The sequence below is a fragment of the Lasioglossum baleicum genome, unplaced genomic scaffold (assembly GCF_051020765.1).
Source record: "Lasioglossum baleicum unplaced genomic scaffold, iyLasBale1 scaffold0308, whole genome shotgun sequence".
Taxonomy (NCBI): Eukaryota; Metazoa; Arthropoda; class Insecta; order Hymenoptera; family Halictidae; genus Lasioglossum; species Lasioglossum baleicum.
In genome coordinates, this window is record NW_027469368.1 from 14,566 (window position 1) to 158,744 (window position 144,179).

The following is a 144,179-nucleotide window of genomic DNA, read 5'->3' on the forward strand; positions in this document are numbered from 1 at the left end:
CCAGAAGATTCGCGCGGCGGCACAGTTCTCGGCCGACAGAGTTCGGCCTGGCGTCGAGGGAGCGAGAGAACGCGAGCGGCGTGGGCGACAAGCGCGCAAGAATTTAAATAGATATCCCGTAACGCGAAGAAGTTTCGGCCACGACGAATATCTGGACGACAAGTCCCAAGGTTCGGAAGTGACTGTAGCCACGGACACCGCAGCCTTTTCCTCCCTACAGACCAAGTCGATCGGCGTAACTGACGTGGGTTCGGAAGGCCATTGTTCCTCGGATGAGCCTAGCCAGTAAGGTCCTGACCACCACAGAGAATGCGCTGCGAGCTCGCCTCCTAGTATGCCGCGTGACGCACAATCGGCCGGATTGTCTTCCGAGGGCACGTAGCGCCAAACGACGTCGGGAGCGCGAATTTGAATTTCGTGCACACGGTGGGCCACGAACGTTTTCCAACGTGACGGACTGTCGCGCAGCCATGCAAGCACGATAGTGGAGTCACCCCAGCAAAAACATGAGTGAGGGCGACCGTTTAGGGAATTCCGAACGAATTCGAGAAGGCGCGCGAGGAGCAGAGCAGCGGACAATTCTAAGCGCGGTATCGTTAGGGGGGATATGGGAGCTACCTTAGACTTGCTCGCCAAGAGAGACACGTTGGCCACACCGGATTTGGAGGTGGTCTTCAAATAAACGACTGCAGCGTATGCGTGGGACGAAGCATCGCAGAAACCGTGCAGTTCGACCGGACCTGAACTGGAGTCGAGGCCGGTCCAGCGAGGCAGCGATAATGCTTTCAGCGATTCTAATCCGGTGTAAACGGAATTCCACCGTACTCGAATTTCATTTTGTAGAGCCTCATCCCAGGAGACGCGCAGACGCCAGAGATCCTGGAGGAGGATTTTGGCTGTGATTGTAACGGGGGTCACCCAGCCCAACGGATCATAAATTTTCGAAATCGCCGATAAAATCGCTCGCTTTGTTTCGGGAACGGTCGTCGGGATATTTAATTGAATTTGGAACGCGTCGTCCAACGGGTTCCACCCGATCCCGAGCAAGCCATGCTGCAACGGACGATCCTGCGGACGGTTGAGAATTTTCGAAAGATCGGGAAAGCCAACCTCACAATCAGCAAAGTTCAAGCGCGACTCTCTTCTCTCGAAAACGCTTGGACTGCGTTCAGTGATGGCCACGTGCAGCTGCTCACCAATGTACCTGAGGAAGACCACCCGACTGTATCTTATTTCGCGGACGACCACTTCCAGACAACTGAGGATACTTACATCAGCTCCAGGGATGTTCTACTGGACGCCCTCGATAACCTGGGGTCACACGTGAGTCCAACATTGCATTCTCCGGACAACTCCTCCACGAGTCTACTCAAGCCTTCCGTCGCGCTTGCGCATCTTCCTCGCGTACCGTTAGCTCCGTTTAGCGGCGACCCAAACGAATGGGAGTCATTTCGAGATCGGTTCAAGTCGCTTATCATGTCAAATCGCGAATTAACGGATTTCATGCGCATGCATTATTTAGTGTCGTCGCTTACAGGGCCCGCGCTCGAAGCCCTCGGAAACATTCCGATAACCGCCGACAACTTTTCGACAGCGTGGCGCACTCTGACTACGCGATTCGAGAGCAAACGTCGACTGATTAAAATGCATTTGTCGAATCTGATCGATTTACCAGCGGTTGAGCGCGAATCTGCAGTCGATCTGCACTCTTTGATTGATCGAGCGAACGTAGCGAACACATCACTGTCGAAACTGGATCGCTCTCCAGAAGAATTGTGGACGGATATGTTAGTTCTTTTAGTATCGCGAAAACTTGATCCCGTTACGGCGAAAGCATGGTGCATCGCTTCATCTCAGTCCGACACGCCAAAATCATTTACCGAATTAACGACTTTCCTATTCGCTCGTGCGCGTGCGCTCGATGAAATGTCCGTCGAACCCTGCGATTCTGTGACGTCGAAGACGACGTCATGCCCTCGCGTACACGCCGTCACGACCTCGCAATCGTCCGAGCGTCCGAGCGCTTCCTCAGAATTGCGGCGGAGATCAGATAATACGGGAAAGACGAATACTCCGTTTTCGCAATCGTCTTGCCCACTCTGTCATTCACGACACTTTCTGAGTTCATGTCCGCAATACCTAGCCGAATCTCCGGAAAAGCGACGCGAAATTGTAAACCGGCTCTCGCGATGTTATAATTGCCTAAGCGAACGACACGCGGTGTCCGATTGTTCGAGCAAATTCAAATGTCGCGTTTGTCAACAAACTCACCATTCCTCTCTTCACGACGCGTCGACAAGTCGCGCGAACCTAGTCGATCCGTCCGCGCCCCGCTCTTCACCTCCATTACCGGGCTGCTCTACCGTTGTATCGTTGTCTGCGATGACTCCCCGTCGTCCCCCCTCACTCGTACTCTTGGCGACAGCGAGGCTCAAGATACGTGCTTCGTCAGGCCGTACCACGATAGTAAGAGCTCTCCTTGATCAGGGCTCCGAAGTCACACTTGTCACGGAAAATTTAGCTCAATTGCTTCGTGCAAAAAAGACCCGTAGAAATGTTACGATTTCCGCGGTCGGCGGAGCCCACGTGGAAACTGTGCGATCGTCTGTCGAAATTCACGTGAGTCCAGTCCACTCGACTACTCCGTCGCTGGTCACAACTGCGTTGGTTATGCCAACGTTAACAGCTTATAACGCACAATGCACTGCAGATCCGTCTTCATTCCAACATTTGAGAGATCTTCAGTGGGCAGACCCGGTGCCCACAAATTCCGAGTCCATTCAAATGATCCTCGGAGCAGATCTATATGGCGATGTAATCCTAGACGGGATTCGTAAAGGACGTCAGGGACAACCGATAGCCCAGAATTCAATTTTCGGGTGGGTTATCTCGGGGCCCATTCCATCTTCTTCCGTCGATCGCGACGGTTCCTCCACCACGAACTCTTCCTTTTCGTGTGTAGAAGTTTCATCGTGCAAGAAGAATCGGTCCTCTTCGATCGCATTCTCGCACCACTGCTCTTCCTCTTTGGAGTCGGAGCTGCGTCGGTTCTGGGAGGTGGAAGAACTCCCTCGGTGCTCTCCGCTGTCTTCAACAGAACGACAATGCGAAGAACATTTTATGACCACTCACTCGCGCAATCCAGACGGACGGTTCGTAGTTCGTCTCCCGTTCACTCGCGATCCTCCGCTTGAAATAGGTCACTCTCGGCACTCGGCAGGACGCATACTATTCGCATTGACCAACAAATTCCGCAAAGATACCGAACTCGAACGAGAATACTGCGATTTTATGCGCGAATACGAAGCCCTCGGCCACATGCGACGCGTGACCGCGGAACTCCCCCCGGCCACACAGGCTGTCTACATTCCCCACCATCCTGTATTTCGGCCCGGGAGCGCAACGTCACATTTGCGCGTAGTCTTTAATGCATCAAGCTTGACCTCTAACGGTCACTCGCTCAATGACCTGCTCCTAGCAGGCCCAAAATTACAGACAGACCTGCCGTCTGTAATTCTGAAATGGCGTCATCATCGGTACGTTTACAGTGCTGACGTCGCAAAAATGTATCGACAGATTTTGGTCGATCCTCGCGACGTCAATTTTCAACGCATTCTTTGGCTAGATACCATTACAAAATCCCCTATCGACCACGTCCTGCTCACGGTCACATACGGCATGACGTGCGCTCCGTTCATTGCGCTTCGAGTCATTCAGCGCCTCCGTGAACTTGAGGGGGCAAATTTCCCTCTTGCGGTGCCCATTCTACGCGATCAGATTTACGTCGACGATGTCCTCTTTGGTGGCGATTCTGTCGAACTTGTCCGCGCGCGCCGCGATCAAGTCGTAGGGCTACTTCGCCGCGGTAAGTTCGAGCTTCGAAAGTGGTCGAGTAACTGCACGGAACTTCTTAGCGACATAGATCCGTCCGACCATGGATTGGCCTGCACCAGGTCATTGGCTGTCGATGACCACGTCAAGGTGCTCGGGATCGGGTGGAACCCGTTGGACGACGCGTTCCAAATTCAATTAAATATCCCGACGACCGTTCCCGAAACAAAGCGAGCGATTTTATCGGCGATTTCGAAAATTTATGATCCGTTGGGCTGGGTGACCCCCGTTACAATCACAGCCAAAATCCTCCTCCAGGATCTCTGGCGTCTGCGCGTCTCCTGGGATGAGGCTCTACAAAATGAAATTCGAGTACGGTGGAATTCCGTTTACACCGGATTAGAATCGCTGAAAGCATTATCGCTGCCTCGCTGGACCGGCCTCGACTCCAGTTCAGGTCCGGTCGAACTGCACGGTTTCTGCGATGCTTCGTCCCACGCATACGCTGCAGTCGTTTATTTGAAGACCACCTCCAAATCCGGTGTGGTCAACGTGTCTCTCTTGGCGAGCAAGTCTAAGGTAGCTCCCATATCCCCCCTAACGATACCGCGCTTAGAATTGTCCGCTGCTCTGCTCCTCGCGCGCCTTCTCGAATTCGTTCGGAATTCCCTAAACGGTCGCCCTCACTCATGTTTTTGCTGGGGTGACTCCACTATCGTGCTTGCATGGCTGCGCGACAGTCCGTCACGTTGGAAAACGTTCGTGGCCCACCGTGTGCACGAAATTCAAATTCGCGCTCCCGACGTCGTTTGGCGCTACGTGCCCTCGGAAGACAATCCGGCCGATTGTGCGTCACGCGGCATACTAGGAGGCGAGCTCGCAGCGCATTCTCTGTGGTGGTCAGGACCTTACTGGCTAGGCTCATCCGAGGAACAATGGCCTTCCGAACCCACGTCAGTTACGCCGATCGACTTGGTCTGTAGGGAGGAAAAGGCTGCGGTGTCCGTGGCTACAGTCACTTCCGAACCTTGGGACTTGTCGTCCAGATATTCGTCGTGGCCGAAACTTCTTCGCGTTACGGGATATCTATTTAAATTCTTGCGCGCTTGTCGCCCACGCCGCTCGCGTTCTCTCGCTCCCTCGACGCCAGGCCGAACTCTGTCGGCCGAGAACTGTGCCGCCGCGCGAATCTTCTGGATCAATTGCATTCAACGCGATTGTTTCCCTTCCGAAGTCGATGCGCTCCGTCAGCGCCGCAGTCTCTCCCCAAAAAGTTCGCTGTTAGCTCTCGATCCGTTCGTCGATGACGACGGAATTCTTCGAGTCGGTGGACGTCTACGACACGCTCCGGTGGCATTCAGTGTCAAACACCCAATCATACTCGCGTCACACCCATTGGTCAAGCAAATCATCGAGCATGCTCATCTACGCGCCCTGCACGCAGGCCTTCAATTGACCCTACATACGCTGCGGCAAACCTTCTGGATACTCCGTGCTCGCAGTTTGGTCAAGAGCACAATTCATGCTTGCGTAGTGTGTGTTCGCGAACGGGCCGCTGTCCCAGCTCAGTTGATGGGCCAACTTCCGACTCCACGCGTCTCCCCTTCGTCCAGATGTTTTTCTCACTGTGGAGTGGATTATGCTGGTCCGTTTCAAATCCGCGCGTCGTCCGGGCGCGGTATTACGTCGCGCAAAGCGTATGTGTCTCTGTTCGTTTGCCTAGCCACGAAGGCAATTCACCTCGAACTAGTATCCGACTATTCCACCCCAGCTTTCATTCGCGCATTTGATCGATTTTGTTCTCGACGTGGAATACCTTGCGCCATGTATTCCGATAACGGGACCACCTTCGTCGGCGCGGACCGTGAATTATGTCGAATGTACCGAGCGACCCTACGGAATCCGGACTTTCTAAATAAAACCGCCAGCGACTGTATCGTTTGGCATTTTATTCCCCCCTCCGCACCGCATTTCGGAGGTTTGTGGGAGGCCGGAGTGAAGAGCCTCAAACACCATCTGAGGCGGGTTGTCGGTGCTCGAACCTTTACGTTCGAGGAGTTTAGCACTTTGCTATGCTCCATTGAATGCTGCCTAAATTCGCGACCTCTAGCTCCATTGCGAGACTCCGTGGACGATTTTGATGTCCTCACGCCTGGACACTTCATAATAGGCTCCCCGCTCACGGCACCCCCACAACCGTCCGTCCTCGAACTGTCCGAGAATCGCCTCACGCGTTGGCAGCTCGTCAGATCTGTGACGGAACATTTCTGGAAGCGCTGGGTGAACGACTATTTAAACACCCTCCAGCAGCGAAGCAAGTGGCGACGGGAGCAGCCATCAATCGAACCCGGTCAGCTCGTCTTAATCCGGAACTCCGCGCTTCCCCCGTGCAAATGGGAACTCGGTCGCGTGAAAACCGTGCATCCAGGGGCAGACGGTCGGGTTCACGTGGTCACCGTCAAGACCTCTTCAACCGAACTGACCCGTCCGATTGTGAAGCTGTGCCCGCTGCCAATTGTTTCCGCTTCTACCTAACTTTGTACAGTCACTCCTGTAGATAAAATTGTATTATCTCGACTCGTTAGTTGAGTTCTGCGTTAGCTTTGAGTTCGCGTGCGCCGAAAATGAAACTTGCGTGGCTGCGCGACGCCACCACTAAAAACCAAACGATAATGATTCCTCTGTAACGACTGTATACGTTCTCGAGACACTATAGACGATTACGCATTAATTAGGAGCACGAACTACTATAAGCTAGTTTGTATACCGCTCTAGCTGAATGCGAACACTCTTTGTTAACCGAACGCGGTCTTGGAAAAGGCGTTAGACGGGGAATAGATGTTCGACAGCGAACCTTCGGTTCCAGAGAAGAGTGCTATTCATGTTTGCGTCGTGAGTGTTCGTTTTGCGTCAAACAACAAAATTCTGTATGCGATGCGGCGGCGTTAACTCGTCGCTCTCTTTGAAAGCAACGTTTCAAGGCGGGCGGTATGTTCGCGATCGCGTGAACGTTCGAGGTTGTATCCTCGTCACGCGCCGCTCTCTCTCTTCGTCGTGACGTCAGCCGCCGACCGCTCTCATAGCGAACCGTGGTAAGAATCCGCGTTACCCCGTTTCCCCCTTTAGGGTCTATCGATCGTGTCCCAATCACCGATCGCCAATTATCGGATGATCCTTAAGGACCAATCCGCGATCCCGATGACGTGAATCCAGCTCGGTTTACGAAGTCTCCGCGAGTCTTGTCGGCTCTTTACGCTTATTACGCTTGTACAAGGAACACAATCAGAATACAGTCCACTTCTACTCATTGTTATCGTTCTTTATTTCTAAAGTTTAACTTCGCGCACAGCGCTGTGCGATTCCGGCGCCTCCTCCATCACGTATCGTTCGGTCGTCGATCGTTTCCGATACATTTTATCACGCGATCGCGAACAGTAGTAAAATCTAGTTAGGCAATATTATCTAAAAAAGCAAATACAAGTAGGCTACCAAAAATTAGATGTAAAGTAAAGCAGAAATGCGACTGATCTAGATCAATAGCTATTTTCGAAGAAAAAAATTAAAACCAATTTTAGTAAAATCCAATTAGGCAAAGTTGGTTACATTGTGATCACAAATAAGTAACCAAAAATTAGAAAGGCAAAAGTTTAAAAACAAATTAGGACCTCGAGTTTGATCTATTTTGAACATAAAATTTAAAATCAATTTTAGTAAAATCTAGATAGACAATAGTGTTTAAAATGCAAATACAAGTAGCCGACCAAAAATTAGCTAAGTGAAAAGTTGAAAAATAAAACAGAAATTCGACTGATCTATTTTGAAGAGAAAGTTCGAAATCAATTCTAGTAAAATCCGATTAGACAAAGTTATTTGCACTGTGTTACGAGCCAGGCCCGCGAGCAGCACGAGTGGCCGGCGAAGGGTTATTACCCTAGGAATATGATATAAATTTGTTAGTTAAGGAACGCGGACGAACCCAATGCGAAATTGAGGAGCCGCTAGGATTATTGACAGCGAGGACGAACCTGACGCGAAGTCAGGGAGCCTCTAGGAATGGAGTCAAACGCAGACGAACCCGATGCAAAACCGGGGAGCTGCTAGGAGGTTGTATAATAGCACAGACGAACCTGATGCGAAATCAGGGAGCTGTTAGGATGAGGACGAACCCAATGCAAAACTGGGGAGCCGCTAGGTTGGATAAATCTCTGTTCGGACAATTGGAATGTCGCGAAAGAGCCTGATGGTTAATCAGGGAATTGCTAGGATAATTAGTAAGCCTCGTAACTAGTATAATTTAATTGATACAATCCGAGCGGTAAGATTGTATCATGTGGGGACGTTCAATCACTTGGTTAGGATATTGGACGATAATTATGGGTTTAATGAATTTGAGTTAATTATCAAAGAAGACAAATATATTCTTACTATAGAGTTTCGTCCTACAAGTGTACTTGTGTCGCGAATGAACTGAATTTAGAATAGGAAAGAAATTGAAAGGTGATATTACCTAAGCTAAGACGCACGGTGTTGACGCACCGGCAATGCGGGGGACTCGGAGCAACCTTGTCACTGCCTAACAGATTTTAGACCGAACTCGCGGAATCTGTACGGTTAAACTTTGATTCAAAAGGAACGAACGTCCGATCTCACAGGTTGTTGACTTCCGAGATGCAGCACGACGCGACACTATTCGTGATTACGACAGTACTAGCCCACGAGAGCAGAAATGTAAGGGCTTATATAGCCCTGCAATGACGGATGGTACTTGTCAGTACCCTTCAAGTGAACATTCGTATTTTGTCAACGACCAGTTGGTCGTGCGTACGTTTGGGCCCTAAACTAACCTAAACAATTATGTAGATTTATCTAGGGTAGCTCTGTTCGTTTATCTAGGACGGTTTCTGCCAGAGATGATATTGAACACCTGTTCGTCATCCGTAACAACTGTGATAGCAAATAAGTAATCAAAAATGAGACAGGTAAAAAGCTTGAATATAGGGTAGGAATTCGACTTTGCTCTATCTTGAAAATAAAATTTAAAATGAATTTTAGTAAAATCTAGTTAGACAATAGGATTTAAAATGCAACTACAAGTAAGCTACCGAAAATTAGCTAGGTGAGAAGTTGTAAAAGAAAACAGTAAGTCAACGGATCTATTTTGAAGAGAAATTTTATAATCGATTTTAGAAAAATCTGATTAGACAAAGTAATTTACACTGTGATCACAAGTAAGTAATCAAAAATTAGAAACGCAAAAGTTAAAAACAAATTGGGATTTCGACTGTAATTTATTTTGAAAATAAAATTGAGAATCAATTTTTAGTAAAATCTAGATACACAATAGTGCCTAAAATGCAAATACAAGTAGGCTACCAAAAATTAGCTAGGTGAGAAGTTGTAAAATACAACAGTAAGTCGACTGATCTATTTTGAAGAGAAAGTTTAAAATCAATTTTAGTAAAATCTGATTAGACAAAGTAATTTACACTGTGATCACAAGTAAGTAACCAAAAATTAGAAACGCAAAAGTTAAAAACAAATTGGGATTTCGACTGTAATTTATTTTGAAAATAAAATTGAGAATCAATTTTTAGTAAAATCTAGATACACAATAGTGTCTAAAATGCAAATACAAGTAGGCTACCAAAAATTAGCTAGGTGAGAAGTTGTAAAATACAAAAGTAAGTCGACTGATCTATTTTGAAGAGAAAGTTTAAAATCAATTTTAGTAAAATCTGATTAGACAAAGTTATTTACACTGTGATCACAAGTAAGTAACCAAAAATTAGAAATGCAAAAGTTAAAAACAAATTGGGATTTCGACCGTAATTTATTTTGGAAATAAAATTCAAAATTAATTATAATAAAATGTAGTTAGGCAATACTATTTAAAAGCAAATACAAGTAGGTTACCAAATAAAAAAAAAAATTATTAGAAAATTGTAAAATAAAGCAGAATTGCGACTGAATAAAATTCAAAATCAATTTTAGTAAAACCTAATTAGGCAAAGATATCTACGCTGTGATCACAAGAAAGTAACCAAATGTAGACAGGTAAAAGTCTAAAATAAAGTAGGAATTCGACTGGGATCTCTCTACTTTGAAAATAAAATCTAAAATAAATTCACTAAAATCCAGTTAGACAATATTATTTACAATGCTGTCACAAGCAAGTAACCAAAAAGTAGACAGGTAAAAGCTTAAATATAGAGTAGGAATCCGACTTTGATCTATTTTGAAAATAAAATTTAAAATCAATGGTAGTAAAATCTAGTTAGGCAATATTATCTAAAAAAGCAAATACAAGTAGGCTACCAAAAATTAGATGTAAAGTAAAGCAGAAATGCGACTGATCTAGATCAATAGCTATTTTCGAAGAAAAAAATTAAAACCAATTTTAGTAAAATCCAATTAGGCAAAGTTGGTTACATTGTGATCACAAATAAGTAACCAAAAATTAGAAAGGCAAAAGTTTAAAAACAAATGAGGACCTCGAGTTTGATCTATTTTGAACATAAAATTTAAAATCAATTTTAGTAAAATCTAGATAGACAATAGTGTTTAAAATGCAAATACAAGTAGCCGACCAAAAATTAGCTAAGTGCAAAGTTGAAAAATAAAACAGAAATTCGACTGATCTATTTTGAAGAGAAAGCTCAGAATCACTTCTAGTAAAATCCGATTAGACAAAGTTATTTGCACTGTGTTACGAGCCAGGCCCGCGAGCAGCACGAGTGGGCGGCGAAGGGTTATTACCCTAGGAATATGATATAAATTTGTTAGTTAAGGAACGCGGACGAACCCAATGCGAAATTGAGGAGCCGCTAGGATTATTGACAGCGAGGACGAACCTGACGCGAAGTCAGGGAGCCTCTAGGAATGGAGTCAAACGCAGACGAACCCGATGCAAAACCGGGGAGCTGCTAGGAGGTTGTATAATAGCACAGACGAACCTGATGCGAAATCAGGGAGCTGTTAGGATGAGGACGAACCCAATGCAAAACTGGGGAGCCGCTAGGTTGGATAAATCTCTGTTCGGACAATTGGAATGTCGCTAAAGAGCCTGATGGTTAATCAGGGAATTGCTAGGATAATTAGTAAGCCTCGTAACTAGTATAATTTAATTGATACAATCCGAGCGGTAAGATTGTATCATGTGGGGACGTTCAATCACTTGGTTAGGATATTGGACGATAATTATGGGTTTAATGAATTTGAGTTAATTATCAAAGAAGACAAATATATTCTTACTATAGAGTTTCGTTCTACAAGTGTACTTGTGTCGCGAATGAACTGAATTTAGAATAGGAAAGAAATTGAAAGGTGATATTACCTAAGCTAAGACGCACGGTGTTGACGCACCGGCAATGCGGGGGACTCGGAGCAACCTTGTCACTGCCTAACAGATTTTAGACCGAACTCGCGGAATCTGTACGGTTAAACTTTGATTCAAAAGGAACGAACGTCCGTTCTCACAGGTAGTTGACTTCCGAGATGCAGCACGACGCGACACTATTCGTGATTACGACAGTACTAGCCCACGAGAGTAGAAATGTAAGGGCTTATATAGCCCTGCAATGACGGATGGTACTTGTCAGTACCCTTCAAGCGAACATTCGTATTTTGTCAACGACCAGTTGGTCGAGCGTACGTTTGGGCCCTAAACTAACCTAAACAATTATGTTGATTTATCTAGGGTAGCTCTGTTCGTTTATCTAGGACGGTTTCTGCCAGAGATGATATTGAACACCTGTTCGTCATCCGTAACAACTGTGATAGCAAATAAGTAATCAAAAATTAGACAGGTAAAAAGCTTGAATATAGGGTAGGAATTCGACTTTGCTCTATCTTGAAAATAAAATTTAAAATGAATTTTAGTAAAATCTAGTTAGACAATAGGATTTAAAATGCAACTACAAGTAGGCTACCGAAAATTAGCTAGGTGAGAAGTTGTAAAATACAACAGTAAGTCGACTGATCTATTTTGAAGAGAAAGTTTAAAATCAATTTTAGTAAAATCTTATTAGACAAAGTTATTTACATTGCGACTGCAAGTAGGTAACCAAAAATTGGACAGGTAAAAGCTTAAATATAGAGTAGGAATTCGGCTTTGATCTATTTTGGAAATAAAATTCAAAATTAATTATAATAAAATGTAGTTAGGCAATACTATTTAAAAGCAAATACAAGTAGGCCACCAAATAAAAAAAAAATTATTAGAAAATTGTAAAATAATGCAGAATTGCGACTGAATAAAATTCAAAATCAATTTTAGTAAAACCTAATTAGGCAAAGATATCTACGCTGTGATCACAAGAAAGTAACCAAAAAGTAGACAGGTAAAAGTCTAAAATAAAGTAGGAATTCGACTGGGATCTCTCTACTTTGAAAATAAAATCTAAAATAAATTCACTAAAATCCAGTTAGACAATATTATTTACAATGCTGTCACAAGCAAGTAACCAAAAAGTAGACAGGTAAAAGCTTAAATATAGAGTAGGAATCCGACTTTGATCTATTTTGAAAATAAAATTTAAAATCAATGGTAGTAAAATCTAGTTAGGCAATATTATCTAAAAAAGCAAATACAAGTAGGCTACCAAAAATTAGATGTAAAGTAAAGCAGAAATGCGACTGATCTAGATCAATAGCTATTTTCAAAGAAAAAAATTAAAACCAATTTTAGTAAAATCCAATTAGGCAAAGTTGGTTACATTGTGATCACAAATAAGTAACCAAAAATTAGAAAGGCAAAAGTTTAAAAACAAATTAGGACCTCGTGTTTGATCTATTTTGAACATAAAATTTAAAATCAATTTTAGTAAAATCTAGATAGACAATATTGTTTAAAATGCAAATACAAGTAGCCGACCAAAAATTAGCTAAGTGAAAAGTTGAAAAATAAAACAGAAATTCGACTGATCTATTTTGAAGAGAAAGTTCAAAATCAATTCTAGTAAAATCCGATTAGACAAAGTTATTTGCACTGTGTTACGAGCCAGGGCCGCGAGCAGCACGAGTGGCCGGCGAAGGGTTATTACCCTAGGAATATGATATAAATTTGTTAGTTAAGGAACGCGGACGAACCCAATGCGAAATTGAGGAGCCGCTAGGATTATTGACAGCGAGGACGAACCTGACGCGAAGTCAGGGAGCCTCTAGGAATGGAGTCAAACGCAGACGAACCCGATGCAAAACCGGGGAGCTGCTAGGAGGTTGTATAATAGCACAGACGAACCTGATGCGAAATCAGGGAGCTGTTAGGATGAGGACGAACCCAATGCAAAACTGGGGAGCCGCTAGGTTGGATAAATCTCTGTTCGGACAATTGGAATGTCGCGAAAGAGCCTGATGGTTAATCAGGGAATTGCTAGGATAATTAGTAAGCCTCGTAACTAGTATAATTTAATTGATACAATCCGAGCGGTAAGATTGTATCATGTGGGGACGTTCAATCACTTGGTTAGGATATTGGACGATAATTATGGGTTTAATGAATTTGAGTTAATTATCAAAGAAGACAAATATATTCTTACTATAGAGTTTCGTTCTACAAGTGTACTTGTGTCGCGAATGAACTGAATTTAGAATAGGAAAGAAATTGAAAGGTGATATTACCTAAGCTAAGACGCACGGTGTTGACGCACCGGCAATGCGGGGGACTCGGAGCAACCTTGTCACTGCCTAACAGATTTTAGACCGAACTCGCGGAATCTGTACGGTTAAACTTTGATTCAAAAGGAACGAACGTCCGATCTCACAGGTAGTTGACTTCCGAGATGCAGCACGACGCGACACTATTCGTGATTACGACAGTACTAGCCCACGAGAGTAGAAATGTAAGGGCTTATATAGCCCTGCAATGACGGATGGTACTTGTCAGTACCCTTCAAGCGAACATTCGTATTTTGTCAACGACCAGTTGGTCGAGCGTACGTTTGGGCCCTAAACTAACCTAAACAATTATGTTGATTTATCTAGGGTAGCTCTGTTCGTTTATCTAGGACGGTTTCTGCCAGAGATGATATTGAACACCTGTTCGTCATCCGTAACAACTGTGATAGCAAATAAGTAATCAAAAATTAGACAGGTAAAAAGCTTGAATATAGGGTAGGAATTCGACTTTGCTCTATCTTGAAAATAAAATTTAAAATGAATTTTAGTAAAATCTAGTTAGACAATAGGATTTAAAATGCAACTACAAGTAGGCTACCGAAAATTAGCTAGGTGAGAAGTTGTAAAATACAACAGTAAGTAGACTGATCTATTTTGAAGAGAAAGTTTAAAATCAATTTTAGTAAAATCTTATTAGACAAAGTTATTTACATTGCGACTGCAAGTAGGTAACCAAAAATTGGACAGGTAAAAGCTTAAATATAGAGTAGGAATTCGGCTTTGATCTATTTTGGAAATAAAATTCAAAATTAATTATAATAAAATGTAGTTAGGCAATACTATTTAAAAGCAAATACAAGTAGGCCACCAAATAAAAAAAAAATTATTAGAAAATTGTAAAATAAAGCAGAATTGCGACTGAATAAAATTCAAAATCAATTTTAGTAAAACCTAATTAGGCAAAGATATCTACGCTGTGATCACAAGAAAGTAACCAAAAAGTAGACAGGTAAAAGTCTAAAATAAAGTAGGAATTCGACTGGGATCTCTCTACTTTGAAAATAAAATCTAAAATAAATTCACTAAAATCCAGTTAGACAATATTATTTACAATGCTGTCACAAGCAAGTAACCAAAAAGTAGACAGGTAAAAGCTTAAATATAGAGTAGGAATCCGACTTTGATCTATTTTGAAAATAAAATTTAAAATCAATGGTAGTAAAATCTAGTTAGGCAATATTATCTAAAAAAGCAAATACAAGTAGGCTACCAAAAATTAGATGTAAAGTAAAGCAGAAATGCGACTGATCTAGATCAATAGCTATTTTCAAAGAAAAAAATTAAAACCAATTTTAGTAAAATCCAATTAGGCAAAGTTGGTTACATTGTGATCACAAATAAGTAACCAAAAATTAGAAAGGCAAAAGTTTAAAAACAAATTAGGACCTCGTGTTTGATCTATTTTGAACATAAAATTTAAAATCAATTTTAGTAAAATCTAGATAGACAATATTGTTTAAAATGCAAATACAAGTAGCCGACCAAAAATTAGCTAAGTGAAAAGTTGAAAAATAAAACAGAAATTCGACTGATCTATTTTGAAGAGAAAGTTCAAAATCAATTCTAGTAAAATCCGATTAGACAAAGTTATTTGCACTGTGTTACGAGCCAGGGCCGCGAGCAGCACGAGTGGCCGGCGAAGGGTTATTACCCTAGGAATATGATATAAATTTGTTAGTTAAGGAACGCGGACGAACCCAATGCGAAATTGAGGAGCCGCTAGGATTATTGACAGCGAGGACGAACCTGACGCGAAGTCAGGGAGCCTCTAGGAATGGAGTCAAACGCAGACGAACCCGATGCAAAACCGGGGAGCTGCTAGGAGGTTGTATAATAGCACAGACGAACCTGATGCGAAATCACGGAGCTGTTAGGATGAGGACGAACCCAATGCAAAACTGGGGAGCCGCTAGGTTGGATAAATCTCTGTTCGGAGAATTGGAATGTCGGGAAAGAGCCTGATGGTTAATCAGGGAGTTGCTAGGATAATTAGTAAGCCTCGTAACTAGTATAATTTAATTGATACAATCCGAGCGGTAAGATTGTATCATGTGGGGACGTTCAATCACTTGGTTAGGATATTGGACGATAATTATGGGTTTAATGAATTTGAGTTAATTATCAAAGAAGACAAATATATTCTTACTATAGAGTTTCGTTCTACAAGTGTACTTGTGTCGCGAATGAACTGAATTTAGAATAGGAAAGAAATTGAAAGGTGATATTACCTAAGCTAAGACGCACGGTGTTGACGCACCGGCAATGCGGGGGACTCGGAGCAACCTTGTCACTGCCTAACAGATTTTAGACCGAACTCGCGGAATCTGTACGGTTAAACTTTGATTCAAAAGGAACGAACGTCCGATCTCACAGGTAGTTGACTTCCGAGATGCAGCACGACGCGACACTATTCGTGATTACGACAGTACTAGCCCACGAGAGTAGAAATGTAAGGGCTTATATAGCCCTGCAATGACGGATGGTACTTGTCAGTACCCTTCAAGTGAACATTCGTATTTTGTCAACGACCAGTTGGTCGTGCGTACGTTTGGGCCCTAAACTAACCTAAACAATTATGTAGATTTATCTAGGGTAGCTCTGTTCGTTTATCTAGGACGGTTTCTGCCAGAGATGATATTGAACACCTGTTCGTCATCCGTAACAACTGTGATAGCAAATAAGTAATCAAAAATTAGACAGGTAAAAAGCTTGAATATAGGGTAGGAATTCGACTTTGCTCTATCTTGAAAATAAAATTTAAAATGAATTTTAGTAAAATCTAGTTAGACAATAGGATTTAAAATGCAACTACAAGTAGGCTACCGAAAATTAGCTAGGTGAGAAGTTGTAAAAGAAAAAGGTAAGTCAACGGATCTATTTTCAAGAGAAATTTTAAAATCGATTTTAGAAAAATCTGATTAGACAAAGTAATTTACACTGTGATCACAAGTAAGTAACCAAAAATTAGAAACGCAAAAGTTAAAAACAAATTGGGATTTCGACTGTAATTTATTTTGAAAATAAAATTGAGAATCAATTTTTAGTAAAATCTAGATACACAATAGTGCCTAAAATGCAAATACAAGTAGGCTACCATAAATTAGCTAGGTGAGATGTTGTAAAATACAACAGTAAGTCGACTGATCTATTTTGAAGAGAAAGTTTAAAATCAATTTTAGTAAAATCTTATTAGACAAAGTTATTTACATTGCGACTGCAAGTAGGTAACCAAAAATTGGACAGGTAAAAGCTTAAATACAGAGTAGGAATTCGGCTTTGATCTATTTTGGAAATAAAATTCAAAATTAATTATAATAAAATGTAGTTAGGCAATACTATTTAAAAGCAAATACAAGTAGGCTACCAAATAAAAAAAAAATTATTAGAAAATTGTAAAATAAAGCAGAATTGCGACTGAATAAAATTCAAAATCAATTTTAGTAAAACCTAATTAGGCAAAGATATCTACGCTGTGATCACAAGAAAGTAACCAAAAAGTAGACAGGTAAAAGTCTAAAATAAAGTAGGAATTCGACTGGGATCTCTCTACTTTGAAAATAAAATCTAAAATAAATTCACTAAAATCCAGTTAGACAATATTATTTACAATGCTGTCACAAGCAAGTAACCAAAAAGTAGACAGGTAAAAGCTTAAATATAGAGTAGGAATCCGACTTTGATCTATTTTGAAAATAAAATTTAAAATCAATGGTAGTAAAATCTAGTTAGGCAATATTATCTAAAAAAGCAAATACAAGTAGGCTACCAAAAATTAGATGTAAAGTAAAGCAGAAATGCGACTGATCTAGATCAATAGCTATTTTCGAAGAAAAAAATTAAAACCAATTTTAGTAAAATCCAATTAGGCAAAGTTGGTTACATTGTGATCACAAATAAGTAACCAAAAATTAGAAAGGCAAAAGTTTAAAAACAAATTAGGACCTCGAGTTTGATCTATTTTGAACATAAAATTTAAAATCAATTTTAGTAAAATTTAGATAGACAATAGTGTTTAAAATGCAAATACAAGTAGCCGACCAAAAATTAGCTAAGTGAAAAGTTGAAAAATAAAACAGAAATTCGACTGATCTATTTTGAAGAGAAAGTTCAAAATCAATTCTAGTAAAATCCGATTAGACAAAGTTATTTGCACTGTGTTACGAGCCAGGCCCGCGAGCAGCACGAGTGGCCGGCGAAGGGTTATTACCCTAGGAATATGATATAAATTTGTTAGTTAAGGAACGCGGACGAACCCAATGCGAAATTGAGGAGCCGCTAGGATTATTGACAGCGAGGACGAACCTGACGCGAAGTCAGGGAGCCTCTAGGAATGGAGTCAAACGCAGACGAACCCGATGCAAAACCGGGGAGCTGCTAGGAGGTTGTATAATAGCACAGACGAACCTGATGCGAAATCAGGGAGCTGTTAGGATGAGGACGAACCCAATGCAAAACTGGGGAGCCGCTAGGTTGGATAAATCTCTGTTCGGACAATTGGAATGTCGCGAAAGAGCCTGATGGTTAATCAGGGAATTGCTAGGATAATTAGTAAGCCTCGTAACTAGTATAATTTAATTGATACAATCCGAGCGGTAAGATTGTATCATGTGGGGACGTTCAATCACTTGGTTAGGATATTGGACGATAATTATGGGTTTAATGAATTTGAGTTAATTATCAAAGAAGACAAATATATTCTTACTATAGAGTTTCGTTCTACAAGTGTACTTGTGTCGCGAATGAACTGAATTTAGAATAGGAAAGAAATTGAAAGGTGATATTACCTAAGCTAAGACGCACGGTGTTGACGCACCGGCAATGCGGGGGACTCGGAGCAACCTTGTCACTGCCTAACAGATTTTAGACCGAACTCGCGGAATCTGTACGGTTAAACTTTGATTCAAAAGGAACGAACGTCCGATCTCACAGGTAGTTGACTTCCGAGATGCAGCACGACGCGACACTATTCGTGATTACGACAGTACTAGCCCACGAGAGTAGAAATGTAAGGGCTTATATAGCCCTGCAATGACGGATGGTACTTGTCAGTACCCTTCAAGTGAACATTCGTATTTTGTCAACGACCAGTTGGTCGTGCGTACGTTTGGGCCCTAAACTAACCTAAACAATTATGTAGATTTATCTAGGGTAGCTCTGTTCGTTTATCTAGGACGGTTTCTGCCAGAGATGATATTGAACACCTGTTCGTCATCCGTAACAACTGTGATAGCAAATAAGTAATCAAAAATTAGACAGGTAAAAAGCTTGAATATAGGGTAGGAATTCGACTTTGCTCTATCTTGAAAATAAAATTTAAAATGAATTTTAGTAAAATCTAGTTAGACAATAGGATTTAAAATGCAACTACAAGTAGGCTACCGAAAATTAGCTAGGTGAGAAGTTGTAAAAGAAAAAGGTAAGTCAACGGATCTATTTTGAAGAGAAATTTTAAAATCGATTTTAGAAAAATCTGATTAGACAAAGTAATTTACACTGTGATCACAAGTAAGTAACCAAAAATTAGAAACGCAAAAGTTAAAAACAAATTGGGATTTCGACTGTAATTTATTTTGAAAATAAAATTGAGAATCAATTTTTAGTAAAATCTAGATACACAATAGTGCCTAAAATGCAAATACAAGTAGGCTACCATAAATTAGCTAGGTGAGATGTTGTAAAATACAACAGTAAGTCGACTGATCTATTTTGAAGAGAAAGTTTAAAATCAATTTTAGTAAAATCTTATTAGACAAAGTTATTTACATTGCGACTGCAAGTAGGTAACCAAAAATTGGACAGGTAAAAGCTTAAATACAGAGTAGGAATTCGGCTTTGATCTATTTTGGAAATAAAATTCAAAATTAATTATAATAAAATGTAGTTAGGCAATACTATTTAAAAGCAAATACAAGTAGGCTACCAAATAAAAAAAAAATTATTAGAAAATTGTAAAATAAAGCAGAATTGCGACTGAATAAAATTCAAAATCAATTTTAGTAAAACCTAATTAGGCAAAGATATCTACGCTGTGATCACAAGAAAGTAACCAAAAAGTAGACAGGTAAAAGTCTAAAATAAAGTAGGAATTCGACTGGGATCTCTCTACTTTGAAAATAAAATCTAAAATAAATTCACTAAAATCCAGTTAGACAATATTATTTACAATGCTGTCACAAGCAAGTAACCAAAAAGTAGACAGGTAAAAGCTTAAATATAGAGTAGGAATCCGACTTTGATCTATTTTGAAAATAAAATTTAAAATCAATGGTAGTAAAATCTAGTTAGGCAATATTATCTAAAAAAGCAAATACAAGTAGGCTACCAAAAATTAGATGTAAAGTAAAGCAGAAATGCGACTGATCTAGATCAATAGCTATTTTCGAAGAAAAAAATTAAAACCAATTTTAGTAAAATCCAATTAGGCAAAGTTGGTTACATTGTGATCACAAATAAGTAACCAAAAATTAGAAAGGCAAAAGTTTAAAAACAAATTAGGACCTCGAGTTTGATCTATTTTGAACATAAAATTTAAAATCAATTTTAGTAAAATTTAGATAGACAATAGTGTTTAAAATGCAAATACAAGTAGCCGACCAAAAATTAGCTAAGTGAAAAGTTGAAAAATAAAACAGAAATTCGACTGATCTATTTTGAAGAGAAAGTTCAAAATCAATTCTAGTAAAATCCGATTAGACAAAGTTATTTGCACTGTGTTACGAGCCAGGGCCGCGAGCAGCACGAGTGGCCGGCGAAGGGTTATTACCCTAGGAATATGATATAAATTTGTTAGTTAAGGAACGCGGACGAACCCAATGCGAAATTGAGGAGCCGCTAGGATTATTGACAGCGAGGACGAACCTGACGCGAAGTCAGGGAGCCTCTAGGAATGGAGTCAAACGCAGACGAACCCGATGCAAAACCGGGGAGCTGCTAGGAGGTTGTATAATAGCACAGACGAACCTGATGCGAAATCACGGAGCTGTTAGGATGAGGACGAACCCAATGCAAAACTGGGGAGCCGCTAGGTTGGATAAATCTCTGTTCGGACAATTGGAATGTCGGGAAAGAGCCTGATGGTTAATCAGGGAGTTGCTAGGATAATTAGTAAGCCTCGTAACTAGTATAATTTAATTGATACAATCCGAGCGGTAAGATTGTATCATGTGGGGACGTTCAATCACTTGGTTAGGATATTGGACGATAATTATGGGTTTAATGAATTTGAGTTAATTATCAAAGAAGACAAATATATTCTTACTATAGAGTTTCGTTCTACAAGTGTACTTGTGTCGCGAATGAACTGAATTTAGAATAGGAAAGAAATTGAAAGGTGATATTACCTAAGCTAAGACGCACGGTGTTGACGCACCGGCAATGCGGGGGACTCGGAGCAACCTTGTCACTGCCTAACAGATTTTAGACCGAACTCGCGGAATCTGTACGGTTAAACTTTGATTCAAAAGGAACGAACGTCCGATCTCACAGGTAGTTGACTTCCGAGATGCAGCACGACGCGACACTATTCGTGATTACGACAGTACTAGCCCACGAGAGTAGAAATGTAAGTGCTTATATAGCCCTGCAATGACGGATGGTACTTGTCAGTACCCTTCAAGTGAACATTCGTATTTTGTCAACGACCAGTTGGTCGTGCGTACGTTTGGGCCCTAAACTAACCTAAACAATTATGTAGATTTATCTAGGGTAGCTCTGTTCGTTTATCTAGGACGGTTTCTGCCAGAGATGATATTGAACACCTGTTCGTCATCCGTAACAACTGTGATAGCAAATAAGTAATCAAAAATTAGACAGGTAAAAAGCTTGAATATAGGGTAGGAATTCGACTTTGCTCTATCTTGAAAATAAAATTTAAAATGAATTTTAGTAAAATCTAGTTAGACAATAGGATTTAAAATGCAACTACAAGTAGGCTACCGAAAATTAGCTAGGTGAGAAGTTGTAAAAGAAAAAGGTAAGTCAACGGATCTATTTTGAAGAGAAATTTTAAAATCGATTTTAGAAAAATCTGATTAGACAAAGTAATTTACACTGTGATCACAAGTAAGTAACCAAAAATTAGAAACGCAAAAGTTAAAAACAAATTGGGATTTCGACTGTAATTTATTTTGAAAATAAAATTGAGAATCAATTTTTAGTAAAATCTAGATACACAATAGTGCCTAAAATGCAAATACAAGTAGGCTACCATAAATTAGCTAGGTGAGATGTTGTAAAATACAACAGTAAGTCGACTGATCTATTTTGAAGAGAAAGTTTAAAATCAATTTTAGTAAAATCTTATTAGACAAAGTTATTTACATTGCGACTGCAAGTAGGTAACCAAAAATTGGACAGGTAAAAGCTTAAATATAGAGTAGGAATTCGGCTTTGATCTATTTTGGAAATAAAATTCAAAATTAATTATAATAAAATGTAGTTAGGCAATACTATTTAAAAGCAAATACAAGTAGGCCACCAAATAAAAAAAAAATTATTAGAAAATTGTAAAATAAAGCAGAATTGCGACTGAATAAAATTCAAAATCAATTTTAGTAAAACCTAATTAGGCAAAGATATCTACGCTGTGATCACAAGAAAGTAACCAAAAAGTAGACAGGTAAAAGTCTAAAATAAAGTAGGAATTCGACTGGGATCTCTCTACTTTGAAAATAAAATCTAAAATAAATTCACTAAAATCCAGTTAGACAATATTATTTACAATGCTGTCACAAGCAAGTAACCAAAAAGTAGACAGGTAAAAGCTTAAATATAGAGTAGGAATCCGACTTTGATCTATTTTGAAAATAAAATTTAAAATCAATGGTAGTAAAATCTAGTTAGGCAATATTATCTAAAAAAGCAAATACAAGTAGGCTACCAAAAATTAGATGTAAAGTAAAGCAGAAATGCGACTGATCTAGATCAATAGCTATTTTCAAAGAAAAAAATTAAAACCAATTTTAGTAAAATCCAATTAGGCAAAGTTGGTTACATTGTGATCACAAATAAGTAACCAAAAATTAGAAAGGCAAAAGTTTAAAAACAAATTAGGACCTCGTGTTTGATCTATTTTGAACATAAAATTTAAAATCAATTTTAGTAAAATCTAGATAGACAATATTGTTTAAAATGCAAATACAAGTAGCCGACCAAAAATTAGCTAAGTGAAAAGTTGAAAAATAAAACAGAAATTCGACTGATCTATTTTGAAGAGAAAGTTCAAAATCAATTCTAGTAAAATCCGATTAGACAAAGTTATTTGCACTGTGTTACGAGCCAGGGCCGCGAGCAGCACGAGTGGCCGGCGAAGGGTTATTACCCTAGGAATATGATATAAATTTGTTAGTTAAGGAACGCGGACGAACCCAATGCGAAATTGAGGAGCCGCTAGGATTATTGACAGCGAGGACGAACCTGACGCGAAGTCAGGGAGCCTCTAGGAATGGAGTCAAACGCAGACGAACCCGATGCAAAACCGGGGAGCTGCTAGGAGGTTGTATAATAGCACAGACGAACCTGATGCGAAATCACGGAGCTGTTAGGATGAGGACGAACCCAATGCAAAACTGGGGAGCCGCTAGGTTGGATAAATCTCTGTTCGGACAATTGGAATGTCGGGAAAGAGCCTGATGGTTAATCAGGGAGTTGCTAGGATAATTAGTAAGCCTCGTAACTAGTATAATTTAATTGATACAATCCGAGCGGTAAGATTGTATCATGTGGGGACGTTCAATCACTTGGTTAGGATATTGGACGATAATTATGGGTTTAATGAATTTGAGTTAATTATCAAAGAAGACAAATATATTCTTACTATAGAGTTTCGTTCTACAAGTGTACTTGTGTCGCGAATGAACTGAATTTAGAATAGGAAAGAAATTGAAAGGTGATATTACCTAAGCTAAGACGCACGGTGTTGACGCACCGGCAATGCGGGGGACTCGGAGCAACCTTGTCACTGCCTAACAGATTTTAGACCGAACTCGCGGAATCTGTACGGTTAAACTTTGATTCAAAAGGAACGAACGTCCGATCTCACAGGTAGTTGACTTCCGAGATGCAGCACGACGCGACACTATTCGTGATTACGACAGTACTAGCCCACGAGAGTAGAAATGTAAGGGCTTATATAGCCCTGCAATGACGGATGGTACTTGTCAGTACCCTTCAAGTGAACATTCGTATTTTGTCAACGACCAGTTGGTCGTGCGTACGTTTGGGCCCTAAACTAACCTAAACAATTATGTAGATTTATCTAGGGTAGCTCTGTTCGTTTATCTAGGACGGTTTCTGCCAGAGATGATATTGAACACCTGTTCGTCATCCGTAACAACTGTGATAGCAAATAAGTAATCAAAAATTAGACAGGTAAAAAGCTTGAATATAGGGTAGGAATTCGACTTTGCTCTATCTTGAAAATAAAATTTAAAATGAATTTTAGTAAAATCTAGTTAGACAATAGGATTTAAAATGCAACTACAAGTAGGCTACCGAAAATTAGCTAGGTGAGAAGTTGTAAAAGAAAAAGGTAAGTCAACGGATCTATTTTGAAGAGAAATTTTAAAATCGATTTTAGAAAAATCTGATTAGACAAAGTAATTTACACTGTGATCACAAGTAAGTAACCAAAAATTAGAAACGCAAAAGTTAAAAACAAATTGGGATTCCGACTGTAATTTATTTTGAAAATAAAATTGAGAATCAATTTTTAGTAAAATCTAGATACACAATAGTGCCTAAAATGCAAATACAAGTAGGCTACCATAAATTAGCTAGGTGAGATGTTGTAAAATACAACAGTAAGTCGACTGATCTATTTTGAAGAGAAAGTTTAAAATCAATTTTAGTAAAATCTTATTAGACAAAGTTATTTACATTGCGACTGCAAGTAGGTAACCAAAAATTGGACAGGTAAAAGCTTAAATACAGAGTAGGAATTCGGCTTTGATCTATTTTGGAAATAAAATTCAAAATTAATTATAATAAAATGTAGTTAGGCAATACTATTTAAAAGCAAATACAAGTAGGCTACCAAATAAAAAAAAAATTATTAGAAAATTGTAAAATAAAGCAGAATTGCGACTGAATAAAATTCAAAATCAATTTTAGTAAAACCTAATTAGGCAAAGATATCTACGCTGTGATCACAAGAAAGTAACCAAAAAGTAGACAGGTAAAAGTCTAAAATAAAGTAGGAATTCGACTGGGATCTCTCTACTTTGAAAATAAAATCTAAAATAAATTCACTAAAATCCAGTTAGACAATATTATTTACAATGCTGTCACAAGCAAGTAACCAAAAAGTAGACAGGTAAAAGCTTAAATATAGAGTAGGAATCCGACTTTGATCTATTTTGAAAATAAAATTTAAAATCAATGGTAGTAAAATCTAGTTAGGCAATATTATCTAAAAAAGCAAATACAAGTAGGCTACCAAAAATTAGATGTAAAGTAAAGCAGAAATGCGACTGATCTAGATCAATAGCTATTTTCGAAGAAAAAAATTAAAACCAATTTTAGTAAAATCCAATTAGGCAAAGTTGGTTACATTGTGATCACAAATAAGTAACCAAAAATTAGAAAGGCAAAAGTTTAAAAACAAATTAGGACCTCGAGTTTGATCTATTTTGAACATAAAATTTAAAATCAATTTTAGTAAAATTTAGATAGACAATAGTGTTTAAAATGCAAATACAAGTAGCCGACCAAAAATTAGCTAAGTGAAAAGTTGAAAAATAAAACAGAAATTCGACTGATCTATTTTGAAGAGAAAGTTCAAAATCAATTCTAGTAAAATCCGATTAGACAAAGTTATTTGCACTGTGTTACGAGCCAGGGCCGCGAGCAGCACGAGTGGCCGGCGAAGGGTTATTACCCTAGGAATGTGATATAAATTTGTTAGTTAAGGAACGCGGACGAACCCAATGCGAAATTGAGGAGCCGCTAGGATTATTGACAGCGAGGACGAACCTGACGCGAAGTCAGGGAGCCTCTAGGAATGGAGTCAAACGCAGACGAACCCGATGCAAAACCGGGGAGCTGCTAGGAGGTTGTATAATAGCACAGACGAACCTGATGCGAAATCAGGGAGCTGTTAGGATGAGGACGAACCCAATGCAAAACTGGGGAGCCGCTAGGTTGGATAAATCTCTGTTCGGACAATTGGAATGTCGCGAAAGAGCCTTATGGTTAATCAGGGAATTGCTAGGATAATTAGTAAGCCTCGTAACTAGTATAATTTAATTGATACAATCCGAGCGGTAAGATTGTATCATGTGGGGACGTTCAGTCACTTGGTTAGGATATTGGACGATAATTATGGGTTTAATGAATTTGAGTTAATTATCAAAGAAGACAAATATATTCTTACTATAGAGTTTCGTTGTACAAGTGTACTTGTGTCGCGAATGAACTGAATTTAGAATAGGAAAGAAATTGAAAGGTGATATTGCCTAAGCTAAGACGCACGGTGTTGACGCACCGGCAATGCGGGGGACTCGGAGCAACCTTGTCACTGCCTAACAGATTTTAGACCGAACTCGCGGAATCTGTACGGTTAAACTTTGATTCAAAAGGAACGAACGTCCGATCTCACAGGTAGTTGACTTCCGAGATGCAGCACGACGCGACACTATTCGTGATTACGACAGTACTAGCCCACGAGAGTAGAAATGTAAGGGCTTATATAGCCCTGCAATGACGGATGGTACTTGTCAGTACCCTTCAAGTGAACATTCGTATTTTGTCAACGACCAGTTGGTCGTGCGTACGTTTGGGCCCTAAACTAACCTAAACAATTATGTAGATTTATCTAGGGTAGCTCTGTTCGTTTATCTAGGACGGTTTCTGCCAGAGATGATATTGAACACCTGTTCGTCATCCGTAACAACTGTGATAGCAAATAAGTAATCAAAAATTAGACAGGTAAAAAGCTTGAATATAGGGTAGGAATTCGACTTTGCTCTATCTTGAAAATAAAATTTAAAATGAATTTTAGTAAAATCTAGTTAGACAATAGGATTTAAAATGCAACTACAAGTAGGCTACCGAAAATTAGCTAGGTGAGAAGTTGTAAAAGAAAACGGTAAGTCAACGGATCTATTTTGAAGAGAAATTTTAAAATCGATTTTAGAAAAATCTGATTAGACAAAGTAATTTACACTGTGATCACAAGTAAGTAACCAAAAATTAGAAACGCAAAAGTTAAAAACAAATTGGGATTTCGACTGTAATTTATTTTGAAAATAAAATTGAGAATCAATATTTAGTAAAATCTAGATACACAATAGTGCCTAAAATGCAAATACAAGTAGGCTACCATAAATTAGCTAGGTGAGATGTTGTAAAATACAACAGTAAGTCGACTGATCTATTTTGAAGAGGAAGTTTAAAATCAATTTTAGTAAAATCTTATTAGACAAAGTTATTTACATTGCGACTGCAAGTAGGTAACCAAAAATTGGACAGGTAAAAGCTTAAATATAGAGTAGGAATTCGGCTTTGATCTATTTTGGAAATAAAATACAAAATTAATTATAATAAAATGTAGTTAGGCAATACTATTTAAAAGCAAATACAAGTAGGCTACCAAATAAAAAAAAAATTATTAGAAAATTGTAAAATAAAGCAGAATTGCGACTGAATAAAATTCAAAATCAATTTTAGTAAAACCTAATTAGGCAAAGATATCTACGCTGTGATCACAAGAAAGTAACCAAAAAGTAGACAGGTAAAAGTCTAAAATAAAGTAGGAATTCGACTGGGATCTCTCTACTTTGAAAATAAAATCTAAAATAAATTCACTAAAATCCAGTTAGACAATATTATTTACAATGCTGTCATAAGCAAGTAACCAAAAAGTAGACAGGTAAAAGCTTAAATATAGAGTAGGAATCCGACTTTGATCTATTTTGAAAATAAAATTTAAAATCAATGGTAGTAAATTCTAGTTAGGCAATATTATCTAAAAAAGCAAATACAAGTAGGCTACCAAAAATTAGATGTAAAGTAAAGCAGAAATGCGACTGATCTAGATCAATAGCTATTTTCAAAGAAAAAAATTAAAACCAATTTTAGTAAAATCCAATTAGGCAAAGTTGGTTACATTGTGATCACAAATAAGTAACCAAAAATTAGAAAGGCAAAAGTTTAAAAACAAATTAGGACCTCGTGTTTGATCTATTTTGAACATAAAATTTAAAATCAATTTTAGTAAAATCTAGATAGACAATAGTGTTTAAAATGCAAATACAAGTAGCCGACCAAAAATTAGCTAAGTGAAAAGTTGAAAAATAAAACAGAAATTCGACTGATCTATTTTGAAGAGAAAGTTCAAAATCAATTCTAGTAAAATCCGATTAGACAAAGTTATTTGCACTGTGTTACGAGCCAGGCCCGCGAGCAGCACGAGTGGCCGGCGAAGGGTTATTACCCTAGGAATATGATATAAATTTGTTAGTTAAGGAACGCGGACGAACCCAATGCGAAATTGAGGAGCCGCTAGGATTATTGACAGCGAGGACGAACCTGACGCGAAGTCAGGGAGCCTCTAGGAATGGAGTCAAACGCAGACGAACCCGATGCAAAACCGGGGAGCTGCTAGGAGGTTGTATAATAGCACAGACGAACCTGATGCGAAATCAGGGAGCTGTTAGGATGAGGACGAACCCAATGCAAAACTGGGGAGCCGCTAGGTTGGATAAATCTCTGTTCGGACAATTGGAATGTCGCGAAAGAGCCTTATGGTTAATCAGGGAATTGCTAGGATAATTAGTAAGCCTCGTAACTAGTATAATTTAATTGATACAATCCGAGCGGTAAGATTGTATCATGTGGGGACGTTCAGTCACTTGGTTAGGATATTGGACGATAATTATGGGTTTAATGAATTTGAGTTAATTATCAAAGAAGACAAATATATTCTTACTATAGAGTTTCGTTGTACAAGTGTACTTGTGTCGCGAATGAACTGAATTTAGAATAGGAAAGAAATTGAAAGGTGATATTGCCTAAGCTAAGACGCACGGTGTTGACGCACCGGCAATGCGGGGGACTCGGAGCAACCTTGTCACTGCCTAACAGATTTTAGACCGAACTCGCGGAATCTGTACGGTTAAACTTTGATTCAAAAGGAACGAACGTCCGATCTCACAGGTAGTTGACTTCCGAGATGCAGCACGACGCGACACTATTCGTGATTACGACAGTACTAGCCCACGAGAGTAGAAATGTAAGGGCTTATATAGCCCTGCAATGACGGATGGTACTTGTCAGTACCCTTCAAGTGAACATTCGTATTTTGTCAACGACCAGTTGGTCGTGCGTACGTTTGGGCCCTAAACTAACCTAAACAATTATGTAGATTTATCTAGGGTAGCTCTGTTCGTTTATCTAGGACGGTTTCTGCCAGAGATGATATTGAACACCTGTTCGTCATCCGTAACAACTGTGATAGCAAATAAGTAATCAAAAATTAGACAGGTAAAAAGCTTGAATATAGGGTAGGAATTCGACTTTGCTCTATCTTGAAAATAAAATTTAAAATGAATTTTAGTAAAATCTAGTTAGACAATAGGATTTAAAATGCAACTACAAGTAGGCTACCGAAAATTAGCTAGGTGAGAAGTTGTAAAAGAAAACGGTAAGTCAACGGATCTATTTTGAAGAGAAATTTTAAAATCGATTTTAGAAAAATCTGATTAGACAAAGTAATTTACACTGTGATCACAAGTAAGTAACCAAAAATTAGAAACGCAAAAGTTAAAAACAAATTGGGATTTCGACTGTAATTTATTTTGAAAATAAAATTGAGAATCAATATTTAGTAAAATCTAGATACACAATAGTGCCTAAAATGCAAATACAAGTAGGCTACCATAAATTAGCTAGGTGAGATGTTGTAAAATACAACAGTAAGTCGACTGATCTATTTTGAAGAGGAAGTTTAAAATCAATTTTAGTAAAATCTTATTAGACAAAGTTATTTACATTGCGACTGCAAGTAGGTAACCAAAAATTGGACAGGTAAAAGCTTAAATATAGAGTAGGAATTCGGCTTTGATCTATTTTGGAAATAAAATACAAAATTAATTATAATAAAATGTAGTTAGGCAATACTATTTAAAAGCAAATACAAGTAGGCTACCAAATAAAAAAAAAATTATTAGAAAATTGTAAAATAAAGCAGAATTGCGACTGAATAAAATTCAAAATCAATTTTAGTAAAACCTAATTAGGCAAAGATATCTACGCTGTGATCACAAGAAAGTAACCAAAAAGTAGACAGGTAAAAGTCTAAAATAAAGTAGGAATTCGACTGGGATCTCTCTACTTTGAAAATAAAATCTAAAATAAATTCACTAAAATCCAGTTAGACAATATTATTTACAATGCTGTCATAAGCAAGTAACCAAAAAGTAGACAGGTAAAAGCTTAAATATAGAGTAGGAATCCGACTTTGATCTATTTTGAAAATAAAATTTAAAATCAATGGTAGTAAATTCTAGTTAGGCAATATTATCTAAAAAAGCAAATACAAGTAGGCTACCAAAAATTAGATGTAAAGTAAAGCAGAAATGCGACTGATCTAGATCAATAGCTATTTTCAAAGAAAAAAATTAAAACCAATTTTAGTAAAATCCAATTAGGCAAAGTTGGTTACATTGTGATCACAAATAAGTAACCAAAAATTAGAAAGGCAAAAGTTTAAAAACAAATTAGGACCTCGTGTTTGATCTATTTTGAACATAAAATTTAAAATCAATTTTAGTAAAATCTAGATAGACAATAGTGTTTAAAATGCAAATACAAGTAGCCGACCAAAAATTAGCTAAGTGAAAAGTTGAAAAATAAAACAGAAATTCGACTGATCTATTTTGAAGAGAAAGTTCAAAATCAATTCTAGTAAAATCCGATTAGACAAAGTTATTTGCACTGTGTTACGAGCCAGGCCCGCGAGCAGCACGAGTGGCCGGCGAAGGGTTATTACCCTAGGAATATGATATAAATTTGTTAGTTAAGGAACGCGGACGAACCCAATGCGAAATTGAGGAGCCGCTAGGATTATTGACAGCGAGGACGAACCTGACGCGAAGTCAGGGAGCCTCTAGGAATGGAGTCAAACGCAGACGAACCCGATGCAAAACCGGGGAGCTGCTAGGAGGTTGTATAATAGCACAGACGAACCTGATGCGAAATCAGGGAGCTGTTAGGATGAGGACGAACCCAATGCAAAACTGGGGAGCCGCTAGGTTGGATAAATCTCTGTTCGGACAATTGGAATGTCGCGAAAGAGCCTGATGGTTAATCAGGGAATTGCTAGGATAATTAGTAAGCCTCGTAACTAGTATAATTTAATTGATACAATCCGAGCGGTAAGATTGTATCATGTGGGGACGTTCAATCACTTGGTTAGGATATTGGACGATAATTATGGGTTTAATGAATTTGAGTTAATTATCAAAGAAGACAAATATATTCTTACTATAGAGTTTCGTTCTACAAGTGTACTTGTGTCGCGAATGAACTGAATTTAGAATAGGAAAGAAATTGAAAGGTGATATTACCTAAGCTAAGACGCACGGTGTTGACGCACCGGCAATGCGGGGGACTCGGAGCAACCTTGTCACTGCCTAACAGATTTTAGACCGAACTCGCGGAATCTGTACGGTTAAACTTTGATTCAAAAGGAACGAACGTCCGATCTCACAGGTAGTTGACTTCCGAGATGCAGCACGACGCGACACTATTCGTGATTACGACAGTACTAGCCCACGAGAGTAGAAATGTAAGGGCTTATATAGCCCTGCAATGACGGATGGTACTTGTCAGTACCCTTCAAGTGAACATTCGTATTTTGTCAACGACCAGTTGGTCGTGCGTACGTTTGGGCCCTAAACTAACCTAAACAATTATGTTGATTTATCTAGGGTAGCTCTGTTCGTTTATCTAGGACGGTTTCTGCCAGAGATGATATTGAACACCTGTTCGTCATCCGTAACAACTGTGATAGCAAATAAGTAATCAAAAATTAGACAGGTAAAAAGCTTGAATATAGGGTAGGAATTCGACTTTGCTCTATCTTGAAAATAAAATTTAAAATGAATTTTAGTAAAATCTAGTTAGACAATAGGATTTAAAATGCAACTACAAGTAGGCTACCGAAAATTAGCTAGGTGAGAAGTTGTAAAATACAACAGTAAGTCGACTGATCTATTTTGAAGAGAAAGTTTAAAATCAATTTTAGTAAAATCTTATTAGACAAAGTTATTTACATTGCGACTGCAAGTAGGTAACCAAAAATTGGACAGGTAAAAGCTTAAATATAGAGTAGGAATTCGGCTTTGATCTATTTTGGAAATAAAATTCAAAATTAATTATAATAAAATGTAGTTAGGCAATACTATTTAAAAGCAAATACAAGTAGGCTACCAAATAAAAAAAAAATTATTAGAAAATTGTAAAATAAAGCAGAATTGCGGCTGAATAAAATTCAAAATCAATTTTAGTAAAACCTAATTAGGCAAAGATATCTACGCTGTGATCACAAGAAAGTAACCAAAAAGTAGACAGGTAAAAGTCTAAAATAAAGTAGGAATTCGACTGGGATCTCTCTACTTTGAAAATAAAATCTAAAATAAATTCACTAAAATCCAGTTAGACAATATTATTTACAATGCTGTCACAAGCAAGTAACCAAAAAGTAGACAGGTAAAAGCTTAAATATAGAGTAGGAATCCGACTTTGATCTATTTTGAAAATAAAATTTAAAATCAATGGTAGTAAAATCTAGTTAGGCAAAATTATCTAAAAAAGCAAATACAAGTAGGCTACCAAAAATTAGATGTAAAGTAAAGCAGAAATGCGACTGATCTAGATCAATAGCTATTTCCGAAGAAAAAAATTAAAACCAATTTTAGTAAAATCCAATTAGGCAAAGTTGGTTACATTGTGATCACAAATAAGTAACCAAAAATTAGAAAGGCAAAAGTTTAAAAACAAATTAGGACCTCGTGTTTGATCTATTTTGAACATAAAATTTAAAATCAATTTTAGTAAAATCTAGATAGACAATATTGTTTAAAATGCAAATACAAGTAGCCGACCAAAAATTAGCTAAGTGAAAAGTTGAAAAATAAAACAGAAATTCGACTGATCTATTTTGAAGAGAAAGTTCAAAATCAATTCTAGTAAAATCCGATTAGACAAAGTTATTTGCACTGTGTTACGAGCCAGGCCCGCGAGCAGCACGAGTGGCCGGCGAAGGGTTATTACCCTAGGAATATGATATAAATTTGTTAGTTAAGGAACGCGGACGAACCCAATGCGAAATTGAGGAGCCGCTAGGATTATTGACAGCGAGGACGAACCTGACGCGAAGTCAGGGAGCCTGTAGGAATGGAGTCAAACGCAGACGAACCCGATGCAAAACCGGGGAGCTGCTAGGAGGTTGTATAATAGCACAGACGAACCTGATGCGAAATCAGGGAGCTGTTAGGATGAGGACGAACCCAATGCAAAACTGGGGAGCCGCTAGGTTGGATAAATCTCTGTTCGGACAATTGGAATGTCGCGAAAGAGCCTGATGGTTAATCAGGGAATTGCTAGGATAATTAGTAAGCCTCGTAACTAGTATAATTTAATTGATACAATCCGAGCGGTAAGATTGTATCATGTGGGGACGTTCAATCACTTGGTTAGGATATTGGACGATAATTATGGGTTTAATGAATTTGAGTTAATTATCAAAGAAGACAAATATATTCTTACTATAGAGTTTCGTTCTACAAGTGTACTTGTGTCGCGAATGAACTGAATTTAGAATAGGAAAGAAATTTAAAGGTGATATTACCTAAGCTAAGACGCACGGTGTTGACGCACCGGCAATGCGGGGGACTCGGAGCAACCTTGTCACTGCCTAACAGATTTTAGACCGAACTCGCGGAATCTGTACGGTTAAACTTTGATTCAAAAGGAACGAACGTCCGATCTCACAGGTAGTTGACTTCCGAGATGCAGCACGACGCGACACTATTCGTGATTACGACAGTACTAGCCCACGAGAGTAGAAATGTAAGGGCTTATATAGCCCTGCAATGACGGATGGTACTTGTCAGTACCCTTCAAGTGAACATTCGTATTTTGTCAACGACCAGTTGGTCGTGCGTACGTTTGGGCCCTAAACTAACCTAAACAATTATGTTGATTTATCTAGGGTAGCTCTGTTCGTTTATCTAGGACGGTTTCTGCCAGAGATGATATTGAACACCTGTTCGTCATCCGTAACAACTGTGATAGCAAATAAGTAATCAAAAATTAGACAGGTAAAAAGCTTGAATATAGGGTAGGAATTCGACTTTGCTCTATCTTGAAAATAAAATTTAAAATGAATTTTAGTAAAATCTAGTTAGACAATAGGATTTAAAATGCAACTACAAGTAGGCTACCGAAAATTAGCTAGGTGAGAAGTTGTAAAAGAAAACGGTAAGTCAACGGATCTATTTTGAAGAGAAATTTTAAAATCGATTTTAGGAAAATCTGATTAGACAAAGTAATTTCCACTGTGATCACAAGTAAGTAACCAAAAATTAGAAACGCAAAAGTTAAAAACAAATTGGGATTTCGACTGTAATTTATTTTGAAAATAAAATTGAGAATCAATTTTTAGTAAAATCTAGATACACAATAGTGCCTAAAATGCAAATACAAGTAGGCTACCATAAATTAGCTAGGTGAGATGTTGTAAAATACAACAGTAAGTCGACTGATCTATTTTGAAGAGAAAGTTTAAAATCAATTTTAGTAAAATCTTATTAGACAAAGTTATTTACATTGCGACTGCAAGTAGGTAACCAAAAATTGGACAGGTAAAAGCTTAAATATAGAGTAGGAATTCGGCTTTGATCTATTTTGGAAATAAAATTCAAAATTAATTATAATAAAATGTAGTTAGGCAATACTATTTAAAAGCAAATACAAGTAGGCTACCAAATAAAAAAAAAATTATTAGAAAATTGTAAAATAAAGCAGAATTGCGACTGAATAAAATTCAAAATCAATTTTAGTAAAACCTAATTAGGCAAAGATATCTACGCTGTGATCACAAGAAAGTAACCAAAAAGTAGACAGGTAAAAGTCTAAAATAAAGTAGGAATTCGACTGGGATCTCTCTACTTTGAAAATAAAATCTAAAATAAATTCACTAAAATCCAGTTAGACAATATTATTTACAATGCTGTCACAAGCAAGTAACCAAAAAGTAGACAGGTAAAAGCTTAAATATAGAGTAGGAATCCGACTTTGATCTATTTTGAAAATAAAATTTAAAATCAATGGTAGTAAAATCTAGTTAGGCAATATTATCTAAAAAAGCAAATACAAGTAGGCTACCAAAAATTAGATGTAAAGTAAAGCAGAAATGCGACTGATCTAGATCAATAGCTATTTTCGAAGAAAAAAATTAAAACCAATTTTAGTAAAATCCAATTAGGCAAAGTTGGTTACATTGTGATCACAAATAAGTAACCAAAAATTAGAAAGGCAAAAGTTTAAAAACAAATTAGGACCTCGAGTTTGATCTATTTTGAACATAAAATTTAAAATCTATTTTAGTAAAATCTAGATAGACAATAGTGTTTAAAATGCAAATACAAGTAGCCGACCAAAAATTAGCTAAGTGAAAAGTTGAAAAATAAAACAGAAATTCGACTGATCTATTCAGACGAACCTGATGCGAAATCACGGAGCTGTTAGGATGAGGACGAACCCAATGCAAAACTGGGGAGCCGCTAGGTTGGATAAATCTCTTTTCGGACAATTGGAATGTCGCGAAAGAGCCTGATGGTTAATCAGGGAATTGCTAGGATAATTAGTAAGCCTCGTAACTAGTATAATTTAATTGATACAATCCGAGCGGTAAGATTGTATCATGTGGGGACGTTCAATCACTTGGTTAGGATATTGGACGATAATTATGGGTTTAATGAATTTGAGTTAATTATCAAAGAAGACAAATATATTCTTACTATAGAGTTTCGTTCTACAAGTGTACTTGTGTCGCGAATGAACTGAATTTAGAATAGGAAAGAAATTGAAAGGTGATATTACCTAAGCTAAGACGCACGGTGTTGACGCACCGGCAATGCGGGGGACTCGGAGCAACCTTGTCACTGCCTAACAGATTTTAGACCGAACTCGCGGAATCTGTACGGTTAAACTTTGATTCAAAAGGAACGAACGTCTGATCTCACAGGTAGTTGACTTCCGAGATGCAGCACGACGCGACACTATTCGTGATTACGACAGTACTAGCCCACGAGAGTAGAAATGTAAGGGCTTATATAGCCCTGCAATGACGGATGGTACTTGTCAGTACCCTTCAAGTGAACATTCGTATTTTGTCAACGACCAGTTGGTCGTGCGTACGTTTGGGCCCTAAACTAACCTAAACAATTATGTTGATTTATCTAGGGTAGCTCTGTTCGTTTATCTAGGACGGTTTCTGCCAGAGATGATATTGAACACCTGTTCGTCATCCGTAACAACTGTGATAGCAAATAAGTAATCAAAAATTAGACAGGTAAAAAGCTTGAATATAGGGTAGGAATTCGACTTTGCTCTATCTTGAAAATAAAATTTAAAATGAATTTTAGTAAAATCTAGTTAGACAATAGGATTTAAAATGCAACTACAAGTAAGCTACCGAAAATTAGCTAGGTGAGAAGTTGTAAAAGAAAACAGTAAGTCAACGGATCTATTTTGAAGAGAAATTTTAAAATCGATTTTTGAAAAATCTGATTAGACAAAGTAATTTACACTGTGATCACAAGTAAGTAACCAAAAATTAGAAACGCAAAAGTTAAAAACAAATTGGGATTTCGACTGTAATTTATTTTGAAAATAAAATTGAGAATCAATTTTTAGTAAAATCTAGATACACAATAGTGCCTAAAATGCAAATACAAGTAGGCTACCATAAATTAGCTAGGTGAGATGTTGTAAAATACAACAGTAAGTCGACTGATCTATTTTGAAGAGAAAGTTTAAAATCAATTTTAGTAAAATCTTATTAGACAAAGTTATTTACATTGCGACTGCAAGTAGGTAACCAAAAATTGGACAGGTAAAAGCTTAAATATAGAGTAGGAATTCGGCTTTGATCTATTTTGGAAATAAAATTCAAAATTAATTATAATAAAATGTAGTTAGGCAATACTATTTAAAAGCAAATACAAGTAGGCTACCAAATAAAAAAAAAATTATTAGAAAATTGTAAAATAAAGCAGAATTGCGACTGAATAAAATTCAAAATCAATTTTAGTAAAACCTAATTAGGCAAAGATATCTACGCTGTGATCACAAGAAAGTAACCAAAAAGTAGACAGGTAAAAGTCTAAAATAAAGTAGGAATTCGACTGGGATCTCTCTACTTTGAAAATAAAATCTAAAATAAATTCACTAAAATCCAGTTAGACAATATTATTTACAATGCTGTCACAAGCAAGTAACCAAAAAGTAGACAGGTAAAAGCTTAAATATAGAGTAGGAATCCGACTTTGATCTATTTTGAAAATAAAATTTAAAATCAATGGTAGTAAAATCTAGTTAGGCAATATTATCTAAAAAAGCAAATACAAGTAGGCTACCAAAAATTAGATGTAAAGTAAAGCAGAAATGCGACTGATCTAGATCAATAGCTATTTTCGAAGAAAAAAATTAAAACCAATTTTAGTAAAATCCAATTAGGCAAAGTTGGTTACATTGTGATCACAAATAAGTAACCAAAAATTAGAAAGGCAAAAGTTTAAAAACAAATTAGGACCTCGAGTTTGATCTATTTTGAACATAAAATTTAAAATCTATTTTAGTAAAATCTAGATAGACAATAGTGTTTAAAATGCAAATACAAGTAGCCGACCAAAAATTAGCTAAGTGAAAAGTTGAAAAATAAAACAGAAATTCGACTGATCTATTCAGACGAACCTGATGCGAAATCACGGAGCTGTTAGGATGAGGACGAACCCAATGCAAAACTGGGGAGCCGCTAGGTTGGATAAATCTCTTTTCGGACAATTGGAATGTCGCGAAAGAGCCTGATGGTTAATCAGGGAATTGCTAGGATAATTAGTAAGCCTCGTAACTAGTATAATTTAATTGATACAATCCGAGCGGTAAGATTGTATCATGTGGGGACGTTCAATCACTTGGTTAGGATATTGGACGATAATTATGGGTTTAATGAATTTGAGTTAATTATCAAAGAAGACAAATATATTCTTACTATAGAGTTTCGTTCTACAAGTGTACTTGTGTCGCGAATGAACTGAATTTAGAATAGGAAAGAAATTGAAAGGTGATATTACCTAAGCTAAGACGCACGGTGTTGACGAACCGGCAATGCGGGGGACTCGGAGCAACCTCGTCACTGCCTAACAGATTTTAGACCGAACTCGTGGAATCTGTACGGTTAAACTTTGATTCAAAAGGAACGAACGTCTGATCTCACAGGTAGTTGACTTCCGAGATGCAGCACGACGCGACACTATTCGTGATTACGACAGTACTAGCCCACGAGAGTAGAAATGTAAGGGCTTATATAGCCCTGCAATGACGGATGGTACTTGTCAGTACCCTTCAAGTGAACATTCGTATTTTGTCAACGACCAGTTGGTCGTGCGTACGTTTGGGCCCTAAACTAACCTAAACAATTATGTTGATTTATCTAGGGTAGCTCTGTTCGTTTATCTAGGACGGTTTCTGCCAGAGATGATATTGAACACCTGTTCGTCATCCGTAACAACTGTGATAGCAAATAAGTAATCAAAAATTAGACAGGTAAAAAGCTTGAATATAGGGTAGGAATTCGACTTTGCTCTATCTCGAAAATAAAATTTAAAATGAATTTTAGTAAAATCTAGTTAGACAATAGGATTTAAAATGCAACTACAAGTAAGCTACCGAAAATTAGCTAGGTGAGAAGTTGTAAAATACAACAGTAAGTCAACGGATCTATTTTGAAGAGAAATTTTAAAATCGATTTTTGAAAAATCTGATTAGACAAAGTAATTTACACTGTGATCACAAGTAAGTAACCAAAAATTAGAAACGCAAAAGTTAAAAACAAATTGGGATTTCGACTGTAATTTATTTTGAAAATAAAATTGAGAATCAATTTTTAGTAAAATCTAGATACACAATAGTGCCTAAAATGCAAATACAAGTAGGCTACAAAAATTAGCTAGGTGAGATGTTGTAGAATACAACAGTAAGTCGACTGATCTATTTTGAAGAGAAAGTTTAAAATCAATTTTAGTAAAATCTTATTAGACAAAGTTATTTACATTGCGACTGCAAGTAGGTAACCAAAAATTGGACAGGTAAAAGCTTAAATATAGAGTAGGAATTCGGCTTTGATCTATTTTGGAAATAAAATTCAAAATTAATTATAATAAAATGTAGTTAGGCAATACTATTTAAAAGCAAATACAAGTAGGCTACCAAATAAAAAAAAAATTATTAGAAAATTGTAAAATAAAGCAGAATTGCGACTGAATAAAATTCAGAATCAATTTTAGTAAAACCTAATTAGGCAAAGATATCTACGCTGTGATCACAAGAAAGTAACCAGAAAGTGGACAGGTAAAAGTCTAAAATAAAGTAGGAATTCGACTGGGATCTCTCTACTTTGAAAATAAAATCTAAAATAAATTCACTAAAATCCAGTTAGACAATATTATTTACAATGCTGTCACAAGCAAGTAACCAAAAAGTAGACAGGTAAAAGCTTAAATATAGAGTAGGAATCCGACTTTGATCTATTTTGAAAATAAAATTTAAAATCAATGGTAGTAAAATCTAGTTAGGCAATATTATCTAAAAAAGCAAATACAAGTAGGCTACCAAAAATTAGATGTAAAGTAAAGCAGAAATGCGACTGATCTAGATCAATAGCTATTTTCGAAGAAAAAAATTAAAACCAATTTTAGTAAAATCCAATTAGGCAAAGTTGGTTACATTGTGATCACAAATAAGTAACCAAAAATTAGAAAGGCAAAAGTTTAAAAACAAATTAGGACCTCGAGTTTGATCTATTTTGAAGAGAAAGTTCAAAATCAATTCTAGTAAAATCCGATTAGACAAAGTTATTTGCACTGTGTTACGAGCCAGGCCCGCGAGCAGCACGAGTGGCCGGCGAAGGGTTATTACCCTAGGAATATGATATAAATTTGTTAGTTAAGGAACGCGGACGAACCCAATGCGAAATTGAGGAGCCGCTAGGATTATTGACAGCGAGGACGAACCTGACGCGAAGTCAGGGAGCCTCTAGGAATGGAGTCAAACGCAGACGAACCCGATGCAAAACCGGGGAGCTGCTAGGAGGTTGTATAATAGCACAGACGAACCTGATGCGAAATCAGGGAACTGTTAGGATGAGGACGAACCCAATACAAAACTGGGGAGCCGCTAGGTTGGATAAATCTCTGTTCGGACAATTGGAATGTCGCGAAAGAACCTGATGGTTAATCAGGGAATTGCTAGGATAATTAGTAAGCCTCGTAACTAGTATAATTTAATTGATACAATCCGAGCGGTAAGATTGTATCATGTGGGGACGTTCAATCACTTGGTTAGGATATTGGACGATAATTATGGGTTTAATGAATTTGAGTTAATTATCAAAGAAGACAAATATATTCTTACTATAGAGTTTCGTTCTACAAGTGTACTTGTGTCGCGAATGAACTGAATTTAGAATAGGAAAGAAATTTAAAGGTGATATTACCTAAGCTAAGACGCACGGTGTTGACGCACCGGCAATGCGGGGGACTCGGAGCAACCTTGTCACTGCCTAACAGATTTTAGACCGAACTCGCGGAATCTGTACGGTTAAACTTTGATTCAAAAGGAACGAACGTCCGATCTCACAGGTAGTTGACTTCCGAGATGCAGCACGACGCGACACTATTCGTGATTACGACAGTACTAGCCCACGAGAGTAGAAATGTAAGGGCTTATATAGCCCTGCAATGACGGATGGTACTTGTCAGTACCCTTCAAGTGAACATTCGTATTTTGTCAACGACCAGTTGGTCGTGCGTACGTTTGGGCCCTAAACTAACCTAAACAATTATGTTGATTTATCTAGGGTAGCTCTGTTCGTTTATCTAGGACGGTTTCTGCCAGAGATGATATTGAACACCTGTTCGTCATCCGTAACAACTGTGATAGCAAATAAGTAATCAAAAATTAGACAGGTAAAAAGCTTGAATATAGGGTAGGAATTCGACTTTGCTCTATCTTGAAAATAAAATTTAAAATGAATTTTAGTAAAATCTAGTTAGACAATAGGATTTAAAATGCAACTACAAGTAGGCTACCGAAAATTAGCTAGGTGAGAAGTTGTAAAAGAAAACGGTAAGTCAACGGATCTATTTTGAAGAGAAATTTTAAAATCGATTTTAGGAAAATCTGATTAGACAAAGTAATTTCCACTGTGATCACAAGTAAGTAACCAAAAATTAGAAACGCAAAAGTTAAAAACAAATTGGGATTTCGACTGTAATTTATTTTGAAAATAAAATTGAGAATCAATTTTTAGTAAAATCTAGATACACAATAGTGCCTAAAATGCAAATACAAGTAGGCTACCATAAATTAGCTAGGTGAGATGTTGTAAAATACAACAGTAAGTCGACTGATCTATTTTGAAGAGAAAGTTTAAAATCAATTTTAGTAAAATCTTATTAGACAAAGTTATTTACATTGCGACTGCAAGTAGGTAACCAAAAATTGGACAGGTAAAAGCTTAAATATAGAGTAGGAATTCGGCTTTGATCTATTTTGGAAATAAAATTCAAAATTAATTATAATAAAATGTAGTTAGGCAATACTATTTAAAAGCAAATACAAGTAGGCTACCAAATAAAAAAAAAATTATTAGAAAATTGTAAAATAAAGCAGAATTGCGACTGAATAAAATTCAAAATCAATTTTAGTAAAACCTAATTAGGCAAAGATATCTACGCTGTGATCACAAGAAAGTAACCAAAAAGTAGACAGGTAAAAGTCTAAAATAAAGTAGGAATTCGACTGGGATCTCTCTACTTTGAAAATAAAATCTAAAATAAATTCACTAAAATCCAGTTAGACAATATTATTTACAATGCTGTCACAAGCAAGTAACCAAAAAGTAGTCAGGTAAAAGCTTAAATATAGAGTAGGAATCCGACTTTGATCTATTTTGAAAATAAAATTTAAAATCAATGGTAGTAAAATCTAGTTAGGCAATATTATCTAAAAAAGCAAATACAAGTAGGCTACCAAAAATTAGATGTAAAGTAAAGCAGGAATGCGACTGATCTAGATCAATAGCTATTTTCGAAGAAAAAAATTAAAACCAATTTTAGTAAAATCCAATTAGGCAAAGTTGGTTACATTGTGATCACAAATAAGTAACCAAAAATTAGAAAGGCAAAAGTTTAAAAACAAATTAGGACCTCGAGTTTGATCTATTTTGAACATAAAATTTAAAATCTATTTTAGTAAAATCTAGATAGACAATAGTGTTTAAAATGCAAATACAAGTAGCCGACCAAAAATTAGCTAAGTGAAAAGTTGAAAAATAAAACAGAAATTCGACTGATCTATTCAGACGAACCTGATGCGAAATCACGGAGCTGTTAGGATGAGGACGAACCCAATGCAAAACTGGGGAGCCGCTAGGTTGGATAAATCTCTTTTCGGACAATTGGAATGTCGCGAAAGAGCCTGATGGTTAATCAGGGAATTGCTAGGATAATTAGTAAGCCTCGTAACTAGTATAATTTAATTGATACAATCCGAGCGGTAAGATTGTATCATGTGGGGACGTTCAATCACTTGGTTAGGATATTGGACGATAATTATGGGTTTAATGAATTTGAGTTAATTATCAAAGAAGACAAATATATTCTTACTATAGAGTTTCGTTCTACAAGTGTACTTGTGTCGCGAATGAACTGAATTTAGAATAGGAAAGAAATTGAAAGGTGATATTACCTAAGCTAAGACGCACGGTGTTGACGCACCGGCAATGCGGGGGACTCGGAGCAACCTTGTCACTGCCTAACAGATTTTAGACCGAACTCGCGGAATCTGTACGGTTAAACTTTGATTCAAAAGGAACGAACGTCTGATCTCACAGGTAGTTGACTTCCGAGATGCAGCACGACGCGACACTATTCGTGATTACGACAGTACTAGCCCACGAGAGTAGAAATGTAAGGGCTTATATAGCCCTGCAATGACGGATGGTACTTGTCAGTACCCTTCAAGTGAACATTCGTATTTTGTCAACGACCAGTTGGTCGTGCGTACGTTTGGGCCCTAAACTAACCTAAACAATTATGTTGATTTATCTAGGGTAGCTCTGTTCGTTTATCTAGGACGGTTTCTGCCAGAGATGATATTGAACACCTGTTCGTCATCCGTAACAACTGTGATAGCAAATAAGTAATCAAAAATTAGACAGGTAAAAAGCTTGAATATAGGGTAGGAATTCGACTTTGCTCTATCTCGAAAATAAAATTTAAAATGAATTTTAGTAAAATCTAGTTAGACAATAGGATTTAAAATGCAACTACAAGTAAGCTACCGAAAATTAGCTAGGTGAGAAGTTGTAAAATACAACAGTAAGTCAACGGATCTATTTTGAAGAGAAATTTTAAAATCGATTTTTGAAAAATCTGATTAGACAAAGTAATTTACACTGTGATCACAAGTAAGTAACCAAAAATTAGAAACGCAAAAGTTAAAAACAAATTGGGATTTCGACTGTAATTTATTTTGAAAATAAAATTGAGAATCAATTTTTAGTAAAATCTAGATACACAATAGTGCCTAAAATGCAAATACAAGTAGGCTACAAAAATTAGCTAGGTGAGATGTTGTAGAATACAACAGTAAGTCGACTGATCTATTTTGAAGAGAAAGTTTAAAATCAATTTTAGTAAAATCTTATTAGACAAAGTTATTTACATTGCGACTGCAAGTAGGTAACCAAAAATTGGACAGGTAAAAGCTTAAATATAGAGTAGGAATTCGGCTTTGATCTATTTTGGAAATAAAATTCAAAATTAATTATAATAAAATGTAGTTAGGCAATACTATTTAAAAGCAAATACAAGTAGGCTACCAAATAAAAAAAAAATTATTAGAAAATTGTAAAATAAAGCAGAATTGCGACTGAATAAAATTCAGAATCAATTTTAGTAAAACCTAATTAGGCAAAGATATCTACGCTGTGATCACAAGAAAGTAACCAGAAAGTGGACAGGTAAAAGTCTAAAATAAAGTAGGAATTCGACTGGGATCTCTCTACTTTGAAAATAAAATCTAAAATAAATTCACTAAAATCCAGTTAGACAATATTATTTACAATGCTGTCACAAGCAAGTAACCAAAAAGTAGACAGGTAAAAGCTTAAATATAGAGTAGGAATCCGACTTTGATCTATTTTGAAAATAAAATTTAAAATCAATGGTAGTAAAATCTAGTTAGGCAATATTATCTAAAAAAGCAAATACAAGTAGGCTACCAAAAATTAGATGTAAAGTAAAGCAGAAATGCGACTGATCTAGATCAATAGCTATTTTCGAAGAAAAAAATTAAAACCAATTTTAGTAAAATCCAATTAGGCAAAGTTGGTTACATTGTGATCACAAATAAGTAACCAAAAATTAGAAAGGCAAAAGTTTAAAAACAAATTAGGACCTCGAGTTTGATCTATTTTGAAGAGAAAGTTCAAAATCAATTCTAGTAAAATCCGATTAGACAAAGTTATTTGCACTGTGTTACGAGCCAGGCCCGCGAGCAGCACGAGTGGCCGGCGAAGGGTTATTACCCTAGGAATATGATATAAATTTGTTAGTTAAGGAACGCGGACGAACCCAATGCGAAATTGAGGAGCCGCTAGGATTATTGACAGCGAGGACGAACCTGACGCGAAGTCAGGGAGCCTCTAGGAATGGAGTCAAACGCAGACGAACCCGATGCAAAACCGGGGAGCTGCTAGGAGGTTGTATAATAGCACAGACGAACCTGATGCGAAATCAGGGAACTGTTAGGATGAGGACGAACCCAATACAAAACTGGGGAGCCGCTAGGTTGGATAAATCTCTGTTCGGACAATTGGAATGTCGCGAAAGAACCTGATGGTTAATCAGGGAATTGCTAGGATAATTAGTAAGCCTCGTAACTAGTATAATTTAATTGATACAATCCGAGCGGTAAGATTGTATCATGTGGGGACGTTCAATCACTTGGTTAGGATATTGGACGATAATTATGGGTTTAATGAATTTGAGTTAATTATCAAAGAAGACAAATATATTCTTACTATAGAGTTTCGTTCTACAAGTGTACTTGTGTCGCGAATGAACTGAATTTAGAATAGGAAAGAAATTTAAAGGTGATATTACCTAAGCTAAGACGCACGGTGTTGACGCACCGGCAATGCGGGGGACTCGGAGCAACCTTGTCACTGCCTAACAGATTTTAGACCGAACTCGCGGAATCTGTACGGTTAAACTTTGATTCAAAAGGAACGAACGTCCGATCTCACAGGTAGTTGACTTCCGAGATGCAGCACGACGCGACACTATTCGTGATTACGACAGTACTAGCCCACGAGAGTAGAAATGTAAGGGCTTATATAGCCCTGCAATGACGGATGGTACTTGTCAGTACCCTTCAAGTGAACATTCGTATTTTGTCAACGACCAGTTGGTCGTGCGTACGTTTGGGCCCTAAACTAACCTAAACAATTATGTTGATTTATCTAGGGTAGCTCTGTTCGTTTATCTAGGACGGTTTCTGCCAGAGATGATATTGAACACCTGTTCGTCATCCGTAACAACTGTGATAGCAAATAAGTAATCAAAAATTAGACAGGTAAAAAGCTTGAATATAGGGTAGGAATTCGACTTTGCTCTATCTTGAAAATAAAATTTAAAATGAATTTTAGTAAAATCTAGTTAGACAATAGGATTTAAAATGCAACTACAAGTAGGCTACCGAAAATTAGCTAGGTGAGAAGTTGTAAAAGAAAACGGTAAGTCAACGGATCTATTTTGAAGAGAAATTTTAAAATCGATTTTAGGAAAATCTGATTAGACAAAGTAATTTCCACTGTGATCACAAGTAAGTAACCAAAAATTAGAAACGCAAAAGTTAAAAACAAATTGGGATTTCGACTGTAATTTATTTTGAAAATAAAATTGAGAATCAATTTTTAGTAAAATCTAGATACACAATAGTGCCTAAAATGCAAATACAAGTAGGCTACCATAAATTAGCTAGGTGAGATGTTGTAAAATACAACAGTAAGTCGACTGATCTATTTTGAAGAGAAAGTTTAAAATCAATTTTAGTAAAATCTTATTAGACAAAGTTATTTACATTGCGACTGCAAGTAGGTAACCAAAAATTGGACAGGTAAAAGCTTAAATATAGAGTAGGAATTCGGCTTTGATCTATTTTGGAAATAAAATTCAAAATTAATTATAATAAAATGTAGTTAGGCAATACTATTTAAAAGCAAATACAAGTAGGCTACCAAATAAAAAAAAAATTATTAGAAAATTGTAAAATAAAGCAGAATTGCGACTGAATAAAATTCAAAATCAATTTTAGTAAAACCTAATTAGGCAAAGATATCTACGCTGTGATCACAAGAAAGTAACCAAAAAGTAGACAGGTAAAAGTCTAAAATAAAGTAGGAATTCGACTGGGATCTCTCTACTTTGAAAATAAAATCTAAAATAAATTCACTAAAATCCAGTTAGACAATATTATTTACAATGCTGTCACAAGCAAGTAACCAAAAAGTAGTCAGGTAAAAGCTTAAATATAGAGTAGGAATCCGACTTTGATCTATTTTGAAAATAAAATTTAAAATCAATGGTAGTAAAATCTAGTTAGGCAATATTATCTAAAAAAGCAAATACAAGTAGGCTACCAAAAATTAGATGTAAAGTAAAGCAGGAATGCGACTGATCTAGATCAATAGCTATTTTCGAAGAAAAAAATTAAAACCAATTTTAGTAAAATCCAATTAGGCAAAGTTGGTTACATTGTGATCACAAATAAGTAACCAAAAATTAGAAAGGCAAAAGTTTAAAAACAAATTAGGACCTCGAGTTTGATCTATTTTGAACATAAAATTTAAAATCTATTTTAGTAAAATCTAGATAGACAATAGTGTTTAAAATGCAAATACAAGTAGCCGACCAAAAATTAGCTAAGTGAAAAGTTGAAAAATAAAACAGAAATTCGACTGATCTATTCAGACGAACCTGATGCGAAATCACGGAGCTGTTAGGATGAGGACGAACCCAATGCAAAACTGGGGAGCCGCTAGGTTGGATAAATCTCTTTTCGGACAATTGGAATGTCGCGAAAGAGCCTGATGGTTAATCAGGGAATTGCTAGGATAATTAGTAAGCCTCGTAACTAGTATAATTTAATTGATACAATCCGAGCGGTAAGATTGTATCATGTGGGGACGTTCAATCACTTGGTTAGGATATTGGACGATAATTATGGGTTTAATGAATTTGAGTTAATTATCAAAGAAGACAAATATATTCTTACTATAGAGTTTCGTTCTACAAGTGTACTTGTGTCGCGAATGAACTGAATTTAGAATAGGAAAGAAATTGAAAGGTGATATTACCTAAGCTAAGACGCACGGTGTTGACGCACCGGCAATGCGGGGGACTCGGAGCAACCTTGTCACTGCCTAACAGATTTTAGACCGAACTCGCGGAATCTGTACGGTTAAACTTTGATTCAAAAGGAACGAACGTCTGATCTCACAGGTAGTTGACTTCCGAGATGCAGCACGACGCGACACTATTCGTGATTACGACAGTACTAGCCCACGAGAGTAGAAATGTAAGGGCTTATATAGCCCTGCAATGACGGATGGTACTTGTCAGTACCCTTCAAGTGAACATTCGTATTTTGTCAACGACCAGTTGGTCGTGCGTACGTTTGGGCCCTAAACTAACCTAAACAATTATGTTGATTTATCTAGGGTAGCTCTGTTCGTTTATCTAGGACGGTTTCTGCCAGAGATGATATTGAACACCTGTTCGTCATCCGTAACAACTGTGATAGCAAATAAGTAATCAAAAATTAGACAGGTAAAAAGCTTGAATATAGGGTAGGAATTCGACTTTGCTCTATCTTGAAAATAAAATTTAAAATGAATTTTAGTAAAATCTAGTTAGACAATAGGATTTAAAATGCAACTACAAGTAAGCTACCGAAAATTAGCTAGGTGAGAAGTTGTAAAAGAAAACAGTAAGTCAACGGATCTATTTTGAAGAGAAATTTTAAAATCGATTTTTGAAAAATCTGATTAGACAAAGTAATTTACACTGTGATCACAAGTAAGTAACCAAAAATTAGAAACGCAAAAGTTAAAAACAAATTGGGATTTCGACTGTAATTTATTTTGAAAATAAAATTGAGAATCAATTTTTAGTAAAATCTAGATACACAATAGTGCCTAAAATGCAAATACAAGTAGGCTACCATAAATTAGCTAGGTGAGATGTTGTAAAATACAACAGTAAGTCGACTGATCTATTTTGAAGAGAAAGTTTAAAATCAATTTTAGTAAAATCTTATTAGACAAAGTTATTTACATTGCGACTGCAAGTAGGTAACCAAAAATTGGACAGGTAAAAGCTTAAATATAGAGTAGGAATTCGGCTTTGATCTATTTTGGAAATAAAATTCAAAATTAATTATAATAAAATGTAGTTAGGCAATACTATTTAAAAGCAAATACAAGTAGGCTACCAAATAAAAAAAAAATTATTAGAAAATTGTAAAATAAAGCAGAATTGCGACTGAATAAAATTCAAAATCAATTTTAGTAAAACCTAATTAGGCAAAGATATCTACGCTGTGATCACAAGAAAGTAACCAAAAAGTAGACAGGTAATAGTCTAAAATAAAGTAGGAATTCGACTGGGATCTCTCTACTTTGAAAATAAAATCTAAAATAAATTCACTAAAATCCAGTTAGACAATATTATTTACAATGCTGTCACAAGCAAGTAACCAAAAAGTAGACAGGTAAAAGCTTAAATATAGAGTAGGAATCCGACTTTGATCTATTTTGAAAATAAAATTTAAAATCAATGGTAGTAAAATCTAGTTAGGCAATATTATCTAAAAAAGCAAATACAAGTAGGCTACCAAAAATTAGATGTAAAGTAAAGCAGAAATGCGACTGATCTAGATCAATAGCTATTTTCGAAGAAAAAAATTAAAACCAATTTTAGTAAAATCCAATTAGGCAAAGTTGGTTACATTGTGATCACAAATAAGTAACCAAAAATTAGAAAGGCAAAAGTTTAAAAACAAATTAGGACCTCGAGTTTGATCTATTTTGAACATAAAATTTAAAATCTATTTTAGTAAAATCTAGATAGACAATAGTGTTTAAAATGCAAATACAAGTAGCCGACCAAAAATTAGCTAAGTGAAAAGTTGAAAAATAAAACAGAAATTCGACTGATCTATTCAGACGAACCTGATGCGAAATCACGGAGCTGTTAGGATGAGGACGAACCCAATGCAAAACAGGGGAGCCGCTAGGTTGGATAAATCTCTTTTCGGACAATTGGAATGTCGCGAAAGAGCCTGATGGTTAATCAGGGAATTGCTAGGATAATTAGTAAGCCTCGTAACTAGTATAATTTAATTGATACAATCCGAGCGGTAAGATTGTATCATGTGGGGACGTTCAATCACTTGGTTAGGATATTGGACGATAATTATGGGTTTAATGAATTTGAGTTAATTATCAAAGAAGACAAATATATTCTTACTATAGAGTTTCGTTCTACAAGTGTACTTGTGTCGCGAATGAACTGAATTTAGAATAGGAAAGAAATTGAAAGGTGATATTACCTAAGCTAAGACGCACGGTGTTGACGAACCGGCAATGCGGGGGACTCGGAGCAACCTCGTCACTGCCTAACAGATTTTAGACCGAACTCGTGGAATCTGTACGGTTAAACTTTGATTCAAAAGGAACGAACGTCTGATCTCACAGGTAGTTGACTTCCGAGATGCAGCACGACGCGACACTATTCGTGATTACGACAGTACTAGCCCACGAGAGTAGAAATGTAAGGGCTTATATAGCCCTGCAATGACGGATGGTACTTGTCAGTACCCTTCAAGTGAACATTCGTATTTTGTCAACGACCAGTTGGTCGTGCGTACGTTTGGGCCCTAAACTAACCTAAACAATTATGTTGATTTATCTAGGGTAGCTCTGTTCGTTTATCTAGGACGGTTTCTGCCAGAGATGATATTGAACACCTGTTCGTCATCCGTAACAACTGTGATAGCAAATAAGTAATCAAAAATTAGACAGGTAAAAAGCTTGAATATAGGGTAGGAATTCGACTTTGCTCTATCTCGAAAATAAAATTTAAAATGAATTTTAGTAAAATCTAGTTAGACAATAGGATTTAAAATGCAACTACAAGTAAGCTACCGAAAATTAGCTAGGTGAGAAGTTGTAAAATACAACAGTAAGTCAACGGATCTATTTTGAAGAGAAATTTTAAAATCGATTTTTGAAAAATCTGATTAGACAAAGTAATTTACACTGTGATCACAAGTAAGTAACCAAAAATTAGAAACGCAAAAGTTAAAAACAAATTGGGATTTCGACTGTAATTTATTTTGAAAATAAAATTGAGAATCAATTTTTAGTAAAATCTAGATACACAATAGTGCCTAAAATGCAAATACAAGTAGGCTACAAAAATTAGCTAGGTGAGATGTTGTAGAATACAACAGTAAGTCGACTGATCTATTTTGAAGAGAAAGTTTAAAATCAATTTTAGTAAAATCTTATTAGACAAAGTTATTTACATTGCGACTGCAAGTAGGTAACCAAAAATTGGACAGGTAAAAGCTTAAATATAGAGTAGGAATTCGGCTTTGATCTATTTTGGAAATAAAATTCAAAATTAATTATAATAAAATGTAGTTAGGCAATACTATTTAAAAGCAAATACAAGTAGGCTACCAAATAAAAAAAAAATTATTAGAAAATTGTAAAATAAAGCAGAATTGCGACTGAATAAAATTCAGAATCAATTTTAGTAAAACCTAATTAGGCAAAGATATCTACGCTGTGATCACAAGAAAGTAACCAGAAAGTGGACAGGTAAAAGTCTAAAATAAAGTAGGAATTCGACTGGGATCTCTCTACTTTGAAAATAAAATCTAAAATAAATTCACTAAAATCCAGTTAGACAATATTATTTACAATGCTGTCACAAGCAAGTAACCAAAAAGTAGACAGGTAAAAGCTTAAATATAGAGTAGGAATCCGACTTTGATCTATTTTGAAAATAAAATTTAAAATCAATGGTAGTAAAATCTAGTTAGGCAATATTATCTAAAAAAGCAAATACAAGTAGGCTACCAAAAATTAGATGTAAAGTAAAGCAGAAATGCGACTGATCTAGATCAATAGCTATTTTCGAAGAAAAAAATTAAAACCAATTTTAGTAAAATCCAATTAGGCAAAGTTGGTTACATTGTGATCACAAATAAGTAACCAAAAATTAGAAAGGCAAAAGTTTAAAAACAAATTAGGACCTCGAGTTTGATCTATTTTGAAGAGAAAGTTCAAAATCAATTCTAGTAAAATCCGATTAGACAAAGTTATTTGCACTGTGTTACGAGCCAGGCCCGCGAGCAGCACGAGTGGCCGGCGAAGGGTTATTACCCTAGGAATATGATATAAATTTGTTAGTTAAGGAACGCGGACGAACCCAATGCGAAATTGAGGAGCCGCTAGGATTATTGACAGCGAGGACGAACCTGACGCGAAGTCAGGGAGCCTCTAGGAATGGAGTCAAACGCAGACGAACCCGATGCAAAACCGGGGAGCTGCTAGGAGGTTGTATAATAGCACAGACGAACCTGATGCGAAATCAGGGAACTGTTAGGATGAGGACGAACCCAATACAAAACTGGGGAGCCGCTAGGTTGGATAAATCTCTGTTCGGACAATTGGAATGTCGCGAAAGAACCTGATGGTTAATCAGGGAATTGCTAGGATAATTAGTAAGCCTCGTAACTAGTATAATTTAATTGATACAATCCGAGCGGTAAGATTGTATCATGTGGGGACGTTCAATCACTTGGTTAGGATATTGGACGATAATTATGGGTTTAATGAATTTGAGTTAATTATCAAAGAAGACAAATATATTCTTACTATAGAGTTTCGTTCTACAAGTGTACTTGTGTCGCGAATGAACTGAATTTAGAATAGGAAAGAAATTTAAAGGTGATATTACCTAAGCTAAGACGCACGGTGTTGACGCACCGGCAATGCGGGGGACTCGGAGCAACCTTGTCACTGCCTAACAGATTTTAGACCGAACTCGCGGAATCTGTACGGTTAAACTTTGATTCAAAAGGAACGAACGTCCGATCTCACAGGTAGTTGACTTCCGAGATGCAGCACGACGCGACACTATTCGTGATTACGACAGTACTAGCCCACGAGAGTAGAAATGTAAGGGCTTATATAGCCCTGCAATGACGGATGGTACTTGTCAGTACCCTTCAAGTGAACATTCGTATTTTGTCAACGACCAGTTGGTCGTGCGTACGTTTGGGCCCTAAACTAACCTAAACAATTATGTAGATTTATCTAGGGTAGCTCTGTTCGTTTATCTAGGACGGTTTCTGCCAGAGATGATATTGAACACCTGTTCGTCATCCGTAACAACTGTGATAGCAAATAAGTAATCAAAAATTAGACAGGTAAAAAGCTTCAATATAGGGTAGGAATTCGACTTTGCTCTATCTTGAAAATAAAATTTAAAATGAATTTTAGTAAAATCTAGTTAGACAATAGGATTTAAAATGCAACTACAAGTAGGCTACCGAAAATTAGCTAGGTGGGAAGTTGTAAAAGAAAACGGTAAGTCAACGGATCTATTTTGAAGAGAAATTTTAAAATCGATTTTAGAAAAATCTGATTAGACAAAGTAATTTACACTGTGATCACAAGTAAGTAACCAAAAATTAGAAACGCAAAAGTTAAAAACAAATTGGGATTTCGACTGTAATTTATTTTGAAAATAAAATTGAGAATCAATTTTTAGTAAAATCTAGATACACAATAGTGCCTAAAATACAAATACAAGTAGGCTACCAAAAATTAGCTAGGTGAGATGTTGTAAAATACAACAGTAAGTCGACTGATCTATTTTGAAGAGAAAGTTTAAAATCAATTTTAGTAAAATCTTATTAGACAAAGTTATTTACATTGCGACTGCAAGTAGGTAACCAAAAATTGGACAGGTAAAAGCTTAAATATAGAGTAGGAATTCGGCTTTGATCTATTTTGGAAATAAAATTCAAAATTAATTATAATAAAATGTAGTTAGGCAATACTATTTAAAAGCAAATACAAGTAGGCTACCAAATAAAAAAAAAAATTATTAGAAAATTGTAAAATAAAGCAGAATTGCGACTGAATAAAATTCAAAATCAATTTTAGTAAAACCTAATTAGGCAAAGATATCTACGCTGTGATCACAAGAAAGTAACCAAAAAGTAGACAGGTAAAAGTCTAAAATAAAGTAGGAATTCGACTGGGATCTCTCTACTTTGAAAATAAAATCTAAAATAAATTCACTAAAATCCAGTTAGACAATATTATTTACAATGCTGTCACAAGCAAGTAACCAAAAAGTAGACAGGTAAAAGCTTAAATATAGAGTAGGAATCCGACTTTGATCTATTTTGAAAATAAAATTTAAAATCAATGGTAGTAAAATCTAGTTAGGCAATATTATCTAAAAAAGCAAATACAAGTAGGCTACCAAAAATTAGATGTAAAGTAAAGCAGAAATGCGACTGATCTAGATCAATAGCTATTTTCGAAGAAAAAAATTAAAACCAATTTTAGTAAAATCCAATTAGGCAAAGTTGGTTACATTGTGATCACAAATAAGTAACCAAAAATTAGAAAGGCAAAAGTTTAAAAACAAATTAGGACCTCGAGTTTGATCTATTTTGAACATAAAATTTAAAATCAATTTTAGTAAAATCTAGATAGACAATAGTGTTTAAAATGCAAATACAAGTAGCCGACCAAAAATTAGCTAAGTGGAAAGTTGAAAAATAAAACAGAAATTCGACTGATCTATTTTGAAGAGAAAGTTCAAAATCAATTCTAGTAAAATCCGATTAGACAAAGTTATTTGCACTGTGTTACGAGCCAGGCCCGCGAGCAGCACGAGTGGCCGGCGAAGGGTTATTACCCTAGGAATATGATGTTACGGATGACGAACAGGTGTTCAATATCATCTCTGGCAGAAACCATCCTAGATAAACGAACAGAGCTACCCTAGATAAATCTACATAATTGTTTAGGTTAGTTTAGGGCCCAAACGTACGCACGACCAACTGGTCGTTGACAAAATACGAATGTTCACTTGAAGGGTACTGACAAGTACCACCCGTCATTGCAGGGCTATATAAGCCCTTACATTTCTACTCTCGTGGGCTAGTACTGTCGTAATCACGAATAGTGTCGCGTCGTGCTGCATCTCGGAAGTCAACTACCAGTGAGATCGGACGTTCGTTCCTTTTGAATCAAAGTTTAACCGTACAGATTCCGCGAGTTCGGTCTAAAATCTGTTAGGCAGTGACAAGGTTGCTCCGAGTCCCCCGCATTGCCAGTGCGTCAACACCGTGCGTCTTAGCTTAGGTAATATCACCTTTCAATTTCTTTCCTATTCTAAATTCAGTTCATTCGCGACACAAGTACACTTGTAGAACGAAACTCTATAGTAAGAATATATTTGTCTTCTTTGATAATTAACTTAAATTCATTAAACCCATAATTATCGTCCAATATCCTAACCAAGTAATTGAACGTCCCCACATGATACAATCTTACCGCTCGGATTGTATCAATTAAATTATACTAGTTACGAGGCTTACTAATTATCCTAGCACTTCCCTGATTAACCATCAGGTTCTTTCGCGACATTCCAATTGTCCGAACAGAGATTTATCCAACCTAGCGGCTCCCCAGTTTTGCATTGGGTTCGTCCGCATCCTAACAGCTCCCTGATTTCGCATCAGGTTCGTCTGTGCTATTATACAACCTCCTAGCAGCTCCCCGGTTTTGCATCGGGTTCGTCTGCGTTTGACTCCATTCCTAGAAGCTCCCTGACTTCGCGTCAGGTTCGTCCTCGCTGTCAATAATCCTAGCGGCTCCCCAATTTCGCATTGGTTTCGTCCGCGTTCCTTAACTAACAAGTTTATATCATATTCCTAGGGTAATAACCCTTCGCCGGCCACTCGTGCTGCTCGCGGCCCTGGCTCGTAACAGAACTGGTGACAGCGGTGGGATAGTTCAATTATTTTAGGATCACTTTAATTTTGGGTTTACTACGTTAAATTACTCGTACCTGAGTATTGACAATATACTAGTTTTCCTAGTTACGTCTCAATATTATTAGCAATATACTAGTTTTCGCTAGTCACGCTTTTATACCAATAATATACTAGTTTTCCTAGTTAAAAGGTTTCGATAATATACTAGTTTTCTCTAGTTACATTCTTTAAAAATGCCGAATTCAGCTGCAAATATTTCTTTCGTTGACATAATGAACTTGACGGTTTCGCTTGCAAATTCTATGTCGCTGTTGACGCAAAAGACATGCTTACAGAATGTTACTTCGACAATTCCGACCTTTAACGGGGAAGACCCCTCTTTGATTCGTTTCGCGCAAACTTTAGAGGACGGGTTAACTTTGATTCCGGAGGGTACGGAAACCGAGTATCTGGCAATTGTTCTTACTAAGCTCGTCGGGCCAGCACGTAGATGCACATTAGAGCACAAGTTTACTACCGTAAAAGCGTTAATTCAACATTTGAAGAAACGGTTCGCTCCCGGCAAGAGCCTATCATATTATCAAGTGGAAATCGCGAAACTACATATTCGCGAAGGAGAAAGCCTACGACAATACATCGATAGGACAAGCCACTTGGTCTACTGTACGCGCGGAGCCATGAGGGAAAAATACGAGGCACATGCTGAAGAATTTATCAAATTGATGGAAAAGGACGTCATTGAAAACTTCATCGATGGATTACCGGATCGGATTTCCCTGAAGGTGTCGGCTATCTTGAAGGATATAAAAAATCTGGAGGATGCTTACGACTCCGTGCTACAGATAGATAAAAGATTAAGAAATCGACGACAGTCGCCTCGGAGTGAATCACCATCAAGGTGGTCCCGCCGAGATTCATATGACCAGGACTCTCGCTACCGCGATCGTGAAGTGTCATATCCCTTATCTCCAAGCAAATATGACCGACACAGGGATCAACGCACGAGACCATCTGGTTTTGAGGAGGAAAGAGAAGGACGAGCGTCTGCCTGGACCTTGCGTCACAGGAGCCCCTCCGGTTCCCCCTCCAACCGTTCGGATTCGTCAATTGTGAGAGACGGAGAGAAACGGTATACAATTTTTAAAAATTCCGATAGGAATCGCATGTCAAAATCGTATTGTTGGCATTGCGGAACATCCGGACACGATGGAAAATTCTGCAAGAATCGACCGCGTAGTCCGCGATTCCAAAGAGATTCGCGAGATTCGTCCGTGGAATCGAACAAATCTTTAAACTTCGATCGCGCTCACCGTACAGGCGACACGATGAGCGAAAACAAAGAAGTTCGCCAAAGAACTGTCCGCTTCGAGGAAAAACCCTCATCAAGGAAGCTCCAGCACCACGAATCAAAATCAAAATCCCAGAACTGGAATCAGGCACGGGAGAATTTCTAATTGATGGTGGAGCATCCGTAAATTTAGTAGTTCTTGACGTTTTAGGAGAAGGAGCAGAAATTGTTCCACGCGAAGAAATTGAAATAACTGGTCTTACTACAAATCCAATTCGCACTCTAGGAACTACGATACTTCACATACACGAAGCTCCTGCGTTTTTCTACGTAGTGAAGCGCCTTGAAATAGAAGCAGATGGACTTATAGGAAGCCCATTTTTAAAACAGGAAGAAGCAGAAATTTCTTATTACCATGGGACACTGGTATTAAAAAATAAGCCCATCAGGCCTATTCGATTTTCAAATTACCAGCAGGACTCAGATGTACGGACCAAACATCGCATCGATGCCCGAACATCTCAACAAATTGCCATAAGAATAGCTAATCCAAGGATAAAAAAAGGCTATTTACCACGCATAAAAACACACAAACAACTCTACATAGGAGAAGCCGCCGTCCTGAACGACGGAGGAAAATGTCATGTTATGGCAACCAACACTAGCGAGGAAGCCATAGACGTAGAAATAGAGCCACAAATCGTGGAACCTTACGACATTTTGAGCACATCAGATGAAGATATTTATTCAGAGGTACGTCAACATTGTAATTTCAAAACTAGAGAAGATAGGATACAGGGAATCTCCGAAACGCTAAATTTGAGTCACCTGAACAAAGAAGAACGGTGTAGCATCACCGCATTGATAAAGGAATTTCCCGATCGATTTTATCTCCCCGGAGATAAATTAGGGAAGGCATCTGATTTCAAGCACTCCTTACATACAACTGATGAGATTCCGATTAACACGAGACAGTATCGCTACCCTCCTGTACACCAAGAGGAAATAAAAAAGCAAATCAATGGCTTATTATCCGATGGTATTATTACTCCGTCGAAATCTCCGTACAATTCACCCTTGTGGATTGTACCCAAAAAACCAGACGCGCAAGGAAACAAACGTTGGCGCATGGTAATAGATTTTCGTGCGCTTAACGAGAAGACCATTTCCGATAAATATCCACTGCCTCAAATTACGGAAATATTGGATCGTCTCGGAGGAGCCAAATACTTCTCCGTTTTCGATCTTGCTAGTGGGTTCCACCAAATAGAAATGGATCCGAAAGACAGACAGAAGACAGCTTTCACCACCCCTAATGGACATTATGAATTTTCACGAATGCCGTTTGGTTTGAAAAATGCACCACCTACTTTTCAACGCCTCATGGATCAGGTATTAACTGGACTCCAGGGAACGGACGTTTTCATTTACCTGGATGATATCGTGGTTTACGCTGCGTCATTACACGAACACAACATTAAAGTCAGGAAATTATTAAACCGTTTGCGAGAACATGGTTTAACTCTTCAAACCAATAAATGCGAATTCTTACGAAAAGAAGTTGCATACCTTGGACATATTATTTCAAGACAGGGAGTAAAACCTGATCCCCGAAAATTAAAGGCTGTCAAGGATTTCCCAACGCCTACCTCACAGAAAAATATACAACAGTTTTTGGGTTTAGTAGGATATTACCGAAGATTCGTACCAGATTTCACTACAAAAGCAAAATCTTTAATTGACCTTCTAGGAAAGGGCAAAAAATTCAAATGGACTGAAGAACAGGAAAACAGTTTTAAGCAGTTACGTGAAGAACTCTGTCGAGAGCCTATTTTACAATATCCAGATTTTAGCAAACCATTCGTCGTTACAACAGACGCCTCCGAATATGCCGTTGGAGCCGTGCTTAGTCAAGGTGAAATAGGAAATGATCTGCCAATTGCTTATGCATCGCGCAGCCTCAACAAAGCAGAGAGAAATTATTCAGCCACGGAAAAAGAATGTTTAGCAATGGTATACGCCGTCAAATATTTCCGACCGTATGTGTACGGAACAAAATTCACATTGGTTACAGATCATCGACCATTAGTTTGGCTGCATTCTGTGAAAGATCCGACATCAAGACTCATGAAATGGAAGCTCCGACTATTAGAATATGATTATCAGGTTGTCCATAAATCTGGAAAAACAAATAAGAATGCTGATGCATTATCACGTAATCCTACTTCCACCTGTTTACCACTCATCCCGAGGGAAGTCAAAGACCCCGATTTTAAAATCCAAATACCGAAAACAGCTGTCGACGCTGTTTCAATAGGACAACGCGTCAGACAACTACATCGAGACCGAGAAAAACGGCCGAAATATCAACAAACAAGCAGCAGTTCAGATGAGACGGAACAACCCGCCCTGGGGAAGGTTCAACACTCACCAATTATTAACATAAATAGAACTCTTCCGAGTTTATCTAAAGAGATAGTGATGCCAGACGAAGATCAGGACAATGCACATCATTTTTTACCCGCAGCAAACTCCACTGAAATTTTTTCTACGGATAAGAATACGAGCTTATCTGGTGATCTGATTTCGTTTGAGGAGCCACTGGAAAACACCGTTATAGAGAATAGGAACAATTTACAGGAGGATGTACCCAACATACCGCAGGTACCATTTCCCGAAATAGGTGGAATTTTGCAACGCAACGTAATTCGATTTCCAAACAATATAATACGCGAAGCAAGGGCACGGCAACTGCCTGATCGCACAGCCGACCCTTACCCATTCTTTGACGCCGATACCGATGGTTCTTCTACCGAAACTGATCTGGAAGCGCCGCCGGAACCGAAACAGAGGATTAGCATTTCTTCAAACACCCTTACCGCAAAGGAAGACCATTATGTACATTTCATATCAGCTGATCGCAACCTAATAACCCCCGTAGGAAAACTGTTACTGGACACGGGATTGATAAATAAGCAAGAACTTTTAGCTGCACGACCGAAAAAGGGACAGGTCATAATTTCAAACAATGGGTTATTTAAAACCTTCAGCATTGTAATTTCCGATAACTTCTATGATAAACCAAAAGGATTGGATATAATTAATGGATTGAAAACTCTTCAATCTGCTTTAGAACAAAATAGGAGCAAATCTTTCCGAATATCCGCCACCGGAGATCATCATAAATCATCGCCTGATGAACTTTTCAAACCGTTAAAAGAAGTCTTTACAGATTCAACTTATCAAATTACAATATGTAACTGTGTTATTACTACACCTTCCGTAGAAGACAGGCAGGAAATCATCCATGAAGCACATGATAGCCTAATAGGAGGGCATAAAGGAGTTACAAAAACCTACAATCGCATTCGATCAAGATTTCATTGGCCACACATGCGCAACGAAATTCAGGATTACATCCGAAAATGCAAAAGTTGTCAGGAGCAAAAATTAGTCAGAACGAAAACTCGTCAACCTATGTTGATCACTGACACACCGTTGGAACTCTTATGACAAATCTGTCAGAAATATTCAAGATTAAACAAATCACCACCTCCGGATACCGACCACAAACTAATGGATCATTGGAGCGAAGCCATATTGTTCTTACAGAATACCTCAAACACTATATGGAGAACTACGAGGATTGGGATTTATTAATTCCGTTTGCAATGTTCTCTTATAATACGTCTGTTCATGAAGCTACCAACTTCACACCATATGAATTAATTTTTGGTAAACAGGCTCGAGAGCCAACCTCATTTCCAACCGGTACAATTTTCAAGACATATGGAGACTATTTATCGGAGCTAATAACAAATATAGTCCGAATCCGTAATATAGCAGCAAATGGAAACCATGCATAACGATCTTCTAAGGAGCAGGACTACCTCCACCGACAGCAGTCTCTACCTGAGCACCACCTAGCAATAAGTACACTTACACCTACACTACACTCGTTAAAAAATTTTTTTCTCTTCATTTTATTTTTTTTTTTAATTTCTCTCCACTTTTTTCTTTTTTTTTCTTAAAGTCTATTGTATCTAGGACGTTTCCTTCCTGATGAGAAAGCATCACGGGAACCGCGATGTTTCTTCTTGGTGGGGAGATGTTACGGATGACGAACAGGTGTTCAATATCATCTCTGGCAGAAACCATCCTAGATAAACGAACAGAGCTACCCTAGATAAATCTACATAATTGTTTAGGTTAGTTTAGGGCCCAAACGTACGCACGACCAACTGGTCGTTGACAAAATACGAATGTTCACTTGAAGGGTACTGACAAGTACCACCCGTCATTGCAGGGCTATATAAGCCCTTACATTTCTACTCTCGTGGGCTAGTACTGTCGTAATCACGAATAGTGTCGCGTCGTGCTGCATCTCGGAAGTCAACTACCAGTGAGATCGGACGTTCGTTCCTTTTGAATCAAAGTTTAACAGTACAGATTCCGCGAGTTCGGTCTAAAATCTGTTAGGCAGTGACAAGGTTGCTCCGAGTCCCCCGCATTGCCAGTGCGTCAACACCGTGCGTCTTAGCTTAGGTAATATCACCTTTCAATTTCTTTCCTATTCTAAATTCAGTTCATTCGCGACACAAGTACACTTGTAGAACGAAACTCTATAGTAAGAATATATTTGTCTTCTTTGATAATTAACTTAAATTCATTAAACCCATAATTATCGTCCAATATCCTAACCAAGTAATTGAACGTCCCCACATGATACAATCTTACCGCTCGGATTGTATCAATTAAATTATACTAGTTACGAGGCTTACTAATTATCCTAGCAATTCCCTGATTAACCATCAGGTTCTTTCGCGACATTCCAATTGTCCGAACAGAGATTTATCCAACCTAGCGGCTCCCCAGTTTTGCATTGGGTTCGTCCGCATCCTAACAGCTCCCTGATTTCGCATCAGGTTCGTCTGTGCTATTATACAACCTCCTAGCAGCTCCCCGGTTTTGCATCGGGTTCGTCTGCGTTTGACTCCATTCCTAGAGGCTCCCTGACTTCGCGTCAGGTTCGTCCTCGCTGTCAATAATCCTAGCGGCTCCCCAATTTCGCATTGGGTTCGTCCGCGTTCCTTAACTAACAAATTTATATCATATTCCTAGGGTAATAACCCTTCGCCGGCCACTCGTGCTGCTCGCGGCCCTGGCTCGTAACAATGATATAAATTTGTTAGTTAAGGAACGCGGACGAACCCAATGCGAAATTGAGGAGCCGCTAGGATTATTGACAGCGAGGACGAACCTGACGCGAAGTCAGGGAGCCTCTAGGAATGGAGTCAAACGCAGACGAACCCGATGCAAAACCGGGGAGCTGCTAGGAGGTTGTATAATAGCACAGACGAACCTGATGCGAAATCAGGGAGCTGTTAGGATGAGGACGAACCCAATACAAAACTGGGGAGCCGCTAGGTTGGATAAATCTCTGTTCGGACAATTGGAATGTCGCGAAAGAGCCTGATGGTTAATCAGGGAATTGCTAGGATAATTAGTAAGCCTCGTAACTAGTATAATTTAATTGATACAATCCGAGCGGTAAGATTGTATCATGTGGGGACGTTCAATCACTTGGTTAGGATATTGGACGATAATTATGGGTTTAATGAATTTGAGTTAATTATCAAAGAAGACAAATATATTCTTACTATAGAGTTTCGTTCTACAAGTGTACTTGTGTCGCGAATGAACTGAATTTAGAATAGGAAAGAAATTGAAAGGTGATATTACCTAAGCTAAGACGCACGGTGTTGACGCACCGGCAATGCGGAGGACTCGGAGCAACCTTGTCACTGCCTAACAGATTTTAGACCGAACTCGCGGAATCTGTACGGTTAAACTTTGATTCAAAAGGAACGAACGTCCGATCTCACAGGTAGTTGACTTCCGAGATGCAGCACGACGCGACACTATTCGTGATTACGACAGTACTAGCCCACGAGAGTAGAAATGTAAGGGCTTATATAGCCCTGCAATGACGGATGGTACTTGTCAGTACCCTTCAAGTGAACATTCGTATTTTGTCAACGACCAGTTGGTCGTGCGTACGTTTGGGCCCTAAACTAACCTAAACAATTATGTAGATTTATCTAGGGTAGCTCTGTTCGTTTATCTAGGACGGTTTCTGCCAGAGATGATATTGAACACCTGTTCGTCATCCGTAACAACTGTGATAGCAAATAAGTAATCAAAAATTATACAGGTAAAAAGCTTGAATATAGGGTAGGAATTCGACTTTGCTCTATCTTGAAAATAAAATTTAAAATGAATTTTAGTAAAATCTAGTTAGACAATAGGATTTAAAATGCAACTACAAGTAAGCTACCGAAAATTAGCTAGGTGAGAAGTTGTAAAAGAAAACAGTAAGTCAACGGATCTATTTTGAAGAGAAATTTTAAAATCGATTTTAGAAAAATCTGATTAGACAAAGTAATTTACACTGTGATCACAAGTAAGTAACCAAAAATTAGAAACGCAAAAGTTAAAAACAAATTGGGATTTCGACTGTAATTTATTTTGAAAATAAAATTGAGAATCAATTTTTAGTAAAATCTAGATACACAATAGTGCCTAAAATGCAAATACAAGTAGGCTACCAAAAATTAGCTAGGTGAGAAGTTGTAAAATACAACAGTAAGTCAACGGATCTATTTTGAAGAGAAATTTTAAAATCGATTTTAGAAAAATCTGATTAGACAAAGTAATTTACACTGTGATCACAAGTAAGTAACCAAAAATTAGAAACGCAAAAGTTAAAATCAAATTGGGATTTCGACTGTAATTTATTTTGAAAATAAAATTGAGAATCAATTTTTAGTAAAATCTAGATACACAATAGTGCCTAAAATGCAAATACAAGTAGGCTACCAAAAATTAGCTAGGTGAGATGTTGTAAAATACAACAGTAAGTCGACTGATCTATTTTGAAGAGAAAGTTTAAAATCAATTTTAGTAAAATCTTATTAGACAAAGTTATTTACATTGCGACTGCAAGTAGGTAACCAAAAATTGGACAGGTAAAAGCTTAAATATAGAGTAGGAATTCGGCTTTGATCTATTTTGGAAATAAAATTCAAAAGTAATTATAATAAAATGTAGTTAGGCAATACTATTTAAAAGCAAATACAAGTAGGCTACCAAATAAAAAAAAAATTATTAGAAAATTGTAAAATAAAGCAGAATTGCGACTGAATAAAATTTAAAATCAATTTTAGTAAAACCTAATTAGGCAAAGATATCTACGCTGTGATCACAAGAAAGTAACCAAAAAGTAGACAGGTAAAAGTCCAAAATAAAGTAGGAATTCGACTGGGATCTCTCTACTTTGAAAATAAAATCTAAAATAAATTCACTAAAATCCAGTTAGACAATATTATTTACAATGCTGTCACAAGCAAGTAACCAAAAAGTAGACAGGTAAAAGCTTAAATATAGAGTAGGAATCCGACTTTGATCTATTTTGAAAATAAAATTTAAAATCAATGGTAGTAAAATCTAGTTAGGCAATATTATCTAAAAAAGCAAATACAAGTAGGCTACCAAAAATTAGATGTAAAGTAAAGCAGAAATGCGACTGATCTAGATCAATAGCTATTTTCGAAGAAAAAAATTAAAACCAATTTTAGTAAAATCCAATTAGGCAAAGTTGGTTACATTGTGATCACAAATAAGTAACCAAAAATTAGAAAGGCAAAAGTTTAAAAACAAATTAGGACCTCGAGTTTGATCTATTTTGAACATAAAATTTAAAATCAATTTTAGTAAAATCTAGATAGACAATAGTGTTTAAAATGCAAATACAAGTAGCCGACCAAAAATTAGCTAAGTGAAAAGTTGAAAAATAAAACAGAAATTCGACTGATCTATTTTGAAGAGAAAGTTCAAAATCAATTCTAGTAAAATCCGATTAGACAAAGTTATTTGCACTGTGTTACGAGCCAGGCCCGCGAGCAGCACGAGTGGCCGGCGAAGGGTTATTACCCTAGGAATATGATATAAATTTGTTAGTTAAGGAACGCGGACGAACCCAATGCGAAATTGAGGAGCCGCTAGGATTATTGACAGCGAGGGCGAACCTGACGCGATGTCAGGGAGCCTCTAGGAATGGAGTCAAACGCAGACGAACCCGATGCAAAACCGGGGAGCTGCTAGGAGGTTGTATAATAGCACAGACGAACCTGATGCGAAATCAGGGAGCTGTTAGGATGAGGACGAACCCAATGCAAAACTGGGGAGCCGCTAGGTTGGATAAATCTCTGTTCGGACAATTGGAATGTCGCGAAAGAGCCTGATGGTTAATCAGGGAATTGCTAGGATAATTAGTAAGCCTCGTAACTGGTATAATTTAATTGATACAATCCGAGCGGTAAGATTGTATCATGTGGGGTCGTTCAATCACTTGGTTAGGATATTGGACGATAATTATGGGTTTAATGAATTTGAGTTAATTATCAAAGAAGACAAATATATTCTTACTATAGAGTTTCGTTCTACAAGTGTACTTGTGTCGCGAATGAACTGAATTTAGAATAGGAAAGAAATTGAAAGGTGATATTACCTACGCTAAGACGCACGGTGTTGACGCACCGGCAATGCGGGGGACTCGGAGCAACCTTGTCACTGCCTAACAGATTTTAGACCGAACTCGCGGAATCTGTACGGTTAAACTTTGATTCAAAAGGAACGAACGTCCGATCTCACAGGTAGTTGACTTCCGAGATGCAGCACGACGCGACACTATTCGTGATTACAACAGTACTAGCCCACGAGAGTAGAAATGTAAGGGCTTATATAGCCCTGCAATGACGGATGGTACTTGTCAGTACCCTTCAAGTGAACATTCGTATTTTGTCAACGACCAGTTGGTCGTGCGTACGTTTGGGCCCTAAACTAACCTAAACAATTATGTAGATTTATCTAGGGTAGCTCTGTTCGTTTATCTAGGACGGTTTCTGCCAGAGATGATATTGAACACCTGTTCGTCATCCGTAACAATTGTGATAGCAAATAAGTAATCAAAAATTAGACAGGTAAAAAACTTGAATATAGGGTAGGAATTCGACTTTGCTCTATCTTGAAAATAAAATTTAAAATGAATTTTAGTAAAATCTAGTTAGACAATAGGATTTAAAATGCAACTACAAGTAAGCTACCGAAAATTAGCTAGGTGAGAAGTTGTAAAAGAAAACAGTAAGTCAACGGATCTATTTTGAAGAGAAATTTTAAAATCGATTTTAGAAAAATCTGATTAGGCAAAGTAATTTACACTGTGATCACAAGTAAGTAACCAAAAATTAGAAACGCAAAAGTTAAAAACAAATTGGGATTTCGACTGTAATTAATTTTGAAAATAAAATTGAGAATCAATTTTTAGTAAAATCTAGATACACAATAGTGCCTAAAATGCAAATACAAGTAGGCTACCAAAAATTAGCTAGGTGAGATGTTGTAAAATACAACAGTAAGTCGACTGATCTATTTTGAAGAGAAAGTTTAAAATCAATTTTAGTAAAATCTTATTAGACAAAGTTATTTACATTGCGACTGCAACTGGGTAACCAAAAATTGGACAGGTAAAAGCTTAAATATAGAGTAGGAATTCGGCTTTTATCTATTTTGGAAATAAAATTCAAAATTAATTATAATAAAATGTAGTTAGGCAATACTATTTAAAAGCAAATACAAGTAGGCTACCAAATAAAAAAAAAATTATTAGAAAATTGTAAAATAAAGCAGAATTGCAACTGAATAAAATTCAAAATCAATTTTAGTAAAACCTAATTAGGCAAAGATATCTACGCTGTGATCACAAGAAAGTAACCAAAAAGTAGGCAGGTAAAAGTCTAAAATAAAGTAGGAATTCGACTGGGATCTCTCTACTTTGAAAATAAAATCTAAAATAAATTCACTAAAATCCAGTTAGACAATATTATTTACAATGCTGTCACAAGCAAGTAACCAAAAAGTAGACAGGTAAAAGCTTAAATATAGAGTAGGAATCCGACATTGATCTATTTTGAAAATAAAATTTAAAATCAATGGTAGTAAAATCTAGTTAGGCAATATTATCTAAAAAAGCAAATACAAGTAGGCTACCAAAAATTAGATGTAAAGTAAAGCAGAAATGCGACTGATCTAGATCAATAGCTATTTTCGAAGAAAAAAATTAAAACCAATTTTAGTAAAATCCAATTAGGCAAAGTTGGTTACATTGTGATCACAAATAAGTAACCAAAAATTAGAAAGGCAAAAGTTTAAAAACAAATTAGGACCTCGAGTTTGATCTATTTTGAACATAAAATTTAAAATCAATTTTAGTAAAATCTAGATAGACATTAGTGTTTAAAATGCAAATACAAGTAGCCGACCAAAAATTAGCTAAGTGAAAAGTTGAAAAATAAAACAGAAATTCGACTGATCTATTTTGAAGAGAAAGTTCAAAATCAATTCTAGTAAAATCCAATTAGACAAAGTTATTTGCACTGTGTTACGAGCCAGGGCCGCGAGCATCACGAGTGGCCGGCGAAGGGTTATTACCCTAGGAATATGATATAAATTTGTTAGTTAAGGAACGCGGACGAACCCAATGCGAAATTGAGGAGCCGCTAGGATTATTGACAGCGAGGACGAACCTGACGCGAAGTCAGGGAGCCTCTAGGAATGGAGTCAAACGCAGACGAACCCGATGCAAAACCGGGGAGCTGCTAGGAGGTTGTATAATAGCACAGACGAACCTGATGCGAAATCACGGAGCTGTTAGGATGAGGACGAACCCAATGCAAAACTGGGGAGCCGCTAGGTTGGATAAATCTCTGTTCGGACAATTGGAATGTCGCGAAAGAGCCTGATGGTTAATCAGGGAATTGCTAGGATAATTAGTAAGCCTCGTAACTAGTATAATTTAATTGATACAATCCGAGCGGTAAGATTGTATCATGTGGGGACGTTCAATCACTTGGTTAGGATATTGGACGATAATTATGGGTTTAATGAATTTGAGTTAATTATCAAAGAAGACAAATATATTCTTACTATAGAGTTTCGTTCTACAAGTGTACTTGTGTCGCGAATGAACTGAATTTAGAATAGGAAAGAACGTGAAAGGTGATATTACCTAAGCTAAGACGCACGGTGTTGACGCACCGGCAATGCGGGGGACTCGGAGCAACCTTGTCACTGCCTAACAGATTTTAGACCGAACTCGCGGAATCTGTACGGTTAAACTTTGATTCAAAAGGAACGAACGTCCGATCTCACAGGTAGTTGACTTCCGAGATGCAGCACGACGCGACACTATTCGTGATTACGACAGTACTAGCCCACGAGAGTAGAAATGTAAGGGCTTATATAGCCCTGCAATGACGGATGGTACTTGTCAGTACCCTTCAAGTGAACATTCGTATTTTGTCAACGACCAGTTGGTCGTGCGTACGTTTGGGCCCTAAACTAACCTAAACAATTATGTAGATTTATCTAGGGTAGCTCTGTTCGTTTATCTAGGACGGTTTCTGCCAGAGATGATATTGAACACCTGTTCGTCATCCGTAACAACTGTGATAACAAATAAGTAATCAAAAATTAGACAGGTAAAAAGCTTCAATATAGGGTAGGAATTCGACTTTGCTCTATCTTGAAAATAAAATTTAAAATGAATTTTAGTAAAATCTAGTTAGACAATAGGATTTAAAATGCAACTACAAGTAGGCTACCGAAAATTAGCTAGGTGGGAAGTTGTAAAAGAAAACGGTAAGTCAACGGATCTATTTTGAAGAGAAATTTTAAAATCGATTTTAGAAAAATCTGATTAGACAAAGTAATTTACACTGTGATCACAAGTAAGTAACCAAAAATTAGAAACGCAAAAGTTAAAAACAAATTGGGATTTCGACAGTAATTTATTTTGAAAATAAAATTGAGAATCAATTTTTAGTAAAATCTAGATACACAATAGTGCCTAAAATGCAAATTCAAGTAGGCTACCATAGATTAGCTAGGTGAGATGTTGTAAAATACAACAGTAAGTCGACTGATCTATTTTGAAGAGAAAGTTTAAAATCAATTTTAGTAAAATCTTATTAGACAAAGTTATTTACATTGCGACTGCAAGTAGGTAACCAAAAATTGGACAGGTAAAAGCTTAAATATAGAGTAGGAATACGGCTTTGATCTATTTTGGAAATAAAATTCAAAATTAATTATAATAAAATGTAGTTAGGCAATACTATTTAAAAGCAAATACAAGTGGGCTACCAAATAAAAAAAAAAATTATTAGAAAATTGTAAAATAAAGCAGAATTGCGACTGAATAAAATTCAAAATCAATTTTAGTAAAACCTAATTAGGCAAAGATATCTACGCTGTGATCACAAGAAAGTAACCAAAAAGTAGACAGGTAAAAGTCTAAAATAAAGTAGGAATTCGACTGGGATCTCTCTACTTTGAAAATAAAATCTAAAATAAATTCACTAAAATCCACTTAGACAATATTATTTACAATGCTGTCACAAGCAAGTAACCAAAAAGTAGACAGGTAAAAGCTTAAATATAGAGTAGGAATCCGACTTTGGTCTATTTTGAAAATAAAATTTAAAATCAATGGTAGTAAAATCTAGTTAGGCAATATTATCTAAAAAAGCAAATACAAGTAGGCTACCAAAAATTAAATGTAAAGTAAAGCAGAAATGCGACTGATCTAGATCAATAGCTATTTTCGAAGAAAAAAATTAAAACCAATTTTAGTAAAATCCAATTAGGCAAAGTTGGTTACATTGTGATCACAAATAAGTAACCAAAAATTAGAAAGGCAAAAGTTTAAAAACAAATTAGGACCTCGTGTTTGATCTATTTTGAACATAAAATTTAAAATCAATTTTAGTAAAATCTAGATAGACAATAGTGTTTAAAATGCAAATACAAGTAGCCGACCAAAAATTAGCTAAGTGAAAAGTTGAAAAATAAAACAGAAATTCGACTGATCTATTTTGAAGAGAAAGTTCAAAATCAATTCTAGTAAAATCCGATTAGACAAAGTTATTTGCACTGTGTTACGAGCCAGGCCCGCGAGCAGCACGAGTGGCCGGCGAAGGGTTATTACCCTAGGAATATGATATAAAGTTTTTAGTTAAGGAACGCGGACGAACCCAATGCGAAATTGAGGAGCCGCTAGGATTATTGACAGCGAGGACGAACCTGACGCGATGTCAGGGAGCCTCTAGGAATGGAGTCAAACGCAGACGAACCCGATGCAAAACCGGTGAGCTGTTAGGAGGTTGTATAATAGCACAGACGAACCTGATGCGAAATCAGGGAGCTGTTAGGATGAGGACGAACCCAATGCAAAACTGGGGAGCCGCTAGGTTGGATAAATCTCTGTTCGGACAATTGGAATGTCGCGAAAGAGCCTGATGGTTAATCAGGGAATTGCTAGGATAATTAGTAAGCCTCGTAACTAGTATAATTTAATTGATACAATCCGAGCGGTAAGATTGTATCATGTGGGGTCGTTCAATCACTTGGTTAGGATATTGGACGATAATTATGGGTTTAATGAATTTGAGTTAATTATCAAAGAAGACAAATATATTCTTACTATAGAGTTTCGTTCTACAAGTGTACTTGTGTCGCGAATGAACTGAATTTAGAATAGGAAAGAAATTGAAAGGTGATATTACCTAAGCTAAGACGCACGGTGTTGACGCACCGGCAATGCGGGGGACTCGGAGCAACCTTGTCACTGCCTAACAGATTTTAGACCGAACTCGCGGAATCTGTACGGTTAAACTTTGATTCAAAAGGAACGAACGTCCGATCTCACAGGTAGTTGACTTCCGAGATGCAGCACGACGCGACACTATTCGTGATTACGACAGTACTAGCCCACGAGAGTAGAAATGTAAGGGCTTATATAGCCCTGCAATGACGGATGGTACTTGTCAGTACCCTTCAAGTGAACATTCGTATTTTGTCAACGACCAGTTGGTCGTGCGTACGTTTGGGCCCTAAACTAACCTAAACAATTATGTTGATTTATCTAGGGTAGCTCTGTTCGTTTATCTAGGACGGTTTCTGCCAGAGATGATACTGAACACCTGTTCGTCATCCGTAACAACTGTGATAGCAAATAAGTAATCAAAAATTAGACAGGTAAAAAGCTTGAATATAGGGTAGGAATTCGACTTTGCTCTATCTTGAAAATAAAATTTAAAATGAATTTCAGTAAAATCTAGTTAGACAATAGGATTTAAAATGCAACTACAAGTAAGCTACCGAAAATTAGCTAGGTGAGACGTCGTAAAAGAAAACAGTAAGTCAACGGATCTATTTTGAAGAGAAATTTTAAAATCGATTTTAGAAAAATCTGATTAGACAAAGTAATTTACACTGTGATCACAAGTAAGTAACCAAAAATTAGAAACGCAAAAGTTAAAAACAAATTGGGATTTCGACTGTAATTTATTTTGAAAATAAAATTGAGAATCAATTTTTAGTAAAATCTAGATACACAATAGTGCCTAAAATGCAAATACAAGTAGGCTACCAAAAATTAGCTAGGTGAGAAGTTGTAAAATACAACAGTAAGTCAACGGATCTATTTTGAAGAGAAATTTTAAAATCGATTTTAGAAAAATCTGATTAGACAAAGTAATTTACACTGTGATCACAAGTAAGTAACCAAAAATTAGAAACGCAAAAGTTAAAATCAAATTGGGATTTCGACTGTAATTTATTTTGAAAATAAAATTGAGAATCAATTTTTAGTAAAATCTAGATACACAATAGTGCCTAAAATGCAAATACAAGTAGGCTACCATAAATTAGCTAGGTGAGATGTTGTAAAATACAACAGTAAGTCGACTGATCTATTTTGAAGAGAAAGTTTAAAATCAATTTTAGTAAAATCTTATTAGACAAAGTTATTTACATTGCGACTGCAAGTAGGTAACCAAAAATTGGACAGGTAAAAGCTTAAATATAGAGTAGGAATTCGGCTTTGATCTATTTTGGAAATAAAATTCAAAATTAATTATAATAAAATGTAGTTAGGCAATACTATTTAAAAGCAAATACAAGTAGGCTACCAAATAAAAAAAAAATTATTAGAAAATTGTAAAATAAAGCAGAATTGCGACTGAATAAAATTCAAAATCAATTTTAGTAAAACCTAATTAGGCAAAGATATCTACGCTGTGATCACAAGAAAGTAACCAAAAAGTAGACAGGTAAAAGTCTAAAATAAAGTAGGAATTCGACTGGGATCTCTCTACTTTGAAAATAAAATCTAAAATAAATTCACTAAAATCCAGTTAGACAATATTATTTACAATGCTGTCACAAGCAAGTAACCAAAAAGTAGACAGGTAAAAGCTTAAATATAGAGTAGGAATCCGACATTGATCTATTTTGAAAATAAAATTTAAAATCAATGGTAGTAAAATCTAGTTAGGCAATATTATCTAAAAAAGCAAATACAAGTAGGCTACCAAAAATTAGATGTAAAGTAAAGCAGAAATGCGACTGATCTAGATCAATAGCTATTTTCGAAGAAAAAAATTAAAACCAATTTTAGTAAAATCCAATTAGGCAAAGTTGGTTACATTGTGATCACAAATAAGTAACCAAAAATTAGAAAGGCAAAAGTTTAAAAACAAATTAGGACCTCGAGTTTGATCTATTTTGAACATAAAATTTAAAATCAATTTTAGTAAAATCTAGATAGACAATAGTGTTTAAAATGCAAATACAAGTAGCCGACCAAAAATTAGCTAAGTGAAAAGTTGAAAAATAAAACAGAAATTCGACTGATCTATTTTGAAGAGAAAGTTCAAAATCAATTCTAGTAAAATCCGATTAGACAAAGTTATTTGCACTGTGTTACGAGCCAGGCCCGCGAGCAGCACGAGTGGCCGGCGAAGGGTTATTACCCTAGGAATATGATATAAATTTGTTAGTTAAGGAACGCGGACGAACCCAATGCGAAATTGAGGAGCCGCTAGGATTATTGACAGCGAGGACGAACCTGACGCGAAGTCAGGGAGCCTCTAGGAATGGAGTCAAACGCAGACGAACCCGATGCAAAACCGGGGAGCTGCTAGGAGGTTGTATAATAGCACAGACGAACCTGATGCGACATCAGGGAGCTGTTAGGATGAGGACGAACCCAATGCAAGGAGCCGCTAGGTTGGAGAAATCTCTGTTCGGACAATTGGAATGTCGCGAAAGAGCCTGATGGTTAATCAGGGAATTGCTAGGATAATTAGTAAGCCTCGTAACTAGTATAATTTAATTGATACAATCCGAGCGGTAAGATTGTATCATGTGGGGACGTTCAATCACTTGGTTAGGATATTGGACGATAATTATGGGTTTAATGAATTTGAGTTAATTATCAAAGAAGACAAATATATTCTTACTATAGAGTTTCGTTCTACAAGTGTACTTGTGTCGCGAATGAACTGAATTTAGAATAGGAAAGAACGTGAAAGGTGATATTACCTAAGCTAAGACGCACGGTGTTGACGCACCGGCAATGCGGGGGACTCGGAGCAACCTTGTCACTGCCTAACAGATTTTAGACCGAACTCGCGGAATCTGTACGGTTAAACTTTGATTCAAAAGGAACGAACGTCCGATCTCACAGGTAGTTGACTTCCGAGATGCAGCACGACGCGACACTATTCGTGATTACGACAGTACTAGCCCACGAGAGTAGAAATGTAAGGGCTTATATAGCCCTGCAATGACGGATGGTACTTGTCAGTACCCTTCAAGTGAACATTCGTATTTTGTCAACGACCAGTTGGTCGTGCGTACGTTTGGGCCCTAAACTAACCTAAACAATTATGTAGATTTATCTAGGGTAGCTCTGTTCGTTTATCTAGGACGGTTTCTGCCAGAGATGATATTGAACACCTGTTCGTCATCCGTAACAACTGTGATAACAAATAAGTAATCAAAAATTAGACAGGTAAAAAGCTTCAATATAGGGTAGGAATTCGACTTTGCTCTATCTTGAAAATAAAATTTAAAATGAATTTTAGTAAAATCTAGTTAGACAATAGGATTTAAAATGCAACTACAAGTAGGCTACCGAAAATTAGCTAGGTGGGAAGTTGTAAAAGAAAACGGTAAGTCAACGGATCTATTTTGAAGAGAAATTTTAAAATCGATTTTAGAAAAATCTGATTAGACAAAGTAATTTACACTGTGTTACACGAACCCTTTAGGGAACTGAGGATCCGTGAACGATAAATGCGTTGGACTCGCGTGAAGAAGGACAGGAGAAAATTCGGTCGGAGATTGGATATTCGTGAGAGGTTTCAGTCAATCGTTCCACCCGCGTGTTACGGTTCACAAAACAAGCACTTTATTGTTGCTGAGGCTACGGACGCACTTTAACCCGAAAGAACAGAGCTCGCAGGGGAGATTATTCTACGTGTTTCTCGCAGAGGAGATTATCGGTCGTTTTTGAAACTTGCTCGTAGCTATTATATAATTCGCGTGTGTACTCGCAGAGGAGGTTACAACGGAACGCGCCTTCAAACTGGCTGGGGGTCCTATTTACCGGTAATCGGTGGATTCCCCCACCGTACACACATACGGGAGCTCGCTTCGAGGTGAAGACTCGCCGCGGTGCTGTAGGGACGACGAGGGGGGTGGTCGCGGCGCTGAATCATACGAAACTGTATCGTTCGCGTTTAACAAACCGCCCGCCTTGCGCGGTCGCGCAACAGAAACGGATAATCTATATATCTCGAAGAGCTCCCCATACATACGTACACATACACACACATACTAACTATTTACAATATTTACAATGTTTCGGATGACGACACCTGGGCCGACGGCCGGCCGCGACTGTTATGTCACGTAGGTCGTGACGTCGCACGCTCGACAACATTATTCGGGGGGTGCCTTCAGTTGTTTACTGGTAACTGGCAGACACGAGTGATGGGTCGTTTATATGTTGAGGACGCGGTCTTAACCTCCACCACTCGTACGTGGCCGTCTTTACCTGGGAACGTTTTTACGACCCTCCCTAATTCCCATTTGTTAGGAGGTAGTAGGGGGTTGTCCAAGAGGACTACCGCTCCTACAGTCAGATCCTTTTGTTCAGTTTGCCATTTGTACCGCGACTGCAGTTCCTGCAAGTACTCGCGGGACCATACGCGCCACAGCAGTTCGTGGAATTTTTGCACTTGTTGCCATCGTGATAAGTGCGTTGTCGGCTCGTCAATCACGGGAGGAACCGGACGTGAAATCAGCGGACTACCGGTTAAAAAGTGCCCTGGCGTAAGGATTTCAAGACACTCTGGGTCGTCGCGCACCCGAGTAATCGGACGCGAGTTTAACGTGGCTTCCACCTTGCAAAGCAGTGTGGACATCTCTTCGGAGGTTGACGCGAACGACCCCATGATACGACGAAGATGATGCTTGGTTGACCGGACTGCGGCTTCCTGCATTCCTCCGTGATGAGGAGCGCCCGGGGGATAGAACTTCCACTGAATAAGAAGAGTGGAGCATCGATTTTTCAATTCCGGCGAATTTGTGACTTCGACGAAGTGTCGAGCGAGTTCGTTGGACGCGCCTACGAAATTCGTGCCATTGTCGCTAGTGATCGTCTGAGGAACACCACGTCTGGACGTGAAGCGGTCGAAGGCTGCGAGGAAGGCAGCCGTGGAGCAATCATCAACCAACTCTAAATGGACCGCGTGAGTAGCAAAACAGATAAATACTGCAATGTATTTTTTATAAGTTCGCTTTCCGCGCCCGGGTGCGTCTCGTACTTGGTAGGGACCGGCGTAATCGACTCCAATGTGAGAGAATGGAGGGGACGGACGGCAACGTGACGTCACGAGGTCTTGCATTACCTGCGTTGCAGTTTCCGCCCGCCAACGCGCGCATTTGACGCACTTATGAATCACGCGACGGACCGAATTACGCAACCCTAGGATCCAATATTTTTGTCTTGTTGTGTACGTCGTGATTTGATTTCCGCCATGCAAGGAGAGAAGATGCGATTCCCGAATAATGAGGTCGGAAACGTGATGTTTCGGCAATATCGCGGGGTGCTTCGTTTCCCAAGGCAGAAAGGAGTTTCTGAGCCTCCCGCCTACGCGTACGACTCCGCATTGGTCGATGAAAGGGCTGAGCGGCAAAAGCGACGAGCCACTGGTCAACGGTTTGTTCCGCGCGAACGCGGCGATTTCGGTTGCGAACGAGCTGCGTTGGATTATTCGCAGTATTGTTATTTCCGAATCGCGTAGCTCCGAGACGGTGAGGAACGAGGGGGGCGCGGTGCTTGTTTGCTTTCGCACCGTGTTTATAAATCGCCGCACGTGACAGAATACGCGGATTAGGCGTTGCCAGCTAGAGAAGCGAGACAGAGCATCCCAATCTTTGATTGTGACCGTATTATGTACGGCGGTTTTACATTTTTCCTCCTCCGTTTCGTAGGTCTGCTGAACGGGCCAGTCTTCTTCGTCCCTCTTCAACCACGATGGACCCTCGATCCACAGCGTCGATGACAGCAGTGCTTCTGCACTTACACCACGCGAATTCAGGTCTGCAGGATTGTAGTGCGTCGGCACGTGTCTCCAGACGGCATTCGGCAGTGTGGAGTGGATCTTGGACGTCCTGTTGGCCACCATGGTCTTCCAAGCTGCTGGGTGTTTCCGCAACCATGCGAGGACAATCGTGGAGTCCGTCCAGCAAACTGTCTTCGTTACCGGTATCCCGATCGAGTGGGTCACGTGAGCGGCCAATTCAGTTAGCATGACGGCTCCGTTTAACTCGAGGATAGGGATAGAGACAGTTTTTATTGGAGCTACTCGCGATTTAGCTGTGAGCAGCGTGGTATGCGTTTCGCCGGTGAGCGACGTTACGCGGGCGTAAATCGCGCATGAAAAGGCGGCACGAGATGCGTCGCTGAATCCATGTAGTTGGATTTCGAGTGAGTCAGGGGCGTACTGGATCCACCGCGGGACCCTCATTGCGGTTAAAGCACGCCAGTCCATACAGAAGAGGTTCCAGGTTTCGCGGGTGTCGTCCGATACGCAGTCATCCCAGCTGATTCGTTCGAGCCATTGTTGCTGCATCAAGATTTTGGCTCGAACAACAATTGGAGACAACCATCCTAGAGGGTCGAACAACGTCGCAATCTCCGAGAGCAATTCGCGCTTGCTCATCTTCTCCTTTCTGACCGCCAGTTTTTGTAAGTCAAAATAGAACGTGTCGTCCGAGGGGATCCACCTGATTCCGAGGACTTTGAGTTCCGAAGCATTGAATATTCGCAGATCCACCGCGTGTGAATGTGTGGCTGCGGGAATATTTCGCAGGGATTCGGCATCGTTGCCCGCCCATTTTCGCAGATTGAATCCGCCTCGAGACAACAGCTGACAGACTTGTATTCTAGTCTGTTCGAGCAGCTGTTTGTCCGGCGCGCCCATGAATACGTCGTCGACATAAACACTGTTGCGAAGAATCGGGGACGCGAGGGGGTATTCCGAACCTTCCAACTTGTTTACTTCTTGTATAACGCGCATCGAGAGGTACGGGGCGCAGGCGGTTCCGTAGGTTACCGTATTCAATTCGAACGTCTCGAGATTACCGGTAGATTCGCTTCTCCACAAGATGCATTGATATTTGCGATCTTGTGGGTGGATGAGAATTTGACGGAACATTTTCTCAATGTCCGCCACTAGAACATATTTGTGGATTCGCCACGCTAATAAGATGTGAGTGATATCTAACTGTAACTTCGGACCAGTAAGTAGGATGTCGTTTAAGGAGTATCCGCTAGACGTTTGGCTCGACGCATTAAAAACGACTCGGAGCTTTGTAGTCAAGCTTTCCTCTCGGAGAACGGCGCGATGTGGAATGTAATTCCTGGAACGGTCGACGCCATCGAGACGGTTCATGTGGCCGAGCGACTCATACTCGCGGATGAACGCATTATATTCGCATTTTACCGCCTCGTTTTCGCGTAGTTTCCGGGTCAGACGTGCCAGTGACGCGGTGGCTCCTCGGAGTGAATCTCCGAGGAAGTCCTCGGGGACCGACTTGAGAAACGGTAACCGCACCACGAATCTGCCGGTAGCGTCGCGCGAGTAGGTTTTTTCGAAGTGCCGCTCGCATTCTATTTCCAAGGGAGTGAGGATACGCGTTTCAGGGACCGCTTCCGTTTCCCAAAAACGAGTTAACGCACGTTCGAGTGGATCCGTGATTGTCCCGTGATGCGTGGTAACCGCGACGCGATGGTTTTCCGGGGTGTTGATGCATCCGGACAAGATCCAACCGAATACCGTATTTTGCGCAATCGGTCCTTGGTTACTGGGGAGTCGAACGCCAGGTCGTAGAATTTGCGCGAAGATATCCGCGCCTAGGAGCAATTCGATACGTTGCTTTGATGCGGGCTCGGGGTCCGCGAGCGCGAGATCGAACAGGGCGCTGTAATTTTCCATCTGGATCGCCGGCGGCGCGTACTGCGTTATACCGCGCACTATGAACGCACGGGTTAACAGTGCTGGTGACTCCTGTTTGGACGAACCTATCTGCAGTTGCACACTATAATCAATGGTGCTTGTTCGTTCGCCGCCGAGACCAGTCACGGAAATCGGTGCTCGGACTTTTTGTAAACGTAGCTGCTGTACAAGATTGGTGGACACGAACGAGGATTGAGACCCCTGGTCTAATAGCGCGCGGGCTAATCGCGACTGACCGTTGGGCGCGAAAACTTTGACCATTGCGGTAGCCAGTAGGACAGTCTGAATGCCATTCGGACTGGCTTCGGCGAAATGTGTCGCAACGTTACTACCGATTTCTTCTGAATTCACGGGCCGCGCAGGGGCTTGAGCCGATAACGGTGTCTGAAGAGTGGTAGACGCGTCTAATCTCGAGGGCTGGACCGAAGATGCATGGTTTCGGTAACCACTCGTTTTGGGTCTGCTGAGGGCCCTGGATTCTCCGCGGTGCAGCAATGTGTGGTGCTTTTCACCACACTGTCTACACACGTTTGTGCTCGGGCAATTCGACACGGTGTGATTCGCGCCGAGGCAATTTATGCACGCGTGTTGACTTTTCAGCGTCTCGAAGCGCGCTAGTGGCGAGAGGCTACGGAACATGCTACAGTCGCGGGGTACGTGCGCTTCTTTGCAAAGAAAGCAAGTAGGAGACGGCCTACTTTCTTCAATCACGTGCGCGTTCGTTTTTTGTCGTAACGGTTTCGCAGGACCCGCGGAGGATTGTAGTTGTTGCGTCGGTTGATTGGACATCTTAACCGCCGCGGTTTGTTCTAAAACAAACTTTTCCATCGCCGCGTATGTTGGGTAGGTTCGTGCATCTCCGAGGGTTTTGTTCCACTCCGTTTCTAATTCGCGGTCGAACTTGCTCGAAACGAAATAAACGAGATGATCCTCTTTCGTGCCTCTACCTAACTTGTACAACGCCTCGAGGGTGTTACGATAATGAATCGTGAACTGATTCAGCGAGTCGAGCTGCGACAATTTGATCGATTTCAAGGAATAAAGTTTTTGCATCAGCGTATGTACAATGACTCGTTCGTTATCGTAAATTTCCTTGAGACGTGTCCAGCCGATCTGGAAGTTCGCATCCGTTACATCGAGGTGCTGTATCGATTCTAGTGCTTCGCCCGACAATGCGCTAAGCAAGTACTGCAATCGTTCTGAGCCCGTCAAGGTTTCGTTTACAATTACCGCGGAATTGAATCGCGATTCGAACGATTTCCAACGCGTGTAATCGCCGTCAAATTTCGGGAGTTCGATCCGGGGTAATTTAACATGCGCGGGACGAGTTACCATGCTAGCTGGAAACGCCATAGATGAATTCGCCGCAGGGGGTGTGATGGGGGGGCGTAGATGGGCCAGCTGCTCCCGTAGGTAGGACCAGCCATCAAGGTACGCGTCCTCCATCCGATCCATTGTTCCGGCCTTGAAGTAAGGTAGGTCTTCTTTCGTCCGGTCCGCTTTCCGGTACGCTTGGAGGTACCCGTTGAAAGAAGTAATCTGGGTCCAGGTCTCCTGATACATGGTCAGCCTGGTGTCCAGATACTCCACGGTGTAGTTGTCGACCCCTTTTTTCTTCGTATTCGCCAATATTTTCGTGAGTTGAGCAAACGCCTGTGTTTGCCGCTCCAGCACCGCTTCGAAGGTCTCCGTGACACTTGTATTCATGTTCACAGCGTGTTTTTACTTTGAAAGTCACGAGACCCGACACGAACGTTTGAAATGGACGGTTGGTTTCGCCTCTAACGTTTTCCGAACGATCCAGGTTTCTTCACTAATCCGGCTCGAAGGACCAAAAACTGTTACACGAACCCTTTAGGGAACTGAGGATCCGTGAACGATAAATGCGTTGGACTCGCGTGAAGAAGGACAGGAGAAAATTCGGTCGGAGATTGGATATTCGTGAGAGGTTTCAGTCAATCGTTCCACCCGCGTGTTACGGTTCACAAAACAAGCACTTTATTGTTGCTGAGGCTACGGACGCACTTTAACCCGAAAGAACAGAGCTCGCAGGGGAGATTATTCTACGTGTTTCTCGCAGAGGAGATTATCGGTCGTTTTTGAAACTTGCTCGTAGCTATTATATAATTCGCGTGTGTACTCGCAGAGGAGGTTACAACGGAACGCGCCTTCAAACTGGCTGGGGGTCCTATTTACCGGTAATCGGTGGATTCCCCCACCGTACACACATACGGGAGCTCGCTTCGAGGTGAAGACTCGCCGCGGTGCTGTAGGGACGACGAGGGGGGTGGTCGCGGCGCTGAATCATACGAAACTGTATCGTTCGCGTTTAACACACTGTGATCACAAGTAAGTAACCAAAAATTAGAAACGCAAAAGTTAAAAACAAATTGGGATTTCGACAGTAATTTATTTTGAAAATAAAATTGAGAATCAATTTTTAGTAAAATCTAGATACACAATAGTGCCTAAAATGCAAATTCAAGTAGGCTACCATAAATTAGCTAGGTGAGATGTTGTAAAATACAACAGTAAGTCGACTGATCTATTTTGAAGAGAAAGTTTAAAATCAATTTTAGTAAAATCTTATTAGACAAAGTTATTTACATTGCGACTGCAAGTAGGTAACCAAAAATTGGACAGGTAAAAGCTTAAATATAGAGTAGGAATACGGCTTTGATCTATTTTGGAAATAAAATTCAAAATTAATTATAATAAAATGTAGTTAGGCAATACTATTTAAAAGCAAATACAAGTAGGCTACCAAATAAAAAAAAAAATTATTAGAAAATTGTAAAATAAAGCAGAATTGCGACTGAATAAAATTCAAAATCAATTTTAGTAAAACCTAATTAGGCAAAGATATCTACGCTGTGATCACAAGAAAGTAACCAAAAAGTAGACAGGTAAAAGTCTAAAATAAAGTAGGAATTCGACTGGGATCTCTCTACTTTGAAAATAAAATCTAAAATAAATTCACTAAAATCCCTGACGCGAAGTCAGGGAGCCTCTAGGAATGGAGTCAAACGCAGACGAACCCGATGCAAAACCGGGGAGCTGCTAGGAGGTTGTATAATAGCACAGACGAACCTGATGCGACATCAGGGAGCTGTTAGGATGAGGACGAACCCAATGCAAGGAGCCGCTAGGTTGGAGAAATCTCTGTTCGGACAATTGGAATGTCGCGAAAGAGCCTGATGGTTAATCAGGGAATTGCTAGGATAATTAGTAAGCCTCGTAACTAGTATAATTTAATTGATACAATCCGAGCGGTAAGATTGTATCATGTGGGGACGTTCAATCACTTGGTTAGGATATTGGACGATAATTATGGGTTTAATGAATTTGAGTTAATTATCAAAGAAGACAAATATATTCTTACTATAGAGTTTCGTTCTACAAGTGTACTTGTGTCGCGAATGAACTGAATTTAGAATAGGAAAGAACGTGAAAGGTGATATTACCTAAGCTAAGACGCACGGTGTTGACGCACCGGCAATGCGGGGGACTCGGAGCAACCTTGTCACTGCCTAACAGATTTTAGACCGAACTCGCGGAATCTGTACGGTTAAACTTTGATTCAAAAGGAACGAACGTCCGATCTCACAGGTAGTTGACTTCCGAGATGCAGCACGACGCGACACTATTCGTGATTACGACAGTACTAGCCCACGAGAGTAGAAATGTAAGGGCTTATATAGCCCTGCAATGACGGATGGTACTTGTCAGTACCCTTCAAGTGAACATTCGTATTTTGTCAACGACCAGTTGGTCGTGCGTACGTTTGGGCCCTAAACTAACCTAAACAATTATGTAGATTTATCTAGGGTAGCTCTGTTCGTTTATCTAGGACGGTTTCTGCCAGAGATGATATTGAACACCTGTTCGTCATCCGTAACAACTGTGATAACAAATAAGTAATCAAAAATTAGACAGGTAAAAAGCTTCAATATAGGGTAGGAATTCGACTTTGCTCTATCTTGAAAATAAAATTTAAAATGAATTTTAGTAAAATCTAGTTAGACAATAGGATTTAAAATGCAACTACAAGTAGGCTACCGAAAATTAGCTAGGTGGGAAGTTGTAAAAGAAAACGGTAAGTCAACGGATCTATTTTGAAGAGAAATTTTAAAATCGATTTTAGAAAAATCTGATTAGACAAAGTAATTTACACTGTGATCACAAGTAAGTAACCAAAAATTAGAAACGCAAAAGTTAAAAACAAATTGGGATTTCGACAGTAATTTATTTTGAAAATAAAATTGAGAATCAATTTTTAGTAAAATCTAGATACACAATAGTGCCTAAAATGCAAATTCAAGTAGGCTACCATAAATTAGCTAGGTGAGATGTTGTAAAATACAACAGTAAGTCGACTGATCTATTTTGAAGAGAAAGTTTAAAATCAATTTTAGTAAAATCTTATTAGACAAAGTTATTTACATTGCGACTGCAAGTAGGTAACCAAAAATTGGACAGGTAAAAGCTTAAATATAGAGTAGGAATACGGCTTTGATCTATTTTGGAAATAAAATTCAAAATTAATTATAATAAAATGTAGTTAGGCAATACTATTTAAAAGCAAATACAAGTAGGCTACCAAATAAAAAAAAAAATTATTAGAAAATTGTAAAATAAAGCAGAATTGCGACTGAATAAAATTCAAAATCAATTTTAGTAAAACCTAATTAGGCAAAGATATCTACGCTGTGATCACAAGAAAGTAACCAAAAAGTAGACAGGTAAAAGTCTAAAATAAAGTAGGAATTCGACTGGGATCTCTCTACTTTGAAAATAAAATCTAAAATAAATTCACTAAAATCCACTTAGACAATATTATTTACAATGCTGTCACAAGCAAGTAACCAAAAAGTAGACAGGTAAAAGCTTAAATATAGAGTAGGAATCCGACTTTGGTCTATTTTGAAAATAAAATTTAAAATCAATGGTAGTAAAATCTAGTTAGGCAATATTATCTAAAAAAGCAAATACAAGTAGGCTACCAAAAATTAGATGTAAAGTAAAGCAGAAATGCGACTGATCTAGATCAATAGCTATTTTCGAAGAAAAAAATTAAAACCAATTTTAGTAAAATCCAATTAGGCAAAGTTGGTTACATTGTGATCACAAATAAGTAACCAAAAATTAGAAAGGCAAAAGTTTAAAAACAAATTAGGACCTCGTGTTTGATCTATTTTGAACATAAAATTTAAAATCAATTTTAGTAAAATCTAGATAGACAATAGTGTTTAAAATGCAAATACAAGTAGCCGACCAAAAATTAGCTAAGTGAAAAGTTGAAAAATAAAACAGAAATTCGACTGATCTATTTTGAAGAGAAAGTTCAAAATCAATTCTAGTAAAATCCGATTAGACAAAGTTATTTGCACTGTGTTACGAGCCAGGCCCGCGAGCAGCACGAGTGGCCGGCGAAGGGTTATTACCCTAGGAATATGATATAAAGTTGTTAGTTAAGGAACGCGGACGAACCCAATGCGAAATTGAGGAGCCGCTAGGATTATTGACAGCGAGGACGAACCTGACGCGATGTCAGGGAGCCTCTAGGAATGGAGTCAAACGCAGACGAACCCGATGCAAAACCGGGGAGCTGCTAGGAGGTTGTATAATAGCACAGACGAACCTGATGCGAAATCAGGGAGCTGTTAGGATGAGGACGAACCCAATGCAAGGAGCCGCTAGGTTGGATAAATCTCTGTTCGGACAATTGGAATGTCGCGAAAGAGCCTGATGGTTAATCGGGGAATTGCTAGGATAATTAGTAAGCCTCGTAACTAGTATAATTTAATTGATACAATCCGAGCGGTAAGATTGTATCATGTGGGGACGTTCAATCACTTGGTTAGGATATTGGACGATAATTATGGGTTTAATGAATTTGAGTTAATTATCAAAGAAGACAAATATATTCTTACTATAGAGTTTCGTTCTACAAGTGTACTTGTGTCGCGAATGAACTGAATTTAGAATAGGAAAGAAATTGAAAGGTGATATTACCTAAGCTAAGACGCACGGTGTTGACGCACCGGCAATGCGGGGGACTCGGAGCAACCTTGTCACTGCCTAACAGATTTTAGACCGAACTCGCGGAATCTGTACGGTTAAACTTTGATTCAAAAGGAACGAACGTCCGATCTCACAGGTAGTTGACTTCCGAGATGCAGCACGACGCGACACTATTCGTGATTACGACAGTACTAGCCCACGAGAGTAGAAATGTAAGGGCTTATATAGCCCTGCAATGACGGATGGTACTTGTCAGTACCCTTCAAGTGAACATTCGTATTTTGTCAACGACCAGTTGGTCGTGCGTACGTTTGGGCCCTAAACTAACCTAAACAATTATGTAGATTTATCTAGGGTAGCTCTGTTCGTTTATCTAGGACGGTTTCTGCCAGAGATGATATTGAACACCTGTTCGTCATCCGTAACAACTGTGATAACAAATAAGTAATCAAAAATTAGACAGGTAAAAAGCTTCAATATAGGGTAGGAATTCGACTTTGCTCTATCTTGAAAATAAAATTTAAAATGAATTTTAGTAAAATCTAGTTAGACAATAGGATTTAAAATGCAACTACAAGTAAGCTACCGAAAATTAGCTAGGTGAGACGTCGTAAAAGAAAACAGTAAGTCAACGGATCTATTTTGAAGAGAAATTTTAAAATCGATTTTAGAAAAATCTGATTAGACAAAGTAATTTACACTGTGATCACAAGTAAGTAACCAAAAATTAGAAACGCAAAAGTTAAAAACAAATTGGGATTTCGACTGTAATTTATTTTGAAAATAAAATTGAGAATCAATTTTTAATAAAATCTAGATACACAATAGTGCCTAAAATGCAAATACAAGTAGGCTACCAAAAATTAGATAGGTGAGAAGTTGTAAAATACAACAGTAAGTCGACTGATCTATTTTGAAGAGAAAGTTTAAAATCAATTTTAGTAAAATCTTATTAGACAAAGTTATTTACATTGCGACTGCAAGTAGGTAACCAAAAATTGGACAGGTAAAAGCTTAAATATAGAGTAGGAATTCGGCTTTGATCTATTTTGGAAATAAAATTCAAAATTAATTATAATAAAATGTAGTTAGGCAATACTATTTAAAAGCAAATACAAGTAGGCTACCAAATTAAAAAAAAAATTATTAGAAAATTGTAAAATAAAGCAGAATTGCGACTGAATAAAATTCAAAATCAATTTTAGTAAAACCTAATTAGGCAAAGATATCTACGCTGTGATCACAAGAAAGTAACCAAAAAGTAGACAGGTAAAAGTCTAAAATAAAGTAGGAATTCGACTGGGATCTCTCTACTTTGAAAATAAAATCTAAAATAAATTCACTAAAATCCAGTTAGACAATATTATTTACAATGCTGTCACAAGCAAGTAACCAAAAAGTAGACAGGTAAAAGCTTAAATATAGAGTAGGAATCCGACATTGATCTATTTTGAAAATAAAATTTAAAATCAATGGTAGTAAAATCTAGTTAGGCAATATTATCTAAAAAAGCAAATACAAGTAGGCTACCAAAAATTAGATGTAAAGTAAAGCAGAAATGCGACTGATCTAGATCAATAGCTATTTTCGAAGAAAAAAATTAAAACCAATTTTAGTAAAATCCAATTAGGCAAAGTTGGTTACATTGTGATCACAAATAAGTAACCAAAAATTAGAAAGGCAAAAGTTTAAAAACAAATTAGGACCTCGAGTTTGATCTATTTTGAACATAAAATTTAAAATCAATTTTAGTAAAATCTAGATAGACAATAGTGTTTAAAATGCAAATACAAGTAGCCGACCAAAAATTAGCTAAGTGAAAAGTTGAAAAATAAAACAGAAATTCGACTGATCTATTTTGAAGAGAAAGTTCAAAATCAATTCTAGTAAAATCCGATTAGACAAAGTTATTTGCACTGTGTTACGAGCCAGGCCCGCGAGCAGCACGAGTGGCCGGCGAAGGGTTATTACCCTAGGAATATGATATAAATTTGTTAGTTAAGGAACGCGGACGAACCCAATGCGAAATTGAGGAGCCGCTAGGATTATTGACAGCGAGGACGAACCTGACGCGAAGTCAGGGAGCCTCTAGGAATGGAGTCAAACGCAGACGAACCCGATGCAAAACCGGGGAGCTGCTAGGAGGTTGTATAATAGCACAGACGAACCTGATGCGACATCAGGGAGCTGTTAGGATGAGGACGAACCCAATGCAAGGAGCCGCTAGGTTGGAGAAATCTCTGTTCGGACAATTGGAATGTCGCGAAAGAGCCTGATGGTTAATCAGGGAATTGCTAGGATAATTAGTAAGCCTCGTAACTAGTATAATTTAATTGATACAATCCGAGCGGTAAGATTGTATCATGTGGGGACGTTCAATCACTTGGTTAGGATATTGGACGATAATTATGGGTTTAATGAATTTGAGTTAATTATCAAAGAAGACAAATATATTCTTACTATAGAGTTTCGTTCTACAAGTGTACTTGTGTCGCGAATGAACTGAATTTAGAATAGGAAAGAACGTGAAAGGTGATATTACCTAAGCTAAGACGCACGGTGTTGACGCACCGGCAATGCGGGGGACTCGGAGCAACCTTGTCACTGCCTAACAGATTTTAGACCGAACTCGCGGAATCTGTACGGTTAAACTTTGATTCAAAAGGAACGAACGTCCGATCTCACAGGTAGTTGACTTCCGAGATGCAGCACGACGCGACACTATTCGTGATTACGACAGTACTAGCCCACGAGAGTAGAAATGTAAGGGCTTATATAGCCCTGCAATGACGGATGGTACTTGTCAGTACCCTTCAAGTGAACATTCGTATTTTGTCAACGACCAGTTGGTCGTGCGTACGTTTGGGCCCTAAACTAACCTAAACAATTATGTAGATTTATCTAGGGTAGCTCTGTTCGTTTATCTAGGACGGTTTCTGCCAGAGATGATATTGAACACCTGTTCGTCATCCGTAACAACTGTGATAACAAATAAGTAATCAAAAATTAGACAGGTAAAAAGCTTCAATATAGGGTAGGAATTCGACTTTGCTCTATCTTGAAAATAAAATTTAAAATGAATTTTAGTAAAATCTAGTTAGACAATAGGATTTAAAATGCAACTACAAGTAGGCTACCGAAAATTAGCTAGGTGGGAAGTTGTAAAAGAAAACGGTAAGTCAACGGATCTATTTTGAAGAGAAATTTTAAAATCGATTTTAGAAAAATCTGATTAGACAAAGTAATTTACACTGTGATCACAAGTAAGTAACCAAAAATTAGAAACGCAAAAGTTAAAAACAAATTGGGATTTCGACAGTAATTTATTTTGAAAATAAAATTGAGAATCAATTTTTAGTAAAATCTAGATACACAATAGTGCCTAAAATGCAAATTCAAGTAGGCTACCATAAATTAGCTAGGTGAGATGTTGTAAAATACAACAGTAAGTCGACTGATCTATTTTGAAGAGAAAGTTTAAAATCAATTTTAGTAAAATCTTATTAGACAAAGTTATTTACATTGCGACTGCAAGTAGGTAACCAAAAATTGGACAGGTAAAAGCTTAAATATAGAGTAGGAATACGGCTTTGATCTATTTTGGAAATAAAATTCAAAATTAATTATAATAAAATGTAGTTAGGCAATACTATTTAAAAGCAAATACAAGTAGGCTACCAAATAAAAAAAAAAATTATTAGAAAATTGTAAAATAAAGCAGAATTGCGACTGAATAAAATTCAAAATCAATTTTAGTAAAACCTAATTAGGCAAAGATATCTACGCTGTGATCACAAGAAAGTAACCAAAAAGTAGACAGGTAAAAGTCTAAAATAAAGTAGGAATTCGACTGGGATCTCTCTACTTTGAAAATAAAATCTAAAATAAATTCACTAAAATCCACTTAGACAATATTATTTACAATGCTGTCACAAGCAAGTAACCAAAAAGTAGACAGGTAAAAGCTTAAATATAGAGTAGGAATCCGACTTTGGTCTATTTTGAAAATAAAATTTAAAATCAATGGTAGTAAAATCTAGTTAGGCAATATTATCTAAAAAAGCAAATACAAGTAGGCTACCAAAAATTAGATGTAAAGTAAAGCAGAAATGCGACTGATCTAGATCAATAGCTATTTTCGAAGAAAAAAATTAAAACCAATTTTAGTAAAATCCAATTAGGCAAAGTTGGTTACATTGTGATCACAAATAAGTAACCAAAAATTAGAAAGGCAAAAGTTTAAAAACAAATTAGGACCTCGTGTTTGATCTATTTTGAACATAAAATTTAAAATCAATTTTAGTAAAATCTAGATAGACAATAGTGTTTAAAATGCAAATACAAGTAGCCGACCAAAAATTAGCTAAGTGAAAAGTTGAAAAATAAAACAGAAATTCGACTGATCTATTTTGAAGAGAAAGTTCAAAATCAATTCTAGTAAAATCCGATTAGACAAAGTTATTTGCACTGTGTTACGAGCCAGGCCCGCGAGCAGCACGAGTGGCCGGCGAAGGGTTATTACCCTAGGAATATGATATAAAGTTGTTAGTTAAGGAACGCGGACGAACCCAATGCGAAATTGAGGAGCCGCTAGGATTATTGACAGCGAGGACGAACCTGACGCGATGTCAGGGAGCCTCTAGGAATGGAGTCAAACGCAGACGAACCCGATGCAAAACCGGGGAGCTGCTAGGAGGTTGTATAATAGCACAGACGAACCTGATGCGAAATCAGGGAGCTGTTAGGATGAGGACGAACCCAATGCAAAACTGGGGAGCCGCTAGGTTGGATAAATCTCTGTTCGGACAATTGGAATGTCGCGAAAGAGCCTGATGGTTAATCAGGGAATTGCTAGGATAATTAGTAAGCCTCGTAACTAGTATAATTTAATTGATACAATCCGAGCGGTAAGATTGTATCATGTGGGGTCGTTCAATCACTTGGTTAGGATATTGGACGATAATTATGGGTTTAATGAATTTGAGTTAATTATCAAAGAAGACAAATATATTCTTACTATAGAGTTTCGTTCTACAAGTGTACTTGTGTCGCGAATGAACTGAATTTAGAATAGGAAAGAAATTGAAAGGTGATATTACCTAAGCTAAGACGCACGGTGTTGACGCACCGGCAATGCGGGGGACTCGGAGCAACCTTGTCACTGCCTAACAGATTTTAGACCGAACTCGCGGAATCTGTACGGTTAAACTTTGATTCAAAAGGAACGAACGTCCGATCTCACAGGTAGTTGACTTCCGAGATGCAGCACGACGCGACACTATTCGTGATTACGACAGTACTAGCCCACGAGAGTAGAAATGTAAGGGCTTATATAGCCCTGCAATGACGGATGGTACTTGTCAGTACCCTTCAAGTGAACATTCGTATTTTGTCAACGACCAGTTGGTCGTGCGTACGTTTGGGCCCTAAACTAACCTAAACAATTATGTTGATTTATCTAGGGTAGCTCTGTTCGTTTATCTAGGACGGTTTCTGCCAGAGATGATACTGAACACCTGTTCGTCATCCGTAACAACTGTGATAGCAAATAAGTAATCAAAAATTAGACAGGTAAAAAGCTTGAATATAGGGTAGGAATTCGACTTTGCTCTATCTTGAAAATAAAATTTAAAATGAATTTTAGTAAAATCTAGTTAGACAATAGGATTTAAAATGCAACTACAAGTAGGCTACCGAAAATTAGCTAGGTGAGAAGTTGTAAAAGAAAACGGTAAGTCAACGGATCTATTTTGAAGAGAAATTTTAAAATCGATTTTAGGAAAATCTGATTAGACAAAGTAATTTACACTGTGATCACAAGTAAGTAACCAAAAATTAGAAACGCAAAAGTTAAAAACAAATTGGGATTTCGACTGTAATTTATTTTGAAAATAAAATTGAGAATCAATTTTTAGTAAAATCTAGATACACAATAGTGCCTAAAATGCAAATACAAGTAGGCTACCATAAATTAGCTAGGTGAGATGTTGTAAAATACAACAGTAAGTCGACTGATCTATTTTGAAGAGAAAGTTTAAAATCAATTTTAGTAAAATCTTATTAGACAAAGTTATTTACATTGCGACTGCAAGTAGGTAACCAAAAATTGGACAGGTAAAAGCTTAAATATAGAGTAGGAATTCGGCTTTGATCTATTTTGGAAATAAAATTCAAAATTAATTATAATAAAATGTAGTTAGGCAATACTATTTAAAAGCAAATACAAGTAGGCTACCAAATAAAAAAAAAATTATTAGAAAATTGTAAAATAAAGCAGAATTGCGACTGAATAAAATTCAAAATCAATTTTAGTAAAACCTAATTAGGCAAAGATATCTACGCTGTGATCACAAGAAAGTAACCAAAAAGTAGACAGGTAAAAGTCTAAAATAAAGTAGGAATTCGACTGGGATCTCTCTACTTTGAAAATAAAATCTAAAATAAATTCACTAAAATCCACTTAGACAATATTATTTACAATGCTGTCACAAGCAAGTAACCAAAAAGTAGACAGGTAAAAGCTTAAATATAGAGTAGGAATCCGACTTTGGTCTATTTTGAAAATAAAATTTAAAATCAATGGTAGTAAAATCTAGTTAGGCAATATTATCTAAAAAAGCAAATACAAGTAGGCTACCAAAAATTAGATGTAAAGTAAAGCAGAAATGCGACTGATCTAGATCAATAGCTATTTTCGAAGAAAAAAATTAAAACCAATTTTAGTAAAATCCAATTAGGCAAAGTTGGTTACATTGTGATCACAAATAAGTAACCAAAAATTAGAAAGGCAAAAGTTTAAAAACAAATTAGGACCTCGTGTTTGATCTATTTTGAACATAAAATTTAAAATCAATTTTAGTAAAATCTAGATAGACAATAGTGTTTAAAATGCAAATACAAGTAGCCGACCAAAAATTAGCTAAGTGAAAAGTTGAAAAATAAAACAGAAATTCGACTGATCTATTTTGAAGAGAAAGTTCAAAATCAATTCTAGTAAAATCCGATTAGACAAAGTTATTTGCACTGTGTTACGAGCCAGGCCCGCGAGCAGCACGAGTGGCCGGCGAAGGGTTATTACCCTAGGAATATGATATAAAGTTGTTAGTTAAGGAACGCGGACGAACCCAATGCGAAATTGAGGAGCCGCTAGGATTATTGACAGCGAGGACGAACCTGACGCGATGTCAGGGAGCCTCTAGGAATGGAGTCAAACGCAGACGAACCCGATGCAAAACCGGGGAGCTGCTAGGAGGTTGTATAATAGCACAGACGAACCTGATGCGACATCAGGGAGCTGTTAGGATGAGGACGAACCCAATGCAAGGAGCCGCTAGGTTGGAGAAATCTCTGTTCGGACAATTGGAATGTCGCGAAAGAGCCTGATGGTTAATCAGGGAATTGCTAGGATAATTAGTAAGCCTCGTAACTAGTATAATTTAATTGATACAATCCGAGCGGTAAGATTGTATCATGTGGGGACGTTCAATCACTTGGTTAGGATATTGGACGATAATTATGGGTTTAATGAATTTGAGTTAATTATCAAAGAAGACAAATATATTCTTACTATAGAGTTTCGTTCTACAAGTGTACTTGTGTCGCGAATGAACTGAATTTAGAATAGGAAAGAACGTGAAAGGTGATATTACCTAAGCTAAGACGCACGGTGTTGACGCACCGGCAATGCGGGGGACTCGGAGCAACCTTGTCACTGCCTAACAGATTTTAGACCGAACTCGCGGAATCTGTACGGTTAAACTTTGATTCAAAAGGAACGAACGTCCGATCTCACAGGTAGTTGACTTCCGAGATGCAGCACGACGCGACACTATTCGTGATTACGACAGTACTAGCCCACGAGAGTAGAAATGTAAGGGCTTATATAGCCCTGCAATGACGGATGGTACTTGTCAGTACCCTTCAAGTGAACATTCGTATTTTGTCAACGACCAGTTGGTCGTGCGTACGTTTGGGCCCTAAACTAACCTAAACAATTATGTAGATTTATCTAGGGTAGCTCTGTTCGTTTATCTAGGACGGTTTCTGCCAGAGATGATATTGAACACCTGTTCGTCATCCGTAACAACTGTGATAACAAATAAGTAATCAAAAATTAGACAGGTAAAAAGCTTCAATATAGGGTAGGAATTCGACTTTGCTCTATCTTGAAAATAAAATTTAAAATGAATTTTAGTAAAATCTAGTTAGACAATAGGATTTAAAATGCAACTACAAGTAGGCTACCGAAAATTAGCTAGGTGGGAAGTTGTAAAAGAAAACGGTAAGTCAACGGATCTATTTTGAAGAGAAATTTTAAAATCGATTTTAGAAAAATCTGATTAGACAAAGTAATTTACACTGTGATCACAAGTAAGTAACCAAAAATTAGAAACGCAAAAGTTAAAAACAAATTGGGATTTCGACAGTAATTTATTTTGAAAATAAAATTGAGAATCAATTTTTAGTAAAATCTAGATACACAATAGTGCCTAAAATGCAAATTCAAGTAGGCTACCATAAATTAGCTAGGTGAGATGTTGTAAAATACAACAGTAAGTCGACTGATCTATTTTGAAGAGAAAGTTTAAAATCAATTTTAGTAAAATCTTATTAGACAAAGTTATTTACATTGCGACTGCAAGTAGGTAACCAAAAATTGGACAGGTAAAAGCTTAAATATAGAGTAGGAATACGGCTTTGATCTATTTTGGAAATAAAATTCAAAATTAATTATAATAAAATGTAGTTAGGCAATACTATTTAAAAGCAAATACAAGTAGGCTACCAAATAAAAAAAAAAATTATTAGAAAATTGTAAAATAAAGCAGAATTGCGACTGAATAAAATTCAAAATCAATTTTAGTAAAACCTAATTAGGCAAAGATATCTACGCTGTGATCACAAGAAAGTAACCAAAAAGTAGACAGGTAAAAGTCTAAAATAAAGTAGGAATTCGACTGGGATCTCTCTACTTTGAAAATAAAATCTAAAATAAATTCACTAAAATCCACTTAGACAATATTATTTACAATGCTGTCACAAGCAAGTAACCAAAAAGTAGACAGGTAAAAGCTTAAATATAGAGTAGGAATCCGACTTTGGTCTACTTTGAAAATAAAATTTAAAATCAATGGTAGTAAAATCTAGTTAGGCAATATTATCTAAAAAAGCAAATACAAGTAGGCTACCAAAAATTAGATGTAAAGTAAAGCAGAAATGCGACTGATCTAGATCAATAGCTATTTTCGAAGAAAAAAATTAAAACCAATTTTAGTAAAATCCAATTAGGCAAAGTTGGTTACATTGTGATCACAAATAAGTAACCAAAAATTAGAAAGGCAAAAGTTTAAAAACAAATTAGGACCTCGTGTTTGATCTATTTTGAACATAAAATTTAAAATCAATTTTAGTAAAATCTAGATAGACAATAGTGTTTAAAATGCAAATACAAGTAGCCGACCAAAAATTAGCTAAGTGAAAAGTTGAAAAATAAAACAGAAATTCGACTGATCTATTTTGAAGAGAAAGTTCAAAATCAATTCTAGTAAAATCCGATTAGACAAAGTTATTTGCACTGTGTTACGAGCCAGGCCCGCGAGCAGCACGAGTGGCCGGCGAAGGGTTATTACCCTAGGAATATGATATAAAGTTGTTAGTTAAGGAACGCGGACGAACCCAATGCGAAATTGAGGAGCCGCTAGGATTATTGACAGCGAGGACGAACCTGACGCGATGTCAGGGAGCCTCTAGGAATGGAGTCAAACGCAGACGAACCCGATGCAAAACCGGGGAGCTGCTAGGAGGTTGTATAATAGCACAGACGAACCTGATGCGAAATCAGGGAGCTGTTAGGATGAGGACGAACCCAATGCAAAACTGGGGAGCCGCTAGGTTGGATAAATCTCTGTTCGGACAATTGGAATGTCGCGAAAGAGCCTGATGGTTAATCAGGGAATTGCTAGGATAATTAGTAAGCCTCGTAACTAGTATAATTTAATTGATACAATCCGAGCGGTAAGATTGTATCATGTGGGGTCGTTCAATCACTTGGTTAGGATATTGGACGATAATTATGGGTTTAATGAATTTGAGTTAATTATCAAAGAAGACAAATATATTCTTACTATAGAGTTTCGTTCTACAAGTGTACTTGTGTCGCGAATGAACTGAATTTAGAATAGGAAAGAAATTGAAAGGTGATATTACCTAAGCTAAGACGCACGGTGTTGACGCACCGGCAATGCGGGGGACTCGGAGCAACCTTGTCACTGCCTAACAGATTTTAGACCGAACTCGCGGAATCTGTACGGTTAAACTTTGATTCAAAAGGAACGAACGTCCGATCTCACAGGTAGTTGACTTCCGAGATGCAGCACGACGCGACACTATTCGTGATTACGACAGTACTAGCCCACGAGAGTAGAAATGTAAGGGCTTATATAGCCCTGCAATGACGGATGGTACTTGTCAGTACCCTTCAAGTGAACATTCGTATTTTGTCAACGACCAGTTGGTCGTGCGTACGTTTGGGCCCTAAACTAACCTAAACAATTATGTAGATTTATCTAGGGTAGCTCTGTTCGTTTATCTAGGACGGTTTCTGCCAGAGATGATATTGAACACCTGTTCGTCATCCGTAACAACTGTGATAGCAAATAAGTAATCAAAAATTAGACAGGTAAAAAGCTTGAATATAGGGTAGGAATTCGACTTTGCTCTATCTTGAAAATAAAATTTAAAATGAATTTTAGTAAAATCTAGTTAGACAATAGGATTTAAAATGCAACTACAAGTAAGCTACCAAAAATTAGCTAGGTGAGAAGTTGTAAAAGAAAACAGTAAGTCAACGGATCTATTTTGAAGAGAAATTTTAAAATCGATTTTAGAAAAATCTGATTAGACAAAGTAATTTACACTGTGATCACAAGTAAGTAACCAAAAATTAGAAACGCAAAAGTTAAAAACAAATTGGGATTTCGACTGTAATTTATTTTGAAAATAAAATTGAGAATCAATTTTTAGTAAAATCTAGATACACAATAGTGCCTAAAATGCAAATTCAAGTAGGCTACCATAAATTAGCTAGGTGAGATGTTGTAAAATACAACAGTAAGTCGACTGATCTATTTTGAAGAGAAAGTTTAAAATCAATTTTAGTAAAATCTTATTAGACAAAGTTATTTACATTGCGACTGCAAGTAGGTAACCAAAAATTGGACAGGTAAAAGCTTAAATATAGAGTAGGAATACGGCTTTGATCTATTTTGGAAATAAAATTCAAAATTAATTATAATAAAATGTAGTTAGGCAATACTATTTAAAAGCAAATACAAGTAGGCTACCAAATAAAAAAAAAAATTATTAGAAAATTGTAAAATAAAGCAGAATTGCGACTGAATAAAATTCAAAATCAATTTTAGTAAAACCTAATTAGGCAAAGATATCTACGCTGTGATCACAAGAAAGTAACCAAAAAGTAGACAGGTAAAAGTCTAAAATAAAGTAGGAATTCGACTGGGATCTCTCTACTTTGAAAATAAAATCTGAAATAAATTCACTAAAATCCAGTTAGACAATATTATTTACAATGCTGTCACAAGCAAGTAACCAAAAAGTAGACAGGTAAAAGCTTAAATATAGAGTAGGAATCCGACTTTGGTCTATTTTGAAAATAAAATTTAAAATCAATGGTAGTAAAATCTAGTTAGGCAATATTATCTAAAAAAGCAAATACAAGTAGGCTACCAAAAATTAGATGTAAAGTAAAGCAGAAATGCGACTGATCTAGATCAATAGCTATTTTCGAAGAAAAAAATTAAAACCAATTTTAGTAAAATCCAATTAGGCAAAGTTGGTTACATTGTGATCACAAATAAGTAACCAAAAATTAGAAAGGCAAAAGTTTAAAAACAAATTAGGACCTCGTGTTTGATCTATTTTGAACATAAAATTTAAAATCAATTTTAGTAAAATCTAGATAGACAATAGTGTTTAAAATGCAAATACAAGTAGCCGACCAAAAATTAGCTAAGTGAAAAGTTGAAAAATAAAACAGAAATTCGACTGATCTATTTTGAAGAGAAAGTTCAAAATCAATTCTAGTAAAATCCGATTAGACAAAGTTATTTGCACTGTGTTACGAGCCAGGCCCGCGAGCAGCACGAGTGGCCGGCGAAGGGTTATTACCCTAGGAATATGATATAAATTTGTTAGTTAAGGAACGCGGACGAACCCAATGCGAAATTGAGGAGCCGCTAGGATTATTGACAGCGAGGACGAACCTGACGCGATGTCAGGGAGCCTCTAGGAATGGAGTCAAACGCAGACGAACCCGATGCAAAACCGGGGAGCTGCTAGGAGGTTGTATAATAGCACAGACGAACCTGATGCGAAATCAGGGAGCTGTTAGGATGAGGACGAACCCAATGCAAAACTGGGGAGCCGCTAGGTTGGATAAATCTCTGTTCGGACAATTGGAATGTCGCGAAAGAGCCTGATGGTTAATCAGGGAATTGCTAGGATAATTAGTAAGCCTCGTAACTAGTATAATTTAATTGATACAATCCGAGCGGTAAGATTGTATCATGTGGGGTCGTTCAATCACTTGGTTAGGATATTGGACGATAATTATGGGTTTAATGAATTTGAGTTAATTATCAAAGAAGACAAATATATTCTTACTATAGAGTTTCGTTCTACAAGTGTACTTGTGTCGCGAATGAACTGAATTTAGAATAGGAAAGAAATTGAAAGGTGATATTACCTAAGCTAAGACGCACGGTGTTGACGCACCGGCAATGCGGGGGACTCGGAGCAACCTTGTCACTGCCTAACAGATTTTAGACCGAACTCGCGGAATCTGTACGGTTAAACTTTGATTCAAAAGGAGCGAACGTCCGATCTCACAGGTAGTTGACTTCCGAGATGCAGCACGACGCGACACTATTCGTGATTACGACAGTACTAGCCCACGAGAGTAGAAATGTAAGGGCTTATATAGCCCTGCAATGACGGATGGTACTTGTCAGTACCCTTCAAGTGAACATTCGTATTTTGTCAACGACCAGTTGGTCGTACGTACGTTTGGGCCCTAAACTAACCTAAACAATTATGTAGATTTATCTAGGGTAGCTCTGTTCGTTTATCTAGGACGGTTTCTGCCAGAGATGATATTGAACACCTGTTCGTCATCCGTAACAACTGTGATAGCAAATAAGTAATCAAAAATTAGACAGGTAAAAAGCTTGAATATAGGGTAGGAATTCGACTTTGCTCTATCTTGAAAATAAAATTTAAAATGAATTTTAGTAAAATCTAGTTAGACAATAGGATTTAAAATGCAACTACAAGTAGGCTACCGAAAATTAGCTAGGTGAGAAGTTGTAAAAGAAAACAGTAAGTCAACGGATCTATTTTGAAGAGAAATTTTAAAATCGATTTTAGAAAAATCTGATTAGACAAAGTAATTTACACTGTGATCACAAGTAAGTAACCAAAAATTAGAAACGCAAAAGTTAAAAACAAATTGGGATTTCGACTGTAATTTATTTTGAAAATAAAATTGAGAATCAATTTTTAGTAAAATCTAGATACACAATAGTGCCTAAAATGCAAATACAAGTAGGCTACCAAAAATTAGCTAGGTGAGAAGTTGTAAAATACAACAGTAAGTCAACGGATCTATTTTGAAGAGAAATTTTAAAATCGATTTTAGAAAAATCTGATTAGACAAAGTAATTTACACTGTGATCACAAGTAAGTAACCAAAAATTAGAAACGCAAAAGTTAAAAACGAATTGGGATTTCGACTGTAATTTATTTTGAAAATAAAATTGAGAATCAATTTTTAGTAAAATCTAGATACACAATAGTGCCTAAAATGCAAATACAAGTAGGCTACCAAAAATTAGCTAGGTGAGATGTTGTAAAATACAACAGTAAGTCGACTGATCTATTTTGAAGAGAAAGTTTAAAATCAATTTTAGTAAAATCTTATTAGACAAAGTTATTTACATTGCGACTGCAAGTAGGTAACCAAAAATTGGACAGGTAAAAGCTTAAATATAGAGTAGGAATTCGGCTTTGATCTATTTTGGAAATAAAATTCAAAATTAATTATAATAAAATGTAGTTAGGCAATACTATTTAAAAGCAAATACAAGTAGGCTACCAAATAAAAAAAAAATTATTAGAAAATTGTAAAATAAAGCAGAATTGCGACTGAATAAAATTCAAAATCAATTTTAGTAAAACCTAATTAGGCAAAGATGTCTACGCTGTGATCACAAGAAAGTAACCAAAAAGTAGACAGGTAAAAGTCTAAAATAAAGTAGGAATTCGACTGGGATCTCTCTACTTTGAAAATAAAATCTAAAATAAATTCACTAAAATCCAGTTAGACAATATTATTTACAATGCTGTCACAAGCAAGTAACCAAAAAGTAGACAGGTAAAAGCTTAAATATAGAGTAGGAATCCGACTTTGGTCTATTTTGAAAATAAAATTTAAAATCAATGGTAGTAAAATCTAGTTAGGCAATATTATCTAAAAAAGCAAATACAAGTAGGCTACCAAAAATTAGATGTAAAGTAAAGCAGAAATGCGACTGATCTAGATCAATAGCTATTTTCGAAGAAAAAAATTAAAACCAATTTTAGTAAAATCCAATTAGGCAAAGTTGGTTACATTGTGATCACAAATAAGTAACCAAAAATTAGAAAGGCAATAGTTTAAAAACAAATTAGGACCTCGAGTTTGATCTATTTTGAACATAAAATTTAAAATCAATTTTAGTAAAATCTAGATAGACAATAGTGTTTAAAATGCAAATACAAGTAGCCGACCAAAAATTAGCTAAGTGAAAAGTTGAAAAATAAAACAGAAATTCGACTGATCTATTTTGAAGAGAAAGTTCAAAATCAATTCTAGTAAAATCCGATTAGACAAAGTTATTTGCACTGTGTTACGAGCCAGGCCCGCGAGCAGCACGAGTGGCCGGCGAAGGGTTATTACCCTAGGAATATGATATAAATTTGTTAGTTAAGGAACGCGGACGAACCCAATGCGAAATTGAGGAGCCGCTAGGATTATTGACAGCGAGGACGAACCTGACGCGAAGTCAGGGAGCCTCTAGGAATGGAGTCAAACGCAGACGAACCCGATGCAAAACCGGGGAGCTGCTAGGAGGTTGTATAATAGCACAGACGAACCTGATGCGAAATCAGGGAGCTGTTAGGATGAGGACGAACCCAATGCAAGGAGCCGCTAGGTTGGATAAATCTCTGTTCGGACAATTGGAATGTCGCGAAAGAGCCTGATGGTTAATCAGGGAATTGCTAGGATAATTAGTAAGCCTCGTAACTAGTATAATTTAATTGATACAATCCGAGCGGTAAGATTGTATCATGTGGGGACGTTCAATCACTTGGTTAGGATATTGGACGATAATTATGGGTTTAATGAATTTGAGTTAATTATCAAAGAAGACAAATATATTCTTACTATAGAGTTTCGTTCTACAAGTGTACTTGTGTCGCGAATGAACTGAATTTAGAATAGGAAAGAAATTGAAAGGTGATATTACCTAAGCTAAGACGCACGGTGTTGACGCACCGGCAATGCGGGGGACTCGGAGCAACCTTGTCACTGCCTAACAGATTTTAGACCGAACTCGCGGAATCTGTACGGTTAAACTTTGATTCAAAAGGAACGAACGTCCGATCTCACAGGTAGTTGACTTCCGAGATGCAGCACGACGCGACACTATTCGTGATTACGACAGTACTAGCCCACGAGAGTAGAAATGTAAGGGCTTATATAGCCCTGCAATGACGGATGGTACTTGTCAGTACCCTTCAAGTGAACATTCGTATTTTGTCAACGACCAGTTGGTCGTGCGTACGTTTGGGCCCTAAACTAACCTAAACAATTATGTAGATTTATCTAGGGTAGCTCTGTTCGTTTATCTAGGACGGTTTCTGCCAGAGATGATATTGAACACCTGTTCGTCATCCGTAACAACTGTGATAACAAATAAGTAATCAAAAATTAGACAGGTAAAAAGCTTCAATATAGGGTAGGAATTCGACTTTGCTCTATCTTGAAAATAAAATTTAAAATGAATTTTAGTAAAATCTAGTTAGACAATAGGATTTAAAATGCAACTACAAGTAAGCTACCGAAAATTAGCTAGGTGAGACGTCGTAAAAGAAAACAGTAAGTCAACGGATCTATTTTGAAGAGAAATTTTAAAATCGATTTTAGAAAAATCTGATTAGACAAAGTAATTTACACTGTGATCACAAGTAAGTAACCAAAAATTAGAAACGCAAAAGTTAAAAACAAATTGGGATTTCGACTGTAATTTATTTTGAAAATAAAATTGAGAATCAATTTTTAGTAAAATCTAGATACACAATAGTGCCTAAAATGCAAATACAAGTAGGCTACCAAAAATTAGATAGGTGAGAAGTTGTAAAATACAACAGTAAGTCGACTGATCTATTTTGAAGAGAAAGTTTAAAATCAATTTTAGTAAAATCTTATTAGACAAAGTTATTTACATTGCGACTGCAAGTAGGTAACCAAAAATTGGACAGGTAAAAGCTTAAATATAGAGTAGGAATTCGGCTTTGATCTATTTTGGAAATAAAATTCAAAATTAATTATAATAAAATGTAGTTAGGCAATACTATTTAAAAGCAAATACAAGTAGGCTACCAAATTAAAAAAAAAATTATTAGAAAATTGTAAAATAAAGCAGAATTGCGACTGAATAAAATTCAAAATCAATTTTAGTAAAACCTAATTAGGCAAAGATATCTACGCTGTGATCACAAGAAAGTAACCAAAAAGTAGACAGGTAAAAGTCTAAAATAAAGTAGGAATTCGACTGGGATCTCTCTACTTTGAAAATAAAATCTAAAATAAATTCACTAAAATCCAGTTAGACAATATTATTTACAATGCTGTCACAAGCAAGTAACCAAAAAGTAGACAGGTAAAAGCTTAAATATAGAGTAGGAATCCGACATTGATCTATTTTGAAAATAAAATTTAAAATCAATGGTAGTAAAATCTAGTTAGGCAATATTATCTAAAAAAGCAAATACAAGTAGGCTACCAAAAATTAGATGTAAAGTAAAGCAGAAATGCGACTGATCTAGATCAATAGCTATTTTCGAAGAAAAAAATTAAAACCAATTTTAGTAAAATCCAATTAGGCAAAGTTGGTTACATTGTGATCACAAATAAGTAACCAAAAATTAGAAAGGCAAAAGTTTAAAAACAAATTAGGACCTCGAGTTTGATCTATTTTGAACATAAAATTTAAAATCAATTTTAGTAAAATCTAGATAGACAATAGTGTTTAAAATGCAAATACAAGTAGCCGACCAAAAATTAGCTAAGTGAAAAGTTGAAAAATAAAACAGAAATTCGACTGATCTATTTTGAAGAGAAAGTTCAAAATCAATTCTAGTAAAATCCGATTAGACAAAGTTATTTGCACTGTGTTACGAGCCAGGCCCGCGAGCAGCACGAGTGGCCGGCGAAGGGTTATTACCCTAGGAATATGATATAAATTTGTTAGTTAAGGAACGCGGACGAACCCAATGCGAAATTGAGGAGCCGCTAGGATTATTGACAGCGAGGACGAACCTGACGCGAAGTCAGGGAGCCTCTAGGAATGGAGTCAAACGCAGACGAACCCGATGCAAAACCGGGGAGCTGCTAGGAGGTTGTATAATAGCACAGACGAACCTGATGCGAAATCAGGGAGCTGTTAGGATGAGGACGAACCCAATGCAAGGAACCGCTAGGTTGGATAAATCTCTGTTCGGACAATTGGAATGTCGCGAAAGAGCCTGATGGTTAATCAGGGAATTGCTAGGATAATTAGTAAGCCTCGTAACTAGTATAATTTAATTGATACAATCCGAGCGGTAAGATTGTATCATGTGGGGACGTTCAATCACTTGGTTAGGATATTGGACGATAATTATGGGTTTAATGAATTTGAGTTAATTATCAAAGAAGACAAATATATTCTTACTATAGAGTTTCGTTCTACAAGTGTACTTGTGTCGCGAATGAACTGAATTTAGAATAGGAAAGAAATTGAAAGGTGATATTACCTAAGCTAAGACGCACGGTGTTGACGCACCGGCAATGCGGGGGACTCGGAGCAACCTTGTCACTGCCTAACAGATTTTAGACCGAACTCGCGGAATCTGTACGGTTAAACTTTGATTGAAAAGGAACGAACGTCCGATCTCACAGGTAGTTGACTTCCGAGATGCAGCACGACGCGACACTATTCGTGATTACGACAGTACTAGCCCACGAGAGTAGAAATGTAAGGGCTTATATAGCCCTGCAATGACGGATGGTACTTGTCAGTACCCTTCAAGTGAACATTCGTATTTTTTCAACGACCAGTTGGTCGTGCGTACGTTTGGGCCCTAAACTAACCTAAACAATTATGTAGATTTATCTAGGGTAGCTCTGTTCGTTTATCTAGGACGGTTTCTGCCAGAGATGATATTGAACACCTGTTCGTCATCCGTAACAACTGTGATAGCAAATAAGTAATCAAAAATTAGACAGGTAAAAAGCTGGAATATAGGGTAGGAATTCGACATTGCTCTATCTTGAAAATAAAATTTAAAATGAATTTTAGTAAAATCTAGTTAGACAATAGGATTTAAAATGCAACTACAAGTAGGCTACCGAAAATTAGCTAGGTGAGAAGTTGTAAAAGAAAACAGTAAGTCAACGGATCTATTTTGAAGAGAAATTTTAAAATCGATTTTAGAAAAATCTGATTAGACAAAGTAATTTACACTGTGATCACAAGTAAGTAACCAAAAATTAGAAACGCAAAAGTTAAAAACAAATTGGGATTTCGACTGTAATTTATTTTGAAAATAAAATTGAGAATCAATTTTTAGTAAAATCTAGATACACAATAGTGCCTAAAATGCAAATACAAGTAGGCTACCAAAAATTAGCTAGGTGAGAAGTTGTAAAATACAACAGTAAGTCGACTGATCTATTTTGAAGAGAAAGTTTAAAATCAATTTTAGTAAAATCTTATTAGACAAAGTTATTTACATTGCGACTGCAAGTAGGTAACCAAAAATTGGACAGGTAAAAGCTTAAATATAGATTAGGAATTCGGCTTTGATCTATTTTGGAAATAAAATTCAAAATTAATTATAATAAAATGTAGTTAGGCAATACTATTTAAAAGCAAATACAAGTAGGCTACCAAATTAAAAAAAAAATTATTAGAAAATTGTAAAATAAAGCAGAATTGCGACTGAATAAAATTCAAAATCAATTTTAGTAAAACCTAATTAGGCAAAGATATCTACGCTGTGATCACAAGAAAGTAACCAAAAAGTAGACAGGTAAAAGTCTAAAATAAAGTAGGAATTCGACTGGGATCTCTCTACTTTGAAAATAAAATCTAAAATAAATTCACTAAAATCCAGTTAGACAATATTATTTACAATGGTGTCACAAGCAAGTAACCAAAAAGTAGACAGGTAAAAGCTTAAATATAGAGTAGGAATCCGACTTTGATCTATTTTGAACATAAAATTTAAAATCAATTTTAGTAAAATCTAGATAGACAATAGTGTTTAAAATGCAAATACAAGTAGCCGACCAAAAATTAGCTAAGTGAAAAGTTGAAAAATAAAACAGAAATTCGACTGATCTATTTTGAAGAGAAAGTTCAAAATCAATTCTAGTAAAATCCGATTGGACAAAGTTATTTGCACTGTGTTACGAGCCAGGCCCGCGAGCAGCACGAGTGGCCGGCGAAGGGTTATTACCCTAGGAATATGATACAAATTTGTTAGTTAAGGAACGCGGACGAACCCAATGCGAAATTGAGGAGCCGCTAGGATTATTGACAGCGAGGACGAACCTGACGCGAAGTCAGGGAGCCTCTAGGAATGGAGTCAAACGCAGACGAACCCGATGCAAAACCGGGGAGCTGCTAGGAGGTTGTATAATAGCACAGACGAACCTGATGCGAAATCAGGGAGCTGTTAGGATGAGGACGAACCCAATGCAAGGAGCCGCTAGGTTGGATAAATCTCTGTTCGGACAATTGGAATGTCGCGAAAGAGCCTGATGGTTAATCAGGGAATTGCTAGGATAATTAGTAAGCCTCGTAACTAGTATAATTTAATTGATACAATCCGAGCGGTAAGATTGTATCATGTGGGGACGTTCAATCACTTGGTTAGGATATTGGACGATAATTATGGGTTTAATGAATTTGAGTTAATTATCAAAGAAGACAAATATATTCTTACTATAGAGTTTCGTTCTACAAGTGTACTTGTGTCGCGAATGAACTGAATTTAGAATAGGAAAGAAATTGAAAGGTGATATTACCTAAGCTAAGACGCACGGTGTTGACGCACCGGCAATGCGGGGGACTCGGAGCAACCTTGTCACTGCCTAACAGATTTTAGACCGAACTCGCGGAATCTGTACGGTTAAACTTTGATTCAAAAGGAACGAACGTCCGATGTTACAGGTAGTTGACTTCCGAGATGCAGCACGACGCGACACTATTCGTGATTACGACAGTACTAGCCCACGAGAGTAGAAATGTAAGGGCTTATATAGCCCTGCAATGACGGATGGTACTTGTCAGTACCCTTCAAGTGAACATTCGTATTTTGTCAACGACCAGTTGGTCGTTCGTACGTTTGGGCCCTAAACTAACCTAAACAATTATGTTGATTTATCTAGGGTAGCTCTGTTCGTTTATCTAGGACGGTTTCTGCCAGAGATGATATTGAACACCTGTTCGTCATCCGTAACAACTGTGATAGCAAATAAGTAATCAAAAATTAGACAGGTAAAAAGCTTGAATATAGGGTAGGAATTCGACTTTGCTCTATCTTGAAAATAAAATTTAAAATGAATTTTAGTAAAATCTAGTTAGACAATAGGATTTAAAATGCAACTACAAGTAAGCTACCGAAAATTAGCTAGGTGAGAAGTTGTAAAAGAAAACAGTAAGTCAACGGATCTATTTTGAAGAGAAATTTTAAAATCGATTTTAGAAAAATCTGATTAGACAAAGTAATTTACACTGTGATCACAAGTAAGTAACCAAAAATTAGAAACGCAAAAGTTAAAAACAAATTGGGATTTCGACTGTAATTTATTTTGAAAATAAAATTGAGAATCAATTTTTAGTAAAATCTAGATACACAATAGTGCCTAAAATGCAAATACAAGTAGGCTACCAAAAATTAGCTAGGTGAGAAGTTGTAAAATACAACAGTAAGTCGACTGATCTATTTTGAAGAGAAAGTTTAAAATCAATTTTAGTAAAATCTGATTAGACAAAGTTATTTACACTGTGATCACAAGTAAGTAACCAAAAATTAGAAATGCAAAAGTTAAAAACAAATTGGGATTTCGACCGTAATTTATTTTGAAAATAAAATTGAGAATCAATTCTTAGTAAAATCTAGATACACAATAGTGCCTAAAATGCAAATACAAGTAGGCTACCAAAAATTAGCTAGGTGAGATGTTGTAAAATACAACAGTAAGTCGACTGATCTATTTTGAAGAGAAAGTTTAAAATCAATTTTAGTAAAATCTTATTAGACAAAGTTATTTACATTGCGACTGCAAGTAGGTAACCAAAAATTGGACAGGTAAAAGCTTAAATATAGAGTAGGAATTCGGCTTTGATCTATTTTGGAAATAAAATTCAAAATTAATTATAATAAAATGTAGTTAGGCAATACTATTTAAAAGCAAATACAAGTAGGCTACCAAATAAAAAAAAAAATTATTAGAAAATTGTAAATAAAGCAGAATTGCGACTGAATAAAATACAAAATCAATTTTAGTAAAACCTAATTAGGCAAAGATATCTACGCTGTGATCACAAGAAAGTAACCAAAAAGTAGACAGGTAAAAGTCTAAAATAAAGTAGGAATTCGACTGGGATCTCTCTACTTTGAAAATAAAATCTAAAATAAATTCACCAAAATCCAGTTAGACAATATTATTTACAATGCTGTCACAAGCAAGTAACCAAAAAGTAGACAGGTAAAAGCTTAAATATAGAGTAGGAATCCGACATTGATCTATTTTGAAAATAAAATTTAAAATCAATGGTAGTAAAATCTAGTTAGGCAATATTATCTAAAAAAGCAAATACAAGTAGGCTACCAAAAATTAAATGTAAAGTAAAGCAGAAATGCGACTGATCTAGATCAATAGCTATTTTCGAAGAAAAAAATTAAAACCAATTTTAGTAAAATCCAATTAGGCAAAGTTGGTTACATTGTGATCACAAATAAGTAACCAAAAATTAGAAAGGCAATAGTTTAAAAACAAATTAGGACCTCGAGTTTGATCTATTTTGAACATAAAATTTAAAATCAATTTTAGTAAAATCTAGATAGACAATAGTGTTTAAAATGCAAATACAAGTAGCCGACCAAAAATTAGCTAAGTGAAAGTTGAAAAATAAAACAGAAATTCGACTGATCTATTTTGAAGAGAAAGTTCAAAATCAATTCTAGTAAAATCCGATTAGACAAAGTTATTTGCACTGTGTTACGAGCCAGGCCCGCGAGCAGCACGAGTGGCCGGCGAAGGGTTATTACCCTAGGAATATGATATAAATTTATTAGTTAAGGAACGCGGACGAACCCAATGCGAAATTGAGGAGCCGCTAGGATTATTGACAGCGAGGACGAACCTGACGCGAAGTCAGGGAGCCTCTAGGAATGGAGTCAAACGCAGACGGACCCGATGCAAAACCGGGGAGCTGCTAGGAGGTTGTATAATAGCACAGACGAACCTGATGCGAAATCAGGGAGCTGTTAGGATGAGGACGAACCCAATGCAAGGAGCCGCTAGGTTGGATAAATCTCTGTTCGGACAATTGGAATGTCGCGAAAGAGCCTGATGGTTAATCAGGGAATTGCTAGGATAATAAGTAAGCCTCGTAACTAGTATAATTTAATTGATACAATCCGAGCGGTAAGATTGTATCATGTGGGGACGTTCAATCACTTGGTTAGGATATTGGACGATAATTATGGGTTTAATGAATTTGAGTTAATTATCAAAGAAGACAAATATATTCTTACTATAGAGTTTCGTTCTACAAGTGTACTTGTGTCGCGAATGAACTGAATTTAGAATAGGAAAGAAATTGAAAGGTGATATTACCTAAGCTAAGACGCACGGTGTTGACGCACCGGCAATGCGGGGGACTCGGAGCAACCTTGTCACTGCCTAACAGATTTTAGACCGAACTCGCGGAATCTGTACGGTTAAACTTTGATTGAAAAGGAACGAACGTCCGATCTCACAGGTAGTTGACTTCCGAGATGCAGCACGACGCGACACTATTCGTGATTACGACAGTACTAGCCCACGAGAGTAGAAATGTATGGACTTATATAGCCCTGCAATGACGGATGGTACTTGTCAGTACCCTTCAAGTGAACATTCGTATTTTTTCAACGACCAGTTGGTCGTGCGTACGTTTGGGCCCTAAACTAACCTAAACAATTATGTTGATTTATCTAGGGTAGCTCTGTTCGTTTATCTAGGACGGTTTCTGCCAGAGATGATATTGAACACCTGTTCGTCATCCGTAACAACTGTGATAGCAAATAAGTAATCAAAAATTAGACAGGTAAAAAGCTTGAATATAGGGTAGGAATTCGACATTGCTCTATCTTGAAAATAAAATTTAAAATGAATTTTGGTAAAATCTAGTTAGACAATAGGATTTAAAATGCAACTACAAGTAGGCTACCGAAAATTAGCTAGGTGAGAAGTTGTAAAAGAAAACAGTAAGTCAACGGATCTATTTTGAAGAGAAATTTTAAAATCGATTTTAGAAAAATCTGATTAGACAAAGTAATTTACACTGTGATCACAAGTAAGTAACCAAAAATTAGAAACGCAAAAGTTAAAAACAAATTGGGATTTCGACTGTAATTTATTTTGAAAATAAAATTGAGAATCAATTTTTAGTAAAATCTAGATACACAATAGTGCCTAAAATGCAAATACAAGTAGGCTACCAAAAATTAGCTAGGTGAGAAGTTGTAAAATACAACAGTAAGTCGACTGATCTATTTTGAAGAGAAAGTTTAAAATCAATTTTAGTAAAATCTTATTAGACAAAGTTATTTACATTGCGACTGCAAGTAGGTAACCAAAAATTGGACAGGTAAAAGCTTAAATATAGATTAGGAATTCGGCTTTGATCTATTTTGGAAATAAAATTCAAAATTAATTATAATAAAATGTAGTTAGGCAATACTATTTAAAAGCAAATACAAGTAGGCTACCAAATTAAAAAAAAAATTATTAGAAAATTGTAAAATAAAGCAGAATTGCGACTGAATAAAATTCAAAATCAATTTTAGTAAAACCTAATTAGGCAAAGATATCTACGCTGTGATCACAAGAAAGTAACCAAAAAGTAGACAGGTAAAAGTCTAAAATAAAGTAGGAATTCGACTGGGATCTCTCTACTTTGAAAATAAAATCTAAAATAAATTCACTAAAATCCAGTTAGACAATATTATTTACAATGGTGTCACAAGCAAGTAACCAAAAAGTAGACAGGTAAAAGCTTAAATATAGAGTAGGAATCCGACTTTGATCTATTTTGAACATAAAATTTAAAATCAATTTTAGTAAAATCTAGATAGACAATAGTGTTTAAAATGCAAATACAAGTAGCCGACCAAAAATTAGCTAAGTGAAAAGTTGAAAAATAAAACAGAAATTCGACTGATCTATTTTGAAGAGAAAGTTCAAAATCAATTCTAGTAAAATCCGATTGGACAAAGTTATTTGCACTGTGTTACGAGCCAGGCCCGCGAGCAGCACGAGTGGCCGGCGAAGGGTTATTACCCTAGGAATATGATACAAATTTGTTAGTTAAGGAACGCGGACGAACCCAATGCGAAATTGAGGAGCCGCTAGGATTATTGACAGCGAGGACGAACCTGACGCGAAGTCAGGGAGCCTCTAGGAATGGAGTCAAACGCAGACGAACCCGATGCAAAACCGGGGAGCTGCTAGGAGGTTGTATAATAGCACAGACGAACCTGATGCGAAATCAGGGAGCTGTTAGGATGAGGACGAACCCAATGCAAGGAGCCGCTAGGTTGGATAAATCTCTGTTCGGACAATTGGAATGTCGCGAAAGAGCCTGATGGTTAATCAGGGAATTGCTAGGATAATTAGTAAGCCTCGTAACTAGTATAATTTAATTGATACAATCCGAGCGGTAAGATTGTATCATGTGGGGACGTTCAATCACTTGGTTAGGATATTGGACGATAATTATGGGTTTAATGAATTTGAGTTAATTATCAAAGAAGACAAATATATTCTTACTATAGAGTTTCGTTCTACAAGTGTACTTGTGTCGCGAATGAACTGAATTTAGAATAGGAAAGAAATTGAAAGGTGATATTACCTAAGCTAAGACGCACGGTGTTGACGCACCGGCAATGCGGGGGACTCGGAGCAACCTTGTCACTGCCTAACAGATTTTAGACCGAACTCGCGGAATCTGTACGGTTAAACTTTGATTCAAAAGGAACGAACGTCCGATGTTACAGGTAGTTGACTTCCGAGATGCAGCACGACGCGACACTATTCGTGATTACGACAGTACTAGCCCACGAGAGTAGAAATGTAAGGGCTTATATAGCCCTGCAATGACGGATGGTACTTGTCAGTACCCTTCAAGTGAACATTCGTATTTTGTCAACGACCAGTTGGTCGTTCGTACGTTTGGGCCCTAAACTAACCTAAACAATTATGTTGATTTATCTAGGGTAGCTCTGTTCGTTTATCTAGGACGGTTTCTGCCAGAGATGATATTGAACACCTGTTCGTCATCCGTAACAACTGTGATAGCAAATAAGTAATCAAAAATTAGACAGGTAAAAAGCTTGAATATAGGGTAGGAATTCGACTTTGCTCTATCTTGAAAATAAAATTTAAAATGAATTTTAGTAAAATCTAGTTAGACAATAGGATTTAAAATGCAACTACAAGTAAGCTACCGAAAATTAGCTAGGTGAGAAGTTGTAAATGAAAACAGTAAGTCAACGGATCTATTTTGAAGAGAAATTTTAAAATCGATTTTAGAAAAATCTGATTAGACAAAGTAATTTACACTGTGATCACAAGTAAGTAACCAAAAATTAGAAACGCAAAAGTTAAAAACAAATTGGGATTTCGACTGTAATTTATTTTGAAAATAAAATTGAGAATCAATTTTTAGTAAAATCTAGATACACAATAGTGCCTAAAATGCAAATACAAGTAGGCTACCAAAAATTAGCTAGGTGAGAAGTTGTAAAATACAACAGTAAGTCGACTGATCTATTTTGAAGAGAAAGTTTAAAATCAATTTTAGTAAAATCTGATTAGACAAAGTTATTTACACTGTGATCACAAGTAAGTAACCAAAAATTAGAAATGCAAAAGTTAAAAACAAATTGGGATTTCGACCGTAATTTATTTTGAAAATAAAATTGAGAATCAATTCTTAGTAAAATCTAGATACACAATAGTGCCTAAAATGCAAATACAAGTAGGCTACCAAAAATTAGCTAGGTGAGATGTTGTAAAATACAACAGTAAGTCGACTGATCTATTTTGAAGAGAAAGTTTAAAATCAATTTTAGTAAAATCTTATTAGACAAAGTTATTTACATTGCGACTGCAAGTAGGTAACCAAAAATTGGACAGGTAAAAGCTTAAATATAGAGTAGGAATTCGGCTTTGATCTATTTTGGAAATAAAATTCAAAATTAATTATAATAAAATGTAGTTAGGCAATACTATTTAAAAGCAAATACAAGTAGGCTACCAAATAAAAAAAAAAATTATTAGAAAATTGTAAATAAAGCAGAATTGCGACTGAATAAAATACAAAATCAATTTTAGTAAAACCTAATTAGGCAAAGATATCTACGCTGTGATCACAAGAAAGTAACCAAAAAGTAGACAGGTAAAAGTCTAAAATAAAGTAGGAATTCGACTGGGATCTCTCTACTTTGAAAATAAAATCTAAAATAAATTCACCAAAATCCAGTTAGACAATATTATTTACAATGCTGTCACAAGCAAGTAACCAAAAAGTAGACAGGTAAAAGCTTAAATATAGAGTAGGAATCCGACATTGATCTATTTTGAAAATAAAATTTAAAATCAATGGTAGTAAAATCTAGTTAGGCAATATTATCTAAAAAAGCAAATACAAGTAGGCTACCAAAAATTAAATGTAAAGTAAAGCAGAAATGCGACTGATCTAGATCAATAGCTATTTTCGAAGAAAAAAATTAAAACCAATTTTAGTAAAATCCAATTAGGCAAAGTTGGTTACATTGTGATCACAAATAAGTAACCAAAAATTAGAAAGGCAATAGTTTAAAAACAAATTAGGACCTCGAGTTTGATCTATTTTGAACATAAAATTTAAAATCAATTTTAGTAAAATCTAGATAGACAATAGTGTTTAAAATGCAAATACAAGTAGCCGACCAAAAATTAGCTAAGTGAAAGTTGAAAAATAAAACAGAAATTCGACTGATCTATTTTGAAGAGAAAGTTCAAAATCAATTCTAGTAAAATCCGATTAGACAAAGTTATTTGCACTGTGTTACGAGCCAGGCCCGCGAGCAGCACGAGTGGCCGGCGAAGGGTTATTACCCTAGGAATATGATATAAATTTATTAGTTAAGGAACGCGGACGAACCCAATGCGAAATTGAGGAGCCGCTAGGATTATTGACAGCGAGGACGAACCTGACGCGAAGTCAGGGAGCCTCTAGGAATGGAGTCAAACGCAGACGGACCCGATGCAAAACCGGGGAGCTGCTAGGAGGTTGTATAATAGCACAGACGAACCTGATGCGAAATCAGGGAGCTGTTAGGATGAGGACGAACCCAATGCAAGGAGCCGCTAGGTTGGATAAATCTCTGTTCGGACAATTGGAATGTCGCGAAAGAGCCTGATGGTTAATCAGGGAATTGCTAGGATAATAAGTAAGCCTCGTAACTAGTATAATTTAATTGATACAATCCGAGCGGTAAGATTGTATCATGTGGGGACGTTCAATCACTTGGTTAGGATATTGGACGATAATTATGGGTTTAATGAATTTGAGTTAATTATCAAAGAAGACAAATATATTCTTACTATAGAGTTTCGTTCTACAAGTGTACTTGTGTCGCGAATGAACTGAATTTAGAATAGGAAAGAAATTGAAAGGTGATATTACCTAAGCTAAGACGCACGGTGTTGACGCACCGGCAATGCGGGGGACTCGGAGCAACCTTGTCACTGCCTAACAGATTTTAGACCGAACTCGCGGAATCTGTACGGTTAAACTTTGATTGAAAAGGAACGAACGTCCGATCTCACAGGTAGTTGACTTCCGAGATGCAGCACGACGCGACACTATTCGTGATTACGACAGTACTAGCCCACGAGAGTAGAAATGTATGGACTTATATAGCCCTGCAATGACGGATGGTACTTGTCAGTACCCTTCAAGTGAACATTCGTATTTTTTCAACGACCAGTTGGTCGTGCGTACGTTTGGGCCCTAAACTAACCTAAACAATTATGTTGATTTATCTAGGGTAGCTCTGTTCGTTTATCTAGGACGGTTTCTGCCAGAGATGATATTGAACACCTGTTCGTCATCCGTAACAACTGTGATAGCAAATAAGTAATCAAAAATTAGACAGGTAAAAAGCTTGAATATAGGGTAGGAATTCGACTTTGCTCTATCTTGAAAATAAAATTTAAAATGAATTTTAGTAAAATCTAGTTAGACAATAGGATTTAAAATGCAACTACAAGTAAGCTACCAAAAATTAGCTAGGTGAGAAGTTGTAAAAGAAAACAGTAAGTCAACGGATCTATTTTGAAGAGAAATTTTAAAATCGATTTTAGAAAAATCTGATTAGACAAAGTAATTTACACTGTGATCACAAGTAAGTAACCAAAAATTAGAAACGCAAAAGTTAAAAACAAATTGGGATTTCGACTGTAATTTATTTTGAAAATAAAATTTAAATGAATTTTAGTAAAATCTAGTTAGACAATAGGATTTAAAATGCAACTACAAGTAGGCTACCAAAAATTAGCTAGGTGAGAAGTTGTAAAATACAACAGTAAGTCGACTGATCTATTTTGAAGAGAAAGTTTAAAATCAATTTTAGTAAAATCTGATTAGACAAAGTTATTTACACTGTGATCACAAGTAAGTAACCAAAAATTAGAAATGCAAAAGTTAAAAACAAATTGGGATTTCGACCGTAATTTATTTTGAAAATAAAATTGAGAATCAATTCTTAGTAAAATCTAGATACACAATAGTGCCTAAAATGCAAATACAAGTAGGCTACCAAAAATTAGCTAGGTGAGATGTTGTAAAATACAACAGTAAGTCGACTGATCTATTTTGAAGAGAAAGTTTAAAATCAATTTTAGTAAAATCTTATTAGACAAAGTTATTTACATTGCGAATGCAAGTAGGTAACCAAAAATTGGACAGGTAAAAGCTTAAATATAGAGTAGGAATTCGGCTTTGATCTATTTTGGAAATAAAATTCAAAATTAATTATAATAAAATGTAGTTAGGCAATACTATTTAAAAGCAAATACAAGTAGGCTACCAAATAAAAAAAAAAATTATTAGAAAATTGTAAAGTAAAGCAGAATTGCGACTGAATAAAATTCAAAATCAATTTTAGTAAAACCTAATTAGGCAAAGATATCTACGCTGTGATCACAAGAAAGTAACCAAAAAGTAGACAGGTAAAAGTCTAAAATAAAGTAGGAATTCGACTGGGATCTCTCTACTTTGAAAATAAAATCTAAAATAAATTCACTAAAATCCAGTTAGACAATATTATTTACAATGCTGTCACAAGCAAGTAACCAAAAAGTAGACAGGTAAAAGCTTAAATATAGAGTAGGAATCCGACTTTGATCTATTTTGAAAATAAAATTTAAAATCAATGGTAGTAAAATCTAGTTAGGCAATATTATCTAAAAAAGCAAATACAAGTAGGCTACCAAAAATTAGATGTAAAGTAAAGCAGAAATGCGACTGATCTAGATCAATAGCTATTTTCGAAGAAAAAAATTAAAACCAATTTTAGTAAAATCCAATTAGGCAAAGTTGGTTACATTGTGATCACAAATAAGTAACCAAAAATTAGAATGGCAAAAGTTTAAAAACAAATTAGGACCTCGAGTTTGATCTATTTTGAACATAAAATTTAAAATCAATTTTAGTAAAATCTAGATAGACAATAGTGTTTAAAATGCAAATACAAGTAGCCGACCAAAAATTAGCTAAGTGAAAAGTTGACAAATAAAACAGAAATTCGACTGATCTATTTTGAAGAGAAAGTTCAAAATCAATTCTAGTAAAATCCGATTAGACAAAGTTATTTGCACTGTGTTACGAGCCAGGCCCGCGAGCAGCACGAGTGGCCGGCGAAGGGTTATTACCCTAGGAATATGATATAAATTTGTTAGTTAAGGAACGCGGACGAACCCAATGCGAAATTGAGGAGCCGCTAGGATTATTGACAACGAGGACGAACCTGACGCGAAGTCAGGGAGCCTCTAGGAATGGAGTCAAACGCAGACGAACCCGATGCAAAACCGGGGAGCTGCTAGGAGGTTGTATAATAGCACAGACGAACCTGATGCGAAATCAGGGAGCTGTTAGGATGAGGACGAACCCAATGCAAAACTGGGGAGCCGCTAGGTTGGATAAATCTCTGTTCGGACAATTGTAATGTCGCGAAAGAGCCTAATGGTTAATCAGGGAATTGCTAGGATAATTAGTAAGCCTCGTAACTAGTATAATTTAATTGATACAATCCGAGCGGTAAGATTGTATCATGTGGGGACGTTCAATCACTTGGTTAGAATATTGGACGATAATTATGGGTTTAATGAATTTGAGTTAATTATCAAAGAAGACAAATATATTCTTACTATAGAGTTTCGTTCTACAAGTGTACTTGTGTCGCGAATGAACTGAATTTAGAATAGGAAAGAAATTGAAAGGTGATATTACCTAAGCTAAGACGCACGGTGTTGACGCACCGGCAATGCGGGGGACTCGGAACAACCTTGTCACTGCCTAACAGATTTTAGACCGAACTCGCGGAATCTGTACGGTTAAACTTTGATTCAAAAGGAACGAACGTCCGATCTCACAGGTAGTTGACTTCCGAGATGCAGCACGACGCGACACTATTCGTGATTACGACAGTACTAGCCCACGAGAGTAGAAATGTAAGGGCTTATATAGCCCTGCAATGACGGATGGTACTTGTCAGTACCCTTCAAGTGAACATTCGTATTTTTTCAACGACCAGTTGGTCGTGCGTACGTTTGGGCCCTAAACTAACCTAAACAATTATGTTGATTTATCTAGGGTAGCTCTGTTCGTTTATCTAGGACGGTTTCTGCCAGAGATGATATTGAACACCTGTTCGTCATCCGTAACAACTGTGATAGCAAATAAGTAATCAAAAATTAGACAGGTAAAAAGCTTGAATATAGTGTAGGAATTCGACTTTGCTCTATCTTGAAAATAAAATTTAAAATGAATTTTAGTAAAATCTAGTTAGACAATAGGATTTAAAATGCAACTACAAGTAAGCTACCGAAAATTAGCTAGGTGAGAAGTTGTAAAAGAAAACAGTAAGTCAACGGATCTATTTTGAAGAGAAATTTTAAAATCGATTTTAGAAAAATCTGATTAGACAAAGTAATTTACACTGTGATCACAAGTAAGTAACCAAAAATTAGAAACGCAAAAGTTAAAAACAAATTGGGATTTCGACTGTAATTTATTTTGAAAATAAAATTGAGAATCAATTTTTAGTAAAATCTAGATACACAATAGTGCCTAAAATGCAAATACAAGTAGGCTACCAAAAATTAGCTAGGTGAGAAGTTGTAAAATACAACAGTAAGTCAACGGATCTATTTTGAAGAGAAATTTTAAAATCGATTTTAGAAAAATCTGATTAGACAAAGTAATTTACACTGTGATCACAAGTAAGTAACCAAAAATTAGAAACGCAAAAGTTAAAATCAAATTGGGATTTCGACTGTAATTTATTTTGAAAATAAAATTGAGAATCAATTTTTAGTAAAATCTAGATACACAATAGTGCCTAAAATGCAAATACAAGTAGGCTACCAAAAATTAGCTAGGTGAGATGTTGTAAAATACAACAGTAAGTCGACTGATCTATTTTGAAGAGAAAGTTTAAAATCAATTTTAGTAAAATCTTACTAGACAAAGTTATTTACATTGCGACTGCAAGTAGGTAACCAAAAATTGGACAGGTAAAAGCTTAAATATAGAGTAGGAATTCGGCTTTGATCTATTTTGGAAATAAAATTCAAAATTAATTATAATAAAATGTAGTTAGGCAATACTATTTAAAAGCAAATACAAGTAGGCTACCAAATTAAAAAAAAAATTATTAGAAAATTGTAAAATAAAGCAGAATTGCGACTGAATAAAATTCAAAATCAATTTTAGTAAAACCTAATTAGGCAAAGATATCTACGCTGTGATCACAAGAAAGTAACCAAAAAGTAGACAGGTAAAAGTCTAAAATAAAGTAGGAATTCGACTGGGATCTCTCTACTTTGAAAATAAAATCTAAAATAAATTCACTAAAATCCAGTTAGACAATATTATTTACAATGCTGTCACAAGCAAGTAACCAAAAAGTAGACAGGTAAAAGCTTAAATATAGAGTAGGAATCCGACTTTGGTCTATTTTGAAAATAAAATTTAAAATCAATGGTAGTAAAATCTAGTTAGGCAATATTATCTAAAAAAGCAAATACAAGTAGGCTACCAAAAATTAGATGTAAAGTAAAGCAGAAATGCGACTGATCTAGATCAATAACTATTTTCTAAGAAAAAAATTAAAACCAATTTTAATAAAATCCAATTAGGCAAAGTTGGTTACATTGTGATCACAAATAAGTAACCAAAAATTAGAAAGGCAAAAGTTTAAAAACAAATTAGGACCTCGAGTTTGATCTATTTTGAACATAAAATTTAAAATCAATTTTAGTAAAATCTAGATAGACAATAGTGTTTAAAATGCAAATACAAGTAGCCGACCAAAAATTAGCTAAGTGAAAAGTTGTAAAATAAAACAGAAATTCGACTGATCTATTTTGAAGAGAAAGTTCAAAATCAATTCTAGTAAAATCCGATTAGACAAAGTTATTTGCACTGTGTTACGAGCCAGGGCCGCGAGCAGCACGAGTGGCCGGCGAAGGGTTATTACCCTAGGAATATGATATAAATTTGTTAGTTAAGGAACGCGGACGAACCCAATGCGAAATTGAGGAGCCGCTAGGATTATTGACAGCGAGGACGAACCTGACGCGAAGTCAGGGAGCCTCTAGGAATGGAGTCAAACGCAGACGAACCCGATGCAAAACCGGGGAGCTGCTAGGAGGTTGTATAATAGCACAGACGAACCTGATGCGAAATCAGGGAGCTGTTAGGATGAGGACGAACCCAATGCAAAACTGGGAAGCCGCTAGGTTGGATAAATCTCTGTTCGGACAATTGGAATGTCGCGAAAGAGCCTGATGGTTAATCAGGGAATTGCTAGGATAATTAGTAAGCCTCGTAACTAGTATAATTTAATTGATACAATCCGAGCGGTAAGAATGTATCATGTGGGGACGTTCAATCACTTGGTTAGGATATTGGACGATAATTATGGGTTTAATGAATTTGAGTTAATTATCAAAGAAGACAAATATATTCTTACTATAGAGTTTCGTTCTACAAGTGTACTTGTGTCGCGAATGAACTGAATTTAGAATAGGAAAGAAATTGAAAGGTGATATTACCTAAGCTAAGACGCACGGTGTTGACGCACCGGCAATGCGGAGGACTCGGAGCAACCTTGTCACTGCCTAACAGATTTTAGACCGAACTCGCGGAATCTGTACGGTTAAACTTTGATTCAAAAGGAACGAACGTCCGATCTCACAGGTAGTTGACTTCCGAGATGCAGCACGACGCGACACTATTCGTGATTACGACAGTACTAGCCCACGAGAGTAGAAATGTAAGGGCTTATATAGCCCTGCAATGACGGATGGTACTTGTCAGTACCCTTCAAGTGAACATTCGCATTTTGTCAACGACCAGTTGGTCGTGCGTACGTTTGGGCCCTAAACTAACCTAAACAATTATGTAGATTTATCTAGGGTAGCTCTGTTCGTTTATCTAGGACGGTTTCTGCAAGAGATGATATTGAACACCTGTTCGTCATCCGTAACAACTGTGATAGCAAATAAGTAATCAAAAATTAGACAGGTGAAAAGCTTGAATATAGGGTAGGAATTCGACTTTGCTCTATCTTGAAAATAAAATTTAAAATGAATTTTAGTAAAATCTAGTGAGACAATAGGATTTAAAATGCAACTACAAGTAGGCTACCGAAAATTAGCTAGGTGAGAAGTTGTAAAAGAAAACAGTAAGTCAACGGATCTATTTTGAAGAGAAATTTAAAAATCGATTTTAGAAAAATCTGATTAGACAAAGTAATTTACACTGTGATCACAAGTAAGTAACCAAAAATTAGAAACGCAAAAGTTAAAAACAAATTGGGATTTCGACTGTAATTTATTTTGAAAATAAAATTGAGAATCAATTTTTAGTAAAATCTAGATACACAATAGTGCCTAAAATGCAAATACAAGTAGGCTACCAAAAATTAGCTAGGTGAGAAGTTTTAAAATACAACAGTAAGTCGACTGATCTATTTTGAAGAGAAAGTTTAAAATCAATTTTAGCAAAATCTGATTAGACAAAGTTATTTACACTGTGATCACAAGTAAGTAACCAAAAATTAGAAATGCAAAAGTTAAAAACAAATTGGGATTTCGACTGTAATTTATTTTGAAAATAAAATTGAGAATCAATTTTTAGTAAAATCTAGATACACAATAGTGCCTAAAATGCAAATACAAGAAGGCTACCAAAAATTAGCTAGGTGAGATGTTGTAAAATACAACAGTAAGTCGACTGATCTATTTTGAAGAGAAAGTTTAAAATCAATTTTAGTAAAATCTGATTAGACAAAGTTATTTACTTTGCGACCGCAAGTAGGTAATCAAAAATTGGACAGGTAAAAGCTTAAATATAGAGTAGGAATTCGGCTTTGATGTATTTTGGAAATAAAATTCAAAATTAATTATAATAAAATGTAGTTAGGCAATGCTATTTAAATGCAAATACAAGTAGGCTACCAAATAAAAAAAAAATTATTAGAAAATTGTAAAATAAAGCAGAAGTGCGACTGAATAAAATTCAAAATCAATTTTAGTAAAACCTAATTAGGCAAAGATATCTACGCTGTGATCACAAGAAAGTAACCAAAAAGTAGACAGGTAAAAGTCTAAAAAAAAGTAGGAATTCGACTGGGATCTCTCTACTTTGAAAATAAAATCTAAAATAAATTCACTAAAATCCAGTTAGACAATATTATTTACAATGCTGTCACAAGCAAGTAACCAAAAAGTAGACAGGTAAAAGCTTAAATATAGAGTAGGAATCCGACTTTGGTCTATTTTGAAAATAAAATTTAAAATCAATGGTAGTAAAATCTAGTTAGGCAATATTATCTAAAAAAGCAAATACAAGTAGGCTACCAAAAATTAGATGTAAAGTAAAGCAGAAATGCGACTGATGTAGATCAATAGCTATTTTCGAAGAAAAAAATTAAAAACAATTTTAGTAAAATCCAATTAGGCAAAGTTGGTTACATTGTGATCACAAATAAGTAACCAAAAATTAGAAAGGCAAAAGTTTAAAAACAAATTAGGACCTCGAGTTTGATCTATTTTGAACATAAAATTTAAAATCAATTTTAGTAAAATCTAGATAGACAATAGTGTTTAAAATGCAAATACAAGTAGCCGACCAAAAATTAGCTAAGTGAAAAGTTGTAAAATAAAACAGAAATTCGACTGATCTATTTTGAAGAGAAAGTTCAAAATCAATTCTAGTAAAATCCGATTAGACAAAGTTATTTGCACTGTGTTTCGAGCCAGGGCCGCGAGCAGCACGAGTGGCCGGCGAAGGGTTATTACCCTAGGAATATGATATAAATTTGTTAGTTAAGGAACGCGGACGAACCCAATGCGAAATTGAGGAGCCGCTAGGATTATTGACAGCGAGGACGAACCTGACGCGAAGTCAGGGAGCCTCTAGGAATGGAGTCAAACGCAGACGAACCCGATGCAAAACCGGGGAGCTGCTAGGAGGTTGTATAATAGCACAGACGAACCTGATGCGAAATCAGGGAGCTGTTAGGATGAGGACGAACCCAATGCAGAACTGGGGAGCCGCTAGGTTGGATAAATCTCTGTTCGGACAATTGGAATGTCGCGAAAGAGCCTGATGGTTAATCAGGGAATTGCTAGGATAATTAGTAAGCCTCGTAACTAGTATAATTTAATTGATACAATCCGAGCGGTAAGAATGTATCATGTGGGGACGTTCAATCACTTGGTTAGGATATTGGACGATAATTATGGGTTTAATGAATTTGAGTTAATTATCAAAGAAGACAAATATATTCTTACTATAGAGTTTCGTTCTACAAGTGTACTTGTGTCGCGAATGAACTGAATTTAGAATAGGAAAGAAATTGAAAGGTGATATTACCTAAGCTAAGACGCACGGTGTTGACGCACCGGCAATGCGGGGGACTCGGAGCAACCTTGTCACTGCCTAACAGATTTTAGACCGAACTCGCGGAATCTGTACGGTTAAACTTTGATTCAAAAGGAACGAACGTCCGATGTCACAGGTAGTTGACTTCCGAGATGCAGCACGACGCGACACTATTCGTGATTACGACAGTACTAGCCCACGAGAGTAGAAATGTAAGGGCTTATATAGCCCTGCAATGACGGATGGTACTTGTCAGTACCCTTCAAGTGAACATTCGTATTTTGTCAACGACCAGTTGGTCGTGCGTACGTTTGGGCCCTAAACTAACCTAAACAATTATGTAGATTTATCTAGGGTAGCTCTGTTCGTTTATCTAGGACGGTTTCTGCCAGAGATGATATTGAACACCTGTTCGTCATCCGTAACAACTGTGATAGCAAATAAGTAATCAAAAATTAGACAGGTAAAAAGCTTGAATATAGGGTAGGAATTCGACTTTGCTCTATCTTGAAAATAAAATTTAAAATGAATTTTAGTAAAATCTAGTTAGACAATAGGATTGAAAATGCAACTACAAGTAGGCTACCGAAAATTAGCTAGGTGAGAAGTTGTAAAAGAAAACAGTAAGTCGACTGATCTATTTTGAAGAGAAAGTTTAAAATCAATTTTAGTAAAATCTGATTAGACAAAGTTATTTACACTGTGATCACAAGTAAGTAACCAAAAATTGGACAGGTAAAAGCTTAAATATAGAGTAGGAATTCGGCTTTGATCTATTTTGGAAATAAAATTCAAAATTAATTATAATAAAATGTAGTTAGGTAATACTATTTAAAAGCAAATACAAGTAGGCTACCAAAAATTAGCTAGGTGAGAAATTTTAAAATACAACAGTAAGTCGACTGATCTATTTTGAAGAGAAAGTTTAAAATCAAGTTTAGCAAAATCTGATTAGACAAAGTTATTTACACTGTGATCACAAGTAAGTAACCAAAAATTAGAAATGCAAAAGTTAAAAACAAATTGGGATTTCGAGTGTAATTTATTTTGAAAATAAAATTGAGAATCAATTTTTAGTAAAATCTAGATACACAATAGTGCCTAAAATGCAAATACAAGTAGGCTACCAAAAATTAGCTAGGTGAGATGTTGTAAAATACAACAGTAAGTCGACTGATCTATTTTGAAGAGAAAGTTTAAAATCAATTTTAGTAAAATCTGATTAGACAAAGTTATTTACATTGCGACTGCAAGTAGGTAATCAAAAATTGGACAGGTAAAAGCTTAAATATAGAGTAGGAATTCGGCTTTGATCTATTTTGGAAATAAAATTCAAAATTAATTATAATAAAATGTAGTTAGGCAATGCTATTTAAATGCAAAAACAAGTAGGCTACCAAATAAAAAAAAAATTATTAGAAAATTGTAAAATAAAGCAGAATTGCGACTGAATAAAATTCAAAATCAATTTTAGTAAAACCTAATTAGGCAAAGATATCTACGCTGTGATCACAAGAAAATAACCAAAAAGTAGACAGGTAAAAGTCTAAAATAAAGTAGGAATTCGACTGGGATCTCTCTACTTTGAAAATAAAATCTAAAATAAATTTACTAAAATCCAGTTAGACAATATTATTTACAATGCTGTCACAAGCAAGTAACCAAAAAGTAGACAGGTAAAAGCTTAAATATAGAGTAGGAATCCGACTTTGGTCTATTTTGAAAATAAAATTTAAAATCAATGGTAGTAAAATCTAGTTAGGCAATATTATCTAAAAAAGCAAATACAAGTAGGCTACCAAAAATTAGATGTAAAGTAAAGCAGAAATGCGACTGATCTAGATCAATAGCTATTTTCGAAGAAAAAAATTAAAACCAATTTTAGTAAAATCCAATTAGGCAAAGTTGGTTACATTGTGATCACAAATAAGTAACCAAAAATTAGAAAGGCAAAAGTTTAAAAACAAATTAGGACCTCGAGTTTGATCTATTTTGAACATAAAGTTTAAAATCAATTTTAGTAAAATCTAGATAGACAATAGTGTTTAAAATGCAAATACAAGTAGCCGACCGAAAATTAGCTAAGTGAAAAGTTGTAAAATAAAACAGAAATTCGACTGATCTATTTTGAAGAGAAAGTTCAAAATCAATTCTAGTAAAATCCGATTAGACAAAGTTATTTGCACTGTGTTACGAGCCAGGGCCGCGAGCAGCACGAGTGGCCGGCGAAGGGTTATTACCCTAGGAATATGATATAAATTTGTTAGTTAAGGAACGCGGACGAACCCAATGCGAAATTGAGGAGCCGCTAGGATTATTGACAGCGAGGACGAACCTGACGCGAAGTCAGGGAGCCTCTAGGAATGGAGTCAAATGCAGACGATCCCGATGCAAAACCGGGGAGCTGCTAGGAGGTTGTATAATAGCACAGACGAACCTGATGCGAAATCAGGGAGCTGTTAGGATGAGGACGAACCCAATGCAAAACTGTGGAGCCGCTAGGTTGGATAAATCTCTGTTCGGACAATTGGAATGTCGCGAAAGAGCCTGATGGTTAATCAGGGAATTGCTAGGATAATTAGTAAGCCTCGTAACTAGTATAATTTAATTGATACAATCCGAGCGGTGAGATTGTATCATGTGGGGACGTTCAATCACTTGGTTAGGATATTGGACGATAATTATGGGTTTAATGAATTTGAGTTAATTATCAAAGAAGACAAATATATTCTTACTACAGAGTTTCGTTCTACAAGTGTACTTGTGTCGCGAATGAACTGAATTTAGAATAGGAAAGAAATTGAAAGGTGATATTACCTAAGCTAAGACGCACGGTGTTGACGCACCGGCAATGCGGGGGACTCGGAGCAACCTTGTCACTGCCTAACAGATTTTAGACCGAACTCGCGGAATCTGTACGGTTAAACTTTGATTTAAAAGGAACGAACGTCCGATCTCACTGGTAGTTGACTTCCGAGATGCAGCACGACGCGACACTATTCGTGATTACGACAGTACTAGCCCACGAGAGTAGAAATGTAAGGGCTTATATAGCCCTGCAATGACGGATGGCACTTGTCAGTACCCTTCAAGTGAACATTCGTATTTTGTCAACGACCAGTTGGTCGTGCGTTCGTTTGGGCCCTAAACTAACCTAAACAATTATGTAGATTTATCTAGGGTAGCTCTGTTCGTTTATCTAGGTCGGTTTCTGCCAGAGATGATATTGAACACCTGTTCGTCATCCGTAACAACTGTGATAGCAAATAAGTAATCAAAAATTAGACAGGTAAAAAGCTTGAATATAGGGTAGGAATTCGACTTTGCTCTGTCTTGAAAATAAAATTTAAAATGAATTTTAGTAAAATCTAGTTAGACAATAGGATTGAAAATGCAACTACAAGTAGGCTACCGAAAATTAGCTAGGTGAGAAGTTGTAAAAGAAAACAGTAAGTCGACTGATCTATTTTGAAGAGAAAGTTTAAAATCAATTTTAGTAAAATCTGATTACACAAAGTTATTTACATTGCGACTGCAAGTAGGTAACCAAAAATTGGACAGGTAAAAGCTTAAATATAGAGTAGGAATTCGGCTTTGATCTATTTTGGAAAAAAAATTCAAAATTAATTATAATAAAATGTAGTTAGGCAATACTATTTAAAAGCAAATACAAGTAGGCTACCAAAAATTAGCTAGGTGAGAAGTTTTAAAATACAACAGTAAGTCGACTGATCTATTTTGAAGAGAAAGTTTAAAATCAATTTTAGCAAAATCTGATTAGACAAAGTTATTTACACTGTGATCACAAGTAAGTAACCAAAAATTAGAAATGCAAAAGTTAAAAACAAATTGGGATTTCGAGTGTAATTTATTTTGAAAAAAAAATTGAGGATCAATTTTTAGTAAAATCTAGATACACAATAGTGCCTAAAATGCAAATACAAGAAGGCTACCAAAAATTAGCTAGGTGAGATGTTGTAAAATACAACAGTAAGTCGACTGATCTATTTTGAAGAGAAAGTTTAAAATCAATTTTAGTAAAATCTGATTAGACAAAGTTATTTACATTGCGACTGCAAGTAGGTAATCAAAAATTGGACAGGTAAAAGCTTAAATATAGAGTAGGAATTCGGCTTTGATCTATTTTGGAAATAAAATTCAAAATTAATTATAATAAAATGTAGTTAGGCAATGCTATTTAAATGCAAATACAAGTAGGCTACCAAATAAAAAAAAAATTATTAGAAAATTGTAAAATAAAGCAGAATTGCGACTGAATAAAATTCAAAATCAATTTTAGTAAAACCTAATTAGGCAAAGATATCTACGCTGTGATCACAAGAAAGTAACCAAAAAGTAGACAGGTAAAAGTCTAAAATAAAGTAGGAATTCGACTGGGATCTCTCTACTTTGAAAATAAAATCTAAAATAAATTCACTAAAATCCAGTTAGACAATATTATTTACAATGCTGTCACAAGCAAGTAACCAAAAAGTAGACAGGTAAAAGCTTAAATATAGAGTAGGAATCCGACTTTGGTCTATTTTGAAAATAAAATTTAAAATGAATGGTAGTAAAATCTAGTTAGGCAATATTATCTAAAAAAGCAAATACAAGTAGGCTACCAAAAATTAGATGTAAAGTAAAGCAGAAATGCGACTGATCTAGATCAATAGCTATTTTCGAAGAAAAAAATTAAAACCAATTTTAGTAAAATCCAATTAGGCAAAGTTGGTTACATTGTGATCACAAATAAGTAACCAAAAATTAGAAAGGCAAAAGTTTAAAAACAAATTAGGACCTCGAGCTTGATCTATTTTGAACATAAAGTTTAAAATCAATTTTAGTAAAATCTAGATAGACAATAGAGTTTAAAATGCAAATACAAGTAGCCGACCAAGAATTACCTAAGTGAAAAGTTGAAAAATAGAACAGAAATTCGACTGATCTATTTTGAAGAGAAAGTTCAAAATCAATTCTAGTAAAATCCGATTAGACAAAGTTATTTGCACTGTGTTACGAGCCAGGGCCGCGAGCAGCACGAGTGGCCGGCGAAGGGTTATTACCCTAGGAATATGATATAAATTTGTTAGTTAAGGAACGCGGACGAACCCAATGCGAAATTGAGGAGCCGCTAGGATTATTGACAGCGAGGACGAACCTGACGCGAAGTCAGGGAGCCTCTAGGAATGGAGTCAAACGCAGACGATCCCGATGCAAAACCGGGGAGCTGCTAGGAGGTTGTATAATAGCACAGACGAACCTGATGCGAAATCATGGAGCTGTTAGGATGAGGACGAACCCAATGCAAAACTGTGGAGCCGCTAGGTTGGATAAATCTCTGTTCGGACAATTGGAATGTCGCGAAAGAGCCTGATGGTTAATCAGGGAATTGCTAGGATAATTAGTAAGCCTCGTAACTAGTATAATTTAATTGATACAATCCGAGCGGTGAGATTGTATCATGTGGGGACGTTCAATCACTTGGTTAGGATATTGGACGATAATTATGGGTTTAATGAATTTGAGTTAATTATCAAAGAAGACAAATATATTCTTACTACAGAGTTTCGTTCTACAAGTGTACTTGTGTCGCGAATGAACTGAATTTAGAATAGGAAAGAAATTGAAAGGTGATATTACCTAAGCTAAGACGCACGGTGTTGACGCACCGGCAATGCGGGGGACTCGGAGCAACCTTGTCACTGCCTAACAGATTTTAGACCGAACTCGCGGAATCTGTACGGTTAAACTTTGATTCAAAAGGAACGAACGTCCGATCTCACTGGTAGTTGACTTCCGAGATGCAGCACGACGCGACACTATTCGTGATTACGACAGTACTAGCCCACGAGAGTAGAAATGTAAGGGCTTATATAGCCCTGCAATGACGGATGGCACTTGTCAGTACCCTTCAAGTGAACATTCGTACTTTGTCAACGACCAGTTGGTCGTGCGTTCGTTTGGGCCCTAAACTAACCTAAACAATTATGTAGATTTATCTAGGGTAGCTCTGTTCGTTTATCTAGGTCGGTTTCTGCCAGAGATGATATTGAACACCTGTTCGTCATCCGTAACAACTGTGATAGCAAATAAGTAATCAAAAATTAGACAGGTAAAAAGCTTGAATATAGGGTAGGAATTCGACTTTGCTCTGTCTTGAAAATAAAATTTAAAATGAATTTTAGTAAAATCTAGTTAGACAATAGGATTGAAAATGCAACTACAAGTAGGCTACCGAAAATTAGCTAGGTGAGAAGTTGTAAAAGAAAACAGTAAGTCGACTGATCTATTTTGAAGAGAAAGTTTAAAATCAATTTTAGTAAAATCTGATTAGACAAAGTTATTTACATTGCGACTGCAAGTAGGTAACCAAAAATTGGACAGGTAAAAGCTTAAATATAGAGTAGGAATTCGGCTTTGATCTATTTTGGAAAAAAAATTCAAAATTAATTATAATAAAATGTAGTTAGGCAATACTATTTAAAAGCAAATACAAGTAGGCTACCAAATAAAAAAAAAAATTATTAGAAAATTGTAAAATAAAGCAGAATTGCGACTGAATAAAATTCAAAATCAATTTTAGTAAAACCTAATTAGGCAAAGATATCTACGCTGTGATCACAAGAAAGTAACCAAAAAGTAGACAGGTAAAAGTCTAAAATAAAGTAGGAATTCGACTGGGATCTCTCTACTTTGAAAATAAAATCTAAAATAAATTCACTAAAATCCAGTTAGACAATATTATTTACAATGCTGTCACAAGCAAGTAACCAAAAAGTAGACAGGTAAAAGCTTAAATATAGAGTAGGAATCTGACTTTGGTCTATTTTGAAAATAAAATTTAAAATCAATGGTAGTAAAATCTAGTTAGGCAATATTATCTAAAAAAGCAAATACAAGTAGGCTACCAAAAATTAGATGTAAAGTAAAGCAGAAATGCGACTGATCTACATCAATAACTATTTTCTAAGAAAAAAATTAAAACCATTTTTAATAAAATCCAATTAGGCAAAGTTGGTTACATTGCGATCACAAATAAGTAACCAAAAATTAGAAAGGCAAAAGTTTAAAAACAAATTAGGACCTCGAGTTTGATCTATTTTGAACATAAAATTTAAAATCAATTTTAGTAAAATCTAGATAGACAATAGTGTTTAAAATGCAAATACAAGTAGCCGACCAAAAATTAGCTAAGTGAAAAGTTGAAAAATAAAACAGAAATTCGACTGATCTATTTTGAAGAGAAAGTTCAAAATCAATTCTAGTAAAATCCGATTAGACAAAGTTATTTGCACTGTGTTACGAGCCAGGCCCGCGAGCAGCACGAGTGGCCGGCGAAGGGTTATTACCCTAGGAATATGATATAAATTTGTTAGTTAAGGAACGCGGACGAACCCAATGCGAAATTGAGGAGCCGCTAGGATTATTGACAGCTAGGACGAACCTGACGCGAAGTCAGGGAGCCTCTAGGAATGGAGTCAAACGCAGACGAACCCGATGCAAAACCGGGGAGCTGCTAGGAGGTTGTATAATAGCACAGACGAACCTGATGCGAAATCAGGGAGCTGTTAGGATGAGGACGAACCCAATGCAAAACTGGGGAGCCGCTAGGTTGGATAAATCTCTGTTCGGACAATTGGAATGTCGCGAAAGAGCCTGATGGTTAATCAGGGAATTGCTAGGATAATTAGTAAGCCTCGTAACTAGTATAATTTAATTGATACAATCCGAGCGGTAAGAATGTATCATGTGGGGACGTTCAATCACTTGGTTAGGATATTGGACGATAATTATGGGTTTAATGAATTTGAGTTAATTATCAAAGAAGACAAATATATTCTTACTATAGAGTTTCGTTCTACAAGTGTACTTGTGTCGCGAATGAACTGAATTTAGAATAGGAAAGAAATTGAAAGGTGATATTACCTAAGCTAAGACGCACGGTGTTGACGCACCGGCAATGCGGGGGACTCGGAGCAACCTTGTCACTGCCTAACAGATTTTAGACCGAACTCGCGGAATCTGTACGGTTAAACTTTGATTCAAAAGGAACGAACGTCCGATCTCACTGGTAGTTGACTTCCGAGATGCAGCACGACGCGACACTATTCGTGATTACGACAGTACTAGCCCACGAGAGTAGAAATGTAAGGGCTTATATAGCCCTGCAATGACGGATGGTACTTGTCAGTACCCTTCAAGTGAACATTCGTATTTTGTCAACGACCAGTTGGTCGTGCGTACGTTTGGGCCCTAAACTAACCTAAACAATTATGTAGATTTATCTAGGGTAGCTCTGTTCGTTTATCTAGGACGGTTTCTGCAAGAGATAATATTGAACACCTGTTCGTCATCCGTAACAACTGTGATAGCAAATAAGTAATCAAAAATTAGACAGGTAAAAAGCTTGAATATAGGGTAGGAATTCGACTTTGCTCTATCTTGAAAATAAAATTTAAAATGAATTTTAGTAAAATCTAGTTAGACAATAGGATTGAAAATGCAACTACAAGTAGGCTACCGAAAATTAGCTAGGTGAGAAGTTGTAAAAGAAAACAGTAAGTCAACGGATCTATTTTGAAGAGAAATTTTAAAATCGATTTTAGAAAAATCTGATTAGACAAAGTAATTTACACTGTGATCACAAGTAAGTAACCAAAAATTAGAAACGCAAAAGTTAAAAACAAATTGGGATTTCGACTGTAATTTATTTTGAAAATAAAATTGAGAATCAATTTTTAGTAAAATCTAGATACACAATAGTGCCTAAAATGCAAATACAAGTAGGCTACCAAAAATTAGCTAGGTGAGAAGTTTTAAAATACAACAGTAAGTCGACTGATCTATTTTGAAGAGAAAGTTTAAAATCAATTTTAGCAAAATCTGATTAGACAAAGTTATTTACACTGTGATCACAAGTAAGTAACCAAAAATTAGAAATGCAAAAGTTAAAAACAAATTGGGATTTCGACTGTAATTTATTTTGAAAATAAAATTGAGAATCAATTTTTAGTAAAATCTAGATACACAATAGTGCCTAAAATGCAAATACAAGAAGGCTACCAAAAATTAGCTAGGTGAGATGTTGTAAAATACAACAGTAAGTCGACTGATCTATTTTGAAGAGAAAGTTTAAAATCAATTTTAGTAAAATCTGATTAGACAAAGTTATTTACTTTGCGACCGCAAGTAGGTAATCAAAAATTGGACAGGTAAAAGCTTAAATATAGAGTAGGAATTCGGCTTTGATCTATTTTGGAAATAAAATTCAAAATTAATTATAATAAAATGTAGTTAGGCAATGCTATTTAAATGCAAATACAAGTAGGCTACCAAATAAAAAAAAAATTATTAGAAAATTGTAAAATAAAGCAGAAGTGCGACTGAATAAAATTCAAAATCAATTTTAGTAAAACCTAATTAGGCAAAGATATCTACGCTGTGATCACAAGAAAGTAACCAAAAAGTAGACAGGTAAAAGTCTAAAAAAAAGTAGGAATTCGACTGGGATCTCTCTACTTTGAAAATAAAATCTAAAATAAATTCACTAAAATCCAGTTAGACAATATTATTTACAATGCTGTCACAAGCAAGTAACCAAAAAGTAGACAGGTAAAAGCTTAAATATAGAGTAGGAATCCGACTTTGGTCTATTTTGAAAATAAAATTTAAAATCAATGGTAGTAAAATCTAGTTAGGCAATATTATCTAAAAAAGCAAATACAAGTAGGCTACCAAAAATTAGATGTAAAGTAAAGCAGAAATGCGACTGATGTAGATCAATAGCTATTTTCGAAGAAAAAAATTAAAAACAATTTTAGTAAAATCCAATTAGGCAAAGTTGGTTACATTGTGATCACAAATAAGTAACCAAAAATTAGAAAGGCAAAAGTTTAAAAACAAATTAGGACCTCGAGTTTGATCTATTTTGAACATAAAATTTAAAATCAATTTTAGTAAAATCTAGATAGACAATAGTGTTTAAAATGCAAATACAAGTAGCCGACCAAAAATTAGCTAAGTGAAAAGTTGTAAAATAAAACAGAAATTCGACTGATCTATTTTGAAGAGAAAGTTCAAAATCAATTCTAGTAAAATCCGATTAGACAAAGTTATTTGCACTGTGTTTCGAGCCAGGGCCGCGAGCAGCACGAGTGGCCGGCGAAGGGTTATTACCCTAGGAATATGATATAAATTTGTTAGTTAAGGAACGCGGACGAACCCAATGCGAAATTGAGGAGCCGCTAGGATTATTGACAGCGAGGACGAACCTGACGCGAAGTCAGGGAGCCTCTAGGAATGGAGTCAAACGCAGACGAACCCGATGCAAAACCGGGGAGCTGCTAGGAGGTTGTATAATAGCACAGACGAACCTGATGCGAAATCAGGGAGCTGTTAGGATGAGGACGAACCCAATGCAAAACTGGGGAGCCGCTAGGTTGGATAAATCTCTGTTCGGACAATTGGAATGTCGCGAAAGAGCCTGATGGTTAATCAGGGAATTGCTAGGATAATTAGTAAGCCTCGTAACTAGTATAATTTAATTGATACAATCCGAGCGGTAAGAATGTATCATGTGGGGACGTTCAATCACTTGGTTAGGATATTGGACGATAATTATGGGTTTAATGAATTTGAGTTAATTATCAAAGAAGACAAATATATTCTTACTATAGAGTTTCGTTCTACAAGTGTACTTGTGTCGCGAATGAACTGAATTTAGAATAGGAAAGAAATTGAAAGGTGATATTACCTAAGCTAAGACGCACGGTGTTGACGCACCGGCAATGCGGGGGACTCGGAGCAACCTTGTCACTGCCTAACAGATTTTAGACCGAACTCGCGGAATCTGTACGGTTAAACTTTGATTCAAAAGGAACGAACGTCCGATCTCACTGGTAGTTGACTTCCGAGATGCAGCACGACGCGACACTATTCGTGATTACGACAGTACTAGCCCACGAGAGTAGAAATGTAAGGGCTTATATAGCCCTGCAATGACGGATGGTACTTGTCAGTACCCTTCAAGTGAACATTCGTATTTTGTCAACGACCAGTTGGTCGTGCGTACGTTTGGGCCCTAAACTAACCTAAACAATTATGTAGATTTATCTAGTGTAGCTCTGTTCGTTTATCTAGGACGGTTTCTGCAAGAGATGATATTGAACACCTGTTCGTCATCCGTAACAACTGTGATAGCAAATAAGTAATCAAAAATTAGACAGGTAAAAAGCTTGAATATAGGGTAGGAATTCGACTTCGCTCTATCTTGAAAATAAAATTTAAAATGAATTTTAGTAAAATCTAGTTAGACAATAGGATTTAAAATGCAACTACAAGTAGGCTACCGAAAATTAGCTAGGTGAGAAGTTGTAAAAGAAAACAGTAAGTCAACGGATCTATTTTGAAGAGAAATTTTAAAATCGATTTTAGAAAAATCTGATTAGACAAAGTAATTTACACTGTGATCACAAGTAAGTAACCAAAAATTAGAAACGCAAAAGTTAAAAACAAATTGGGATTTCGACTGTAAATTATTTTGAAAATAAAATTGAGAATCAATTTTTAGTAAAATCGAGATACACAATAGTGCCTAAAATGCAAATACAAGTAGGCTACCAAAAATTAGCTAGGTGAGATGTTGTAAAATACAACAGTATGTCGACTGATCTATTTTGAAGAGAAAGTTTAAAATCAATTTTAGCAAAATCTGATTAGACAAAGTTATTTACACTGTGATCACAAGTAAGTAACCAAAAATTAGAAATGCAAAAGTTAAAAACAAATTGGGATTTCGACTGTAATTTATTTTGAAAATAAAATTGAGAATCAATTTTTAGTAAAATCTAGATACACAATAGTGCCTAAAATGCAAATACAAGAAGGCTACCAAAAATTAGCTAGGTGAGATGTTGTAAAATACAACAGTAAGTCGACTGATCTATTTTGAAGAGAAAGTTTAAAATCAATTTTAGTAAAATCTGATTAGACAAAGTTATTTACTTTGCGACCGCAAGTAGGTAATCAAAAATTGGACAGGTAAAAGCTTAAATATAGAGTAGGAATCCGACTTTGGTCTATTTTGAAAATAAAATTTAAAATCAATGGAAGTAAAATCTAGTTAGGCAATATTATCTAAAAAAGCAAATACAAGTAGGGTACCAAAAATTAGATGTAAAGTAAAGCAGAAATGCGACTGATGTAGATCAATAGCTATTTTCGAAGAAAAAAATTAAAAACAATTTTAGTAAAATCCAATTAGGCAAAGTTGGTTACATTGTGATCACAAATAAGTAACCAAAAATTAGAAAGGCAAAAGTTTAAAAACAAATTAGGACCTCGAGTTTGATCTATTTTGAACATAAAATTTAAAATCAATTTTAGTAAAATCTAGATAGACAATATTGTTTAAAATGCAAATACAAGTGGCCGACCAAGAATTACCTAAGTGAAAAGTTGAAAAATAGAACAGAAATTCGACTGATCTATTTTGAAGAGAAAGTTCAAAATCAATTCTAGTAAAATCCGATTAGACAAAGTTATTTGCACTGTGTTACGAGCCAGGCCCGCGAGCAGCACGAGTGGCCGGCGAAGGGTTATTACCCTAGGAATATGATATAAATTTGTTAGTTAAGGAACGCGGACGAACCCAATGCGAAATTGAGGAGCCGCTAGGATTATTGACAGCGAGGACGAACCTGACGCGAAGTCAGGGAGCCTCTAGGAATGGAGTCAAACGCAGACGGACCCGATGCAAAACCGGGGAGCTGCTAGGAGGTTGTATAATAGCACAGACGAACCTGATGCGAAATCAGGGAGCTGTTAGGATGAGGACGAACCCAATGCAGAACTGGGGAGCCGCTAGGTTGGATAAATCTCTGTTCGGACAATTGGAATGTCGCGAAAGAGCCTGATGGTTAATCAGGGAATTGCTAGGATAATTAGTAAGCCTCGTAACTAGTATAATTTAATTGATACAATCCGAGCGGTAAGATTGTATCATGTGGGGACGTTCAATCACTTGGTTAGGATATTGGACGATAATTATGGGTTTAATGAATTTGAGTTAATTATCAAAGAAGACAAATATATTCTTACTATAGAGTTTCGTTCTACAAGTGTACTTGTGTCGCGAATGAACTGAATTTAGAATAGGAAAGAAATTGAAAGGTGATATTACCTAAGCTAAGACGCACGGTGTTGACGCACCGGCAATGTGGGGGACTCGGAGCAACCTTGTCACTGCCTAACAGATTTTAGACCGAACTCGCGGAATCTGTACGGTTAAACTTTGATTCAAAAGGAACGAACGTCCGATGTCACAGGTAGTTGACTTCCGAGATGCAGCACGACGCGACACTATTCGTGATTACGACAGTACTAGCCCACGAGAGTAGAAATGTAAGGGCTTATATAGCCCTGCAATGACGGATGGTACTTGTCAGTACCCTTCAAGTGAACATTCGTATTTTGTCAACGACCAGTTGGTCGTGCGTACGTTTGGGCCCTAAACTAACCTAAACAATTATGTAGATTTATCTAGGGTAGCTCTGTTCGTTTATCTAGGACGGTTTCTGCCAGAGATGATATTGAACACCTGTTCGTCATCCGTAACAACTGTGATAGCAAATAAGTAATCAAAAATTAGACAGGTAAAAAGCTTGAATATAGGGTAGGAATTCGACTTTGCTCTATCTTGAAAATAAAATTTAAAATGAATTTTAGTAAAATCTAGTTAGACAATAGGATTGAAAATGCAACTACAAGTAGGCTACCGAAAATTAGCTAGGTGAGAAGTTGTAAAAGAAAACAGTAAGTCGACTGATCTATTTTGAAGAGAAAGTTTAAAATCAATTTTAGTAAAATCTGATTACACAAAGTTATTTACATTGCGACTGCAAGTAGGTAACCAAAAATTGGACAGGTAAAAGCTTAAATATAGAGTAGGAATTCGGCTTTGATCTATTTTGGAAATAAAATTCAAAATTAATTATAATAAAATGTAGTTAGGCAATACTATTTAAAAGCAAATACAAGTAGGCTACCAAAAATTAGCTAGGTGAGAAATTTTAAAATACAACAGTAAGTCGACTGATCTATTTTGAAGAGAAAGTTTAAAATCAAGTTTAGCAAAATCTGATTAGACAAAGTTATTTACACTGTGATCACAAGTAAGTAACCAAAAATTAGAAATGCAAAAGTTAAAAACAAATTGGGATTTCGAGTGTAATTTATTTTGAAAATAAAATTGAGAATCAATTTTTAGTAAAATCTAGATACACAATAGTGCCTAAAATGCAAATACTAGTAGGCTACCAAAAATTAGCTAGGTGAGATGTTGTAAAATACAACAGTAAGTCGACTGATCTATTTTGAAGAGAAAGTTTAAAATCAATTTTAGTAAAATCTGATTAGACAAAGTTATTTACATTGCGACTGCAAGTAGGTAACCAAAAATTGGACAGGTAAAAGCTTAAATATAGAGTAGGAATTCGGCTTTGATCTATTTTGGAAAAAAAATTCAAAATTAATTATAATAAAATGTAGTTAGGCAATACTATTTAAAAGCAAATACAAGTAGGCTACCAAATAAAAAAAAAAATTATTAGAAAATTGTAAAATAAAGCAGAATTGCGACTGAATAAAATTCAAAATCAATTTTAGTAAAACCTAATTAGGCAAAGATATCTACGCTGTGATCACAAGAAAGTAACCAAAAAGTAGACAGGTAAAAGTCTAAAATAAAGTAGGAATTCGACTGGGATCTCTCTACTTTGAAAATAAAATCTAAAATAAATTCACTAAAATCCAGTTAGACAATATTATTTACAATGCTGTCACAAGCAAGTAACCAAAAAGTAGACAGGTAAAAGCTTAAATATAGAGTAGGAATCCGACTTTGGTCTATTTTGAAAATAAAATTTAAAATCAATGGTAGTAAAATCTAGTTAGGCAATATTATCTAAAAAAGCAAATACAAGTAGGCTACCAAAAATTAGATGTAAAGTAAAGCAGAAATGCGACTGATCTAGATCAATAGCTATTTTCGAAGAAAAAAATTAAAAACAATTTTAGTAAAATCCAATTAGGCAAAGTTGGTTACATTGTGATCACAAATAAGTAACCAAAAATTAGAAAGGCAAAAGTTTAAAAACAAATTAGGACCTCGAGTTTGATCTATTTTGAACATAAAGTTTAAAATCAATTTTAGTAAAATCTAGATAGACAATAGTGTTTAAAATGCAAATACAAGTAGCCGACCGAAAATTAGCTAAGTGAAAAGTTGTAAAATAAAACAGAAATTCGACTGATCTATTTTGAAGAGAAAGTTCAAAATCAATTCTAGTAAAATCCGATTAGACAAAGTTATTTGCACTGTGTTACGAGCCAGGGCCGCGAGCAGCACGAGTGGCCGGCGAAGGGTTATTACCCTAGGAATATGATATAAATTTGTTAGTTAAGGAACGCGGACGAACCCAATGCGAAATTGAGGAGCCGCTAGGATTATTGACAGCGAGGACGAACCTGACGCGAAGTCAGGGAGCCTCTAGGAATGGAGTCAAATGCAGACGATCCCGATGCAAAACCGGGGAGCTGCTAGGAGGTTGTATAATAGCACAGACGAACCTGATGCGAAATCAGGGAGCTGTTAGGATGAGGACGAACCCAATGCAAAACTGTGGAGCCGCTAGGTTGGATAAATCTCTGTTCGGACAATTGGAATGTCGCGAAAGAGCCTGATGGTTAATCAGGGAATTGCTAGGATAATTAGTAAGCCTCGTAACTAGTATAATTTAATTGATACAATCCGAGCGGTGAGATTGTATCATGTGGGGACGTTCAATCACTTGGTTAGGATATTGGACGATAATTATGGGTTTAATGAATTTGAGTTAATTATCAAAGAAGACAAATATATTCTTACTACAGAGTTTCGTTCTACAAGTGTACTTGTGTCGCGAATGAACTGAATTTAGAATAGGAAAGAAATTGAAAGGTGATATTACCTAAGCTAAGACGCACGGTGTTGACGCACCGGCAATGCGGGGGACTCGGAGCAACCTTGTCACTGCCTAACAGATTTTAGACCGAACTCGCGGAATCTGTACGGTTAAACTTTGATTTAAAAGGAACGAACGTCCGATCTCACTGGTAGTTGACTTCCGAGATGCAGCACGACGCGACACTATTCGTGATTACGACAGTACTAGCCCACGAGAGTAGAAATGTAAGGGCTTATATAGCCCTGCAATGACGGATGGCACTTGTCAGTACCCTTCAAGTGAACATTCGTATTTTGTCAACGACCAGTTGGTCGTGCGTTCGTTTGGGCCCTAAACTAACCTAAACAATTATGTAGATTTATCTAGGGTAGCTCTGTTCGTTTATTTAGGTCGGTTTCTGCCAGAGATGATATTGAACACCTGTTCGTCATCCGTAACAACTGTGATAGCAAATAAGTAATCAAAAATTAGACAGGTAAAAAGCTTGAATATAGGGTAGGAATTCGACTTTGCTCTGTCTTGAAAATAAAATTTAAAATGAATTTTAGTAAAATCTAGTTAGACAATAGGATTGAAAATGCAACTACAAGTAGGCTACCGAAAATTAGCTAGGTGAGAAGTTGTAAAAGAAAACAGTAAGTCGACTGATCTATTTTGAAGAGAAAGTTTAAAATCAATTTTAGTAAAATCTGATTACACAAAGTTATTTACATTGCGACTGCAAGTAGGTAACCAAAAATTGGACAGGTAAAAGCTTAAATATAGAGTAGGAATTCGGCTTTGATCTATTTTGGAAAAAAAATTCAAAATTAATTATAATAAAATGTAGTTAGGCAATACTATTTAAAAGCAAATACAAGTAGGCTACCAAAAATTAGCTAGGTGAGAAGTTTTAAAATACAACAGTAAGTCGACTGATCTATTTTGAAGAGAAAGTTTAAAATCAATTTTAGCAAAATCTGATTAGACAAAGTTATTTACACTGTGATCACAAGTAAGTAACCAAAAATTAGAAATGCAAAAGTTAAAAACAAATTGGGATTTCGAGTGTAATTTATTTTGAAAAAAAAATTGAGGATCAATTTTTAGTAAAATCTAGATACACAATAGTGCCTAAAATGCAAATACAAGTAGGCTACCAAAAATTAGCTAGGTGAGATGTTGTAAAATACAACAGTAAGTCGACTGATCTATTTTGAAGAGAAAGTTTAAAATCAATTTTAGTAAAATCTGATTAGACAAAGTTATTTACATTGCGACTGCAAGTAGGTAATCAAAAATTGGACAGGTAAAAGCTTAAATATAGAGTAGGAATTCGGCTTTGATCTATTTTGGAAATAAAATTCAAAATTAATTATAATAAAATGTAGTTAGGCAATGCTATTTAAATGCAAATACAAGTAGGCTACCAAATAAAAAAAAAATTATTAGAAAATTGTAAAATAAAGCAGAATTGCGACTGAATAAAATTCAAAATCAATTTTAGTAAAACCTAATTAGGCAAAGATATCTACGCTGTGATCACAAGAAAGTAACCAAAAAGTAGACAGGTAAAAGTCTAAAATAAAGTAGGAATTCGACTGGGATCTCTCTACTTTGAAAATAAAATCTAAAATAAATTCACTAAAATCCAGTTAGACAATATTATTTACAATGCTGTCACAAGCAAGTAACCAAAAAGTAGACAGGTAAAAGCTTAAATATAGAGTAGGAATCCGACTTTGGTCTATTTTGAAAATAAAATTTAAAATGAATGGTAGTAAAATCTAGTTAGGCAATATTATCTAAAAAAGCAAATACAAGTAGGCTACCAAAAATTAGATGTAAAGTAAAGCAGAAATGCGACTGATCTAGATCAATAGCTATTTTCGAAGAAAAAAATTAAAACCAATTTTAGTAAAATCCAATTAGGCAAAGTTGGTTACATTGTGATCACAAATAAGTAACCAAAAATTAGAAAGGCAAAAGTTTAAAAACAAATTAGGACCTCGAGCTTGATCTATTTTGAACATAAAGTTTAAAATCAATTTTAGTAAAATCTAGATAGACAATAGAGTTTAAAATGCAAATACAAGTAGCCGACCAAGAATTACCTAAGTGAAAAGTTGAAAAATAGAACAGAAATTCGACTGATCTATTTTGAAGAGAAAGTTCAAAATCAATTCTAGTAAAATCCGATTAGACAAAGTTATTTGCACTGTGTTACGAGCCAGGGCCGCGAGCAGCACGAGTGGCCGGCGAAGGGTTATTATCCTAGGAATATGATATAAATTTGTTAGTTAAGGAACGCGGACGAACCCAATGCGAAATTGAGGAGCCGCTAGGATTATTGACAGCGAGGACGAACCTGACGCGAAGTCAGGGAGCCTCTAGGAATGGAGTCAAACGCAGACGATCCCGATGCAAAACCGGGGAGCTGCTAGGAGGTTGTATAATAGCACAGACGAACCTGATGCGAAATCATGGAGCTGTTAGGATGAGGACGAACCCAATGCAAAACTGTGGAGCCGCTAGGTTGGATAAATCTCTGTTCGGACAATTGGAATGTCGCGAAAGAGCCTGATGGTTAATCAGGGAATTGCTAGGATAATTAGTAAGCCTCGTAACTAGTATAATTTAATTGATACAATCCGAGCGGTGAGATTGTATCATGTGGGGACGTTCAATCACTTGGTTAGGATATTGGACGATAATTATGGGTTTAATGAATTTGAGTTAATTATCAAAGAAGACAAATATATTCTTACTACAGAGTTTCGTTCTACAAGTGTACTTGTGTCGCGAATGAACTGAATTTAGAATAGGAAAGAAATTGAAAGGTGATATTACCTAAGCTAAGACGCACGGTGTTGACGCACCGGCAATGCGGGGGACTCGGAGCAACCTTGTCACTGCCTAACAGATTTTAGACCGAACTCGCGGAATCTGTACGGTTAAACTTTGATTTAAAAGGAACGAACGTCCGATCTCACTGGTAGTTGACTTCCGAGATGCAGCACGACGCGACACTATTCGTGATTACGACAGTACTAGCCCACGAGAGTAGAAATGTAAGGGCTTATATAGCCCTGCAATGACGGATGGCACTTGTCAGTACCCTTCAAGTGAACATTCGTATTTTGTCAACGACCAGTTGGTCGTGCGTTCGTTTGGGCCCTAAACTAACCTAAACAATTATGTAGATTTATCTAGGGTAGCTCTGTTCGTTTATCTAGGTCGGTTTCTGCCAGAGATGATATTGAACACCTGTTCGTCATCCGTAACAACTGTGATAGCAAATAAGTAATCAAAAATTAGACAGGTAAAAAGCTTGAATATAGGGTAGGAATTCGACTTTGCTCTGTCTTGAAAATAAAATTTAAAATGAATTTTAGTAAAATCTAGTTAGACAATAGGATTGAAAATGCAACTACAAGTAGGCTACCGAAAATTAGCTAGGTGAGAAGTTGTAAAAGAAAACAGTAAGTCGACTGATCTATTTTGAAGAGAAAGTTTAAAATCAATTTTAGTAAAATCTGATTACACAAAGTTATTTACATTGCGACTGCAAGTAGGTAACCAAAAATTGGACAGGTAAAAGCTTAAATATAGAGTAGGAATTCGGCTTTGATCTATTTTGGAAAAAAAATTCAAAATTAATTATAATAAAATGTAGTTAGGCAATACTATTTAAAAGCAAATACAAGTAGGCTACCAAAAATTAGCTAGGTGAGAAGTTTTAAAATACAACAGTAAGTCGACTGATCTATTTTGAAGAGAAAGTTTAAAATCAATTTTAGCAAAATCTGATTAGACAAAGTTATTTACACTGTGATCACAAGTAAGTAACCAAAAATTAGAAATGCAAAAGTTAAAAACAAATTGGGATTTCGAGTGTAATTTATTTTGAAAAAAAAATTGAGGATCAATTTTTAGTAAAATCTAGATACACAATAGTGCCTAAAATGCAAATACAAGTAGGCTACCAAAAATTAGCTAGGTGAGATGTTGTAAAATACAACAGTAAGTCGACTGATCTATTTTGAAGAGAAAGTTTAAAATCAATTTTAGTAAAATCTGATTAGACAAAGTTATTTACATTGCGACTGCAAGTAGGTAATCAAAAATTGGACAGGTAAAAGCTTAAATATAGAGTAGGAATTCGGCTTTGATCTATTTTGGAAATAAAATTCAAAATTAATTATAATAAAATGTAGTTAGGCAATGCTATTTAAATGCAAATACAAGTAGGCTACCAAATAAAAAAAAAATTATTAGAAAATTGTAAAATAAAGCAGAATTGCGACTGAATAAAATTCAAAATCAATTTTAGTAAAACCTAATTAGGCAAAGATATCTACGCTGTGATCACAAGAAAGTAACCAAAAAGTAGACAGGTAAAAGTCTAAAATAAAGTAGGAATTCGACTGGGATCTCTCTACTTTGAAAATAAAATCTAAAATAAATTCACTAAAATCCAGTTAGACAATATTATTTACAATGCTGTCACAAGCAAGTAACCAAAAAGTAGACAGGTAAAAGCTTAAATATAGAGTAGGAATCCGACTTTGGTCTATTTTGAAAATAAAATTTAAAATGAATGGTAGTAAAATCTAGTTAGGCAATATTATCTAAAAAAGCAAATACAAGTAGGCTACCAAAAATTAGATGTAAAGTAAAGCAGAAATGCGACTGATCTAGATCAATAGCTATTTTCGAAGAAAAAAATTAAAACCAATTTTAGTAAAATCCAATTAGGCAAAGTTGGTTACATTGTGATCACAAATAAGTAACCAAAAATTAGAAAGGCAAAAGTTTAAAAACAAATTAGGACCTCGAGCTTGATCTATTTTGAACATAAAGTTTAAAATCAATTTTAGTAAAATCTAGATAGACAATAGAGTTTAAAATGCAAATACAAGTAGCCGACCAAGAATTACCTAAGTGAAAAGTTGAAAAATAGAACAGAAATTCGACTGATCTATTTTGAAGAGAAAGTTCAAAATCAATTCTAGTAAAATCCGATTAGACAAAGTTATTTGCACTGTGTTACGAGCCAGGGCCGCGAGCAGCACGAGTGGCCGGCGAAGGGTTATTACCCTAGGAATATGATATAAATTTGTTAGTTAAGGAACGCGGACGAACCCAATGCGAAATTGAGGAGCCGCTAGGATTATTGACAGCGAGGACGAACCTGACGCGAAGTCAGGGAGCCTCTAGGAATGGAGTCAAACGCAGACGATCCCGATGCAAAACCGGGGAGCTGCTAGGAGGTTGTATAATAGCACAGACGAACCTGATGCGAAATCATGGAGCTGTTAGGATGAGGACGAACCCAATGCAAAACTGTGGAGCCGCTAGGTTGGATAAATCTCTGTTCGGACAATTGGAATGTCGCGAAAGAGCCTGATGGTTAATCAGGGAATTGCTAGGATAATTAGTAAGCCTCGTAACTAGTATAATTTAATTGATACAATCCGAGCGGTGAGATTGTATCATGTGGGGACGTTCAATCACTTGGTTAGGATATTGGACGATAATTATGGGTTTAATGAATTTGAGTTAATTATCAAAGAAGACAAATATATTCTTACTACAGAGTTTCGTTCTACAAGTGTACTTGTGTCGCGAATGAACTGAATTTAGAATAGGAAAGAAATTGAAAGGTGATATTACCTAAGCTAAGACGCACGGTGTTGACGCACCGGCAATGCGGGGGACTCGGAGCAACCTTGTCACTGCCTAACAGATTTTAGACCGAACTCGCGGAATCTGTACGGTTAAACTTTGATTCAAAAGGAACGAACGTCCGATCTCACTGGTAGTTGACTTCCGAGATGCAGCACGACGCGACACTATTCGTGATTACGACAGTACTAGCCCACGAGAGTAGAAATGTAAGGGCTTATATAGCCCTGCAATGACGGATGGCACTTGTCAGTACCCTTCAAGTGAACATTCGTACTTTGTCAACGACCAGTTGGTCGTGCGTTCGTTTGGGCCCTAAACTAACCTAAACAATTATGTAGATTTATCTAGGGTAGCTCTGTTCGTTTATCTAGGTCGGTTTCTGCCAGAGATGATATTGAACACCTGTTCGTCATCCGTAACAACTGTGATAGCAAATAAGTAATCAAAAATTAGACAGGTAAAAAGCTTGAATATAGGGTAGGAATTCGACTTTGCTCTGTCTTGAAAATAAAATTTAAAATGAATTTTAGTAAAATCTAGTTAGACAATAGGATTGAAAATGCAACTACAAGTAGGCTACCGAAAATTAGCTAGGTGAGAAGTTGTAAAAGAAAACAGTAAGTCGACTGATCTATTTTGAAGAGAAAGTTTAAAATCAATTTTAGTAAAATCTGATTAGACAAAGTTATTTACATTGCGACTGCAAGTAGGTAACCAAAAATTGGACAGGTAAAAGCTTAAATATAGAGTAGGAATTCGGCTTTGATCTATTTTGGAAAAAAAATTCAAAATTAATTATAATAAAATGTAGTTAGGCAATACTATTTAAAAGCAAATACAAGTAGGCTACCAAATAAAAAAAAAAATTATTAGAAAATTGTAAAATAAAGCAGAATTGCGACTGAATAAAATTCAAAATCAATTTTAGTAAAACCTAATTAGGCAAAGATATCTACGCTGTGATCACAAGAAAGTAACCAAAAAGTAGACAGGTAAAAGTCTAAAATAAAGTAGGAATTCGACTGGGATCTCTCTACTTTGAAAATAAAATCTAAAATAAATTCACTAAAATCCAGTTAGACAATATTATTTACAATGCTGTCACAAGCAAGTAACCAAAAAGTAGACAGGTAAAAGCTTAAATATAGAGTAGGAATCCGACTTTGGTCTATTTTGAAAATAAAATTTAAAATCAATGGAAGTAAAATCTAGTTAGGCAATATTATCTAAAAAAGCAAATACAAGTAGGCTACCAAAAATTAGATGTAAAGTAAAGCAGAAATGCGACTGATCTAGATCAATAACTATTTTCTAAGAAAAAAATTAAAACCAATTTTAATAAAATCCAATTATTCAAAGTTGGTTACATTGTGATCACAAATAAGTAACCAAAAATTAGAAAGGCAAAAGTTTAAAAACAAATTAGGACCTCGAGTTTGATCTATTTTGAACATAAAATTTAAAATCAATTTTAGTAAAATCTAGATAGACAATAGTGTTTAAAATGCAAATACAAGTAGCCGACCAAAAATTAGCTAAGTGAAAAGTTGTAAAATAAAACAGAAATTCGACTGATCTATTTTGAAGAGAAAGTTCATAATCAATTCTAGTAAAATCCGATTAGACAAAGTTATTTGCACTGTGTTACGAGCCAGGGCCGCGAGCAGCACGAGTGGCCGGCGAAGGGTTATTACCCTAGGAATATGATATAAATTTGTTAGTTAAGGAACGCAGACGAACCCGATGCAAAACCGGGGAGCTGCTAGGAGGTTGTATAATAGCACAGACGAACCTGATGCGAAATCAGGGAGCTGTTAGGATGAGGACGAACCCAATGCAAAACTGTGGAGCCGCTAGGTTGGATAAATCTCTGTTCGGACAATTGGAATGTCGCGAAAGAGCCTGATGGTTAATCAGGGAATTG

General features: G+C 36.5%; 1 protein-coding gene across 1 annotated transcript; it reads right to left on the reverse strand.

Annotated features, from left to right (window-relative positions):
* Positions 1–4,346: 4,346 nt before the first annotated feature.
* Positions 4,347–79,440, reverse strand: LOC143220172 (uncharacterized). Its single transcript, XM_076445888.1, has 4 exons — positions 74,265–79,440; positions 5,874–6,082; positions 4,744–5,024; positions 4,347–4,476 (listed from the first exon to the last, which is right to left on the reverse strand). Exons 1-4 carry the CDS (start codon positions 79,438–79,440, stop codon positions 4,347–4,349), a joined length of 5,796 nt encoding a protein of 1,931 aa, XP_076302003.1.
* Between the last annotated feature and the right edge of the window lie 64,739 nt (positions 79,441–144,179).

What these genes read in the sequence shown, in the direction of transcription:
- LOC143220172 (XM_076445888.1), bottom strand. Translation starts at nt 79,440, where the DNA reads ATGAATACAAGTGTCACGGAGACCTTCGAAGCGGTGCTGGAGCGGCAA. An exon ending in GGTCGTAAAAACGTTCCCAG is followed by an intron (nt 6,083 to 74,264) that starts GTAAAGACGGCC and finishes GTTCCGTCACAG; the next exon opens with ATCTGACGAGCTGCCAACGC. An exon ending in TCCTCGGATGAGCCTAGCCA is followed by an intron (nt 4,477 to 4,743) that starts GTAAGGTCCTGA and finishes GAATTCGAGAAG; the next exon opens with GCGCGCGAGGAGCAGAGCAG.